Here is a 118,009-nt window from a genome sequence, read left to right on the forward strand (position 1 = left end):
CCTGTAACCCCGCACGTTGACTCGGTACCGCATGATAAGTAGCTATTGGCTGTCCTAAAAGTAGCAAGAAGTCGCCAAATGATGTCATCACCCAATTTGCATAATTGGCCATGTGCATGTAATTGTGATAGTCTCTCCTACAGCGTCCATGTCACAATTCCAACCCTCCTCCTTTATCCGGGCTTGCGACCGGCAAAAGTGACCCAAAAGAGACACTCTGGCGGAGTTACTTAGTTTTTTATTTCATTTTTTATTTTAATTTAATTTTTTTGTTTAGTTTTTTTACATTTACATCCCGCCCTGAATGTAAGCCAGGGTGGGATCAGCCAGCGGCGGCTTCCCGCATGCGCGATTCATTTGCACTCTGGACGCGGAAGGGTGAACATCTCCTGCTCTGATTGCAGCTGGGATGGACTGCTGCGCGAGGACTGAGCCACCTGTGAGTGCTTTGGGACGGGGTGGGGCCCACGGCTGCACCCGCTGCTCGTTGAGAACAGTAAGAACGATATGTGCTTTCATGTCAGAGTCTCCAAAAGTTGGCAACACTGACTACTAGTAGCTACAACAGTACTGCTAACTTATACCAAATCCAGTCTTTTCCAAGTGGGCTAGCAACCAAAATCAAAATGTATAGCTACAGGTATTTTTTTTTTTTTTAACTACAGTAATCCACTTGTGCCACAGCCAGAGGGTCTGGAATGAATCAGGTTTTCTGATAGAAAAGTCAGGAACCACTAAGGTCCACAATGGCAGTCTGAAAAACATAAGAAGGGAACTTATCTCATGCTGATTTAGAATAGTCTCTCTCTCATAACGTACTTCAACTAAATGTGTCTACAACAACAGAAAGAAGTTTCAAGTTTCCAAGTGTATTCACCACGTGCACAGGAAGGATACAACAGGTGTAATACCCTACATTCCCCCTGATTCTTTCAGGTTTTGATGTTGCAATGTTGTTGGAATTATTAAACCCTCCATGGATGCCCTCCAATGTGCTAATAATAATCAACTATTATCTTGAAACGTTTTTGTTTTAAATATTAGCTCTGAAATGTTGTATCATTTTCTAAATGCCGTTGATAACTGCTTCTCTGAGATAAGTTAAACATGCTGCCAGTGCCTCCCACAGGTTGAACGGTGTGTGTACAGCCATGGCGTATAGAGCTGTCTGTTTCAGGCTGCAAGTGTCATTCAAACATATCTCCTCTACAGACCTGGCTGGAGTTCAAATGACGTGTCTGATCAAAATGACTACGGTGTTCAGCCTGTTGCACCTGCTTGGATTCTCTAGGCTACTACGATATGTTCACAACTATGGAGGTGTGAGCACATTTTGTTATTTTTGTTCATTTCTTTATCAAGGTTTGGTAATTATTCCATAGTTAAGTCATTGTGCCATGCCATTTAGATAGATATAAGCTTAGTTTCTGGTTTCTTTCTGCATATTTTCCAACCTCATGGCAGCATATACACATTGTATTGTACTGTTTCATTTATATTTTTATGTTTCTAATTATTATTATTCAGTATTTTGTGTTTATCTGCTTGTATATTTGTCATTGTATTTTTTCAGGCCCATTGATTGACTGTGTCATGTAGCAGTGCTCTAGTTCAGGCACATGAACCTCTCCATCCTACTGATGTGTCATTAGAACGCCTGTTTTCAGTTCCTGGTGGCCACCCTCAGAACAGCTGGTTCACCCTCATGGACTGCCACCCTCAGAACAGCTGGTTCACCCTCATGGACTGCCACCCTCAGAACAGCTGGGTCACCCTCATGGACTGCAACCCTCAGAACAGCTGGGTCACCCTCATGGACTGCCACCCTCAGAACAGCTGGGTCACCCTCATGGACTGCAACCCTCAGAACAGCTGGGTCACCCTCATGGACTGCCACCCTCAGAACAGCTGGGTCACCCTCATGGACTGCCACCCTCAGAACAGCTGGGTCACCCTCATGGACTGCCACCCTCAGAACAGCTGGGTCACCCTCATGGACTGCCACCCTCACAACAGCTGGGTCTCCCTCATGGACTGCCACCCTCAGAACAGCTGGGTCACCCTCATGGACTGCCACCCTCAGAACAGCTGGGTCACCCTCATGGACTGCCACCCTCAGAACAGCTTGGTCACTCTGGATAGTCTGTTGGTAAGAACACAGCTCTAAGATTTCACTTGGATTTAAACTAAATTAATTAGGTAGTGTTGGAAAGTTATTTGATTTATGCATATGATTTTATTCTTGCAAATGGAAGGGAACACTAGCGCTACCTTGCTATCTTGTTTTAATTTTAACAACAAAATAAGCACTTTTTTGACGTCCACTGTCCTCCAAGAGTTGCTGAATTTCTGCTTCACTTGTGATTTTATTCTTGCCAGGACAAGCCGATCTCCAGACAGTATGCCAAGGCTATGTTTCGACCTTTGTGTCACATGACGTTATTGTGAGCGTGATGGTTGGATGGTACATATTTTAATGTTCAGGTTTCGTTTATCAGTTTATTATGATGATTGACGCAGATGCATTCATATATTATTTTAACAGATAGTAGGTCTGGGATTTGCCAGGGACCGCACAATACGAAACTATCACGATACTTAGGTGCCAATACCATATGTATTGCGATTCTCAGGATTCTATATGTATTGCGATTCTCAGGATTCTATATGTACTGCGATTCTCAGGATTCTATATGTATTGCGATTCTCAGGATTCTATATGTATTGCGATTCTCAGGATTCTATATGTATTGCAATTCTCAGGATTCTATATGTATTGCGATTCTCGGGATTCTATATGTACTGCGATTCTCAGGATTCTATATGTATTGCGATTCTCGGGATTCTATATGTACTGCGATTCTCAGGATTCTATATGTATTGCGATTCGATGTTCCAAACATATTTATCATCATGTGTCTTGCTGCAAAGGGACAAGAGAGCCCTGCAAAAACAAGTTTTGATCAGTCATGGAAATAAAAGTTTTTAAAATAAATTGGCTCCCTATATAGAAAGAAGATGGAGAACAAGCTATGAAGGAAAAATAGTGGAGTTTTGCTGCAGGTACAGCCAACTAGCACAAAGCGATACGATATGTCGTCAAAAATAATATCCTGATATGTAACTATCACCCCCCACCCATCAGATAGTGTGATATGTATGCATCATTATTTGCATTCTGTTTTTGTTGTTGTATTGGTCTAGGGTTGAATAACCATGGAAGTTTATATACAACCCCCACCAGAGGGTGGTAGAGACTCACAATTTCTTACACTTTCAAACAACTGTTCCATTCAACATAATAACCTGAAGGAGTACATGACACACCACCGTCTGCCTGGCAACCATTACCATAGAAAGTGGTTTCCCGACAAGGCCATCCTCATGGAGCTCTCAGAAGACAATCAGACTGATATGCAATGGCTTATTCCTTCGAATTACAAGTGAAGTCGATGGAAATATCATTAGTTATCAGCCCTGTAGTTTAGTAGTAGATGTGAACTATTTTGTTTATGGTTCTACCAAGACCCATTTTATCATCTTAAGGTTATTTTTTATTTAACTAGGCAAGTCAGTTAAGAACAAATTCTTATTTACAATGACGGCCTACTTGTAAAGGCCCCCGTCCGAACCCTCCCCTAACGCATACGACGCTGGGCCAATTGTGCGCCGCCCTATGGGACTGCCGATCACGGCCGGTTGTGATACAGCCCGGGATCGAACCCGGGTCTGTAGTGACGCCTCTAGCACTGTGATGAAGTGCCTTAGACCGCTGCACTACTCGGGAGGCCAGGTTCTTTCTAGAACCGTCTGAAGGGTTCTACCAAGAACCCTTTTCTCTTTGGAGGTTTCTTCCTGGAACCCTCTATGAAATGGTTCCACCAGCCTTATTAGCCTTCATGACAATACATCACATGACCTTTCTTTGAGGGCCTAGTTATACCCTAACACAGTGGTGTTAGGAATCTCCTGGTTTACAGGCCACATCAGGCCCGAAATTCACATTATGCTGGCTTGCAAAGTGTTGGGTAAGTCCTATTGGAATCCAGCCAGAGTTAGAATATCCAACAACAGAGTTAATCATCCACAATCTCCAGAATGACTGCCAGGGCAGGGAAGATTGAATACTTCAACTACCTCAATCCTCTAAACTGGAATGACCATCTCAGTACTGGTTCAATACAGAAAACTGTATATTATTTATCTTTGTGTAGCATAAAATGTATTAACCAATCAATGTAAATGCAAAAACACATATTACAGTAAAACAAAAACAAACAAACAAAAAGAGTGTATATAAACAGGAGGTCATCCACTACAATTGTAAGACTGATGTTGAATGCGTTTGGTGACACCGACCCATGTTTGTGAGTTAGCTGCTGGAGAAGCTGTTGTTTAAGATACACCAGAGAGGGGACTTGATAGTTCCATCAGTGCGCCCTAGGGGACTGCATGTCCTTCATAGATAGGGACACCGTGCTGATGGAGACACCCATGCACACTGAGAGGCTGTCAGACGGGGCATTCTTTAGATTCTTTAAATACAGTCCTAGGCTGCGTCTCAAATGGCATCCTATTCCATATATAGAGCACTAACATTGAACAGGGCCCCTCTTCCACTGCAGTGTCCCCCAGACAGTGACTGATCACTGCTCAGTGTGGTGAGATTATAAATTAAAGATGCAGAGGGATGCCTAGGAAGGGGTGCACATGATAATCATAACTGATAAGATGTGCTAGATATTATTCAATCAGAAAGTTTGCTATAATTAAGCAATAAGGCACGAGGAGGTGTGGTATATGGCCAATATACCACGGCTAATGACTGTTCTTATGCGCAACGCGGAGTGATTAGATACAGCCATTAGTGTCACGCTCGTTGGAAGCATACTCGGACCAAGGTGCAGAGCGATATGGTTTCCACATATTTAATTAGTGAAACACACAAAACAATAAAGACTAAACACAACGTGAAGACAATGGAGTGCTAACATGCAACTACACATAAACAATATCCCACAAACACAGGTGGGAAAAACAACTACTTAAATATGATCCCCAATTAGAGACAACGATTACCAGCTGCCTCTAATTGGGAATCATACAAAACACCAACATAGAAAAAGAAACTAGAACACAACATAGACATAGAAATACTAGATCGCCCCCTATTCACGCCCTGACCTACTATACCATAGAGAAACAATGGCTCTCTATGGTCAGGGCGTGACCCCCAAAGGTGCGGACTCCGGCCGCAAAACCTGAAACCAAATGGAGGGTAGGGGGTTGATTAGTGTCGGTGGTGGCTCCGGTGCGGGGCGAAGTACCCACTCAGCTCAAGGATCCGCCAGCATCGTTGGTGGCTCTGGTGCGGGACGAAGAACCCTGCCATGGAGCGGGACTGGACACCGGCCCTGGCCTGGACATCGGTGCAGAGGAAGGCTCCTGCCATGGAGCGGGACTGGACGCCTTGTTTGGACTGGGCATCGGCGCAGAGGAGAGCTCCTGCCATGGAGCTGGACTGGACGCCGTGTTTGGAAGCTCCGGACCGTTGACCCTCGCTGAAGGTTCCGGACCGTGGACCGTCTCAGAAGGTTCCGGGCCGTGGACCGTCTCAGAAGGTTCCGGGCCGTGGACCGTCTCAGAAGGTTCCGGGCCGTGGACCGTCTCAGAAGGTTCCGGGCCGTGGACCGTCTCAGAAGGTTCCGGGCCGTGGACCGTCTCAGAAGGTTCCGGGCCGTGGACCGTCTCAGAAGGTTCCGGGCCGTGGACCGTCTCAGAAGGTTCCGGGCCGTGGACCGTCTCAGAAGGTTCCGGGCCGTGGACCGTCTCAGAAGGTTCCGGGCCGTGGACCGTCTCAGAAGGTTCCGGGCCGTGGACCGTCTCAGAAGGTTCCGGGCCGTGGACCGTCTCAGAAGGTTCCGGGCCGTGGACCGTCGCCGGAAGATCTGGACTGTGGAACGTCGCCGGAAGATCTGGACTGTGGAACGTCGCCGGAAGATCTGGACTGTGGAACGTCGCCGGAAGATCTGGACTGTGGAACGTCGCCGGAAGATCTGGACTGGGAACTGTTGCCGGAAGCTCTGGACTGTGAAGGCACACTGGAGGCCTGATGCGTGGGGCCGGTACAGATGGCACCGGACTGGTGACACGCACTTCAGGGCGACTGCGGGGAGGAGGCACAGGACGTACTGGGCTGTGAAGGCACACCGGAGACCTGGTGCGTATAGCCTGCATCGATTGTACCGGTTCGATGACACTTTGCACGATTAGTGCGAGTAGCTGGCACAGGACGTACTGGGCTGTGAAGGCGCAGTGGAGACCTGGTGCGTATAGCCGACATCAATTGTACCAGAACGATGACACACTTCACACGGCAAGTGCGGGGAGCTAGCACAGGACGTACTGGGCTGTGGAGGCGTACATCTGGGCGAGTGCGAGGAGCAGACACAGGACGTACCGGACTAGGGAGGCGCACTGGAGGCCTGATGCGTGGGACCGGCACAGATTGCACCGGACTGGTAACACGCTCCTCCAAATGCCTGCGTTGCCGCATACTCCTCGCCAACTCCATTCTCCGGTATCCCTCCTCGCAAGGTTCCATCGACTCCCAGGCGGGTTCTGGCACTCTCCCTGGGTCAACCGACCACCTCTCTACCTCCCATGTTGTCTCTGGTTCACACCTCGGCTCTGCCGACTACCCCGTGTGCCCCCCCCCCCCCCCCCAAAAAAATGGGCTGTCTTTTGGGCTTTCCTTGTGGCCGCAAACCCCGGCGTCGTCGCTGTCCTCCCTTCCCTCCTTGCGTCTGCCGCCAAGGAAGGCGATCCTGTCCTGCCAGGATTTCCTCCCAAGTCCAGGATCCCTTCCCATCCAGGATCTCCTCCCAAGTCCAGGATACACTCTCCTCCTGGGCACGCTGCTTGGTCCTGTTGTGGTGGGATATTCTGTCACGATCGTTGGAAGCATACTCGGACCAAGGTGCAGAGCGATATGGTTTCCACATATTTAATTAGTGAAACACACAAAACAATAAAGACTAAACGAAACGTGATGACAATGGAGTGCTAACATGCAACTACACATAAACAATATCCCACAAACACAGGTGGGAAAAACAACTACTTAAATATGATCCCCAATTAGAGACAACGATTACCAGCTGCCTCTAATTGGGTATCATACAAAACACCAACATAGAAAAAGAAACTAGAACACAACATAGACATAGAAATACTAGATCACCCCCTATTCACGCCCTGACCTACTATACCATAGAGAAACAATGGCTCTCTATGGTCAGGGCATGACAATTAGCCGTGGTATATTGGCCATATACCACAAACCCCAGAGGTGCCTATTTGCTATTATGAACTGGTTACCAACGTAATTAGAGCAGTAAAAATACATGTTTTGTCATACCCGTGGTATACGATCTGATATACCATGGCTGTCAGCCAATCAGCATTCAAGGCTTGAACCACCCAATTTATAATACTAGAAAACACTGTCACCACCGATAAATCTACGATTATCGAGAATTTCAATAAGCATTTTTCGACGGCTGGCCTTGCTTTCCACCTGGCTACCCCTACCCCGGTCAACAGCTCTGCACCCCCCACAGCAACTTGCCCAAGCCTCCCCCATTTCTCCTTCACCCAAATCCAGATAGCTGATGTTCTGAAAGAGCTGCAAAATCTGGACCCCTACAAATCAGCTGGGCTAGGCAATCTGGACCCTCTTTTTCTAAGATTTTCCTCCGCAATTGTTGCAACCTCTCTTACTAGCCTGTTCAACCTCTCTTTTGTATCATCTGAGATCCCCAAATATTGGAAAGCTGCCGCGGTCATCCCCCTCTTCAAAGGGGGAGACACTCTAGACCTAAACTGTTACAGACCTATATCTATCCTACCCTGCCTTTCTCAGGTCTTTGAAAGCCAAGTTAATAAACAGATCACCGACCATTTCGATTCACACCGTACCTTCTCCGCTATGCAATCTGGTTCCCGAGCTGGTCATGGGTGCACCTCAGCCACGCTCAAGGTCCTAAACGATATCATAATCGCCATCGACAAAAGACAATACTGTGCAGCCGTATTCATCGACCTGGCCAAGGCTTTCGACTCTGTCAATCATCGCATTCTTATTGGCAGACTCAACAGCCTTGGTTTCTCAAATGACTGCCTTGCCTGGTACACCAACTACTTCTCAGATAGAGTTCAGTGTGTCAAATTGGAGGGCCTGTTGTCCAGACCTCTGGCAGTCTCAATGGGGGTGCCACAGGGTTCAATTCTCAGGCCGACTCTTTTCTCTGTATACATCAATGATGTCGCTCTGCGGCTGGTGATTCTCTGACCCACCTCTACGCAGACGACACCATTCTGTATACTTCTGGCCCTTCTTTGGACACTGTGTTAACAAACCTCCAGACGCGTTTCAATGCCATACAACTCTCCTTCCGTGGCCTCTAACTGCTCTTAAATGCAAGTAAAACTAAATGCATGCTCTTCAACCGATCGCTGCCTGCACCTGCCCGCCCGCCTAGCATCACTACTAAGACAGTTCTGACTTAGAATATGTGGACAACTACAAATACCTAGGTTTTTGGTTAGACTGTAAACTCTCCTTCCAGACTCATCTTAAGCATCTCCAATCCAAAATGAAATCTAGAATCTGCTTCCTATTTCGCAACAAATCATCCTTCACTCATGCTGCCAAACATATCCTCGTAAAACTGACTATCCTACCAATCCTTGACTTGACGGCGATGTCATTTTTCAAAATAGCCTCCAACACTCTACTCAGCAAACTGGATGCAGTTTATCACAATGCCATCCGTTTCGTCACCATAGCCCCATATACTACCCACCACTGCGACCTGTATGCTCTCGTTGGCTGGCCCTCGCTTCTTATTTGTCGCCAAACCCACTGGCTCGAGGTCATCTATAAGTCCTTTCTAGGTAAAGCCCCACCTTATCTCAGCTCACTGGTCACCATAGCAACACCCACCTGTAGCACATGCTCCAGCAGGTATATTTCACTGGTCACCCCCAAAGCCAATTCCTCCTTTGGCCGCCTTTCTGCTGCCAATGACTGGAACGAATTGCAAAATTCACTGAAGCTGGAGACTCATATCTCCCTCACTAACTTTAAGCATCAGCTATCAGAGCAGCTTACAGATCATTGCACCTGTACATAGCCCATCTGTAAATAGCCCATCCAACTACCTCATCCCCATATTGTTATTTATTTTATTTATATTTTTTATTTATTTAGCTTCTTTGCACCCCAGTATCTCTACCTGCACATTCATCAAATCAAATCAAATCAATTTATATAGCCCTTCTTACATCCGCTGATATCTCAGTGCTGTACAGAAACCCAGCCTAAAACCCCAAACAGCAAGCAATGCAGGTGTAGAAGCACGGTGGCTAGGAAAAACTCCCTAGAAAGGCCAAAACCTAGGAAGAAACCTAGAGAGGAACCAGGAACCACCCCCAAAGCCAATTCCTCCTTTGGCCGCCTTTCTGCTGCCAATGACTGGAACGAATTGCAAAATTCACTGAAGCTGGAGACTCATATCTCCCTCACTAACGTTAAGCATCAGCTATCAGAGCAGCTTACAGATCATTGCACCTGTACATAGCCCATCTGTAAATAGCCCATCCAACTACCTCATCCCCATATTGTTATTTTTTTTATTTATTTAGCTTCTTTGCAGATCAGCCAGCCAGTCCTCTTCTGGCTGTGCCGGGTGGAGATTATAACAGAACATGGCCAAGATGTTCAAATGTTCATAAATTACCAGCATGGTCAAATAATAATAATCACAGTAGTTGTCGAGGGTGCAACAAGTCAGCACCTCAGGAGTAAATGTCAGTTGGCTTTTCATAGCCGATCATTAAGAGTATCTCTACCTACATTCATCTTCCGCACATCTATCACTCCAGTGTTAATTTGCGAAATTGTAATTATTTCGCCACTACGGCCTATTTATTGCCTTACCTCCCTAATCTTACTTATTGTGTTATTGACGTACGTTTCTTTATCCCATGTGTAACTCTGTGTTGTTTGTTTCACACTGCTTTGCTTTATCTTGGCCAGGTCGCAGTTGTAAATGAGAACTTGTTCTCAACTGGCCTACCTGGTTAAATAAAGGTGAAATAAATTTATTTAATAAAATAAATAATACATGTCTATAATCATGCTATAATAGGTGTGTAATTAGTTGTTTGTTTTAATGATTAGATGAATGGGATTGTTACTGATGACGCAAGTAGTTCCATCATGGTCAAAATGCACTGTTATATTATGCAACAGTCATTTTATGTTGGTTATCAAGGGAGCTGAGCTGAACGCAACAAACAGATGCTGAAATATCCCAGGATTGTCATGCAAATTGATGAAGGGATTTTGAGATTTAACGCCTACATCATAGTAATATGGTTGTTGTTTGATGTGAACAACACAATGTACGGGTATGGTATGGTAATTACATGTAGCTGCAAAAAAACATAAAAATTAAAGTAAAACCAAAACATTTTTGGGTACAACTACATTCTTTTGTACAACCATATTTACATTTATTGAAAAGACTGAAGAACGAAGTAGGACATGCCATCCTAAATGAACACTTATATTTAGCTTGCTCCATACCAATGCATAGTTTAATCCATCATTAGTTACTACTTGAAATCTACAGTATCATATTGAATTATAACTTGTTTTATACCCTGCTGAGAACTCAGACCCTCCTGACCTGGACCCGTATTTGTAAAGAGCCTGAGAATAGGAGGGCTGATCTAGGATCAGTTTTATATTTTAGATTGTAATAAATAAGATTGTATGGACAGGGAGGAGCTGGTCCTAGATCAGCACAGCTACTCTGAGATTCTTTGTGTATACAGACCCTTGTCTTTTTGTTTGTTCTGACTCTGCACTCTCAGAGTTGGACCTGGTGACGGACGCTAAGCACTCAGCCAACATGACGGCGCTGACTCCCTGCCGCCTCTACATCCTGTCCATCCAGGCCTACCAGACCTTGCTGTAGCGCTTCCCTAAGGCTGGAAGCCCACATCAGCCCGCGTGGCCCTTCACCACCTCACAGCCTACTCCAACCCCCTAGCCATTGTGAGTCATCCTTCAAGTCCACACTGAAACACAGATCACACAATGGGTACAAATGAAACTCTTCTGATTCGTAACACTTTAAGGTGCATTTTGTTTTCGGCACATTCGTTCTTAAATTGGTGTCTTGATCTAGGGTCGTATGTATCAAGCGTCTCACAGTAGGAGCGCTGATCTAGGACAGGTCCCCCCTGCACATGTAATCTTGTTAATTATGGTCTAAAAGGCTAAACTGATCCTAGATCAGCACTCCTACTCTTAGACGCTTGATACATACAGTCCCTGTTAATTGTTGTGTCATACCTCCCTGAGATGGGAAGACAGAGTCTGCTGCTTCTACCTCTGCTGACATTGAGACAGAACTGTCAGAAGATCATGTGATCTGGTTTCTGCGTGATCCAAAAGTCCATCCTCGGGTCCTTTAAGGATGCATCACTCATCACTATCCTGTAACTATCCTGCACTAACTACCACTACACTACTGCAGACACATCACATGTAGCCTGTGGCCAGGCCACAGACACACCCAGAGGGACTATACTGTAAACCTTTTTTCTCTCGGAATATGTGCTTTGATCATTTAGTTCGGTTAACATGGCCTGCATTCCAGGGCCGAGGCGCTTATAAAGGTACAGAATGGTTCAGCGAATGGGAGGCCAGGGAAAACGGAGTGCAACACCTCTATCTAAAAACTCCATAAGACTTATGACTTAATAACTTGGGACTTAATTAATTATTTGGACACTAGAGGAAAATGACTGGCATAAATGTAATATGTAAATTGTACATAGCTAACAACCTTCAAAGAAGTTTGTTTCATAAAAATGTTAACTTGAGTTGACCAATTCAGATAGTCATTCCAGTTACAAACAAACACATTCTTGCTTTCAGCAAAAGTGAGCCGTACTGTACCCTCACTGAGTGTCTATAGCATATTCCTGTCAGAGCTCTTAGGGAGAGAAGTGTGTATTAGTCTGCATCCCAAATGGAACCATATTCCCTTTGCACTACTACAGGCCCATAAGGCTCTGGTCAAAAGTAGTGCACTATATTGGGAACGGAGTGCCATTTGGGATGCAGACGCTGTTAAACCCTGGCTCTGATTTACGGTTCACGCTAGGAGGGGTGAACAGACGGGGGACGTCACCTCGTCAAGAGGTTGTTTTCCTTGACAGGCATCCACAAACAACCATTAAACATGTGTACACATCTGTGGAACTGCGAGACACAAGAGATCCATCTGGCAATACAGCAACAACCTGTCGTTTAATAAATCATTCATCTGAGGCAGGCGGGGAGAAAGAGCACAGATGTGTCCCAAATGGCTCCCTATTTCCTTTATATTGCACAACTTTTGACCAGAGCCCTATGTGCCCTTGTCAGAAGTATAGTGGACAATAAAGGGAATAGGCTGCCATTTGGGATGCATAGCCACATTTTACTGTGTGCCAGAACAACTTAGCCCAGGTCTCGACACACCTAAATGATTCATTTGGATCCTTAATGGATTTAAAGATCCGAGTTTGGTTCAGACATGCAGGCTGGGATTTGTGTGTGTGAGAGGGGTTGGTGTGGTGGTTAATAGGAATTAATATAGGATATCATGTATGGCTGACTCTCTGGCTGGCTCTCTTTGTCTTGTGTGAGAACCCTTCATGTAACCCTGGAGAGATTCTCCATTGCGCTTGCTTTTTAAGTCCAGAACCAAACTTAATCTCTGTCTGAGAAACCGCCGGTAAATTACTTTAGATTAATAATACTATTACACACCACAACCTTATTTCAAACCTGCACCTACAGCAATCAAATTAAGATGAATAGAATATTAAATCTGCTGGCATCAGTATTGTAACCATAACATGCCCTACTTATGGGTGCTTTCTCTGTTCTTGGCTTGTGTGTTTCAAAGGAAAGTAAATCATTCCTATTGGAGCTACCCTGTGGTAAAAATAATGTCTCAGCAATGATCCACGTAAAATTGGATTTGATTTTGCAGCAAAATATTTGACATTTTCACCATACTAATCTGACTGGGATGCATCTCACCTACCCCCTCTCGCCCTGTGCTTGGTAAGCATAACAGGGAATAGAAGAGAGAGACATGTTTTCTGACTTAACTTGAGGGTCACATTTATGGAAATTATGCTACATGGTCAGCTTGGTCATTTTAATTAAAGAGATTGGGATTGATTCAGCCATGAATGATGTCACCCAGTGTGTAACGCTGATTGCTAGGCAACCCCTTGTTAGTTCAGTAAGGCAGCTGCCAGTAAGAAAGGACATGTTATTACCAAAGTAATGAATTACTAATGATGCAAGTAATTCCCTGATTATCTTTTCCCCCCTCTGTTGTGGGCTGCATTTCAAGTAGTGTAAGTACTCGAATTAAGAATAGACGTTCAATTGCTCTCTCTATGTTTGAATATTCTTGAATTAGTGTTATTATAAGATATACTTTTTTGGAAGGTTTGCACACAAAAGATGTATCAGCTATATTTGCACATCTGTACCATATGTATAACTATGCTCCAATCATGCAATCCCATTAGCTTGGAAATCAGTCTCTGTGTCCGTACCTCAGTTCTCTGACATTGTCAAAATGTATTTTAAAATTTTTGTCATGGCCTGAGCAGCTATGTCTAAATGCAAATGAAGGTCCAATGGGGTATAATTGCGGCCGTGTGATGATTACAACGGGAAACTAATGATTTACCTCTGCCAAGGTCAGGGGAGGTTTAATTAGGAGAAACACAATCAGTGTCACTCGTCTCACAGCCTTATGAGCCCTGTTCAAAAGTTGTCCACTGTATAGAGTGTAAGGTTCCATTTGAGACCACTGCCTGCCTGGGTCCCTGTCACACAGGTGCTTTAAGTGGGGTGATAAAAGTTGTCTAGATGGTGGAGAAGTAGCTGCTGGGTCAAGATTCAAGTAATGATGTCTACAGACTGTAGTCGACAAAAGGTGAAGATTATACACTGCTCAAAAAAATAAAGGGAACACTTAAACAACACAATGTAACTCCAAGTCAATCACACTTCTGTGAAATCAAACTGTCCACTTAGGAAGCAACACTGATTGACAATACATTTCACATGCTGTTGTGCAAATGGAATAGACAAAAGGTGGAAATTATAGGCAATTAGCAAGACACCCCCAATAAAGGAGTGATTCTGCAGGTGGTGACCACAGACCACTTCTCAGTTCCTATGCTTCCTGGCTGATGTTTTGGTCACTTTTGAATGCTGGCGGTGCTTTCACTCTAGTGGTAGCATGAGATGGAGTCTACAACCCACACAAGTGGCTCAGGTAGTGCAGCTCATCCAGGATGGCACATCAATGCGAGCTGTGGCAAGAAGGTTTGCTGTGTCTGTCAGCGTAGTGTCCAGAGCATGGAGGCGCTACCAGGAGACAGGCCAGTACATCAGGAGATGTGGAGGAGGCCGTAGGAGGGCAACAACCCAGCAGCAGGACCGCTACCTCCGCCTTTGTGCAAGGAGGAGCACTGCCAGAGCCCTGCAAATGACCTCCAGCAGGCCACAAATGCGCATGTGTCTGCTCAAACGGTCAGAAACAGACTCCATGAGGGTGGTATGAGGGCCTGACGTCCACAGGTGGGGGTTGTGCTTACAGCCCAACACCGTGCAGGACGTTTGGCATTTGCCAGAGAACACCAAGATTGGCAAATTCGCCACTGGCGCCCTGTGCTCTTCACAGATGAAAGCAGGTTCACACTGAGCACATGTGACAGAGTCTGGAGACGCCGTGGAGAACGTTCTGCTGCCTGCAACATCCTCCAGCATGACCGGTTTGGCGGTGGGTCAGTCATGGTGTGGGGTGGCATTTCTTTGTGGGGCCGCACAGCCCTCCATGTGCTCGCCAGAGGTAGCCTGACTGCCATTAGGTACCGAGATGAGATCCTCAGAGCCCTTGTGAGACCATATGCTGACACATGCACATTTGTGGCCTGCTGGAGGTCATTTTGCAGGGCTCTGGCAGTGCTCCTCCTTGCACAAAGGCGGAGGTAGCGGTCCTGCTGCTGGGTTGTTGCCCTCCTACGGCCTCCTCCACATCTCCTGATGTACTGGCCTGTCTCCTGGTAGCGCCTCCATGCTCTGGACACTACGCTGACAGACACAGCAAACCTTCTTGCCACAGCTCGCATTGATGTGCCATCCTGGATGAGCTGCACTACCTGAGCCACTTGTGTGGGTTGTAGACTCCGTCTCATGCTACCACTAGAGTGAAAGCACCGCCAGCATTCAAAAGTGACCAAAACATCAGCCAGGAAGCATAGGAACTGAGAAGTGGTCTGTGGTCACCACCTGCAGAATCACTCCTTTATTGGGGGTGTCTTGCTAATTGCCTATAATTTCCACCTTTTGTCTATTCCATTTGCACAACAGCATGTGAAATGTATTGTCAATCACTGTTGCTTCCTAAGTGGACAGTTTGATTTCACAGAAGTGTGATTGACTTGGAGTTACATTGTGTTGTTTAAGTGTTCCCTTTATTTTTTTGAGCAGTGTAATTTGTCATGGGTTAAGTCTATTCCGTATGTAGGGTACTTATTTTGACCATGGCCCATAGAGCTCTGTTCAAAGGAAGGGCACTATATAGGGAATAGGGTGCCATTTGGGATGTGAACATGGTGTAATTAGTTTGTTACATGGTTAGTGCTGACTGCTGAGTAAGCAACACCCCTGTTTCCGTTCTGTGTGCTCTCACTTGACATGGTATATTCTGGAATCAACTAATTGTGTGAAAAGTACCTTTAATTGTAACAATTTCTCTTTCCACTATCAAAAGTACTGATTAGTTTGCTGATGTCTGTGTGTAGCAATTGTATAATGAGCTATTCTCTAATATATAGTGCATATAACACAAACAATTGTGGCACAAAAACGATCAATGTCTTTTTTATTGGTGGAATTATCCAGGGCACATTGCCACACAGACTTGCAAAACACTGTGAAGTACACTTGACATTGACGTGTACTTCATGTGTATGTAGATGTGATTGCAAAACCCTTGAGAATCTCCTTCTCACAGGCCAACACACTGGCCTGTACAGAGAATGCATGCTTCAGACACAACCATCATTTACGTTACGATCTGACTTTGTTATTGGAATGCCGGTCATAGACGTCCTATACATTACCATTTTATATCTAATTCTATGCTGTCTGTACTCTCATAGCTTCACCAATGCATTGCGATTTGAGAAAATCCATTGTGATTCCTTCTTATATACCTCCATCCACAAGGTCTTTGGCATCAACCTTGCTACCAGCTGCTTGAGAAGAGGCCTTTGGTTGCTTACCTTTATCCAATGAAAAAAATTATGCACGAATTTGGATTGCAAATACAGTATAATTTTTTAAAATTCTACTGTCATTGAAGACTATGAAATGGCTAACTGGAACAGGTCAGTCTTCAAGACACATTTGGGAATACAGTCACTTTCATACACTGCATATTGGGTCACTTGAAGCCATCCTACTAGTAAACAAATCAATTGTCATATTGTTATTTACTCAACCCTGAAATTGAAAGCATGTTGGTTTGACAAGTGTCCTTATTACAAGGTGTGCTGATTGCAAGCGAGTCCCAAATTGCTCTCTAGATAGTCCACTACTTTTGACCAGAGCCCTATGGGTAGTGCACTATGAAGGTAATAGGCTTGCAAACGCTGTGTTAGAGCAGTATTTTCCCTTCCCTGTAAAAAAAAAGGTCTGTGGTGTCAGTGTGTTCCTGTGGAGCTGTACTGTGCAGCTTTCTGTGGGTTTTCACTGACCCACTTTCCCTGCTTCACTTGACTGGGCTGCTGCTGCCATTTCTGTGGGAGGTCTCAGACGATTTCCCCCTTGAACAGGTCCCTCAAGTGAGTCAATACCTCAACATCACACAGACTAACATATTCAGGAAGAGTAGCAGCTAATGGGGATCCTAATCAAATAAAAACATATTTGCTCATGTATATTCACTCTCATTTAGGCCTACGTAGAAACACACAGACATTCTCATATGGCCTGTTTATATTTTTCTTTCAATTCTTGTTACTTTAATAATAACAGAAGAGCATAGAGAAGAATGAGTACATGTACAGTATACAGTCAACAATTTCCACACATATGATGGGTGAATTCATAGGTGAATGAATTCAATCAGACAAGTAGATTAGGCATAGTAAAGAAAGCAGGGAAAACAATAGCACCATTCATCGCAAAAGTAGGCGCTCGAACACTATTTCCAATTTAGGCATACAAATGCTCCCTTTCAGCCTGGTTTGCTATGAACATGCAAATACTTTTTTGTTGTTGTATGTGAATAACAGTGATATTTATTTTTTAGGGCTCAGGTGCAACTACTCAGAATAATCTCGCCCCGCCCCGACCAGGAAATCGTCAGCCACCCAGCCCTCTAGATCGCTGAGGTATAAACTATCGATTCTTAACGCTCGCTGTTGCCATGCTGGGCTAAATGGTCTTTGGAGAGAAAAGGCATTTGCCTGTATACGGGTTAAACATGGAAGTAAAAAAGTTTCATGCCCGTCTTTATCAAAACTTTCAACATGAGCTCGCTCTAACATAGATGGTATTTATGCTCATATTCGACACTGTATGCGCTCTTTTTCATTTCCCGCTAACGTTAGCTAGCTGGCATCTTTTCGTGTTCTGCTTTTCTTCTATATGTTTAGCTTGCTAGCTCGACTGGATTTTCTGCCTGAGATGTGGACTTGATCATGGCCGCACAAGTGGCAACAGCCCCAACATCAACTGGTAAGAAAAGGTCGAGTTTAACTAGCAGCGTGAGTCAAGAGTTTAAATCTGCTAAATCTGGAGTAGTTGGTGGAACTGTAGTTGGGGTAGGAAACGGGACTATCGTTCATGCTATTAATGTAGAACGCAATCACCATGAATTGAACCCAAACAGAGTTCGAGTTTTTCCTGTAAACAACAATTCGAGTCAACTTGAGAAGAAAAGTGCAGATTCTAGATCGGAGTCTTTTTCGACTTCAAATTGTAGCATGAGTTCGGGAAGCATGGAGACGGGAACGCTTGTCAGTCATAAAGTGAAAAATGTTGGTGTCGGAGATCCTCCTCCATCGCACCACCACACACCTCCACAGCAACAGCCATTCAATCAATTCATTCAGCACCAACAACGCCAAATTCACAACAGCCAGCAGTCGATACATGGAGAAAGTGGAAACCGCCAACATGGAGGAAAAGAGAACGTTGTTTTAGGGAATCAAGTGGAACTCCATCAGCAGCAACAAATGCTAAATAAAAGTGAGGAGGAGGACCAACCGGGCAAAACGGAGGACCGTATTAACAGCAGGTACGACCATGCCAGTTTGGGACCAACTAATAACATCAACCCGTCCCAAAGTGGGAACAGCTCAGTTTCGGAGTTAAATAATAGTTATTATGGAAAGGGAAGAGGAGGGCCTTGCTTTGATCAACATGGCGGACAACAAAGCCCAGGGTCTGGGATAATGCATTCGGTACAACAGAACAATATGGATCAACTTCAACAAAACTCCCACGAAGGATACCAAAACAACCCGTACAATCACTACCCGAACTACCGACCTGGCTACGGTAACAGTGGATATGGAATGATGAGTCCCTCTCGGCAAGGGAACAACATGATGGGCCCAGTCAGCAACACGGCTGCTGCTAATCATAGCAGAGCTGCCATGGCTGCTGCCTCTTCTGGTGGTGCGAATATTGGAGGGTTTCACAGATTTCCAGGGCAAAGTCAGCAGCATCCGTCGGGGGCTACCCCGACTCTAAACCAGTTACTGACATCCCCGAGCCCTATGATGCGGGGCTATGGCAGTGGCTATCAAGATTACACTAATCCTTCTGCTCAACAACAACAATCAAGCATGGGGCTGACTAAAGACTTGAGCTCCCAATACGGTTCAACAACTCATAGTTGGGGAGGACAAGAAAGAAATCACCCTGCCATGAGCCCTGGAAACAACGGACAAGGAAGCGGCAGATCACAGGTAAATGATGCATTCATATTTGTCACATTTTACTAATTGGCCGAACTATAACTACGCTTTCCAGGCGGCTTGGCTAGTTAATTTAGCTATGGACAGACACGTTTGCTATGCTAATGTATTAGCTAGCCAGCATCGCTAGGACAGCTTTTGTACATTCTACTGTTTTTAGAATAAATAAACATGCACGCGGAGAACACCCAAATGGTAATTTTCTGAATTCCGTATCCTTGTGGGCAACTAACTAACTTAGTTAACTATTCTGTTATGGTTGATTTGAAGTTGGCATTTCAATTTCTGTCCAAGGTGACTTCTGGTTGGGGATCCCAGATCTTTCAGTTAGCTTGCTTGCTAGTCTCTTAAGTCTAGTTAAGTTAGTCTGTTCTCCAACATTTCAAACTTTAGGTACAGTACTGTACCATGTAAACGTATGCATACCCATGCTGATAAATTTACTACAACATTTGCAATTTAACTTGTGGACTTGCTTGACTTGCCTAATTAAATACAGGTTAAATAAAATAAAAAAAAAAACGTTAGATTGGGGTGCGAAAACTATCGACCTTCCTTCTAGCTAGCACAGGATCTGTGCAACTGCTGAGATATTGAAGTATCCGTTTCACATCTCAAAACGCATATTTACTTTTATTCAACAAATCAGAATTCTTACTAGCTAACACTAACATTCGTTTGTTGATATCCAGCTTGCTAGATATCATACACTCCAATTGTTATCTGCTATTGCTAGCTAGCTATAGCATAGCCTGCTAACGTTAGTCTTGTTACACCAATTTGAAGGCCTCGCGTTGGCCAAGTAGCTAAATGTGCTCATCAGCACGTATTATGATCATTATTTCAATTTATTTAAACAGGGAAATTGCATTGAGACCAAGGTCTCTTTTACAAGGAAGCTCAGCACACGATCATACAAATTCCCAATATGTACAAGCAATTGAAGAAAATGAACATATGAAAAACAAACACATTACTCACTAATAAAAGTAATCAACCAGCCTTCTGAACTGCCCCAGTGGCGCCAAAACATCAAACTTGAGCGTTCTGGACATCATTCCGCAAAAAAAACTACCCACAGATCTACCTAACTCGGTGGAAACTGAAGGGATCTCCAGAGTTAGCCATCCATGTAATCAGGTCTGGTGACTTGTGTGCATGTCTGTCATTTAGCAACGAAGTAAGGTATGGCAGACATTTGCACAAGGGCTTTATAAACAAACAGACAGTAGTGCATTGATCTATAATATTTGAGAGGGCCAGCCTACTTTCTGATACAGAATGCAGTGACAGGTTTAGTACACATCTCCCTAGTAAAGTGTAGTGGGCTATGATAAACTGCGTCCAGTGGCAGCTGCATTCATATAGACGATATCGCCATAGTCTAAAGCTAGAATGAATGTCAACTGGATGATTGGGTTTCTGCTATTTAACAAAATGCATGCCCTGTTCCTATAAAGAAGCCTATTTTAGATATTAAGGCACTTACATTATGTATAAAACAGTACATGCTGGTGTCCATCTTGCACTTCCAAGAGCACGTTGGAAGCATGAACATTTGAGGTAAATTTGACCACTACCTCCTAATTGACCTAATCTTGCATCTGATTGGCTCTTGCCACCTGCCTATCAAGGACTGTGGGGGGGGGGGGGGGGGGGGATCAGGATTGTGTTCTGTTTCCATTGTGTAATGGTATCTTTGACACTCGTGGCTTGACCTCTTTTATCTAGTGATGTGATCCTGTTTTTTTGACATGGAGGCCATTATGTGGTCTCCCTTCACACATGCAAATTAGCCATGTGCCCGATCCCACAATCAGCCAGCTAAATACCTCAGCTGGAAAACACACTCTCTCTCCAGGCCTGCACTGTGACAACCTACCAAGAAGTGCCTGGTTTGAAAGCATTGAAGTCTTTTGTAAATGTGAGCATGTTGTGGACGGACCCCTCCATTAGACAGGCTTTCTTTCTGAAAATGTTTAACAGCCACTCTAGTTTCTATTGTAGCTTAATTTCCCCACGGCTAAGCCCCCCACAGTGTTTAAAGATGTGCAAACTGCTGCACTACACAAAATATGGACTTTTCAGATGGAAGTTTTTTCTTGTATTCACTAGCTAATTCCTGCTGTCTCCAGCATGCTCTGAGATCCTGTTACTGACAAGCCTATAATAAACATTTCTCCTTTGAAAGTCGATTATCTTCACTGAGGTATTGTAATTGAGTCTTAAATTAGGCATTTTAAAAGAGGACATGTCCTGTTTTTCTGCAACTCTCCCTCATTCTGGCTTTGAGCACACGGACCGTGGCGCATCATAAGCACTATGAAGGGAGTGATGCTGGCTTTGGTCTCTGACATTCTTGCCATCAAAGCTCTAGTTTTATTACATTTTGACAAGTGGATATGTTTACCTTGTAGATGCAGTGTGTGGATATAGCCAGATGATGTGGGAAATGCTGTGGTTTGCCTGTGATGTGCAGGATGGTTCTATTCAAGTCTGGACGTAAGTGAGTCTGGACGTCCACTTCATTATGGGTTGGAGAGGGTTCGTCCTGTGCTCTTTGGTTACCCGTAGTGTAGGGTTACAGACAAACCTGAGATTGTGTTTTAGGAACTCAACCCAGGCATATTTCTGACAGATTTGTAAGAATTCTGCTGGCTTAAAGTAGAGGGGTTTCTCTTCATAGTTTACTCCTCCCTCTCCAGATGCAGGTTTGATGTCTCCTCCCCACCCTCTTTATGGTGTGAATTGAACACATGGCACTGGGACTCAGTATTTAATTTGTCCTGAATGGCACTCTATTTCATATACAGTGCTCTACTGTTGACCAGGACCCATATGTTTCTGGTCAAAAGTAGTGCACTATAAAGGGAATATGGTGCCATTTTAGGATGTAATCCTTTTTATTTTGCTGATTTGTAGGTAGGATTTCCCCATCTGAATGGCCTCATTCACATTGACAGCAAGCCCTCGTTTGGTAGATTAGCCTACAGCAGACAGAAGAAGTGTTTAGCTGGCAGAAATTGAGTGATTTTTGCTCACTGGACTCCTAATACAGGGAAAATACGAAAACAAGCTTGACCTATTTGCGTTTTTTTTAAAAATCCCATCATTCTTTGCTCTGCAGCTATTTTCTCCAGTCTTTCATTTGTGGGGTGAGACTTTCTCAAAATAATGGACCTATAACGCCTTCATGTGTGCTGTTTACGAACAGATTGAAACCAGTGACAGGTCATAAAATGGAGTAAGAACAACACAAAATGTAATGTTTACTGCTGGTACCTGACAAGCATTCTTGTGTTTTCGACCTCATTAGACAAATTGTTGTGTGTGTATTTAGTTCAGAAAGTGTAGTGTTTGGGATTTAAGTAGCTTTTTCTCTATCTGATGATCTAGTCTGTCTTTTTTGTAGTGAGAAGGTTTTCTTTTAAGACTGTTAGTCATTTGAGTTTACCATGCTGGATTCTGGCAAGTGTAAAATAAAAATATTGCTTTGTTTCTGTCTTTGAACAAAGTTGATTCATTCAAATTAGGCGTACAATACTTCTACAAAGGATTGTTGGTACAACATCCTCCAACTTGCTTTCATTGATCATAATGCCATCTGAGCTACAGCGAAAACATTTGAATCGTTTTTATTCTGGATAACCTACCCTTAACTGTCATTTAGTGAGTGTGTGTTAAAATCGCAGGGTGCCCAGGCATGACTGCTGACACCCAGACTATTCGTTTAAAGTGGCCCCTTGGGCTTTCTCGATTGCTCACATTTTCTTTAAGTGCTGCTTCAATTGGCCTGAATTTAGCAGTGACATGAGAAGATTAGTTTGAATTGCTCTCACTCTTTTTTGGCACAGCCTGCCGAGCCTCTCGAGAATAACCTGACTCCTAAAGCACTTGACGGCACATTATCCTGGATATCTTTGCCAACCCCTGGACCTGATTACGAACCTCAGGCTATTTAATAGGACTCCGATGGAGTGATGGAGAAATCTGATGTATTGAAACATTTAAACTACTTTTGTAATTTGCAAGACATGGTGAATAGGCCTACTTCAATTCTGGCCAGCTGTCATATACTGGAATTTGAGTAGTGATAGTCAGAATTGGACCATGTCGCTATTGTTTTCTTACTAGTTTTGCTCTTAGGCTAGACTGTAGATATATTTTTATACATTTTATTTAATTAGGCAAGTCGGTTAAGAACAAATTCTTATTTTCAATGACGGCCTAGGAACAGTGGGTTAACTGCCTTGTTCAGGGGCAGAACGACAGATTTTTACCTTGTCAGCTCGGGGATTTGATCTTGCAACCTTTCGGTTACGAGTCCAACGCTCTAACCACTAGGCTACCTGCCGCGAATGAGAAGGAAGGGGCCTTTGACCTTGCAAGCTGTTGGTTGTATTATAAAATATCTAAAGCATAGTTAGCCCAATCTTATGCTAACTCCTCCCATCTCTCTCTGTTAGGTGCCACCAATAGATGCCATGGCGATGAAGCGCTCTCAGCTCTACGGCATGGGTAACAACCCTTACTCCCAGCAACAGCAGGGCGGGGGTGGCTTCTACCCCGGCCAACCATACAGATCACCTTCTCCTCACCGCTACCCAATGGGAATGCCTGGGAGGGGTCAGATGGGCATGAGTGGAATGCAGTATCCTCAACAGCAGCAGGTATGTTCTCCATTTTAGGCTAGTCGTCAACCACTGCCTAAATGTCTGTCATTGCAATGTAGGCTACTTCTCTACAGACTACTGTCAGCATTCAGGAGTACTTAGCACATGACGTATTCACTTTTACAATGAACCGCATTGGGATGCCCTTTCACCAGTTATACCAGTGACTGGAAGGCAGAGGGCTTTTCAGAGCTGTGTGGGTTTTGAATGACAATCACATTGCAGGTTAAAAAAAGCTTTGGCCTGTTGTCCCATCACGCAGACGGCATGGGTCTGTCGGTGTGCCTGCCTGTCCGTGGTTGCATCCCAGATGGCACCCTGTTCCTAATGGACCGGGTTGAAAGTAGTGCACTATATAGGGAATAGGTTGTCACACAACCCCTGTGTGGGTGGCAGGGCTCTGACTGAGTGTAGGGATCTGTTGACATGCAGCATGGCTGGCAGAGCAGTGTGGGCCAGGCTGGGCTGAGTCAGTCTATTCTGGTTAGAGTCAGACTGCACTGCTGCTATATTTAGCCCCCGGACAGAATGTTGGACTTGGCTCTTAACGCTCCTCCAGAGACGGCCTGGCAGTGGCCCTCACATGGGACCAGGCTGCTGACGTAGCATGATGTATGATGGTCCTAAATAAGGACTAAAGTCGGCCTCACCAGTAGTATTTGTGTACTGTTCTCGCTCTCTCTCTTACTTATTTATATATATTACACACACACACACAGTTTGTTTTGCTGATTGAAGTAAATTTCCTGGGTTTTGCTGCTGTTCTGTTTCACAGTTGGCCCTCTTTCATTCCAGCTGTTATCCTTCCTGTGACCGGTGCTGAAAAAAGTATGGAAACCCTTGTTGATATGAATAGATAACAGCTTTCTATGCCCTCCACTTTGGCATGGGCTATGCATGACACACACACACTAGGAATTGTTCTGCAGTTGTAATCTTGTCATATACCAATGTCATATTGATACTGCCTTTGTGGCACTGGATAAGTGTCTGCTAAATCACCTAAATGTAAATATTCACAACACCAGCTTTGAAAATAGCAGAAATTGCGTTGCCCAAAGAAAACGTCATCTCGACGATGGTAGAAAACCACTATCACATCATTGCATCATTACATCATTAGAAATCGGCAGCATTTTCCAGTTTGACCCTAGGGCTCTATGTGTAAGTGTCAGCTCTGCTTGCTTTTCCGTCTTGGAGAGAGACGGAGCATATAATGACTTTTATCAGCGCCGGGCCCCAGATGGCCCCTTCTCCATTACCTCATGGATCCCACCTGAAATTGGATGCTTCAACTATTCAGATACCACCGGGGCCCCGCTTTGCTATTTTATATTGATTGTGTTCCCGAGGGTGGGGGGGTGGCCGGCCAGCACGGAGAGGAGAGATGCAGCAGAGAAGACATGCCCGTATTAGAGATGTCATTCAGAGATCAACCTTAATATTTCAAGATAATTAGGAATGGATTTTCCTCAGTCTACTATACTACTTCCTCAGTCTACTTTTCCTCAGTCTTCCTTAGTCTACTATGCTGGCTTTCCTTCTTGCTATGTCTTCCCTTGCATCCTGCTGTCTTTGGTCTGGTGTCAACTGTCCTATCCCACCCTATTCCCTTTATAGTGCACTACTATTAATCAGGGCTCTGTAAAGGGAATATGGTGCCATTTGGGATATTCCCCTAGTGTCATTGGTCCCTGATTCAAAACTGTAATATTTTATGCTCTTATTCTTCACGGAGTCGTGGCTGAACGACGACACTATCAACATACAGCTGCTGGCTGGTTATACGCTGTACCGGCAGGATAGAACAGCGGCGTCTGGTAAAACAAGGGGTGGCGGACTATGTATTTTTGTAAATAACAGCTGGTGCACGATATCTAAGGAAGTCTCGAGCTGTTGCTTGCCAGAGGTAGAGTATCTCATGATAGGCTGTAGACCACACTATCTACCTAGAGAGTTTTCATCTGTATTTTTCGTAGCTGTTTAGAGGCATGCTAAGACCACATTGAATGAGCTTTATTCTGCCATATGCAAACAAAAAAACGCTCACCCAGAGGCGGCGCTCCTAGTAGCCGGGGATTTTAATGCAGGGAAACTTAAATCCGTTTTACCAAATTTCTATCAGCATGTTAAATGTGCAACCAGAGGGAAAAAACTCTGGACCACCTTTACTCCACACACGGACTCATACAAAGCTCTCCCTCCATTTGGCAAATCTGACCATAATTCTATCCTCCTGCTTACAAGCAAAAATTCAAGCAGGAAGCACCAGTGACTAGATCAATAAAAAAGCGGTCAGATGAAGCAGATGCTAAGCTACAGGACTGTTTTGCTAGCACAGACTGGAACATGTTCCGGGATTCTTCCGATGGCATTGAGTACACCATACCAGTCATAGGCTTCATCAATAAGTGCATCGACGATGTCGTCCCCACAGTGACCGTATGTACATACCCCAATCAGAAGCCATAGGTTACAAGAAACATCTGCACCGAGCTAAAGGCTAGAGCTGCCGCTTTCAAGGAGTGGGACTCTAACCCGAAAGCTTATAAGAAATCCCGCTGTGCCCTCCGGCGAACCATTTAACAGGCAATATAGGACTAAGATCGAATCGTACTACACTGGCTCCGACGCTCGTCAGATGTGGCAGGGCTTGCAAACCATTAGACTACAAAGGGAAGCACAGCCGAGAGCTGCCCACTTGACACAAGCCTACCAGACGACCTAAACTACTTCTATGCTCACTTCGAGGCAAATAACACTGAAACATGCATGAGAGCACCAGCTGTTCCAGAAGACTGTAATCACGCTCTCTGCAGCCGATGTGAGTAAGACCTATAAACTGGTTAACATTCACAAGGCCGGACGGATTACCAGGATGTGTACTGCGAGCATGCGCTGACCAACTGGCAAGCATCTTCCCTGACATTTTCAACCTGTCCCTGTCCGAGTCTGTAATACCAACATGTTTTAAGCAGACCACCATAGTGCCTGTGCCCATGAACGCCAAGGTAACCTGCCTAAATGACTACTGACCTTAGCACTAACATCTGTAGCACTGACGTCTGTAGTCATGAAATGCTTTGTAAATCTGGTCATGTCTCACATCAACACCATTATCCCAGAAACCCTTGACCCACTCCAGTTTGCATACAGATCCACAGATGATGCAATCTCTATTGCACTCCGCACTGCCCTTTCCCACCTGGACAAAAGGAACACCTATGTGAGAATGCAATTCATTGACTACAGCTCAGCGTTCAACACCATAGTGCCCTCAAAGCTCCTCAATAAGCTAAGGACCCTGGAACTCAACACCTCCCTCTGCAACTGGATCCTGGACTTCCTGGCGGGCCGCCCCCAGGTGGTAAAGGTAGGTAACAATACACCCGCCACGCTGATCCTCAACATGGGCTCCTCGGGGTGCATGCTCAGTCCACTCCTGTACTCCTTGTTCACTCATGACTGCACAGCCAGGCATGACTCCAACACCATCATTAAGTTTGCCGATGACACAACAGTGGTAAGCCTGATCACCAACAACAGCGAGACAGCCTATAGGGAGGAGGTCAGGGCCATGTGGTGCCAGGACAACAAGCTCTCCCTCAACGTGATCAAAACAAAGGAGATGATTGCGGACTACAGGAAAAAGAGGACCGAGCACACCCCCATTCTCGTCGACGTGGCTGCAGTGGAACAGGTTGAGAGCTTCAAGTTCCTTGGTGTCCACATCACCAACAACCTAACATGGTCCAAGCACACTGACAGTTGTGAAGAGAGTGTATTCCAAGAGTGTATTCCAGATTTGGAATGGGTCCTCAGATACTCAAAGGGTTCTACAGCTGCACCATCGAGAGCATCCAGACTGGTTGCATCACTGCCTGGTATGGCAACTGCTTGGCCTTCTACCGCAAGGCACTACAGAGGGTAGTGCGAACAGCCCAGTACATCACTGGGGCCAAGCTCCCTGCTATCCAGGACCTCTATACCAGGCGGTATCAGGGGAAGTCCCTAAAAATTGTCAAAGACTTCAGCCACCCTAGTCATAGACTGTTCTCTCTGCTACCGCACGCAAGTGGTACCGGAGCGTGAAATCTAGGTCCAAGAGGCTTCTAAACAGCTTCTACCCCCAAGCCATAAGACTCCTGAACACCTAATCAAATGGCTACCCCTCTTTTACACTGCTGCTACTCTGTTGTTATCATCTATGCATAGTCACTTTAATAACTCTACCTACATGTACATGTTACCTCAACTAACTGGTGCGCCCGCACATTGACTCTGTACCGGTACCCCCCTCTGCTCTCATCCTTCTAGACCTATCGGCTGCCTTTGATACTGTGAACCATCAGATCCTCCTCTCCACCCTCTCCGAGCTGGGCATCTCCGGCAAGGTCCACGCTTGGATTGCGTCCTACCTGACAGGTCGCTCCTACCAGGTGGCGTGGCGAGAATCTGTCTCCGCACCACGTGCTCTCACCACTGGTGTCCCCCAGGGCTCTGTTCTAGGCCCTCTCCTATTCTCGCTATACACCAAGTCACTTGGCTCTGTCATATCCTCACATGGTCTCTCCTATCATTGCTATGCAGACGACACACAATTAATCTTCTCCTTTCCCCCCTCTGATAACCAGGTGGTGAATCGCATCTCTGCATGTCTGGCAGACATATCAGTGTGGATGACGGATCACCACCTCAAGCTGAACCTCGGCAAGACGGAGCTGCTCTTCCTCCCGGGGAAGGACTGCCCGTTCCATGATCTCGCCATCACGGTTGACAACTCCATTGTGTCCTCCTCCCAGAGTGCTAAGAACCTTGGCGTGATCCTGGACAACACCCTGTCGTTCTCAACTAACATCAAGGCGGTGACCCGTTCCTGTAGGTTCATGCTCTACAACATTCGCAGAGTACGACCCTGCCTCACGCAGGAAGCGGCGCAGGTCCTAATCCAGGCACTTGTCATCTCCCGTCTGGATTACTGCAACTCGCTGTTGGCTGGGCTCCCTGCCTGTGCCATTAAACCCCTACAACTCATCCAGAACGCCGCAGCCCGTCTGGTGTTCAACCTTCCCAAGTTCTCTCACGTCACCCCGCTCCTCCGCTCTCTCCACTGGCTTCCAGTTGAAGCTCGCATCCGCTACAAGACCATGGTGCTTGCCTACGGAGCTGTGAGGGGAACGGCACCTCCGTACCTTCAGGCTCTGATCAGGCCCTACACCCAAACAAGGGCACTGCGTTCATCCACCTCTGGCCTGCTCGCCTCCCTACCTCTGAGGAAGTACAGTTCCCGCTCAGCCCAGTCAAAACTGTTCGCTGCTCTGGCACCCCAATGGTGGAACAAACTCCCTCACGACGCCAGGTCAGCGGAGTCAATCACCACCTTCCGGAGACACCTGAAACCCCACCTCTTTAAGGAATACCTAGGATAGGATAAAGTAATCCTTCTAACCCCCCCCCCCCCCCCCCCCTTAAAAGAGTTAGATGCACTATTGTAAAGTGGTTGTTCCACTGGATATCATAAGGTGAATGCACCAATTTGTAAGTCGCTCTGGATAAGAGCGTCTGCTAAATGACTTAAATGTAAAAATGTAAATGTATATTGTCTCTTGTTATTTTACTGCTGCTCTTTAATTACTTTTATTTCTTATTCTTATCTGTATTTTTTATTTTTTTTACCGCGTTGTTGGTTAGGGGCTCGTAAGTAAGCATTTCACTGTAAGGTCTACACCTGTTGTATTTGGCGCATGTGACTAATAAAATCAGATTTATGGAGGTCTGAAAGCGTCTGGCCTATGAAAACCCATTACAGCCCATACAAACCTAAGGATTAAGAAGCCATGCTGCATCTTCCCAAACTCAGATTCGTTGTCACGCTGATTTGATTATAGATCATGCACTCTAGCTGAGACGTCTTTGAGATTGTGACGTATTTACATTACCCTGTGTCCTGCATGGCATTGTACTATCTCAGTAACCAACACCTCATTTAATCAAAGGTCTTCCTAGTGCCAACCCTCAGTTTTTTTGGTATCTGTCAGTTTGTTCTTAGTAAATGAGTCACACTGCGCTGACTGACAATGGCAGCACCTGATTGGGTCTAAGCCTGCTGAAGTGATAGCAGGATTTAGCCAAGTGTTCTCCTCCAGGTTTGTACATAATGATCACAGTATTTATCTGATGGGACTTTACAGGAGCCAGTTAATAATGCAGACTGGCTCTGGCAGAGAGCGGGGGTTGCGTTACAATAAAATGTGCAACTGTTTGACACTTTCCTTCATGGATTTGAAATAAAATAGCTGGTATAAGAACATTTTGGAATTCCCCTCTAGCCTATGACTACACCAATCCAAAGCTTTTCCATTTGTGGGGTAGTGAAGGAGAGCACACTCTCACCACTGCTGCTGCTGGTACGTCCTTCAGATGCTCTTGGCCTGGCCTGGAAATTGGCTCAGAGGAGAGGGGCTGGGAGGCGAGGAGAGGCAAGGAGCTAGGGGAGGTTGAGTTAGACTCCCAGACATCAGTGTCTCAGTTCCATCGTGATGAGCTCATGTGTGGAAAAACCGCCTCAACGCCCCTCAGGCTTAAGGAGCTGACGGCTTGTTGGGTGATGAGCATTGCACACAGCTATTGGGTTGTAAAACTGCTCAGCGCTGCACTCCCATATGGGCCTCCATGTTTCTGCCTTTGTGTCCCAAATGGCACCCTATTCCCCATGTAGTACCCTACTTTAGGTATAGGCTGCCATTTTGAGCTGCAGACAGAAATAACCCAGCCATTATCATAGATTGCTCTTAGGTTTCATAGATATGATGTTTCATAGAATGAGCAGGCTAGTGTTCTTGTGCTTGGCTTTTGAATCCTTGAATCATTGAGGGGAGGACCCTTCACCAATAGGGGAATGCTGAACTCTGCCTCTGTTGCAGAAACCTTATGATCGATCGTGTTGTTTACAGATTTCTCGGTGGTGTACTCTAGAATAAATATCAGTCTGTTCTATACACTGCTGGTTTTGTGTATTTTGTTCTAGACTTAAAAACACGACCAGTAAGTGACTCCAGGTGAGGCAGAGAGAGGGATGAGCCAATAACAGCTGTTCCCCAAAACGCCTTACGTAAGACTGTTACAAACAGCTTGCGATGAATGGAGGAGGAGGAGAGCAGCTGGGGCTGTGTCCCAAATGGCACACTATGGGCTCTGGTAAAAAATGGTGCACTATATAGGGTATCCTTTGGGCCACGGCGGCTGTGTGTATTCTTGATGTCAACACAATGTTAATGTATTGAGGCTGGAGAGGTGAGAAACCCTCCAGGGTTCTGTTCATCACTTCTCACTGCCGTTAGTCAACCCCAGTACAGAACATGGTAAACAACCTAGCAGGCAGTGGGACTGAGTCAAAATGACTTAGGCTATACTGCACCACGTTGATTGGGAGTTTAATCAAATTCCCTTCTGTATATGAATCGGGATTTTTTAATGGTATGCTGATGATGTCTTGGTGAACTAAAGGCCATTGGTCTATCCTTTACGTCTTGCAGAGCTGTGGGCATTGACAGTGAGCTTTTAGAGAGTATTGACCCTATCATATCTGATGTCTCCTTTGTCTCTCAGCAGATGGCAGCTCAGTATAGGCAGCAGCAGGGGGGCATGGGTGGGTACTGCCAGCCACAAGGCCAGCCCCCGTACTCCAGCCCTCCCCAGCAGCAGCCTGCAGCCCCCACACAGCCCCCCTACATGCAGCCACGTCCACTGCCACAGCAGGTAAGACTACAACCCCTACAATGCCACGTGTGTAATGACGTTCACTAGCCAATTGGCAGGACTTCGGTTAGACTTCTGACCTTTCTGAACCACGCACTCATCGGCTAGTTCATGTCCATGAGTGTAATCAAATCAGTGTTTACCCCATAAGCGCGCACACACACACACACACGTTGATTTCATTGTGGAGAGACCGGTTTACTGGGATTATAGCCAATAGAACAGAGGCCACCCAGGTCCATCTTCATTTAAAAAACTTAATGAGCAATACATTAAAAACCAATTCTGTGCTGTAGTGTTCCCCAGAGATTAGAGTGGGCCGTTACCTGTTCCTTCTGCACTCCCTGTCCCCTCTCTCTCAGGCTGCGTCCCAAATGGCACCCTATTCCCACTACTTTTGACAAGGACAGGCTGTTTGAGTCAGCCATTTTGGCTGCTCATATTTGTAGGCGTGAGGCAGCGGGTCAGCTGCAGTCATTTTTTATTCTGCTAGCAGAGAGTTACCTGCAGGGGGGTCCTTGGATGAAGGGAAAACCCTGACCCTTTGTGTAATACCTGGGGTTCCTCTGGTGAGAGGAGTGCTTCTGAGAGAGAAGGAATACACAGCAAAAGAAGAGAGAGGTTAACTGTGGTGCTGCCTGGCTGGAACAATGACAAATTGACTGAGTAAAATCCAGTTTCCAGTAGGGTGGGAATTGCCAGGTACCCCAAGTTAATGATAGTTTCACAATACTTAGGCGCCGATACGATATGTATTGTGTTCAATATGTTTTGAGATTCGATACTGTGATTTTTATTGCATTTCGATGTTTCAAACATATTGCTCACCATATGGCTGCTGCAGAGGGACAAGAGAGCCATGATCAGTCATGGAAATAAAGTACTGAAAACTAAGTTTTTGTTTATCCCCACACCCTAACTGTATTTAAAAAATATCTTAGATGATGACAAGACTGATAGGGGGGAAAAACATTTTCAAATTCTGCCCCTGCCACGTGTCCGCTCCCACTGTTTTTGACAGGGAGGATAGGGGAAATAAAGGGGTGGATTTAGACTGATACCCTTGTGCTTGCTACAGCTCTTGCTAGCACCAAAGACCCAAGGTGGCCACCACTGTGCTTGTTAGACCAGTGTTTCCTGTGAAACTGGGTGTTGTAATGATGAAGCACAGCTGCCAACAACACAGAGCGTGAACTCTGTCGGGGGCCACTGAACAAGACAAGGCGTCGCTTCTAAGTTCACCCCCTTTAGGGATGCAAACAGTGTTCCACCTGACCGAAACCACAATCAAATAGTCCAGACCTTGTGGGAGAGACGGAGAGTGTGGCAGTCTACTGATCTGTGTTGCCCGTGCTACTCCGTCTCTCTCCTCTGTCCCAACGGCCTTAGTAAGCTTTGTGTCGTCTTGGCGAGACAATGAGTCAGCGCACACCACGGGAAACGTGCGTGTGTTTGATACAGTGAAGCCTGGAGAAAGGAAAGACAATATCGAAGCTCCACTCCTGGACATGGGTTTTCATTTATTCAGTGCGTCCCAAATGACACCCTATTCCCTATACAGAGCAGGGCTCTAGTCAGAAGTAGTGCACTATGTAGGGCAGGGATCATCAACTAGATTCAGTCTCTGGCCGATCTATTATACATTTTTCTTGAGTGGATGGTCGGGGGCCGGAACATAATTACAAATCATTTGTAGACTGCAGATTGACCGCAAGAAGTTCAAACCGATATAATATTTGACTAAAACATATAATAATTTCAAACCTTGCTTACGTTTGAATACGATCACTTCAGGGTTTCCGTTAGGATCATCTGGCACCAGACAACGTGACTGGGAAGAAATTAATTTACCCGCCATTTAAGAAATCCACCAGACCCGTATGCATTGGGTGCATAACCCATTATGGCATCTACCCACGATGCTCAGAATGACAGACATCACATTTAGATTATGGTAATTCATCTTAACAGAACATACAACTCCTGAAAGAAGCCAATAAAACGTCATTTTCAAACATTTGCCAAAATGCAATTGGCAGGAAAATACCAATCTAAAAAGCCCACCTGATAGTGTTTCCATAGTTACACAATCTCTGTTAGAATTTAAATATGCAACAACTAGGATGGGTTGTTACTATGACTAGGATGGGCTGCTAATAGGACTAGGATTGTGCCTTTGGCTTCTGGACAACAAAAGAAAGTTGATATGAAACCAATAGAACAGGAGAGAAATGACATAGTGGTTAGGGCTGGGCGATACATTTTAATTAAATCGGATATATGTTTTTGCGCGCTATTCCAAATGCCTATATCGCAGAATCAAGTTTTTTGTTATTTCTATGAGCGTTTGTTCTCATGTTGTCTTTACGGTCTCGTTCACTCCTTCTGTGCTGGGCACCTTCCCATTTACACCAGAGATCTGTAATATAATAACGAGATGCTCATGTCTCTGCCCTAACAATGGGAGTTGTTGTCCCAAAGACGGGAAGGCAGGCTTCAAGCTTAAGTTAAAAATAAGCGCATAGAAAAGCACTGGGCTTATTTTGGACACATTTTGGCGAGAGTGTAAGCTCTCGCTTCGCCACTTTCTCCCCTCCCCCTACCACTCACAACAACAAAGATGAGAGATCACTTCTTCCTCTGACAAGCGGTTTCAAGACATTATTTTACTGTAATAGAGAAGTTAACCTTTCCAACCATACCCTGTTTCAACTCCTCAAATTTCCAGGAGAGCAGACACTACTAAAATGGATGTACCAATGAACATTCATTCTTGAAAATGCTCAGTTCATTGTGTGCGCATTATGGTACCACGTATTGCTAGCAGCATTTTAGTCAGATAAAGATTGTTGTACTAGCTGTTTAGTCTGTGTTTTTTAATTTTGCAATAAGCATACAACTTATCAAAGGAATCGGCAACTCATTCTGAGAAATATGTCAGGCCACTTGATTTCAACCTGTGAACAAAGTGGACAGGCTAGCATGCAGTTCAAACCGAGACGGACAGAAGGGTGTGTTCATAACAATTCAACTGTTTTGCCTTGTTAGCTGAATTCAGAGCTTAGATCCAAGATCCAAGTTGGCTAAACTTGAAATATAAATATTAGCTGGGTACTACTACGAACTAGGACGTGGGCGTGTGCTTGAGAGATTGAGACCAGTTTTCATTTTCTAGAATACCTGCTACATTATTAGTGAATGTGCATTATGCATGGTTCTGGTTACATTTGTAACAAAAAAGGGCATTTTTAAAGAGACAACTGAAAGCCTGATCAGTTATTATTGGCCCAAAAATTATTTTATGGTTGTGGAAGGCATATATTCAGCCTCTGTATAATTGCACAAACTCTGAATTCATTAAATTATTGCTGACTGTTTTAAATGCAGTGGATTTGACCTTTTAATTGTTCAACAGTGCTTATTTAGAGACAACATTAAAAAAAAAAAAATGGAGATGTGTATATATTTTGAATTGCTCACAAGTCCGAAAAAATGTAAATGTGCGTTTTAGGCCATATCGCTCAGCCCTAATAGTGGGAGTCCAATAGGGAAGTAAATGGAAATGGTCTGTCTATACAGAAAGAAATAGAGGAATCCAGGATAATTTAGCTTCTTGAGAAACAATTGCTGTGGATTGTTTCAAATTGCAAGCTCGTAGGCCTTATGCCTATTTGGAAAGCCCGCAGTTTGGGCAGCGCGCGTGGCAATAGGCCTAGCTGATTGAGTTGTGGCTGTCAGTAAAAAGCATCTAAAATATGTGTAGATAATGTGTCTTGAGAATAATAATTTAAAATGTTGAAGGGAGGGGTGTGGTAAAGATATAAGCGAGTCTCTCTCCAGAATTTCTAAGCTGTCTCTTGCCCACTCATTGTGTGAATTGTTTGCCATTTTTATTAATTCCTCATTACATATGTCATCAGTAGTAAATGTAATCCCCTTAGTTTGGATACATGAATTTATGTTAATGCATGTATTAATTAGTCAATTACAGTTCTCATTCTTGGAGTGGAAATGTTGTTTGCAGATTTCACAACCTGCTACACTTGTGAGAAAGTTTTGGTTAATTTCATAACCATTTATGAGATTAACAAAAAACTGTCATTGTCTTTTGTTTGGAGTGCTCCATGTGAGCAATGAGCACTTATCTGTTTTTTTTGTCCTGAAAATATTGAGGGAGCGCCTGAGAATGCATAGCAGTACCTGGCCTGCTCTGCGGAAATGTAGGAAAGTGTGTTGATAATATATTAAAAGTATAGTTCCTCACAGTAAGCTATTTGAAAAATCTTGCCAACAATCTCCCCCTCGATAATCACCAATCCTCGGGGTGAAAGAGCAATGGAAGTTACAGGCCTACTGCTGCATTGGCTTTTAGGCTATGAGTTCCATGCGCTAATTTCTTTAGCTGCCAATGGATCATGGTGTATCAATGCATATGGCAGAGGCTGGTGATGTTGATTTGTAACTTTATCATTTTAAATCAGATTTTCTGATAAAAAAAATATATGTTCCACGAAAATGCACATACGAAAATCATAACTACGCTTTCCCAACTTGAAAGTCACGCGCTGCCTTTTAAAGTCTTAAAAAAAATAATTGCCTCCACGTTTCCATTAGAGGTCGGCCGATTATGATTTTTCAATGCCGATACCGATTATTGGAGGACCAAAAAAAGCCGATACCGATTACTCGGCCGATTTATTTTATTTTTATTATTATTATTATTTTTTGTGTGTGATTTTTTGTAATTTTTTCTATTTTTTAATAACTTTATTTTTAATAATGACAATTACAACAATACTGAATGAACACTTATTTTAACTTAATATAATACATAAATAAAATCAATTTAGCCTCAAATAAATAATGAAACATGTTCAATTTGGTTTAAATAATGCAAAAACAAAGTGTTGGAGAAGAAAGTAAAAGTGCAATATGTGCCATGTAAGAAAGCTAACGTTTAAGTTCCTTGCTCAGAACATGAGAACATATGAAAGCTGGTGGTTCCTTTTAACATGAGTCTTCAATATTCCCAGGTAAGAAGTTTTAGGTTGTAGTTATTATAGGAATTATAGGACTATTTCTCCCTATACCATTTCTATTTCATTAACCTTTGACTATTGGGTGTTCTTATAGGCACTTTAGTATTGCCAGTGTAACAGTATAGCTTCCATCCCTCTCCTCGCTCCTACCTGGGCTCGAACCAGGAACACAACGACAACAGCCACCCTCGAAGCAGCGTTACGCATGCAGAGCAAGGGGAATAACTACTCGAAGTCTCAGAGCGAGTGACGTTTGAAACACTATTAGCGCGCACCCCGCTAACTAGCTAGCCATTTCACATCGGTTACACCAGCCTAATCTCGGGAGTTGATAGGCTTGAAGCACAGCGAAGAGCTTCTGGCATAACACATGAAAGTGCTGTTTGAATGAATGCTTTCGAGCATGCTGCTGCCTACCACCGCTCAGTCAGACTGCTCTATCAAATCATAGACTTAGTTATAACATAATAACACACAGAAATACGAGCCTTAGGTCATTAATATGGTCGAATCCGGAAACTATCATTTCGAAAACAAGACGTTTATTCTTTCAGTGAAATACGGAACCGTTACGTATTTTATCTAACGGATGGCATACATAAGTCTAAATATTCCTGTTACATTGCGCAATTCAATGTTATGTCATAATTACGTAAAATTCTGGCAAATTAGGCGGCCCAAACTGTTGCATATACCCTGACTCTGCGTGCAATGAACGCAAGAGAAGTGACACAATTTCACCTGGTTAATATTGCCTGCTAACCTGGATTTCTTTTAGCTAAATATGCAGGTTTAAGAGAAAGAAATATATACTTATGTGTATTGATTTTAAGAAAGGCATTGATGTTTATGGTTAAGTACACATTGGAGCAACGATACGCACCGCATCGGTTATATGCAACGCAGGACACGCTAGATAAACCAGTAATATCATCAACCATGTGTAGTTAACTAGTGATTATGATTGATTGTTTTTAATAAGATAAGTTTAATGCTAGCTAGCAACTTACCTTGGCTTCTACTGCATTCGCGTAACAGGCAGGCTCCTCGTGGAGTGCAATGTAATCAGGTGGTTAGAGCGTTGGACTAGTTAACTGTAAGGTTGCAAGATTGAATCCCCCGAGCTGACAAGGTAAAAATCTGTCGTTCTGCCCCTGAACGAGGCAGTTAACCCACCGTTCCTAGGCCGTAATTGAAAATAAGAATGTGTTCTTAACTGACTTGCCTAGTTAAATAAAGATTAAATAAAGGTGTAAAAATAAAAAATAAATAGCGATTTCCGATTTGTTATGAAAACTTGAAATCGTCCCTAATTAATCGGCCATTCCGATTAATCGGCCGACCTCTAGTTTCCATGGTGGGATTTTGTCTACAGGCTACTTTGAAGCAAGGTCAAACATGTCTCCATAATATAAAATAAAATATTCAGGTTTTAAACAATTTAATTTGTTTTCAAAATGCGCACTACCTCCAGCTCATATTGTAAAGTGGAGAGTTGAGAAATAAAAATGGTAGCTCTTTTTAATCGTGCACCAATACTGTTTTTAAACACTCGATTGCATTTAGAATTGTTGCGCAATGAATGGGCTTCTAAAAGCAGGTTTTACTCAAGCAGCAACCAGGTGAGGAGCTGCAGGAGAAATTGCGCTCAAAATAGGCTCTGTATGCTGTACGTGTGTGATAAATCAGATACATGATGACTAACAAGAATAAACACAGGCCAATTTAATTCCACTAAATTATGAAATTAACCTATAGACTGATAAGCATGATGGTCAAATGTATTTCCATCAATGAATAAAAAGCATTATTTTGCAAAGGGATTTCTTTTGTCTCGGTCATTTTTTGTTGTTGCCGGTAACAGTTTTATCAGCTTTTCATTATTATTTTGTCAGCCAAAAGCCATAAATTGCCAGTTAACGGAAACCCTGGATTACATACACAGTATGTCTCTATGCCTGGTAAGACTTTCAGGGCTCTACGATTGGCCTTTTTTTTTTTTTTACAAGGAGCACATGTGCGCCTAAGTTGAACACTTTAGGAGCACACAAGGACATTTTAGGAGCGTAATAAAAAATATATGCGGTAACTAGATGTTTTCTTTGTACTAATGGTGTAAGCATGACCGTCATGAATCTGCACTCGGTGTATTCTCCGTGGCACTCGGGTTGCGGTACAGTGAAGTCATCATTGCAACAATTATCGTCTGGGTGATTTGTTCTCTGGGCATACTGGTGCTCCTGAATAAATAAAGTCAGGACGCACAGCGGGTAAAATGGATGCACTGTGAAGAATTCCAAAATTAAAATCACTTGGCGCCGATTTGCTGGTGTTTTTACAGTCTTATGTCCCCCCCCGTCCCCCCCCCACACACACTATTCTTGGGCTCTGAAAGCTAACTAAAGTCCCCAGTGGGCCACCAGTTGGATTCCTAACATAGGGAATAGGGTGTCATTTGGAATGCATGACTGCAGTAGTCATTTGGAATGCATGACTGCAAGCTGCCGGGCTGACTGCAGCCCGGCAGCTTGGCTGTCATGACTGGTCTCAGTGAAGAACGATCTCCTGAAGGGAGCAGCCAGGGTCCAAGCCCTCCTCTGCATTTTACTGACACTATGAATGCAGCTCTCGGCTTAGATTGGAGGTCACGTTACGCTTGGCAGGAAGGATGATTTTGGCCTTAAAATCGGCTTTAAAGTAAAGAGTAGCTTTTCTCTCTCCGGCTCCGTTTGACTGGATAAAGGCCTGTAGTTAACAAGAAGAGATGTGAACCCGGTCAGGCAGCCCTACCACTCTCATAGTCTGCGTCTCTATGGTAACAGCACACCCTTGCATATCCCTGCAAATTGATGAGTGTTTTCTTCTGAAATGATTCACTAGAATTCATTGGTGATTAAGTGTCAGCGCCTATAAAAAAAATATATATATTGAGTCTGCTAGAGCTATTTACTGGGGGTATGTGAAATGACTAGCACTGAGACACGGGTTAGATGCAAATCTCTTTTAATAAGGAATGCAACTTTTTGAGGACACAACAATCATGATACGTGAAATAGACGTGATTACATAATGAACCGGTTGCTTGAATACCACGGGCGTATTCTTGAGCACCCAGCGGACTGTTGCTTTGGGGAATAATAAAATGTACATTTTAACACGTAGCTGTGCTATTGCTGATACAGTCTAATGTATTTCCCGTTGACCTCCATCACATAGAGCCTGTCAGAGCTGATATGTTGCAACTCAAATGGCTCCCTATTCCCGACAGAGTGCACTACTTTTGACTAGAGCCCTATGTCCCATGATCAAAAGTAGTGCACTATATAGGGAATCGGGTGCCATTTGGGATTCACACATATTCTGTGATGCTTTGTTGCCACTGGATGATTTGTTTAATTCCCTTACATCACGCATCCCTCGCCATACCTCAAACTAATCCCCTTACATCACGCATCCCTCGCCATACCTCAAACAAATTCCCTTACATCACGCATCCCTCGCCATACCTCAAACTAATTCCCTTACATCACGCAACCCTCGCCATACCTCAAACAAATCCCCTTACATCACGCAACCCTCGCCATACCTCAAACTAATTCCCTTACATCACGCAACCCTCGCCATACCTCAAACTAATTCCCTCTGAACATATTTCATTACTGTGTAGCCAAGCATTTCACAAGCAAAGGAAGTCTTTAATGTGTAAGCTATTTGTAATATCGCTGTTTGTCAGCCTGCCTGGCTGAGAGCTTGTACTACACTGTGTGAATATCCTTAATGATCTGGAAGAGTTATTGAAGAATGGAAAAACAGACCCGCTGAATTTCATGAGAAATGTTTTATTATTTTGGATTTTGTTCAATAACGCATGCAAACCCCAACTCCAATGTATCATCTGTCATATGATGCATCAGCAGATGAAACCCGTCTTCATCCCAATGTATGCTCAACTCAAGTAGACACATCTGTTCCTTGGTGGGGGTGGAGTTGGCCTCTTGCTGGCTGCATACCTTCACTATGATTAGTTTCCTGTGCGTGGCCCTCACACACACACACACACACACACACACAGAGTACATGCCCCACTCCTCTCCTCTGGCCCTCCCTGCCTGTTGAGGGAAGTGGTCTTTATTGTGCCAGAGCAGCTGTTCCATACGACTGGCGTGTGAGCAAGTACGACAGAGCACTGATGGCATCCTCGGAGTGTAAACATTGGCCTGTGTGACCTGGCCGTGACCCAGCTATCACTGCACTACACTTGCGTAAACCTGGCCAGCCCTGCTCAGTCTGTAAATATCTCACCAGGCTAACGGCTTAATGGGACTAGTCTGTGTTTTTCTCATTGCCTCATTTCAAACAGACTGATTCTCAGTGATCTGACTGGCCTCCTCCTGAGTATTTGCTTACCTCAGGAAATGGTAGGCTCTCGTTTTGAGGAAATCCTACAAAATAAATGAACCACAGAAGATTTAATGTCCGCTGAGTCACTGGGCTGCAGGCCAGTTTATACTAATCTGTATGATTTATTTTATTTAACCTTTATTTAACTAGGCAAGTCAGTTAAGAACAAATTCTTATTCACAATGACAGACTGACTACCAAAAGGCCTCCTGCGGGGCTGGTGTTCAAAATAAAAAATATAGGACAAAACACACATTACGACAAGAGAACACTACATAAAGAGAGACCTAAGACAACAACATAGCAAGGCAGCAACACATGACAACACAGCATGGTAGCAACACATATTGACAACATGGTAGCAGCACCAAACATGGTACAAACATTATTGGGCACAAAGGTCAAGGTAGAGACAACAATACAGCAGCCACAACTGTCAGTAAGAGAGACCGTGATTGAGTCTTTGAATGAAAAGATAGAGATAAAACTGTCCAGTTTGAGTGTTTGTTGCAGCTCGTTCCAGTCGCTAGCTGCAGCGAACTGAAAAGAGGAGCGACCCAGGGATGTGTGTGCTTTGGGGAGCTTTAACAGAATGTGACTGGCAGAATGGGTGTTGTATGTGGAGGATGAGGGCTGCAGTAGATATCTCAGATAGGGGGGAGTGAGGCCTAAGAGGGTTTTATAAATAAGCATCAACCAGTGGGTCTTGCGACGGGTATACGGCGATGACCAGTTTACAGAGGAGTATAGAGTGCAGTGACGTGTCCTATAAGGAGCATTGGTGGTAAATCTGATGGTCGAATGGTAAAGAACATCTAGCCGCTCGAGAGCACCCTTACCTGCCGATCTATAAATGACATCTCTGTAATCTAGCATGGGTAGGATGTTCATCTGAATCAGGGTTAGTTTGGCAGCTGGGGAGAAAGAGGTGCGATTATGATGGAGGAAACCAAGTCTAGATTTAACTTTAGCCTGCAGTTTTGATATGTGCTGAGAGAAGGACAGTGTACCGTAAACAAAACGGTACAAACCCTCCATTCTCCACTCCATGTTTGAGCTCTTCGGATTAAAGGCAGTTGTTTCTTGGCAGAGCCTCCAGTACTTAACATTTTACTCCAGTATTTGCCAGTTTAACACAGTATCATGTTATTTGTGGGGTTAAAGTCAGTGTTTGTCCTTAGACATGCCCAGACCCAGTTACAGGCTAGGGGATAGTGTTACCACCACTCTCTGCCTGTTCTTTGAGTGGTGTGTGTGTGTTTACTAACTTAGATGGAGAAGCACCACATAGGCCTTCATGGGGGGGGGGGGGGGGGGGGGGGGGGGGGCATTTTAAATGTCAGCAGAAATGGATTAGTAAATTTCTGTTTCACTTCTCCTTCACCCTGCATCTCTCTCGCTCACTCTCTCCTGTCCTCTCTCGCTCACTCTCACTCTCTCCTGGCCCCCCTCTCTCTCTCGCTCTCACTCTCTCCTGGCCCCCCTCTCTCGCTCTCTCTCTCCTGGCCCCCCTCTCTCTCTCGTCTCTCTCTCTCTCTCTCTCTCTCTCCTGGCCCCCCTCTCTCGCTCTCTCTCTCTCTCTCTCTCTCCTGGCCCCCCTCTCTCTCTCTCTCTCGCGCTCTCTCCTGTCCCCCCTCTCTCGCGCTCTCTCCTGTCCCCCCTCTCTCACGCTCTCTTCTGTCCCCCCTCTCTCACGCTCTCTCCTGTCCCCCCTCTCTCGCTCGCTCTCTCTCTCCGGTCCCCCCTCTCTCGCTCTGTGTGTGTGTGTTCTGTCCTTCTCTGTCTGTATAGGAGGTGTCACAGGAGGGCTATGTCAATAGGGGCCAATCTGCTATGACCCCTGGGAAGCCCAACCATGAGGAGATGGGCCTCAGCCAGCAGGACAGACCCTCCAGTCTACCTGTAAGTCCACTTCACAGTTTCTGAAAAACACCAGCAAACACTGCACCACAAAATGTGCTGTAAGGCTACTTCACAGCCACTGGAAACGCATACTGAACAGCCCTCGACATGCACGACAAAATGTACTGAGGGAACTGCAACACACACACATCCAGGGTTTTAGTTTACTTAATTGACTGCCTTCAATTTGAATTGAGCTCAACCCTGAGGGTGGCACTGTGTCAGCCTACACAATGAAATATTTATTGCAGGGCAGGAGCCATGTCCTTAACACTTGTCAGGGCTAACATTACCTTTTGGGTCCTTGCCACTGCTTTATTATTATTCTTTTTTTTATTTTTAAATTTGACCTTTATTTAACTAGGCAAGTCAGTTAAGAACAAATTCTTATTTTCAATGACGGCCTAGGAACAGTGGGTTAACTGCCTTGTTCAGGGGCAGAACGACAGATTTGTACCTTGTCAGCTCGGGGATTCGATCTTGCAACCTTTCGGCTACTAGTCCAATGCTCTAACCACTAGGCTACGCTGGGACCACAGTGGGACTCAGACCCAGCACCATATTACCTGTAAAGTGCACTACTTTTGAAGGTTCCATCTGGTCAGAAGTAGTGCACTATGGAATATATGGTGCCATTTTGGGAGTCAGATCTTAACTATACTTCCCTTCAGACGACACCAAGGGATTGGTTTTCCAGACACAGGTTAAGCGTAGTCCTGCACTATGTAGGGTGCCATTAGGGACTTGTCTGTAGTCGCTCTGGGCCAGTCTCCCACTAACACTGAGGGCTGGTTCTCTCTAGTCGCTCTGGGCCAGTCTCCCACTAACACTGAGGGCTGGTTCTCTCTAGTCGCTCTGGGTCAGTCTCCCACTAACACTGAGGGCTGGTTCTCTCTAGTCGCTCTGGGCCAGTCTCCCACTAACACTGAGGGCTGGTTCTCTCTAGTCGCTCTGGGCCAGTCTCCCACTAACACTGAGGGTTGGTTCTCTCTAATCGCTCTGGGCCAGTCTCCCACTAACACTGAGGGCTGGTTCTCTCTAGTCGCTCTGGGTCAGTCTCCCACTAACACTGAGGGCTGGTTCTCTCTAGTCGCTCTGGGCCAGTCTCCCACTAACACTGAGGGCTGGTTCTCTCTAGTCGCCCTGGGTCAGTCTCCCACTAACACTGAGGGCTGGTTCTCTCTAGTCGCTCCGGGCCAGTCTCCCACTAACACTGAGGGCTGGTTCTCCATGGCTGTTGAGCTGACTTTGCCCACACAAACCTTATTTAGGCTACTGTCTTATTGAGGTTTGGAGAGAGCGAGGGTGCTGAAGGGCTCTCTTCAACCTTACTCCTCCTCTTTCCCTGCTGCAGTCTCCGCTGTTCTGCCGTGTCTAAGTGCTCAACTGAGTCAGTCAGGGTGGGCCCACAGCTCTCTGAGCCAGTTGGAGCTCTTCCTCGTTGCTCCCATGCACTTATTTTTCCTTCTGTTTGACTGACCATTTCATAGTTACTGATACAGCGTTGTTTTGGCTGCACAGGCAACGGATGTGGACATGGCTGTGTTTCGGTGGTTCTCTTGCATCACTAAGCATGGCTAGAATAGATTTTCCCTCCCTTTCCCCTCTCATGCTCCTGAGAGGGAGAAATCATTATGGAAGTCGACTTAAGAGTAATTGCCGGATATTATTTAGGCCAAGCGTGGCAGCCGAGATGTACGCACAGAATTTCAATGCTGGATTCGATTTCAAAGGGTAATTTGGATTGATTAGAGTGTGGAATCCTGTTTTGGTCTGGTGATTCTCTGGGGCAACATTCAGGCAGGGTTTAAAGATGCCATTGTTCCATGTGCTATAGATAGACAGCATGGGATTCAATCTGTGAGGATGGCATATTGCCAGCCAGCTGTTTAAAGATAATCAGTTAATTATGCATTTGCCTCACATTGGAGTACTCTCTTGTCCCTGGTGATGGTGTAAGTCATGCACTCTGTGCCTGATAAACCTGCGTGCGTGCGTGCGTGCGTGCGTGTGTGTGTGGAAAGCTAGTGGGTTAGTTGTTGACTTGTAGACATGCTGTGTGGTCTGCAGCTTTGGAAGGACTTATGTCATGTAGGGTGTGCAGGCAGAGACTCCTTCTATTTACAGTGTAAGTCACTCACTGTGGCATCAGGAAACAATGGCATAGAGGACCCCGCAAAGGAATGTAATATTTTTTTTAGTGATGCACCGATATGACATTTTTGGCCGATATCTAATATTTTCCTTGCCAAAAAACCCCTGATACCGATATTTAACATTTTAGCGGCCTTTTTAAGCGTTCTAGTACAGTTAAATAGTTAAAACACACACTGCATCTCAGTGCAAGAGGTGTCACTACAGTCCCTGGTTCGAATCCAGGCTGTATCACTTCCAGCCGTGATTGGGAGTCCCATAGGGCGGCACACAATTGGTCCAGCGTCGTCCGGGTTTGGCCGGGGAAGGCCGTCATTGTAAATAAGAATTTGTTCTTAACAGTCTTGCCTAGTTAAATACACACACCACACTGACCAAAAGGTTATTTTGTTGGCATTTACGTATGTCCCCATTACCAGTAAAACATCATCAAAACCTATTTCTTTCACTTACTTGCTGTGCTGTTTCGTTGTTCATTTGTTCAGTCGTTTCATTCTCAACCAGGATTTCATCATACATGTCAAGCAGTGAAGTTTCAGCTCTGTCTGTCCGTAGCCTCTCTTCCTCTGTGCACACTGTCAATGTGTCCGTTTCCATCTTGTCCAGCTGTGTATGTAACGTTTCACGTAAACCCTGTTTCTTGTCTGCATCGAAGTAGCAGTCCTTGTACATAGCATCGAGCATGGTGGTGACACAGTAGAGAATGCCGCCCAATCGCTTGTTCACAGCCTGTGTGGGCAGTTTTGTTGCCGGGGCAAACTGTTGTCAAGGGCAACTGTTTCATTCGCCAATGTGGGCCAGTAAAAACATCCACCTCATCGGGAAAAGGGCCAACGTTGCATACTAGCTGCTAGCTGACTGGTTAGCTTAGCATTGGCGAAGTCAGAATGGGCATGTGCACTCCACTGTCATGTGACTGAATCGGTGGCGTTAGAATTAGGAATTAGAATACAAATAAATACTACACTGAACAAAAATATAAACTTAATATAAATGTAAAGTGTTTGTCCCATGTTTCATGAGCTGAAATGTTCCATGCGCACATAAAGCGCATCTCAAATTTTGTGCACATTTGTTTACATCCCTGTCAGTTTTGTTGAGCAGGCGTTTCAATGCCATGACAGAGGGTATCACATTTGCTGCAGGTGTAGTTGAGCTTATTTCTCGAGTCAGTTGCTCGAATGGAGCTAGCTAGTGTGTTCATGTTTCAAGCATGTTCTCAAATCCCATTGAAATATGACAACCTGCACATTCATGAGCATGAAATACGACTTTCCTCAGTATGAAATCCTCGACGACCCACTGTGCTGTTAGACTCCGCATGCTCATGGGGCTGATATCGCTGGTCCAAATGTCAGTCGTGAAGCTAATAGCAGTGACGTAATTACTGTGTAACTCCATTAGGACAACATCTGAAAAATAGTACAAAAAAAAAAAGGTGTGCCCGGTGCTCGACCAGTCGCCAAAAGCCAACATCACCCACGACAGAGAATGGTTGATTGTCATGGGCAATGAATTCCATTATCTTGGCTTTAATGGATTTCACCTTTGAGTTGTCCCGCTGAAATGTTCTTACTCTTTCAAATGACTGTTTGACTTGTTGACTGCTTGATCCACACAGCAGACATTGTGGGCTAGGTTAGGAATGCTGTGTTGCGCGTGTAGCGCAACATTTACGTGGCGTCATTACGTCATGTACCTCCATTATATACAAAGATGTTCTCATCTATCTGTGTTATATAGGTATGCACGTCAGCTTTGACTTCGGTTTTGCACATCGCCGTTAAACTAGACATCGGGCCGATAGTGATGTTGGCATTTTTAGCTAATATCGACCGATTCTGATATGTTCACTGATATCGTGCATCACAATTATTTATTTTTGGTTCACAGTTGCTTGCGTGGTCACAGGTAGTATTACGGTAATATTCCACAGGGAACTTTCTAACCCTGTCCACACCTTCATATTTGTCTTTCAGGTAATTGTGTTGAAACGTCTGTGTAGACCAGACCAGCATGCTGGTGAAGAGTGGCCCTGAAAAGAGTGAATAGGTACTATACTTCCAATGCTACCGCCGAGTCCTCTCATTGGGCCGAGTCCTAATCAGATATAGCAGTCATCCCACCCTCAGGGTATGTAATGTCTATAAGTGTAGTGTGGTTCACCCTCGCCACCCTCCCTTCTGCCGCTCTCCCCCTCTGCCGCTGGTGTTGCCATGGCAACGGGGCTGAGGAAACAGCCTCCTCAGAAATATGCATATTCTAGCAACTGATTATGTACTAATCACATTCTACTAATGGAACATATTCTTGTCATCCACCCACAGATTCACTTATTTAGATTTGAGTATTGTGTCAATTGAGCCCGAATGTGGTGCGTCATGTAGACAGAGGCCAGTGTATTTTAGCAATACATTTTTATTTTCACCACATTCTAGTTTTCTTACTGCTATTATTAAGATTTTGTGTCAATATTCCCAGTGGAAGTCTGATTGGGTGCTTCTGCTGTTTTGGACACGATGGAACATGATTGGTATTAGAGTTCAGTCAGTTTTTTGTTTTCAAGTGTCACACATTTTAATTGAATTCCTGTGAAATGTGACATGATATTTAACTCTCTCGGGAACCGACATTTCATCTTTGTTTTCTTTTCAAGCCGTAATCAAATCCGCTTCGTCTTTCCCCGGCGCCATTGTAAACAGGCCAAGCTGGACGCTCAATCAGGATCCAGGAGGGAGGCAGCGAGGCTTTGATCAGTGCCCGTAAATCTTTTTGAAGGAGTACATCCCCCCCATTTGAGACGCAGACTGCCTCACCCCGGAGACATGGCTTCCCTTAAAACGGTGTTAATGCCCCCCCAAAAAATGGATTTCCGTAAATATATGATAAAAGATAACTTGAGTGTGGTTGCTTCAAAGCTCAGGGTGGTTGGAAAAATGGTTTTGTGGTGTTTACTCAATTCTGCCTAAGCTACACCTTACAAATATTTCCCGAACAATTATTTTCCATACATCGCAAAGCAATTGTGTGAACATCAACATTGTTGGTATGTATGCCCATTGCCCGGAGTGGAGTCAGGGGACTGTTTGGTGCGCTCCTCCGTAGTTAAACTACATGGTATCTTACAACCATCCAGGCCTTTCTGTAGCTGGGCGCTGTATCAGAGATGGCCTGTGGCAAATACCACACTATTCAAATCTCATGTTATTTGTCACGTGCCGAATACAACAGGTGTAGACCTTACAGTGAAATGCTTACTTACAAGCCCTTAACCAACAATGCAGTTAAAAAAAAAAAAAAACTGTTAAAGTATTAACTAAAAAAATGCATCACATCATAACAATATGGGCCTGGTCAAAAGTAGTGTACTACATGGGGAATAGGGTTCCATTGGAGGCCTAAATCTGAGATGGTGAGCACTACGCCCCACTGCAGATCCTCCACACTCCTCCAAAGACTGAGTAGTCTCCTGACACACACAGCCTTCCGCTATTCCATTTAGGACAGCTGAAGGGCTTTTGTTGAATGTTGTTGCAGGTGGCAGGCAGCTCTCTATAAGCTGGGAGGTTTGCTTTCTTGCATTTTGCGGCAGAAAGCCCAGATTTGCATTGTAATCTTGTCTTGATGCCTGTGTTATTAGAACAGCTCCTACGCAGTGATGCTCTGGGCTTTTTCGCACGCACACACACACACACACACACACACACACACACACACACACACACACACACACACACGCTTTCAGACCCCACCATGTGATTGGCACCAAGCAGGAGCGCTGGACCACTGCCAGGCCTCGTGTGTGTTTGTCATAGTAGTGTGAGTTTTTCCAGTATGACCCTGAGATTGCTTCACAGCCCCAGAATGTTTTTCTACGTCTAAATGCGCTCTTATTTTTTTATTTTATTTAACTAGTCAGTTAAGAACAAATTCTTATTTACAATGACGGCCTAGGAACAGTGGGTTAACTGCCTTGTTCAGGGGCAGAACGACAGATTTTTACCCTGTCAGCACAGGGATTCAATCTTGCAACCTTGCGGTTACTAGTCCAACGCTCTAACCACTAGGCTACCTGCCGCCCACGTGTCTTGCATGTGATGACAGGCAGGCCATGAAGCATTTCCAATCAGAAATGGAGCTAGAACTATTGGTTGAGGTGCTCACCTAACAAGAGAATTCAGTGTCAATGACCATGATGGAATAGATATGCCATAATACCCCAGACCTTTTTGGATATATAGTAGATTGGCGCCAACAGAGCTGTATAGTGGATCTAGCCCATAAGCTGAGTTATGACCGGTAATATAAGGTTGATTTATGACGTGATGTAAGTGTCACATGTGTGAGCGGCTATTTAATACCGGTATAAAATATGTATAAATCTGAAACACTGACCATTAAATGGAACACATTTATAGGCAGAGAATGCGTGTAATTTTGGCTAGATGGTCGTGTCTGTATGGCTGCTTTACACATGGCTGCTTTAGTGATAAACTAGTGAAATTCTGTGAAACCAATAACAACCTGGCTTTTGTTTCAAGAAAAATTCCTAGTCTGCCACAAAACTCATGATGAATCATTATGGTTCATTGATTCACCAGTGGTGTTTAGTATAAACCAATGGTGGAAGAAATGTGTGGAAACGGCTACTGGCTCTATGGGAAAAGGCTGAGAGGCTAGATAGATCTTAGTAAATTGCTCCTCTCTTTGCGTCCCAAATGTCACCATATTCCCTATAAAGTGCACTACTTTTGACCAGAGCCTTATGGGGTAGTGCACTAAATAGAGATTAGGGTACCATTTGGGAGGCATACTCTGTTTCTCTGTTTTATAGACCTGAAGGCAAGCAGCAGAAGCCACAAATCCCAGGGTGTCTGCAGCTCCTTTAAAGTTTTAGTCTTAAATACATTTATCTGATTTAAAGGTCTTAAGTCTTAAAATGTTTTAAATTCAGTTTTCAAAGGACTTAAAAAATGTTAGAGATGACTACAGTGTTTCCGTTATATTGTGCCGCTGCTAAATTGTTGCCACCATGGGAAAAAATGATTTTAGTTTTTTTAAACATCAGATAATACTAGAGGCGCACTTTCAAGATGTTAGAGATCATTCCAACCACGTGCCGGGGAGCGTTCCGACCACGTGCCGGGGAGCGTTCCGACCACGTGCCGGGGAGCGTTCCGACCACGTGCCGGGGAGCGTTCCGACCACGTGCCGGGGAGCGTTCGGACCACGTGCCGGGGAGCGTTCCGACCACGTGCCGGGGAGCGTTCCGACTACGTGGTTGGGGAGATCTCTGTGTACAGGGCGTGTGCCAGTGCAATTCGGGTCGTTGAGAGAGGAGAGTGCAAGGTAGTTTATACAACTTTCTAGATAACAAAACTAACTAGAGTTGGGACGATGAACTAAAAATGACCGACACTGTCATTGCCCTCCTCTTACCGGAACAAGAGGCTCATGTCAGTGATTAGACTACACAATGCTCCTACAGATTTTTAGGTTCTAAAACCATTATTTGGTCAACAGTAATGTGCATTAATCTGCTTCCTACAATTAAAGTTTAGAATGTTATTTTATTTGGATCCCCATTAGCCGACGCCAATGGCGACAGTTAGTCTTACTGGGGCCCGACTCAAAACGAAAATGTCCATTGCAGATAAGACTTAACAATTGACATACTGTCACACAGATTACATGTTCATGTTTTTAAATGTATCTGCCCTGTTTCTCTGCTGGCTCTCACTCCCTCCCCCTTTGTAGACGGTGTGAAGGGAGAGATGTATTCTGATAAGCACAAGCATACTGACAGACTGTTTTTAGAACAACTACTGTTGTTAAAAAGAGGAGTCTCAGCTTTGTGTATATAACCATTATTTCTCAATTGTCAATATAGAGGAAATGACACCACTTTTCAAATGAGCTATATCATTGAGATGACAGTGAATACAGTAAGTAGCCTAGTGGTTTGAGCGTTGGGCCAGTAACCGAAAGGTTACAGTAGTTGTTCTAAAAACAGTCTGTCAGTATGCTTGTGCTTATCAGAATACATCTCTCCCTTCACACCGTCTACAAAGGGGGAGGGAATCCCTGAGCTGACAAGGTAAAAATCTGACATTTTGCCCTGAACAAGGCAGTTAACCCACTGTTCCTAGGCCGTCATTGTAAATAAGAATTTGTTCTTAACTGACTTGTCTAGTTAAATTAAAAAATACAGGCCTACCAATGGCATGACTATGTAGCATCAGATAGTTGGCAATCTTCCCACTTCCTCAGGTGGTAAATTATGTTGCATAGCCTAGGCCAATGTGCACAAAAAACTTGCAGGCAAAATTAATCTCTAAAGAGCCAAACATATTTCTGGTTCCTATTTTGACATGTTGCACATCAAAATATCCATTATGCATTCCCTGTCTTACTTGGCTCTGGAAAAGGTCCGTCTAGAGCCCTCCCGCTTAGCTATCTTGTGAAGTACAGTTTTGCCATTTGATACCAGATTCACTGAATGAGGTAATTATTTCATTAGAACTGTTGGTTATAGGCTAATGTTCTAATGTTGGATTATAAACTGGGTGGTTCGAGCCCTGAATGCTGATTGGTTGACAGCCGTGGTATATCAGACCGTGTACCACGGGCATGACAAAACCATTTATTTTTACTGCTGTAATTATGTTGGTAACCAGTTTATAATAGCAGTAAGGCACCACGGGGGTTTGTGGTATAGGGCTGTATCCAAGCACTCCGCGTTGCGTCGTGCTTAAGAACAGTGTTTAGCCGTGGTATATTGGCCATAACCCCCCCCCCCCCCGTGCCTTATTGCATAAATAGAATACCTCCAGGAGAGTTACTGGGTGTGGAGACTTTAGTTCCATCCCTATTCTAACACACCAGACCTCAACAGGACCTTGTTAAAGGAAAGGTTCAGCCATTTTGAATGTTATATATTTTTTGTCCATCTCTGAGTGATGATCTATCAATTCCCGGGGTCATTTCATGTTTTCTATGTGTATCTGAGTTATTGGTGTTCAAGCAGGCAGAAATGCGTCCGGTATGACGTAGCACCGTGATAGTCTCTCACTACACTGGGAGTTAATAGGAATATGACTTTTAGATGGTGAAACCGTCGATCATATATGTCAGATTTCAATACTGCCGATGTCATCTTGGGAGGATGTCTTTTCTCGAATGAGCCATTGATCATATTTTAGCGATATTCCTACCTGGGGAAGTTGAATTGAACTGAGGGTCTAGCACATTTCTCCTGTTTGTCTGCCTCTTTAGTCCAGGGTGCGTTGCATGGTGCCGTTGCCAGAGATCTAGAAAGGAGATAGGAATCCAATGAATGAAGGAACGTATAACGCCCCACCCAGTAGACTGTTGACCAATCGCATTCACGGTTTCATGCTGCGTCACGCGCTTGCTAATCGTCACACAACCCCTTCTAAAAGTCAGTGTATATGTTGAGAAACGTGCCTATTTTCCTCAAGTACGTTATGCCACGATTCCAAAGCTATACGGTACTACAGATGGCAAGTTAATTATCCCACATCTTGGAAAAGATTTGTTATGTTGTACTTCTTGTTGATAAAATTTGTGCTAATGTTGGGTTTTGGGGCTAGCGCCCAATAGACTCCCATTCACCCCTTGAAGGAGAGTGCTCCTTGTCCGAGAATGTACCGGTGGCCCATTGAGACACCATGGGCAACGTTTCCCATCTCTTCAAAAGTATATCTGCCGTCGTGAATGTTAGACTCCACTTAAGCCCCGGTATCATATAAACACACGTAAAATATGAAAATATTTGTAGAATTGCAGTAAATGTGCTTTTTAAACTGCTCCACCAACCAGAGGGGTGTGAACGAGGGCTCGCAAAGTCTGGGTTTGTTACTACACTGATAATTGACAATATCTATCTGGATGTTTTCCCGCCTAGGAAATTGTGTGACCGGACCTTCTCAAATAGTACTTGCGTACCCCTGCTTTATGGGAAATAATGATTATTTCTCATCTACTGTATGAGAGGCATTCTGAATGATCTATTTTCTGTTTGCGTCCCAAATGGCCTCCTGTTCCCTAAATAGTACCTATGGGCCCTGGTCAAAAGTAGCTCACTATATAGGGAATATGGTGCCATTTAGGACGCACACGATATGAAACGATGTCTCCTCAGCTGGCCCAGAAAGAGGAACTCTACTGACCAGGCTGATTATGGAAGAGAACAGTACTGAGACTGGTGACGCACACAGCCCTCTAATCTCATCTACCCAGCATGAACTCTCTCTCTCTCTCACTCACATACACACACACACACTAGGTGTTTTTGTTGATGCATTGCTCTTTTACACCCCCGTATCCTCCATGTTTTCATCACTCCTACTGTAAACACTCTCAGCCTTGCCATTTGCGAACCCCATGCAGCTAGGATGCTGATCTTTCTCCAGATCATGTCAGCCCCGTTCATTTCTCCTGAATCACAAATGCCGTCCTGTAAACAAACAGCCAGTGTTCCTCTCTCCTCGGTCTCTTCACCGGCCATTTACACTGTACAAGTGGCAGTCGCCTAGCCACGCTAGCCCTTATATGGGTGCTAGCTAGGTAGTGCTGTGTATCAACAGCTATTGTCAGTCAATCCAGTAGGGGTTGGAAGCTATGGTGAGCTCTGATTGGTCACTTGTGTCGCGAGGATTTGAATAAAGATCAGCTTTCCAGAACTTAAGTCCCGCCCTGTTCAGCTCCCTGGCCAATGCTCGCGTCGCTCAACGGTCCCCCTACTCACTCTGCTTCTCTGGCTTTCCTTCCATTGAAAGGGAATGGCTTCCAACGTTTCACCGCACGGTGCCTCTTCCTGGTGTAAACCTGCGACGTCTCCTCCATTCACTTCTATAGCCCTGACCCCAGATCAGCGATGGCTGTGAATGAGCCCTTTATCACTGATGCTGCTCACAGCCATTCCAGTTCCATTGTAAAGCTGCTGAATTTGAGAAGCCGTGTGAGCCTGTCATAACGGTCCTGTATTCTCAGGCAGCCAGGTGAGCCTGTCATAACGGTCCTGTATTCTCAGGCAGCCAGGTGAGCCTGTCATAACGGTCCTGTATTCTCAGGCAGCCAGGTGAGCCTGTCATAACGGTCCTGTATTCTCAGGCAGCCAGGTGAGCCTGTCATAACGGTCCTGTATTCTCAGGCAGCCAGGTGAGCCTGTCATAACGGTCCTGTATTCTCAGGCAGCCAGGTGTTCCCTGTGGGGCCCAGACAGAATGGGCTCCTCTCGGCTTCTGCCTTCATCTCAAATGGCACCGTATTCCCTTTTATAGCGCTCTACATTTGACCAGGGTCCATACACTCTGGTCAGAAGTGGTGCACTATAAAGGGAATAGGGTGCCATTTTGGACGTGTGCTCTTTTTGACACGTGTCTGTTCAGCGGGGGAAATCTGCCAATTCTGTCTGAATACAAGGCATGTTAACCCCCCACTGTAGGTGATCTCTCAGTTGTTTGATCTGCCAAGAGGATGCTGTCAGAATGGATTGGCCTGCGAGACACACACACACACACACACACACACACACACACACACCACCATCCCACGGACAGACTGACAGGATGACATGCGCTCCACGGGACACGGGGCCCGGCTGAAGGAAGGGCCAATCACCCACAACGGGGATTACTGTCACCACAGTGTGTGTGCCTTTGTCTCAGCCTCTGTGCCTGCCTTTGTCTCAGCCTCTGTGCCTGCCTGTGTCTCAGCCTCTGTGCCTGCCTGTGTCTCAGCCTCTGTGCCTGCCTCTGTGTCTCTGCTTCTGTGCCTGCCTCTGTGTCTCAGCCTCTGTGCCTGCCTCTGTGTCTCAGCCTCTGTGCCTGCCTGTGTCTCAGCCTCTGTGCCTGCCTCTGTGTCTCAGCCTCTGTGCCTGCCTCTGTGTCTCAGCCTCTGTGCCTGCCTCTGTGTCTCAGCCTCTGTGCCTGCCTCTGTGTCTCTGCTTCTGTGCCTGCCTCTGTGTCTCAGCCTCTGTGCCTGCCTGTGTCTCTGCCTCTGTGCCTGCCTCTGTGTCTCAGCCTCTGTGCCTGCCTCTGTGTCTCAGCCTCTGTGCCTGCCTCTGTGTCTCAGCCTCTGTGCCTGCCTGTGTCTCTGCCTCTGTGCCTGCCTGTGTCTCTGCCTCTGTGCCTGCCTGTGTCTCTGCCTCTGTGCCAGCCTGTGTCTCTGCCTCTGTGCCAGCCTGTGTCTCTGCCTCTGTGCCAGCCTGTGTCTCTGCCTCTGTGCCAGCCTGTGTCTCTGCCTCTGTGCCAGCCTGTGTCTCTGCCTCTGTGCCAGCCTGTGTCTCTGCCTCTGTGCCTGCCTCTGTCTCTGTGCCTGCCTCTGTGCCTGCCTCTGTGCCAGCCTGTGTGCCTGCCTCTGTGCCAGCCTGTGTCTCTGCGCCTGCCTCTGTGCCTGCCTCTGTGCCAGCCTGTGTGCCTGCCTCTGTGCCTGCCTCTGTGCCAGCCTGTGTCTCTGCCTCTGTGCCAGCCTGTGTCTCTGCCTCTGTGCCAGCCTGTGTCTCTGCCTCTGTGCCTGCCTCTGTGCCAGCCTGTGTGCCTGCGTCAGTCCTACATGTGGGGCCCTGTCCACGGTACCCTTATCTGTCAGAAAACAGCATGATGGAGGAATAGGAAGGAGCGAGCATGGCTCACACTGCGTAGCTTTGGCCTTATAATGCATCCCCTACTGACTGCTTCTCTCTCTCGTACAAAACACTGCTGCCGGGCCAGCCATTCAAACTGTGTGTCTGAGTGATAGTGTGAAGGCTCTCTCCTCACCTTGAGCTGAGTTAGTACATACCCCCCCCCCCCCCCCCCCCCCATACCACATTGAAATGGCTTCATGAGCCCTGGTCAGTAGTGCACTATAAAGGGAATAGGGTGCCATTTGGGACGTAGATCATTCCTTAAAGATGTTTAATACGAGGGAGGCAGCAGGAGGAACCATGCTGTAGTAAGCTAAGAGGCTCTGTGGTTGTGATGTCTGTCTGCTGCGTGTGGTTACAGACACATGCTAATGCAGCTAGTGCTAGCAGGCTCAACTACGGACCGGCTCACTACGGACTTCAAACACGGCCAGCTATTGATTACTCACAAGTGTGTGTACACACACATTCCAATCAAACTCACTCAAGACACACAGATGACACCACCTTTGTACTAGGGGGCAGACAATGCTGGTGCCTATATAATGTCAGGAATGAAACCCACCAGGTTAGCTGTCAAATGCCATATTGGGCTAGACTAACAGATCAGTTTTATTACTACTGGGGTTGTCAAAGTTAACGGTGTAATAGTGTGACATGTATATCGCTGTCATTTTTGGGATGCCGTCTCCATTTCTTCACCGCACGTGTTTCCGCACGGACCCTTTTAATTAATGGCAGGACGCAACACGGCTGCAGTCAATGTCTGTTCCTTTACACATCTGAAGACGGTGTGCCTCTAGCTAAAATCATGTCAAAGTTATGCCCAATGTTACTGGAGCTATGTTCCTCCTAGCTGCCGTGGAGCGCATGTCGCTGCCCTTTTAAACTACTCACCAGACCAAGTTTTTTGGGGTTTGATAATGAGGTTGCTAGCATCCTGATAACTTGACCACTGACAAGGCTATGCAGAAGAGGAACTGAGCAGGAATAGGCTTCTCAAAGAGATACTTCAAAGGTAGGCTGCATATGCCCAGAGTGGGGTGTGTATGATTGTGTGTTTTTAAGTTTATTTTTGTCACGTGCGCTAGTACAGTGAAATGTCTTTCTAGCTCTTTCCCAACAGTGTGTGAGAGCAGAGTAAGTGAGAGAGGGGGTGAGGGGTGGAGGGAGTGTGTAAGCCTGTGTGTGTCAAGTTATCTGAACAGTCAAGATGGTTTGTTTTAAAAGTTCTTATTCTTTTTTTTCTTTCTGTTGTCACACCCCTTTAGAATGCCTGAATCTTCAACAGTACATCTGTGTGTTGTGAGCAAACTTCAAGAACATTGATAAGAGGCAGCAGGGCCACTGACACATTGATAAGAGGCAGCAGGGCCACTGACACATTGATAAGAGGCAGCAGGGCCACTGACACATTGATAAGAGGCAGCAGGGCCACTGACACATTGATAAGAGGCAGCAGGGCCACTGACACATTGATAAGAGGCAGCAGGGCCACTGACACATTGATAAGAGGCAGCAGGGCCACTGACACATTGATAAGAGGCAGCAGGGCCACTGACACATTGATAAGAGGCAGCAGGGCCACTGACACATTGATAAGAGGCAGCAGGGCCACTGACACATTGATAAGAGGCAGCAGGGCCACTGACACATTGATAAGAGGCAGCAGGGCCACTGACACATTGATAAGAGGCAGCAGGGCCACTGACACATTGATAAGAGGCAGCAGGGCCACTGACACATTGATAAGAGGCAGCAGGGCCACTGACACATTGATAAGAGGCAGCAGGGCCACTGACACATTGATAAGAGGCAGCAGGGCCACTGACACATTGATAAGAGGCAGCAGGGCCACTGACACATTGATAAGAGGCAGCAGGGCCACTGACACATTGATAAGAGGCAGCAGGGCCACTGACACATTGATAAGAGGCAGCAGGGCCACTGACACATTGATAAGAGGCAGCAGGGCCACTGACACATTGATAAGAGGCAGCAGGGCCACTGACACATTGGGAGCATTCATAGCTGTAGCTGTGTTAGTGACTTGTGGCGTTTATGGTGTAAAATGCTATTAAAACATTCTGATATAGATAATGTTTTGTTTCCATACCTTAGAATCAAAGTATGCCTGTAACTAAATGCACTGCTTTTTAAATGGAAATAATCTTTCTTTTGGGTCAAATTCGATTAACTAATGCCATTAACTTGATTAATCGTTTGACAACCCTAATTACAACTACTTTGAGAGACAAATGATGAAATTGTGCGTGCGACAGACATGTGCGTATTGTGGCAACCACAGGGTTCTCACAGCAGAGCCAATCAAAGGACAGGTGTGAGCTGTAGGAGCACAATTATTGAACTGTGTGTGTTTGAGAGGGAGGACTAATGGTGTAATTCATTTTCCTAGGCCTCGGCGTGTGCTTTTCATGTCACACAAACACACGCAGACGGCGGTGCCTCTTGACGTGTTTTTTACCCAACTTCTCCCGCTGTTTTCTTCCCATTTTGTGAAAATGATGGGTTAAGGAAAGATAAATATTTGAATGAAAAAACAATGGAACTGACTGTTTACTGGTGGGAGAAAAGGAGAGCGTGCAGCTCAGTGAGTTAGAGGGGGAGGGAGAGAACACGAACTGAGAATGAGACATACGATGATTTAAAAGGTCTAGTGAAGGATGAGAGCCCAGAAGTCGTTTCAGAGGCAGCAAAATGCACCGCAATAACTAAACCAGCGAAGCAAGGGGGCGGCTGCTGAGTTTGAAAGATTACAGCAGAGGGAGGGAAGAAGAACAGCCTGCATTCTGTGTTCCCTCTTCTTTCTCTGTCTGCTGACAAGCATTTGGCCGTCGTCCAATCTAAAACAACTAGCCTCCCTCTCTCCCTCCGTTCTGTTGGATCTTTCTGCTGTTCCCCTTACACACACTCACATTATTTTCTCCTCTTTCCCCCCTCCCCACTCTGTGTCTGCTCCCATCCCCTCCCCACTCTGTGTCTGCTCCCATCCCCTCCCCACTCTGTGTCTGCTCCCATCCCCTCCCCACTCTGTGTCTGCTCCCATCCCCTCCCCACTCTGTGTCTGCTCCCATCCCCTCCCCACTCTGTGTCTGCTCCCATCCCCTCCCCACTCTGTGTCTGCTCCCATCCCCTCCCCACTCTGTGACTGCTCCCATCCCCTCCCCACTCTGTGTCTGCTCCCATCCCCTCCCCACTCTGTGTCTGCTCCCATCCCCTCCCCACTCTGTGTCTGCTCCCATCCCCTCCCCACTCTGTGTCTGCTCCCATCCCCTCCCCACTCTGTGTCTGCTCCCATCCCCTCCCCACTCTGTGTCTGCTCCCATCCCCTCCCCACTCTGTGTCTGCTCCCATCCCCTCCCCACTCTGTGTACTCTGTCTGCTCCCATGAGTGAGAGGGGGTGGGTAGGGGCCTTGCCTGCCTGCTTTCCTCTGAGAGCACAGCTGCAGTGAAGCAGACACATTGGGCCTGCCACACTGATGTTAAAGCTTGCTGCTCCCCCCACCCACACACACTGCATTCTAATTACTTGCAGGCTGAAAGGAGTGTTGTTTATTCTAAGACCTAGAGGCTGATCTACATCCTGTGACTGTTACCTTCTCTTCTCCCTCCTGTACCCTTCATCTCTCTTCCCTTCCTCCCCCCTCCTGTACCCTTCATCTCTCTTCCCTTCCTCCCTCCCTCCTGTACCCTTCATCTCTCTTCCCTTCCTCCCGCCCTCCTGTACCCTTCATCTCTCTTCCCTTCCTCCCTCCCTCCTGTACCCTTCATCTCTCTTCCCTTCCTCCCTCCCTCCTGTACCCTTCATCTCTCTTCCCTTCCTCCCTCCCTCCTGTACCTTTCATCTCTCTTCCCTTCATCCCTCCCTCCTGTACCCTTCATCTCTCTTCCCTTCATCCCTCCCTCCTGTACCTTCATCTCTCTTCCCTTCCTCCCGCCCTCCTGTACCCTTCATCTCTCTTCCCTTCCTCCCGCCCTCCTGTACCCTTCATCTCTCTTCCCTTCCTCCCGCCCTCCTGTACCCTTCATCTCTCTTCCCTTCCTCCTGTACCTTTCATCTCTCTTCCCTTCCTCCCGCCCTCCTGTACCTTTCATCTCTCTTCCCTCCCTCCCTCCTCCCTCCCGTACCCTTCATCTCTCTTCCCTCCCTCCCTCCCTCCCTCCCTCCCTCCTGTACCCTTCATCTCTCTTCCCCCCTCCCTCCCTCCTGTACCCTTCATCTCTCTTCCCTCCCTCCCTACCTACCTCCTGTACTCTCCCTTCCTCTCTCCTGTACCCTTCATCTCTCTTCCCTTCCTCCCGCCCTCCTGTACCTTTCATCTCTCTTCCCTTCCTCCCGCCCTCCTGTACCTTTCATCTCTCTTCCCTCCCTCCCTCCCTCCTCCCTCCCGTACCCTTCATCTCTCTTCCCTCCCTCCCTCCCTCCTGTACCCTTCATCTCTCTTCCCCCCTCCCTCCCTCCTGTACCCTTCATCTCTCTTCCCTCCCTCCCTACCTACCTCCTGTACTCTCCCTTCCTCTCTCCTGTACCCTTCATCTCGTACCCTTCATTTCCCTCCCTCCTGTACCCTTCACCTCTTTTCCCTCCCTCCTGTACCCTTCATCCCTCCTTTGATTCGTCTCTCTTTCCTCTGTGCGTTGCGGCCCACTCCCCATAATTAGAATGCGCACAAGGGGGATGAGCTGGAGGGAAAGGAGAGAGGAGGAGGGGAGACTTAAGGCAGGCAGAGCTGCGAGCTGGTTGGCTGAGCCACTGGCAAAGGGCGGAGGGGGGATGGGTTGCCACTCTGCTATTGGTTGGCCTGAGGCCCAGGGACAGATTGGGGGGGGGTTGAGCGGATGGGAGCTCTAGTGTTGTGCCTCTCTCCTACAGGGAGCTCCGCTCATCAAACCCACCACAGCATTGAGGGGGAAAATCAGCAAAATGCTGTCTGTTATTACACTGTGGGTGTGACAGGGAAAGACGCCCTACCAACTATTTCTCTCTTCAAATCACTAGCACTCAGAATGCACTGTGCTGTTAGCTGAACTGGAAGATGAAACAGTATTGTAGTCATAGGTAAGCTTGGTACAGACTACAAGAGGACTGGATTCCCTAACCTGCCCAGTCTGTGTCTATGCTACATCCCAAATGGCACCCTATGTAGTACACTACTTTTGACCAGGGTCTATAGGGTAGTGCATGGTTTCCCAAACTCGGTGTCTCTGTCTGTCTGTATACCAGTCTTCCTTGTTCTCTCCCAGTCTCTGTCAATTCAATAGCCTTTATTTTCATGGTAAATTACTTACATTGTCAAAATACACATATAACAACAATGGTGGGACCAACAGCAATATGACATCAATAATAATAGTAGTAGTGGAACTGGTATCACCATTAACAGCAACATTAATGAGAATAATACATTAAAGCAATAGTGAGTCTCAACATGACAGAAGACACGGTATGAAAGCCAAAACAAAACGGGAAATATTATTGACATTACACTGCACTTTCACTGTCCGTCCCCACTACAGTACCCCCCGCCTCTCTTTAACTACTCTCTCCATCTCACCCATTTCTTCACCGTACTGCGTCACCATGAGAATGAACCATGAACAAAGGGAAGGGGTGTCCAGGGAGATTCTGGGTCAAGATAAACATCCAGTCAGTTTCACATTGGTTGCCATTCATTAGTGCACACAAAAAGAAAAAGAAAATGTTTTGCAACATAAACAAGTTTCTCGCTCGCTCTTCCGCATCGCTCTCGCGCTCTCCCTCATCTCGCTCGCGCTCTCCCACATCTCGCTCACGCTCTCCCTCATCTCGCTCGCGCTCTCCCTCTTTTTATTTTTTTATTTAACCAGGTAGGCCAGTTGAGAACAAGTTCTCATTTACAACTGCGACCTGGCCAAGATAAAGCAAAGCAGTGCGACACAAACAACACAGCGTTACACATGAGATAAACAAACATACGTCAATAACACAATAGAAAAATCTATATACAGTGTGTGCAAATGTAGTAAGATTAGGGAGGTAAGGCAATAAATAGGCCATAGTAGCGAAATAATTACAATTGAGCAATTAAACACTGGAGTGATAGATGTGTAGAAGATGAATGTGCAAGTAGAGATACTGGGGTGCAAAGGAGCAAAAAAATAAATAACAGTATGGGGATGAGGTAGTTGGGTGGGCTATTTACAGATGAGCTGTGTACAGGTGCAATGATCGGTAAGCTGCTCTGACAGCTGATGCTTAAAGTTTTTGAGGGAGATATGACTCCAGCTTCAGTGATTTTTTGCAATTCGTTCCAGTCATTGACAGCAGAGAACTGGAAGGAAAGGCGGCCAAACGAGGAGTTGGCTTTGGGGGTGACCAGTGAGATATACCTGCTGGAGCACATGCTACGGGTGGGTGCTGCTATGGTGACCAGTGAGCTGAGATAAGGCGGGGCTTTACCTAGCAAATACTTATAGATAACCTGGAGCCAGTGGGTTTGGCGACGAATATGAAGTGAGGGCCAGCTAACGACAGCATGCAGGTCGCAGTGTTGGGTAGTATATGGGGCTTTGGTGACAAAACGGATGGCACTGTGATAGACTGCATCCAGTTTGCTGAGTAGAGTGTTGAAGGCTATTTTATAAATGACAACGCCGAAGTCAAGGATCGGTAGGATAGTCAGTTTTACTAGGGTAAGTTTGGCAGCATGAGTGAAGGATGCTTTGTTACGAAATAGGAAGCCGATTCTAGATTTAATTTTGGATTGGAGATGCTTAATGTGAGTCTGGAAGGAGAGTTTACAGTCTAACCAGACACCTAGGTATTTGTAGTTGTCCACATATTCTAAGTCAGAACCATCCAGAGTAGTGATGCTAGTCGGGCGGGCAGGTGCAGGCAGCGATCGGTTGAAGAGCATGCATTTAGTTTTACTTACATTTAAGAGCAGTTAGAGGCCACGGAAAAGAGTGTATGGCATTGAAGCTCGTCTGGAGGTTTGTTAACAGTGTCCAAAGAAGGGCCAGAAGTGTACAGAATGGTGTCGTCTGCATAGAGGTGGATCAGAGAATCACCAGCCGCAAGAGCAACATCATTGATGTATACAGAGAAAAGAGTCGGCCCAAGAATTGAACCCTGTGGCACCCCCATAGACTGCCAGAGGTCCGGACAACAGGCCCTCCGATTTGACACACTGAACTCTATCTGAGAAGTAGTTGGTGAACCAGGCGAGGCAGTCATTTGAGAAACCAAGGCTGTTGAGTCTGCCAATAAGAATGCAGTGATTGACAGTCGAAAGCCTTGGCCAGGTCGATGAATACGGCTGCACAGTATTGTCTTTTATCGATGGCAGTTAGGATATTGTTTAGGACCTTGAGCGTGGCTGAGGTGCACCCATGACCTGCTCGGAAACCAGATTGCATAGCGGAGAAGGTACGGTGGGATTCAAAATGGTCGGGGATCTGTTTGTTAACTTGGCTTTCGAAGACTTTAGAAAGGCAAGATGGGATAGATATAGGTCTGTAACAGTAACGGTCCAGATTTTGCAGCTCTTTCAGGACATCAGCTATCTGGATTTGGGTGAAGGAGAAACGGGGAGGTTTGGGCAAGTTGTTGTGGGGGGTGCAGAGTTATTGACAGGTGTAGGGGTAGCGAGGTGGAAAGCATGGCCAGCTGTAGAAAAATGCTTATTGAAATTCTCGATTTATCGGTGGTGACAGTGTTTCCTAGCCTCAGTGCAGTGGGCAGCTGGGAGGAGGTGCTCTTATTCTCCATGGACTTTACAGTGTCCCAGAACTTTTGGGAGTTTGTGCTACAGGATGCAAATTTCTGTTTGAAAATGCTAGCCTTATCTTTCCTAACTGCCCGTGTATTTTGGTTCCTAACTTCCCTGAAAAGTTGCATATCGCGGGGGCTTTTCGATGCTAATGCAGTACGCCACAGGATGTTTTTGTGCTGGTCAAGGGCAGTCAAGTCTGGAGTGAACCAAGGGCTATATCTGTTCTTAGTTCTACATTTTTTGAATGGGGCATGCTTATTTAAGATGGTGAGGAAAGTACATTTAAAGAATAACCAGGCATCCTCTGCTGACGGAATGAGGTCATTATCCTTCCAGGACATCCGGGCCAGGTCGATTAGAAAGGCCTGCTTGCAGAAGTGCTTTAGGGAGCATTTGACAGTGATGAGGGGTGGTCGTTTGACCGCGGACCCATTACGGACGCAGGCAATGAGGCAGTGATCGCTGAGATCCTGGTTGAAGACAGCAGAGGTGTATTTAGAGGGCAGGTTGGTCATGATGATATCTATGAGGGTACCTGTGTTTACAGATTTAGGGTTGTACATGGTAGGTTCCTTGATAATTTGCTCGCTCGCTCCCTCATTTTGCTCCCTTCATTTCGCTCGCTCTTGCTCTCTTCCTCCCTCGTCTCGCTCGCTCCTGCTCTCTCTCTCTCTCTCATTGATTGTCTGGAGGATGAGAGAGAAGGTAATTACATTTTTCTTCATCTAAATCAAAGAAAATGAAAGTCTTGGGACAGTCCCTAATTTTTCACAATGCTTTATGTTCTCCCCCTCCTTGTTCCTCTTTTCCTTTGTTCCAAATCGTACTGGTGAATCTGTTCTACACCACCCCCCCTCTCTGTCCCGTAGTGCTACCCTAGTCAAATAAGGAATTTATTGTATTAATGATACTGCTCAGCTATATTTGGTTTTTACACACACGCTCAGCCTCAATCACACACATTCACCCTTAGAGAAATCAGTCAGATTGCTGCTGTCCCCGTTCCCCACTATTTCTTACATGCTGTCATTAAGTCTCAATTATTTTCCAGCACGCAGGAGCGTGTGTGTCGTCTGACTGCTACTCATGATTTGTAAATGCTGATGCCCCTCTCTGTAGCTCCTTGGGATGGGGTTGTTCCATTGTATTGTCAGCAGCTATTCCTTCCCCCATGCCTCTCTTCCCCTTCCATATTTCAGTTGTCTCCTCTTATGGCATCCCCATTCCTTATTGGTAGTTGGATAATTCAGTCCCGGAGCTGGTTGGCTGTAGCCTGTCATGGTTTGAGTGGCTACCTGTTAAGGTAAAGGTTTTTGTCCCAAATGGCGCCCTATTCCCTATATATGGGCCCTGGTCAAAAGTAGTGTGCACTGTAGTGTTGTCACGATACCAGGTTTCCTATCACAATACTCGATACATCACAACACCACGCAAAAAAAAGAAGCCGTTTTAGCCCAAGTCATAGAATAGCACTTGATCCAGACAGATTAACTCAGCTACTGTTCTGTTCAGTCGCTGGGTGTCTTTTGAGATCAATATCATTGTATGTGACAAATGTTGTGTCAATGTTTTTTGACAGCCATGTACACATTAATTGAATCGATTGTTTTTACCAAAGTCAAATTGATTGTACAAAGCAACATAATTGTAATCATTTAGTTGAATGGTAAATCTCTATTGATAAACTGGGTAAATCAAGATGTAGACTAGGTCTATTCACAATACAGGTGAATGGATATTATTCAAATAGGAGTGTTGAGTTATTGAGGCTGATTTCACGGGGTTAAAGATGACAAACGATCCCATCCATTTAGGACTTATATTATTGGCAATTGCTAAGAGAACAGTATTGTACTGATTTAACAACATTTGCATAAAAGTGTGCGCTGTCTCTTTAAGAAATGAATGAACCACTTTGTTTTTATTGTCGCAAAAGTACAGAAGTTTTGATTACAGTGCACTAGTGTTACACGGTATAAGGGAATAGGGTGCAATTTGGGACGAAGCCAACCAGGACATCCAGAGCCACGGCGATGAGCGCCGTCTGAAACGGGGACATCAAACACAACAAAAAGCCTCTGTTAGCTGTCAATATTTTAATTGGGCGTGAGTGTGTGAGGTTGTCCCCGGAGGGCCATGCGTGTGTTGGCGGAAGGAGAGACTCCATCACACCAACCCTCAGGCTAAATAGGAGACAGGATGAGAGGGGAGAAAAGGCAAGGAGTACCACATGTTTCTATTTCAGCCCCCTCTCAATTTGTCCTCTTTTATGATCCTACTGCTACAGCAGTGCTTATGGAGTACTCTTCTGAAAGGTGCAGCCAGTCAGTGTGCATATGAACTGGTTTTCAGAGGGCTGAAGACGGAAGAAGAACCTTGACTTCTATGCACATCACAGAACCAATAACAGTGTCACTCTCGCTCTCATTACTATGTTGCACCAGTGCCTGAAAGCTGTTTTTCGTCCTTCAGTCTCTCTGCTTTTACTCTGCTTTGTAGTGGTGTTGGTGTTAAACTGGGTGGCTGGTGCATCTTCCTATCCCAGCACACACACTCCCACCCATAGTGGGGCCAGATGGAGAAGTAATCCAGTCCTCTGATATGGGTTCAGGCATCAGAACATACACGTCACCCTGAGTTCGATTATCAGGAATCCGGCAAATGGATGTACCATCAAACTCATCTAAAGTTGTCCTCAGAAGAAAAGCCCATCAGTCCTCTTTTGAACATGGCATGATTGTGCCGCCTCATCCCTACCCCAGAGAGACTGTGTGCCCTCCCCACTGGAGGCTGTCTGTCTAATCTCCCATCCACCACTCTGCACCGAGTCACGTTCCCACTGTCTCTAGACACGCGGCATCTCCCGAGAGCGCTCATCAAACTTAATACGCCAGGCAGCGCTCCTTGTCAGATTTCACAGAGTCTGATTCCCCTCCTTAGCCTTCTGAATGTCTCTGTGTGCGTACACCACAGTGTTCTGCTCAGGACCACTGCCACCGCTGCTACCCCCTACTGGGACACATTTGATGGGGGAGAGATCTAGGCCCAGGCGGTCCCACTGGCCTTCCTTGGCTTTTACTATTTTCTCAATAGCATATTTGTCAAAGGCAATACTTTTCTTCAAACTATATGGACAGAATCAAACGTATGGGGAATGAGAAGACGATGGCGGGGTGCCCTGGTGAATGTGTCGTCTGTCTGCCCATCAGCAACATCTTGGGTGCGTTGTGTCCAAATAGCCAGGCTATGAGCAGACAGGGCAGCGATGTGCTTACTCCCCCACACTGTGCACAGTCAGCACACTGCCCCTTGCTGCCTGGGGTGAATCACACGCTGACACACACACAGGCTGAGCCATTCTGGGAGCTGAGAAATTAGCGAGCTGGGAAACAGATTTTCAGCAGGTGAACAAAACTGGAAAGCAACTTTCTCTCTCTGCAATGTGGCGCATGTGTGCATGGCTCCTTCATGGTCCCATTTCAAATGTTTCCGTAGCAACCCACGTTTATTTATCCCTCTTCTTTCACTGCCGTGTCCATAGTGACAGAGCAGGGTGAGGAAAGGGAGGCGGTTAAAAAGCCTGAATAATTATATCAATAAAGTTAGTAAGCTGGGGCCACTAACGAATGGGAATAATTATATCTGTAAATAAGCAGCACAAGTCTGGAGGAATATATGTAAACAGGTAGTGGTCCCCCAGTGCCTTTTCAATTGGTGAAATAAAGGGCTTTGTTGTTGAAATATGTAACACGTGCTGAAAACTGAAGAGAAGACCTTGGGTTGCATCCCAAATGCTGCCCTATTCCCTTTATAGTGCACTACTTTTGACTAGAGCCCTATGTACTCCTATGAAGTGTGCTATGTAGGGAATTGTTTGTCACGTGCCGAATACAACAGGTGTAGACTTTACTGTGAAATGCTCACTTACGATCCCTTCTCAACAAAGCAGAATTTAAAAAGTCAAGAAAAAAGGTGATGGTAATAAAATAACAATAATGAGGCTAGATACAGACGGGCTAGATACAGGCGGGCTAGATACAGGCGGGCTAGATACAGGCGGGCTAGATACAGGCGGGCTAGATACAGGCGGGCTAGATACAGGCGGATACAGACGGGCTAGATACAGGCGGGCTAGATACAGGCGGGCTAGATACAGGCGGGCTAGATACAGGCGGGCTAGATACAGGCGGGCTAGATACAGGCGGGCTAGATACAGGCGTACCAGTACAATGTGCAGGGGTACGAGGTAGTCCAGGCAATATGTACATGTAGGTAGGGGTAAAAGTGACTAGGCAATCAGGATAGATAATCTCGTAGCTGCAGCGTATGTGGGGAGTGAGAGTGTGTGTAGTATGGTAGAGTCCAGTGAGTGTATAGAGCCAGCGCAAGAATGTCAGTGCAAAAAAGAATACCCTTTTATACAATAAACAAAACATAATTACAAATAAAACCAATAAAAGGCGGTCAATGCAAATATTAGGGACGCTGCCCCCAACCCCCATTACCTCTAATGATGGTGAGTAGGAGCATCCAACCCCCATTACCTATAATGATGGTGAGTAGGAGCATCCAACCCCCATTACCTATAATGATGGTGAGTAGGAGCATCCAACCTCCATTACCTATAATGATGGTGAATAGGAGCATCCAACCCCCATTACCTCTAATGATGGTGAATAGGAGCATCCAACCTCCATTACCTATAATGATGGTGAATAGGAGCATCCAACCCCCATTACCTCTAATGATGGTGAATAGGAGCATCCAACCCCCATTACCTATAATGATGGTGAGTAGGAGCATCCAACCCCCATTACCTATAATGATGGTGAGTAGGAGCATCCAACCTCCATTACCTCTAATGATGGTGAATAGGAGCATCCAACCTCCATTACCTATAATGATGGTGAGTAGGAGCATCCAACCCCCATTACCTATAATGATGGTGAGTAGGATCATCCAACCCCCATTACCTATAATGATGGTGAATAGGAGCATCCAACCCCCATTACCTATAATGATGGTGAGTAGGAGCATCCAACCCCCATTACCTATAATGATGGTGAATAGGAGCATCCAACCCCCATTACCTCTAATGATGGTGAGTAGGAGCATCCAACCCCCATTACCTCTAATGATGGTGAGTAGGAGCATCCAACCCCCATTACCTATAATGATGGTGAGTAGGAGCATCCAACCTCCATTACCTCTAATGATGGTGAATAGGAGCATCCAACCCCCATTTTACCTATAATGATGGTGAGTAGAAGCATCCAACCTCCATTACCTCTAATGATGGTGAGTAGGAGCATCCAACCCCCATTACCTCTAATGATGGTGAATAGGAGCATCCAACCCCCATTACCTCTAATGATGGTGAATAGGAGCATCCAACCCCCATTACCTATAATGATGGTGAGTAGGAGCATCCAACCCCCATTACCTCTAATGATGGTGAATAGGAGCATCCAACCTCCATTACCTCTAATGATGGTGAATAGGAGCATCCAACCTCCATTACCTCTAATGATGGTGAATAGGAGCATCCAACCCCCATTACCTCTAATGATGGTGAATAGGAGCATCCAACCCCCATTACCTCTAATGATGGTGAATAGGAGCATCCAACCCCCATTACCTCTAATGATGGTGAATAGGAGCATCCAACCCCCATTACCTCTAATGATGGTGAATAGAAGCATCCAACCCCCATTACCTATAATGATGGTGAGTAGGAGAATCCAACCCCCATTACCTCTAATGATGGTGAATAGGAGCATCCAACCCCCATTACCTCTAATGATGGTGAGTAGGAGCATCCAACCCCCATTACCTCTAATGATGGTGAGTAGGAGCATCCAACCCCCATTACCTCTAATTATGGTGAGTAGGAGCATCCAACCCCCATTACCTCTAATGATGGTGAATAGGAGCATCCAACCCCCATTACCTCTAATGATGGTGAATAGGAGCATCCAACCCCCATTACCTCTAATGATGCTACCCTGTGATGGTGAACTAGAAAACCCTTTGGGACACATGTAGGAGCTTGAGAGGAGTACAGTAGGGTGCATTGCACAGTAGGGTGCATTGCATTCAAGTGCAATTGGCTGATTTAGTCTGAGTGATTTTTAAATGCATAGCTGGGATGCTATTAACTGCAGTGTGGCGCTGTGGGTATTTTAAGTGACTGGTCATAAAGTAAGTGGTTGTTAAAGCCTCAGATGAAGTGTCATATTGACAGGTGACAGGTCGTAGGTAAGAGCTGCCTGCTTGCCAGCTGGGAGAGGCCACCGACCACACCGTTTACACAACTATCAAAAGCGCAGAGGGAGAAAGGGAGGCACATTGGAGGGCAACACGTTGGCACTATTAAACTCTCCATTCTTCATTTGGTATTGAGGACATTTGGCATGGCTCTCTTTTGTAGGTACATTGGCCAAATCTGCTTAAATTTGAGGTGTTTATGCCCAGTTAAGTAAATTGGTGATTGTTGCCATGATGCTGGTTGCCATGATGCTGGTTACATCCCAAATGGCATCCTATTCCCTATAAAGTACACTAGTTTTGATCAGGCCTCTGGTTAATAGAAGTGCACTATATAGGGAATAGGGTGCCATTTGTTTCTCTGGCTGTTAAAGCAGTAGTATAGACTGAGAGACGGCCATCTGGCCTGCCTGGTTTTGGCTTTAACTGAATTTGGTAAAACCTTCCTCCTGGACATCAAGAGATTTCCAACACTCCCAATGTCTTTCTGTCTATGTTGGACGTTATGTCAAGTGACTGGTAAAGTTTTTACCATCTGCTGGTAAAGAATGCTTAGTGTCATTTCTTCTGGGTCATGTTCGTTCAGGGTACACAACGGAGCACAATTTAAAATGTTTTGCAGGTAGTCGCTCCCTGTTTCAGTCCATTTTCTTCAGTTTGGTGCCGAATGAACACAACCCAGGCTTTCCCCTTGGTTCCTCTCTCCTCTTCTGTTCCAGGACCTGTCTGGGTCTATAGATGACCTTCCCACGGGCACAGAGGTGGCTATCAGCTCAGCGGTCAGTGCTTCGGGGTCCACCAGCAGCCAGGGCGAGCAGAGTAACCCGGCCCAGTCGCCCTTCTCACCCCACATGTCCCCTCGCCTGCGTAGCGGCCCCTCCCCCTCCCCCGTGGGATCACCCGTGGGTTCCAGCCAATCGCGCTCCGGACCAATCTCCCCCGCCAGCGTCCCAGGTATAGAACGAATCCCTGCCACCATGCACCTAGGTCTAGGAGACACCTACACACTCTACCACATCTCACACACACACACACACACACACACACACACACTCTACCACATCTCACACACACACACACACACACACACACACACACACACACACACACACACACACACACTCTACCACATCTCTCACACACACACACCTACTGCGGATAGGGAGTAAGGACCAGTGTGCTAGGCTTGATACAGTAACTGAATGTGTAGTATTTCATCCATTATATTTCAGAGAGCAGTTCTGACACACTGAGACAGCCACAGTGGAGCTGCAACAGCTCTGGTTGTCATGACTGGCTCTTCTGTGGAAGAAAAAAGAGCTCCTTTGTCTCATTCCAGTCAGTTCTTTCTGAACTTCTTTTGAGTTAGTGACTCTATAGTAGCTAGTCACAGTGGGAGGGGGAGAGACGTCTGTTCTTATATCTGTACAGGCAGCTGGGGCAGTCAGGGGAGGTTCTCTAGCTGGTTTATCCTCCAGCTCCAAAACAAAGACCTCGGTCATTAAAATAGTTTCTAAACTATGTTAGCAGTTCGGAGTCACTTTAACACAATTACTCTCCCACAGTGCAGCGTGTTGTTGGCCTTGTTGACTCCAGGGCTGGACTAGTTGGGGGAGTTTTGTTGTTATTTGCGGCCAAAGTTAGTTCATTCCCCTTCTCTCTCGCTGCTCTGGGTGATAACTAGGTCGATGGGAGACCATTTAGCCGTTGACACCCACACACGCTCTCACCCCTACTGGGAGAGCTGTCAGTCATTAGCCCCCACACTGAGGTACCAGTTGACGTGTGATCTCTGCATGCCATCGCCAGGGAAACAGCTACACACACACACACTGTAGGGCTCATTAGGGAGGGGTTCCTTTAGCTGGACACACTGCTGCTCTTCAGGCCATCACACTGACACGAAGGAGCTGGGGACGTGTGTGTGTGTGTGTCCCACTGACGCTTGCCCCTCTCTCCTCCCAGGCACCCAGATGGCCCCACAGACCCCTGGGAACATGTCTGATGTGGGTTCCCATTCCACCCTGAGCCAGTCCCCCATGTCTCAGGAGAGAGGTGAGATTCTCCTGCACATTACACCCCATGTGACTCACAACCCCCCTCTTCCGGGAGATTTAACATGAAGTCAGAGTAATCAGCAACTAACTCGTAAATCCACGGCCGATTCTGTGGTCAAATCCATGTTCGTTTCAACAGTGGTTTGCTACAGAAGGTCCCCTCTGGTGTACACAGTCTGACACCAGGATGGAAGTCATCTAATTGGACACCATAAGCCGTAGTCCCTCTCTAATGATGTATAGCAGTGAACCTCTGAGTCCATTTCTCCTGCTGGGTTTTCCATAGGATCATTAGTACAACAGATTAGCCATAGATTCCACTCCCTCTATACCTCTGGGCTGCTGTCAGCACCGGGCCAGAACTTCAGCATGTTTCCCACCTATAGGGCTCTGGTCAAAAGTAGTGCACTATGTAGGGAATATGGTGCAATTTAGCACATAGGCTCTGCCTTTATAGAGTAACCATGGCTGTGCCTCTCAGGGGCTGCCAATATGGTTGTCAGTGACCGAGCAGTCAGACATGTCAATCAGGCTGTTTTCTATGGCCCACCCTCAGCCCAGCCAGCCAGCCCAGCACTGGGTAAAGGCCTAGCAAGTAATAGTCAAAATAACACCTCAGCTGCCAGCTAGGCAGAACCTTTTTCTCACTGTCTAAAGGGGAGCATTGTAACAGTGGTGGCATTAATACAAACGATTGGTCACTCCGTGGCCCAAGCTTGGGGAGCGGAGTCTATTGAAATGGAGCATGTGAGTGCTGTACCAGCTGCTGAACCACGGGGAAGGGGGAAGTCATCAGCTTTTCCTATTGGCCTTATCAGGACTGTATGAAGAGTATTTTATCAGGATCCCCATTAGCTACTGTTAAAGCAGCAGCTACTCTTCCTGGGGTCCACATGAAACATGTCATAATACAGAACATGAATAGACATGTACATCACAAGGACAGAAATACTTAAAATAAGAATAGATGTGTAAAATAGGTCAATGGAACTCGACCAAAACAATGGAAATGCCATGGAAACGCATGGGGGAAAGATCTCCTCATTGCACCCCCAGTTAAATGTGCCTACATTTTAGTGTATTTCAGATTATTTTTGAGGTAAAAATTGAAGTGTGGATGTCAATCCCAACACATGTCCATGTCATCGTCACCAATCAACTGCATTACAGTTAAAAACTGACTACACCACCCGTTTCTGTATGCGAGCTATGCTGCCAGTTTATACGCACTGAAGTTGGCATTTAACAGTCACTTTTAAACCTGAAAAGGGACAACTTCTAAATGTTATGCAGTGAAAACAGCCAAATGGGACATTAGTAACCACATTGTGGGCCTGTTAAAATGCGTCAATCATTAGATCAGATTTGTTGAATGTGTTCCAATCCGGCGTCCTTCTATCCCCCATAGTCTGCATTCCATTGACCTCTTAACCGCATCTGTACATGCTTTCATACATTAATGCCTTAGCATTCCATGCATCATGTACTCATTCATATTTAAAGGGATAGTTCACCCAACTGAATTTCTTTCTTACTGTGTCTATTTACTGATTACATGGTAAGTAAACCAGTATGTCATTTGGGTGAGCTATCCCTTTGAGAGGTAGTGAGTTTGTGTATTCAAGTGGTTGTATCACTCCTCTGCCCTTAGAATGAGGTTTTGATCAAGTGAGATGAAAAGATCACATTTCAAACAGATGGGAGACCTGTTCCATGGCGGGCGGGCAGATGTATTAGCTATTGTTCTATTTGTCACCCGTTCAGATCAGTTTAAATGTCGATTTGGACGTTTGCTGTAGCATTTGGTAGTGCTTTTCAAAGGCAAAGGTAAGTGTTACCATTCAACTCAAGCGAGTACACTTCAATTGAACTCAATTGCTACATTGACAATTGGGTTCAAATATAATGGAGTCTGAGAGGAAAATGTCTCCTTTTAAGAGTAGCTAGGTTACCTCAGTCCTAACCTTCCTGTAGTTCTGCTTTCAATTAGAATTATTTTAACAGCTCTCTCTCTCTCCTTTCGCTCTCATTCTTTTGTTCTTTCCAGGGTTCCCACCTGCCATGCAGCGGAACACCACAGTCCCCCAGCAGTCGGGTCAGGGACCTGCCATGTCCCCTCACTCGTCCCCCGGGGGCACCATGCTCCCCCAGAGCTCCTACCACCAGCTGCAGGGGGGCCCCGGCCCCTCGTACGGACCCCAGACCGGCCAGTACGGCCCCCAAGGTAATATTCCACTCCGGGGTGACGTTTTCCCTAAGTACAGATCTAGGGTCAGCTTCCCCTCCCCAAACCTAACCTTAACCATTAGGTAGCCCCCCCCCCCCTTTTTTTTAAGGACCAATAAATGTTGTTATTATTATTATTGTCATTTTTTTTTTTTTACGTCAAATAGGAACTCAGTTGGGGTCAACTTACTGTTAATAGAATACACAAGGTGCAATTTTGAAATGTGGTTGTGCATCAGCAGTCACTCAATTAACCCATGTCAGCAAAAAGTATACGGTACGCAGACCCACGAGCCACTGCAGCCCCTCATGAGTTCCAGTTTTTGGTAGCCTCACCCCCATACCTGGGAGACCTTTTCCATGGCAACTTCACCCTACTCCTAATATTCCTCCAAGGTAACACATCCTCCATGCTCGTGGCTGATGATGATAATATTCCTCCAAGGTAACACATCCTCCATGCTAGTGGATAATGATGATAATATTCCTCCAAGGTAACACATCCTCCATGCTAGTGGATAATGATGATAATATTCCTCCAAGGTAACACATCCTCCATGCTAGTGGATGATGATGATAATATTCCTCCAAGGTAACACATTCTCCATGCTCGTGGATGATGATGATAATATTCCTCCAAGGTAACACATTCTCCATGCTCGTGGATGATGATGATAATATTCCTCCAAGGTAACACATCCTCCATGCTAGTGGATGATGATGATGCTGGTGCCCATACAGCCTGTTAATTCACACTGGCCTTTCCACATCAGAACTCTCTCTCCCCTGTAGCAGGAGGCTAGTGGAATGGTGGCAATTCTATGACTATATTCTATGGCCCAACATACATTTCTACAGGGTTGGAGAGATCAGGGTTTTTCCACAGTTTAGTAAATCTCCAATCAACCTCCCAGGTGTTCCATGCTTTGCATATACTGTAGCCTACTTTGCATCTCTCTTTCTCTCTCTCACACACCTGTCTGGGGTAGAGGAGGAGACTTGTTCCATCTCTTTTTATGTGGCTGATTGTGCTATCCAGCACACCTGGTTTTAAGTACTATTTGAAATCATTTCCCTCCGATGCGTGTCGCAATGGAACCAATAGAAGTTTCCCAAAACTCCAAACCCCGCCCACCTAGTATTTGAACCCAAGTCTTTGTAGTGTCCAGAGCCAGACACCAGGCACACAGCAGGGACTATTAATCAGGCATCTGGAGCAGGGAGAGCGGGTGGGGGCAGAGACCCGAGCTATGAAAACACACACACATTGGTCACGCATTCATCAAGGCATGCTACAACACACGAGATGGATTACCGTAATGACCTAATTTGTGTGAGCTCCGTTCCAGATGAGCGCGCACGACGTCCATGGGTCGGTTTTCACAGAGTAGATTGATGAATGCTGCACGCTTTCATCCAGTCAACCAACTGGTTGACAGCACACCACATTACACCACTAATTCACATAACTCAATGCAAACGTCTCACTTCTACAGAAAGACTAAAATAGAAGCCCCTTTCACTACTAACTATAAGCACCAGCACAGAGCAGTACAGTTGATCACTGTGAACAGACAGGACTGGTTCTGCATCCCAAATGTGTGTCTATTGGGCCCTGGTCAAAATAGTGCACCAAATAGGGAATAGGGTGCTGTTTGGGAAGCAAAATGACTGTGGCCACTCGGGGAGGATGACCTTGTCTGATCCATGTCACAGCCCTGTGTTCCCCCAGGGAAGTTCTAGGATTAACATGACTACAGAGAAGCTGATGCTGCCAGTGAATTTCCATATAATTGGCAGAGTCCCAGAACCTCATCCCCTTCTCCTCTCCTTTGCCTGTGAGCAAAGCTCGTTATAGGGATGGAACCAGAATAACTCCAGGAAGAGCCAAAATAGCAGCTCTCCCTGAAACGCCACGGCCGAGTTAATGTATTTTTGGAAGTCTCACATGACATCAAAAGTGTGTGTGTGTGTGCGCTTTTTTTCTCTCTTGCGAAATACCCTATGAAAGATTGGTCTGGCTGGAGTACAGAATCTGAAACAGAGGAACATGAGGCAATGCTCTGTTCAAATCACACAAGCTGTGTGTCCCAAATAGAACCATATTCCCTATGTTCTTTTGAGCAGGGCCTGTCCTTTTGAAAGAAATAACATGGATAGGTGAATGAAGTATCTGTGAATCAAGCCAATTCCAGTGTTCTTAAGTTCTGATGAACATAACATGGCTAACCTGATGATCCTCAGTCTTAATGTTGATGACTTACTCTATTCTCTGTCTCTCCAGGTAACTACCCCAGGCCCCCTAACTACGGTGGGACCCCCAGTGCCAACTACAGCGGCCCCGGCCCTGGCATGAGCAACAGCCTGGGCATGAACGCCAGTAGCCCCATGCACGGCCAGGGACCTGGGCAGCCCTGTGGCTCCATGCCTGCCGGGCGAGGCCTGGGTCCGGGGGCCAGTGGGCGACCCTACCTCGGTGCCAATACCAACACCATGGCCCCCACCTCTCCCAGCATGCCGCAGCCTGCCGGACAGGGCCAGGGCATGAGACCGCCCCTGCCCAGTGTTAACCAGGAGGCAGGTCTGTGCCCTGGAACCAACGCCATGCAGGGGCCCAACGCTGGTCCCAACCCTTCTGCACAGGGCAGGTGAGTCAGGACAGGGGCCACAGAAGCGATACAGTACCCATCCTAAATGGTACCCTACCCCGATATAGTGCACTACTTTTTGACCAGGGCCCATTGGGAATTCCATAGGGCTCTGGTCAAAAGGAGTGCGCTAGAGTGTAGGGAATGGGTGCCATTTTGGGATTTAACACCACGGGTCATTCTTGTGTATAAGTTCTTCACATTCACTACTCCACACCCCACATATCCTCATTCAGTCATCATCCACACTCGAAGGTTATGAGGTGTGTAGTAAACGCAGTTAGTTTGTCCTCATGTGTCTGTGTGAGTTTGGAAACCAAAGGGTTTCTCTCTCCTCCCTCACGTCAGGCCTCCCTACGCGCGCTCCCCTGCCTACCCCGGCCTGAGTTGTCCTGGGGCGTGCCCTCGCCTCTCTCCTCATCATTCTCCCTCCTTATTTTTAAAGAAAAGCGCATTTTTTGTCCATTTAAATAACATCAAATTGATCAGAAATACAGTGTAGACATTGTTAATGTTGTAAATGACTATTGTAGCTGGAAACGGCAGATTATTTTAAAATGTAAAAGAAAATCATGGAATATCTACAGAGGCCCACTATCAGCAACTGTGTTAGCTAATCCAAGTTTATCATTTTAAAAGGCTAATTGATTTTGCAATTATGTTAGCACAGCTGAAAACTGGCCTTCTTTAGACTAGTTGAGTATCTGGAGCATCAGCATTTGTGGGTTCAATTACAGGCTCAAAATGTCCAGAAACAAAACTTTCTTCTGAAACTCGTCAGTCTATTCTTGTTCTGAGAAATGAAGGCTATTCCATGCAAGAAATTGCAAAGAAACTGAAGATCTCGTACAACGTGGTGTACTACTCCCTTCACAGAGCAGTGCAAACTGGTTCTAACCAGAATTGAAAGTGGGAGGCCCCGGTGCACAACTGAGCAAGAGGACAAGTGCCTTCGTGTCTAGTTTGAGAAAAGACCCTTCACAAGTCCTCAACTGGCAGCTTCATTAAATAGTACCCACAAAACACCAGTCTCAACATCAACAGTGAAGATGTGGGGATGCTGGCCTTCTAGGCAAAGAAAAAGCCATATCTCAGACTGGCCAATAAAAATAAAATATTAAGAAGGGCAAAAGAACACACACTGGACAGAGGAATATTGGAAAATAGGTGTTATGGACAGACAAATCTAAGTTTGAGGTGTTCGGATCACAAAGAAGAACATTTGTGAGATGCAGGAAAAATGAAAAGATGCTGGAGGAGTGCTTGACGCCATCTGTCAAGCATGGTGGAGGCAATGTGATGGTCTGGGGGTGCTTTGGTGGTGGTAAAGAGGGAGATTTGTACAGGGTAAAAGGGATATTGAAGGAGGAAGGCTATCACTCCATTTTTCAACGCCATGCCATATCCTGTGGACGGTTCTTAATTGAAGCCAATTTCCTCCAACAGGACAATGACCCAAAGCACAGCTCCAAACTATGCAATAATTATTTAGGGAAGAAGCAGTCAGCTGGTATTCTGTCTATAACGGAGTGGCCAGCACAGTCACCGGATCTCAACCCTATTGAGCTGTTGTGGGTGCAGCTTGACCGTATGGTATGTAAGAAGTTCTCATCAAGCCAATCCAACTTGTGGGAGGTGCTTCAGGAAGCATGGGGTGAAATCTCTTCAGATTACCTCAACAAATTGACAACTAGAATGCCAAAGGTCTGCAAGGCTGTAATTGCTGCAAATGGAGGATTCTTTGATGAAAGCAAAGTTTGAAGGACACAATTATTATTTCAATTAAAAATGTATAACCTTGTCAGCGTCTTGACTATTTCCTATTCATTTTGCAACTCATTTCATGTATGTTTTCATGGAAAACAAGGACATTTCTAAGTGACCGCAAACTTTTGAATGGTGGTGTATGTCAAAACTGTAACTAGGCCACTCAGGAACATTCACTGTCTTCTTGGTAATCAACTCCAGTGTAGATTTGGCTTTGTGTTTTAGGTTAGTCTTGCTGAAAGGTGAATTAATCTCCCAGTCTCTGGTGGAAAGCAGACTGAACCAGGTTTTCCTCTAGGATTTTGCCTGTGCTTCATCTCCCAGTGTCTGTTGGAAAGCAGACTGAACCAGGTTTTCCTATAGGATTTTGCCTGTGCTTCATGTCCCAGTGTCTGTTGGAAAGCAGACTGAACCAGGTTTTCCTATAGGATTTTGCCTGTGCTTCATCTCCCAGTGTCTGGTGGAAAGCAGACTGAACCAGGTTTTCCTATAGGATTTTGCCTGTGCTTAGCGCCATTCCGTTTCTTTTTTATCCTGAAAAAAATGCGCATTCTGTACAGGCTTCCTTTTTTTCACTCTGTCAATTAGGTTACTATTGTGGAGTAACTAACATGCTGCTCCATCCTCAGTTTTCTCCCATCACAATCATTAAACTCTAACTGCTTTAAAATCACCATTGGCCTCATGGTAAAATCCCTGTGCGGTTTCCTTCCTCTCCGGCAAGCGGGTTAGGAAGGACGCCTGTATCTTTTGTAGTTACACGGTGTATTGATACACCATCTAAAGTGTAATTAATAACTTCACCATGCTCAAAAAGATATTCAATGTCTGCTTTTTACCCATCTACCAATAGGTGCCCTCCCTAGTCTTTGTGGTTTAATCTGTGTTTGAAATTCACTGCTTGACTGAGGGACCTTACAGATACTTGTGTGGGGTACAGAGATGAGGTAGTCATTCAAAAATCATGTTAAACACTATTTTACACAGTGAGTCCATGCAACTTATGTGACTTGTTAAGTACGATTTTACTCCTGAACGTATTTAGGCTTGCCATAACAAAGAGGTTGAATACTTAGTGACTGAAGACATTTCATCTTTTCATTTTTAATTAATTAGTAAATAACTCTTAACATAATTCCACTTTGACATCATGGGTATTTGTGTGTGTGTTGGCCAGTGGCCAAAAATCACAATTGAACCTTTGGCAGCGATTACAGCCTCGAGTCTTCTTGGGTATGACGCTACAAGCTTGACACACCTGTGTTTAAGGAGTTTCTCCCATTCTTCTCTGCAGATCCTCTCAAGCTCTGTCAGGTTGGATGGGGAGCGTTGCTGCACATCTATTTTCTGGTTTCTCCAGAGATGTTCAAGTCCGGGCTCTGGCTGGGCCACTCAAGGACATGCAGAGACTTAGCCAAGACAACGCAGGAGTGGCTTCAGGATGTGTGCTTAGGGTCGTTGTCCTGTTGTAAGGTGAACCTTTGCACCAGTCTGAGGTCCTGAGTGCTCTGGAGCAGGTTTTAATCTCTGTACTTTGCTCCGGTGATCTTTGCCTCGATCCTGACTAGTCTCCCAGTCCCTGCCGCTGAAAAAAATCCCCACAGCATGATGCTGCCACCACATGCTTCACCGTAGGGATGGTGCCAGGTTTCCTCCAGACGTGACGCTTGGCATTCAGACCAAACAGTTCAATCTTGGTTTCATCAGACCAGAGAATCTTGTTTCTCATGGTCTGAGAGTCTTTAGGTGCCTTTTGGCAAACTTCATGTGCCTTTTACTGAGGAGGCGCTTTCGTCTGGCCACTCTACCGTAAACACCTAATTGGTTGAGTGCTGTGGAGATGGTTGTCCTTCTGGAAGGTTGTTCCATCTCCACAGAGGAACTCTAAAGCTCTGTCAGTGTGACCATTGGGTTCTTGGTCACCTCCCTGACCAAGGCCCTTCTCCCCCGATTGCTCAGTTTGGCCGAGCAGCCAGCTCTAGGAGAAGTCTTGGTGGTTCCAAACTTCTTCCATTTAAGAATGATGGAGGCCACTGTGTTCTTGGGGACCTTCAGTGTTGCATTAATGTTTTGGTTCCATTCTCCAGATCTGTGCCTCGACACAATCCTGTCTTGGAAATCTACAGACAATTCCTTCAACCTCATGGCTTGGTTTTTGCTCAGACATTCACTGTCAACTGTGGGACCTTACACAGACAGGTGTGTGCCTTTCCAAATCATGTCCAGTCAATTGAATTTACCACAGGTGGACTCCAATCAAGTTGTAGAAACATCTCAAGGATGATGGAATGGAAACAAGATGCACCTGAGCTCAATTTCGAGTCTCATAGCAAAGGGTCTGAATACTAATGTAAATAAGGTATTTTTGTTTTTATACATTTGCAAAACACGTATATTGTGTAGATTGTTGAGGAAATTGTTTTATTTAATCCATTTTAGAATAAGGCTGTAACAAAATGTGGAAGAAGGGGTCAAGGGGTCTGAATAATTTCCAAAGGCACTAGATGACTGAGGGGCACAGTGTTGAAGCCACTGTGCCTCCATCTTGGCTCTCCTCCATTGTAACAAATATTTTAGAACCTATAGAAATGCATTTATTAACGTCTACATACAATTATTATATTAGACACCCTAATGCATACTTTTAAATGGTATGTGATATAAACAAAAATGCATACAAATATTTTACTTTAAAGTATCATTTTTAGACATTACTGATGTCACTGTCCCCACTACAACAAACAAATAATTAAATACATGTAATTTTGTCCTTAAGGTTTAATTGAAATTCCATGAATTCCTATGGAAGACTGCTCTTACTGGCAATATGGCCGATCGGTGGTTTGAAAGCCTCTCAATGACCAATACATAGTGTCATCAATCCAGGGGGAACAGACTTTAGTTTGGTGGTGGGAGAAGACAATGGTTGCGTCCCACTATGCTCACCTATTCCCTACATACTGCACTACTTCTTACCAATGCCCTATGGGCCCTGGTCAAAAGTAGTGCAAAATATAGGGAATAGGGTGCCGTTTGGGAAACACATAATGGTTAACTGGTTGGGAATGTAACTCCATTAGAGGTGGGGGACATGTCCTCATTACATTAGAGGGGAAATTAAGAGGGAGGAATCAAGTGTGGCTGGCTGGCTACCTGTGGGGCAAATAGCCTAGTTGCCAAATCACCAAACCACTGAGTCTTCTCCTCGTCTTTCTCCTCACTGGGTCCATTACCAGGTTAAATAGAGCAGCCTAAATGTTAGGGCTTGATTTCTTTCTCCACCACCAAATAAGTGAAGGGAAGTGAACAAGTGCATACTTTGGAAGGAAGGGGACATTATTAGGACGCACCCTCAGTGTGCCGTTCAGCGCCCAGGCAGTCTGGCTGGGGGTTGGAAAAGAGCATGAAATAAATGGTGTTACTTTTCACTTGGCTCCCCAGCCTTTTGATGTGGGTATTATTTCCCACAGGATTTAAAAGGTCTTTAACATTTCTTCTGTCCTTCTGTTATAAGTGTTGTGTGTTTTGGAGTTGAGGAAAGCTGCTGATGCACTGCTTTTGATGACCAACATGCATTATTCATATTGTCTCACAACTAAAATCTATCTACACCTCCATCTGTCCGGCAGGTCAACTTCAATGTACTGTATTACAGCGGTGGCTGGTGGCGCTTTAAACCGGAGGACAGGCTCATAGTAATGGCTGGACTGGAATAAATATGGTTTCCCTGTGTTTGAGGTTCAATTCCATTCCAGCCATTTCTATGAGCCTGTCCTCCCCTCACCAGCCTCCACTGATAGTTAAATGTACTGTATGAATATAAAGCCTTTGGTAATAACATTGTGTATTACGGTGATGGTAAATGACTAACCCAATCTCTTGTTCTTTGGTTTTCAGGCAGGGAATGACCCCCATGCCTCACCATCCAGGCATGAGCCCCAGAGGGATGGCCTCCAGCCCTGGTGGCCCCTACAGCCAGCAGCCAGGGGCCAACACCTCCGGGAGGATGACCCCACAGGGGCCCCAACCTCTCTACAACTCACCCTCAGGTATCTACCTACTCCACACACTGTCCATGTATACCAGACAGTCACAAGCCCCAGTATAACAGTGAACAAGAGGCTGAACTTTTCCCACCCTTCCTCCACAGGGCCCGTGCATATGGGAGGAGAGGGGATGGTGTGTCCCACTGACCCCAAACAGAGACCTCCAGAGCAGTACAGGGAGAGCAATACTCCTGGTCCTGCCACCGAGCCCCCACCTAAACCCAAGGTAGGAGTTACAGTTCTAACAGGCTCCTCGTCAGTACCTCTCAAAGCATGTCGTAATAACACGTGTGTATGGAAGAGGAACCTGAATGTGGCAAAGCTCAGCAAACACAGCATCTAACGAGGCAGCAGACAAAAAGGAATGCAGAGAATTGAGAAAAAACATCCTTTGTTTGGCGTCATTGTGAGGATTTTCTAAAGGAAGACGTCGCTTTCTCTATCTCTCTATTTACCTTCTGTTACTATTGGGAGATGGTTCCAAAATAAATGCTTCTTTATAGCAGTGCTATTTTATAGTAAAAAGACCTACTCTCTTTTCAGCAAGTAGTTCATCATTATTACCTCACTCATGTCTCTGTCTGCCTGCCTGTCTCTTGACTGATTTGGATGTGTGATAGACACAGAGAGGCACGCTAAAATAACCGTCTCCCTTCGACTGCAAAGAACTTGTTACTGTTCACTGCTCTCTCATGAACTCCTATTTCTCTTGTCAGAGCTTCGGTTTGGGTTTTTTCTATTTTCCTCTTGTTTTCTTTCCCTCCCTCCCTCCCTCCCTCGTGTTTCAAGTTCCCCCTCGCTTGTTTTGGTTCTGCACGCCTCTGTGTGGTTGGTTCCAGACTGAGAGTTGTGTGAAAGTGAACAACTTTTCTCCCTCTGCGTTCATTTGTCTTCACCTCATTACCGGCTTGTGAGAACATCCTCTTGATCACAAACTGAAGACTGTCAGCCCAACTGATCTGAGAGGAACCACTATTATATCTGCTCTCTGTCTACTTAATGATCACTCCTCATACATTTGACTGCTTTGTGCGTTTCTGCTGTCATGGCAACAGCAGTAGCTAGTGTGGATTCATGTTTCCACTCGTGACAACTTGAGGACTAGTAATAATGGCTGTGTCCTTTGCTGCTGAAGCTCCTCCCATGCACCTGTTTGGCAGACTGCCCTAGAATGCCGTTGCTCAATCTGTCTGTATGGCTCCTCTCACCGTGTAGTTTCCACTGTGTGCTTTTCCAATCATGTGTTGAATATTTTGAAGCCAGTCAAATCTGCCTGAAAGCCTCCAGGGGCGCTCTGAACAGAGCCGTACCAAGTGTGTGACTGAGAGTGGGCCATTGGCTGCAGACAGCACAGATCTTAGTCTCCCAGGATGTCTTTGAGGACAGGTTTTGCTGTTTGTATACTTTCTGCATGGGTGTGTGACTATGTTTTGGAGAAAGCGAGAGAAAAGGATAGACTGAAATCTCTCTGAAACTCCTGCCATCTCTCATCACGTGGCCAAGTTGTGTGTTGACGCGTGTACGCCCATCTATTCCTCGTCACAGGGCAGCTACAGCTCCTCTCAGTGTATGTCCCTGTCCCCCGTCCCCCTGCTAGTCTGTCCTCTTGTCATGGGGTGGAGGACAGCACGCCCACCAGCCCTATAAGTGTATGTCCCAGCCCCCCACCCCCCGTCCCCCTGCTAGTCTGTCCTCTTGTCATGGGGTGGAGGACAGCACGCCCACCAGCCCTATAAGTGTATGTCCCCGCCCCCTGTCCCCCGTCCCCCTGCTAGTCTGTCCTCTTGTCATGGGGTGGAGGACAGCACGCCCACCAGCCCTATAAGTGTATGTCCCACCCCCTGTCCCCCGTCCCCCTGCTAGTCTGTCCTCTTGTCATGGGGTGGAGGACAGCACGCCCACCAGCCCTATAAGTGTATGTCCCAGCCCCCCACCCCCTGTCCCCCGTCCCCCTGCTAGTCTGTCCTCTTGTCATGGGGTGGAGGACAGCACGCCCACCAGCCCTATAAGTGTATGTCCCACCCCCTGTCCCCTGTCCCCCGTCCCCCTGCTAGTCTGTCCTCTTGTCATGGGGTGGAGGACAGCACGCCCACCAGCCCTATAAGTGTATGTCCCAGCCCCCCACCCCCTGTCCCCCGTCCCCCTGCTAGTCTGTCCTCTTGTCATGGGGTGGAGGACAGCACGCCCACCAGCCCTATAAGTGTATGTCCCAGCCCCCCACCCCCTGTCCCCCGTCCCCCTGCTAGTCTGTCCTCTTGTCATGGGGTGGAGGACAGCACGCCCACCAGCCCTATAAGTGTATGTCCCAGCCCCCCACCCCCTGTCCCCCGTCCCCCTGCTAGTCTGTCCTCTTGTCATGGGGTGGAGGACAGCACGCCCACCAGCCCTATAAGTGTATGTCCCAGCCCCCCACCCCCTGTCCCCTGTCCCCCGTCCCCCTGCTAGTCTGTCCTCTTGTCATGGGGTGGAGGACAGCACGCCCACCAGCCCTATAAGTGTATGTCCCAGCCCCCCACCCCCTGTCCCCCGTCCCCCTGCTAGTCTGTCCTCTTGTCATGGGGTGGAGGACAGCACGCCCACCAGCCCTATAAGTGTATGTCCCAGCCCCCCACCCCCTGTCCCCCGTCCCCCTGCTAGTCTGTCCTCTTGTCATGGGGTGGAGGACAGCACGCCCACCAGCCCTATAAGTGTATGTCCCAGCCCCCCACCCCCTGTCCCCCGTCCCCCTGCTAGTCTGTCCTCTTGTCATGGGGTGGAGGACAGCACGCCCACCAGCCCTATAAGTGTATGTCCCAGCCCCCCACCCCCTGTCCCCCGTCCCCCTGCTAGTCTGTCCTCTTGTCATGGGGTGGAGGACAGCACGCCCACCAGCCCTATAAGTGTATGTCCCAGCCCCCCCCCCCCCGTCCCCCTGCTAGTCTGTCCTCTTGTCATGGGGTGGAGGACAGCACGCCCACCAGCCCTATAAGTGTATGTCCCAGCCCCCCACCCCCTGTCCCCCGTCCCCCTGCTAGTCTGTCCTCTTGTCATGGGGTGGAGGACAGCACGCCCACCAGCCCTATAAGTGTATGTCCCAGCCCCCCACCCCCTGTCCCCTGTCCCCCGTCCCCCTGCTAGTCTGTCCTCTTGTCATGGGGTGGAGGACAGCACGCCCACCAGCCCTATAAGTGTATGTCCCAGCCCCCCACCCCCTGTCCCCTGTCCCCCGTCCCCCTGCTAGTCTGTCCTCTTGTCATGGGGTGGAGGACAGCACGCCCACCAGCCCTATAAGTGTATGTCCCAGCCCCCCACCCCCTGTCCCCTGTCCCCCGTCCCCCTGCTAGTCTGTCCTCTTGTCATGGGGTGGAGGACAGCACGCCCACCAGCCCTATAAGTGTATGTCCCAGCCCCCCACCCCCTGTCCCCTGTCCCCCTGCTAGTCTGTCCTCTTGTCATGGGGTGGAGGACAGCACGCCCACCAGCCCTATAAGTGTATGTCCCAGCCCCCCACCCCCTGTCCCCCGTCCCCCTGCTAGTCTGTCCTCTTGTCATGGGGTGGAGGACAGCACGCCCACCAGCCCTATAAGTGTATGTCCCAGCCCCCCACCCCCTGTCCCCCGTCCCCCTGCTAGTCTGTCCTCTTGTCATGGGGTGGAGGACAGCACGCCCACCAGCCCTATAAGTGTATGTCCCAGCCCCCCACCCCCTGTCCCCCGTCCCCCTGCTAGTCTGTCCTCTTGTCATGGGGTGGAGGACAGCACGCCCACCAGCCCTATAAGTGTATGTCCCAGCCCCCCACCCCCTGTCCCCCGTCCCCCTGCTAGTCTGTCCTCTTGTCATGGGGTGGAGGACAGCACGCCCACCAGCCCTATAAGTGTATGTCCCAGCCCCCCACCCCCTGTCCCCCTGCTAGTCTGTCCTCTTGTCATGGGGTGGAGGACAGCACACCCACCAGCCCTATAAGTGTATGTCCCAGCCCCCCACCCCCTGTCCCCCGTCCCCCTGCTAGTCTGTCCTCTTGTCATGGGGTGGAGGACAGCACGCCCACCAGCCCCAAATGCTTCTCTGTTTGTATTGGTTGTTATTGATGACTGAGTATGTTAAAGGAGTACTTCAGGATTTTGGCAATGAAGCCCTTTATCTACTTCCCCTGAGTCAGATGAACTTATGGATACCATGTTATGTCTCTGTGTCCATGTAACGGATGTGAAATGGCTAGCTAGTTAGCGGTGGTGCGCGCTAATAGCCTTTCAATCGGTGACGTCACTTGCTCTGAGACCTTGAAGTAGTGGTTCCCCTTGCTCTGCAAGGGCCGCGGCTTTTGTGGAGCGATGGGTAACGATGCTTCGTGGGTGACTGTTGTTGATGTGTGCAGAGGGTCCCTGGTTCGTGCCTGGGTCGGGGCAAGGGGACGGACTAAAGTTAAACTGTTACATCCAGTATGAAGGAAGTCAGAGGTAGTTTCGCGAGCCAATGCTAACTAGCGCTAGCGCAATGACTTGACGTTTATGGTATCTAGTTACGTAGACTTCATCATTGCGCTAACACTATACTGAACAAAAATATAAACGCAACATGCAACAATTTCAAAGATTTTACTGCATTTCAGTTCATATGAGGAAATCAGTCAATTGAAATGAATTAATTCGCCCCTTATCTATGGATTTCGCATGTTTGGGAATACATCTGTTGGTCACAGATACCTTACAAAAAATGGGCCTCCATGGTATTTGTGTATTTAAATTGCCATCGATAAAATGCAATTAATATTCGTTGTCCGTGGTCTGCCCATACCATAACCCCACCGCCAACATGGATCACTCTGTTCACAACGTTGACATCAGCAAACCGCTCGCCCATTCGACGCCATACACGTGGTCTGCAGTTGGATGTACGCTAAATTCTCTAAAACGACGTAGGAGGCAGCTTATGGTAGAGAAATTACCGTTAAATTCTCTGGCAACAGCTCTGGTGGACATTCCTGCAGCCAGCATGCCAATTGCACACTCTCTCAGCTTGAGACATCTGTGGCATTGTGTTGTGGCAAAACTGCACATTTTAGAGTAGCCTTTTATTGTCCCCATCGCAAGGTGCACCTGTGTAATGATCATGCTGTTTAATCAGCTTCTTGATATGCCACACCTGTCAGGTGGATGGATTATCTTGGCAAAGGAGAAATATTCACTAGCAGGGATGTAAACAAATGTGTGCACAAAATGAGAGGGAAGCATTTTGTGCCTATGGAACATCTCTGGGATCTTTTGTTTCAGCTCATGAAACATGGGACCAACACTTTACATGTTGTGTTTTATATTTTTGTTCAGTGTTGTTAGTAATTGTGCTAACACTAGTTAGCAAATTCCTTCAAACTGCACAAAAAAGATGGTATCCTTGAGTTCATCTGACTCTAGGGAAGTAGATACGGGGTTTCAATGCAAAAATCCTGTAGTATCCTGAAAGTCCTCCAATCCTGCATCACATGCTACTCTGTGTAGACAGCTGTGGGACCTACCTGGCTGTATAGCTGCCATTCAACTGGGCTTGAATGCAACAAGTCATATAATAATCTACAGTTGGATGTTGAACATGTTTCTGTCTACATGACCCTCATGACCGTGCTCCAAGCAATGACAACAGTAGTAGCCCTGACTGACCTTTCCCCCTCTACTCTATTCCCGCACCTTTAGAAGACCAGCCCGGCCACCATGACCAATGAGAAGATTCGCATCCTGTACGAGATGGGCGTAGAGCCCGAGAGGCGGGTGTGGGTGGACCGTTACCTGGCCTTCATGGAGGAGAGGGGCACGCCTGTACCCATGCTGCCAGCTGTGGGCAGGAAGCCCCTAGATCTGTGCCGCCTCTACCTGTGTGTTCGAGAAATAGGAGGCCTGGCCATGGTGAGTCTGAGACCTGTGTGTTCGAGAGAGAGAGAGGGGGCCTGGCCATGGTGAGTCTGTGACCTGTGTGTTCGAGAGAGGGGGCCTGGCCATGGTGAGTCTGTGACCTGTGTGTTCGAGAGAGGGGGCCTGGCCATGGTGAGTCTGTGACCTGTGTGTTCGAGAGAGAGAGAGGGGGCCTGGCCATGGTGAGTCTGTGACCTGTGTGTTCGAGAGAGGGGGCCTAGCCATGGTGAGTTTGAGAGGGGGGGCCTGGCCATGGTGAGTCTGTGACCTGTGTGTTCGAGAGAGAGAGGGGGCCTGGCCATGGTGAGTCTGTGACCTGTGTGTTCGAGAGAGAGAGAGGGGGCCTGGCCATGGTGAGTCTGTGACCTGTGTGTTCGAGAGAGGGGGCCTAGCCATGGTGAGTTTGAGAGGGGGGGCCTGGCCATGGTGAGTCTGTGACCTGTGTGTTCGAGAGAGAGAGGGGGCCTGGCCATGGTGAGTCTGTGTGACTCCTGTGTCCGCAACATATATACCGTCTCTGCCACTTGGTCTACAGCCCTGGTCACGCCTCTGCCTCCCTATCTGCCTTAACACTTCCCTGTCAATAGAAACATGAAAGGGGACCTGGAGGAAGCTGCCTGACCACTGCTGGCTGGTTGGTCACAGGACGTACAGTTAGGCTGTAAATTGTTGTTTTAGCCTAATGTCCTAATATTGGCTTATTGTCATCAGACATCACCTTATGTCTCTCGCACATGGCTATTTAGTAGAAAAGATGAAAGAAAAGGTACATCAGTAGGCTGGACAGATGAACAGACAACTACCTGGACAGCTGGCTGTTTCCCTCATTTGACATCCAGGCCTACCCTGGATGTCAAAATGACATTCAAAATTGACAAAGGCAAAATCTAGACCGTGGTCTGCTCCCTGACCCAATCCCAGTGGGCTATTAAATTAACTACACTATGGCCCTTGCTGGATATCCCGTCCCAGTTCTACCCCATCATATACGGTTTCATACCCAGCCCTGGTTGCTCAGGAGTCTCCTGTCGGCCATATGCCCACCTCCCCCTGCAGGTGAACAAGAGCAAGAAGTGGAGGGAGCTGTCCACCCATCTCAACGTGGGCACGTCCAGCAGCTCTGCCAGCTCTCTGAAGAAGCAGTACATCCAGTACCTGTTTGCCTATGAGTGCAGGGTGGAGCGGGGAGAGGAGCCGCCGCTGGAGATCCCGGGGGAAACCAAGAAACAGCCTAAGATCCAGCCGCCCTCACCGGGTGAGTAAAACACTGGAGACTTTCCTAGCTGAGCTGCACGCTATGCAGGGTTGGGGTCACTTGTTTGTAGACTAGAGGTATAAGCTACCTGCTGGGGTTGACAAATGTACACCCACCCATAGCCATTATAAACAGGCATGACCAGGATCATATATCCACAGGCAGACCCATACAGTCCTCAGTCATCCAGCTCTTCTATCCATCTCCATTCTCCCTGGGCTGGCTGCCCCTCCCTGCACGTGGTTCTATTTCTGTCTGACAGGTGATTGTCACACAGAGAGAGAGCGGGAGGGAGGGAGAGTAAAAAGGGGGAGGGGAGAGCTGTCAGACGGCCAGTGGTAGGATCCCCCCCCCCCAGGCGAGATGGCTGATGTCAGAGAGAGAGGGAGCAGGGAAGAGGGAGCGTGAGGGAGAGATACAGAGTTTGCATTAGACTGTGGGAGAGAAAGCTATCAAGCTGCGGGGGAAGGGATTCCCCCTAGAGAAGCTGAATAGGGGAGGAGTATGGAGTGGCTGTCTGATATATATAAACAACCATGACCTTAGTCTGACCTAGTTTCCCACAGACCAGTGGGGCAGTAGTTTTTTTTCTCACTTTCTGTCTCTGTCTCTGTGAGTGAGTATGGTAGGGTCACGTGAGTTCACATGCTCAGAGAAGGAGAGAGAGCGAGAGAGCGAGACTGCTCTGGCTGAAACTCTTCATTGTTTACTTTTGGAGTTGAAACACGTGGCGTCTTGGCTGGCAGAGGATCAGGCACCAGAGAATCTCTCATTTACCAACACATACACATTACTGCATGCCCGGCCCATTCTCTCACCCGCTTTCTTTCTCTCTCTGGCTCTCTCTCATTCAGTGGGGATTATTACAAGAAAGGCTTTTAAATGTCTTGAATTATTGTTTCACTTCTTTTTTTTATATAGATCTCAGGTTTGAGGTTTATTTTATTTTGTTCTTGTATCGTTAATGAGAAGAACAGAGTGGTTTTGATGTAAGAACAAATGGGAAATGTAAAATGTTGAATGAATTCATTGGGTGCATCCCAAATGGCACCTTATTCCCTTTTATAGTGCACTACTTTTAACCTGGGCCCATAGTGCTATGGTCAAAAGTAGTGCACTATAAAGGGAATAGGGTGCCATTTTGGACTTATGCATTATTACTAGACTAGCAGCCTTTAATTCTGTCTGGTTTTGCTGTGAGTAATCTAGCCTGCATCAGATAGTTACATTGTTCCACCATTCCAGTACTGTACATGTATCCTGCATGTTGTCAGTTATTATATGACTTGTTGCATTCAAGCCCAGTTGAATGGCAGCTATACAGCCAGGTAGGTCCCACAGCTGTCTACACAGAGTAGCATGTGATGCAGGATTGGAGGACTTTCAGGATACTACAGGATTTTTGCATTGAAACCCCGTATCTACTTCCCTAGAGTCAGATGAACTCAAGGATACCATCTTTTTTGTGCAGTTTGAAGGAATTTGCTAACTAGTGTTAGCACAATTACTAACAACACTGAACAAAAATATAAAACACAACATGTAAAGTGTTGGTCCCATGTTTCATGAGCTGAAATAAAAGATCCCAGAAATGTTCCATACGCACAAAAATCTTATTTGTCTCAAATGTTGTGTACAAATTTGTTTACATCCCTGTTAGTGAATATTTCTCCTTTGCCAAGATAATCCATCCACCTGGCAGTTGTGGCATATTAAACAGCATGATCATTACACAGGTGCACCTTGTGCTGGGGACAATAAAAGGCCACTCTAAAATGTGTAGTTTTGTCACACAACACAATGCCACAGATGTCTCAAGTTTTGAAGTAGCGTGCAATTGGTATACCATAAGTCGCCTCCAACGTGTTTTTTAGAGAATTACATCCAACAGGCCTCACAACTGCAGACCACGTGTATGGTGTCGTGTGGCTGAGCGGTTGGTCCTGGCGCCCCTGTGGGTGGGCCTGGCTCCCAAGAATGAAAAACTAATTCTGATTGGCTGAGCATGGCTCCCCAGTGGGTGTAAATCCACAGATGAGGGTCTAATGAATTTATTTCAACTGACTGATTTCCTTTATATGAACTGTAATTCAGTAAAATTGTTGATTGTTTCATGTTGCATCTATATTTTGGTGTGTGTGTGTGTGTGTGTATTAATTACACTGCATGTACAAAACATTAGGAACACCTTCCTAATATTGAGTTGCGCCCCTTTTTCCCTCAGAACAGCCTCAATTTGTCCAGGCATGAACTCTACAAGGTGTCTTAAGTGTTCAACATGGATGTTGCTGTACCCGCTTTAAGTTATATTCAGACCGTGGTCAAGTAGGTAGTACTGTGGCTATTTGATCATATTGTAGGCCTACCATCAAAAACAATGGACAAAATGCATTCCATAACATTTTAACATTCAGCCTACAGTAGCAGCCAATGTGTGGTGTTCAATCTAGGAAAAGGTGACTGAAAATGTGCTGTCTGATACAAGAAACCACTTTACAAAATGAAATGGTATTATTATTATTCCGATACCATATTAAAAAGATTCAGACAAATGATGCTACTCTCTGCCTATTGACTACTTAGCTTATTCAAGCCTGTCTCAAAATACAACACTGCCACTTTAAGACAAAAAAAAAGCTCTTAACCTGACTTTTTTTCCCACAAAGATGTCTAGAAATGTACATGTTTTGTGCTCTAGCAGGAAGCAATCACTCCCCTATTGCTGATTTAGAAATGATCTATAACTGGGCTAATAACTCACTAACTAGCAAAGGATTTGACCAAATGTGCACACGTGGCTACATGCAGCTCTTGCTCTGATCTCAAAACAAGCTCATCTACTCACGACCGCTCATGCTGTAAACACAGTCCAGTTCAAAGTGAATGGCACATATCCATTTATGGCAATGGTCTATTTGCAAATACGCCTACTGCAGCTCTGATTGGTTATGCCGCACTGGTCTGTGTATAGTACAGGCTGAGTCGTGCATGTCAATGCAATAGAATACTACTCGGATGCATTCTGCCTACAACAACAGTTAGTCTTCCGTAGTTCGTTTTGTTTCGATATGTTGCATTGATTCGATCACAATTCCCAGAGTAAAGGGAAATGTTAATGGTGTTAACTCAACTTTCGAGTTCTCTCTCTTAGTTAAGTTCAGTCTCGTGCATCTCTGTGCTGGCTGATATTTATTCTGCGCAGCAGTCTTGAGGGAGCTGCATGCAGCTTATAGGGAACATTGGTGGGGGACCGTTCTTGATACACACAGGAAACTGTTGAGTGTGAAAAACCCAGCAGAGTTGCAGTTCTTGACACACTCAAACCGATGTGCCTTGCACCTAATACCATACCCCGTTCAAAGCACTTCAATATTTGTTTTCTTGCCCATTCACCCCCTGACACACACAATCCATGCCTCAATTGTCTCAAGGCTTAAAAATCCTTCTTTAACCTGTCTCCTCCCTTTAATCTACACTGATTTGAAGTGGATTTAACAGGTGACAATTTAAGGGATTTATTGGCATGGGAAACTTGTGTGTTTACATTGCAAAAAGCAAGTGAAATCAATAAGGGATCATAGCTTTCACCTGAATTCACCTGGTCAGTCTTTCATGGAAAGAGCGTGTGTGTGTGTGTGTGTGTGTGTGTGTACACATACATGCATACAGTACCTTCAGAAAGTATTCACACCCCTTGGCTTTTTCCACATTTTGGTGTTACAAAGTGGGATTGAAATATATTTCATTGTCGTTTTTTTGTCAACGATCTACACAAAATACTGTCAGTGGAAGGAAAGTTCTAACATTTGTAAATAAATTATGGGGGAAAAAATTGATTAGATACGTATTCAACCCCTTAAGTCAATACATGTTAGAATCACCTTTGGCAGTGATTACAGATGTGAGTCTTGCTGGGTACGTTTTGAAGAGCTTTGTGCACCTGGGTAGTACAACATTTTCCCATTTATTCATTTAAAAATTCTTTCAAGCTCTGTCAAATTGGTTGTTGATCATTGCTAGACAGCCATTTTCAGGTCTTGCCATAGATTTTCAAGTAAATTTAAGTCAAAATTGTAACTAGGCAACTCAAAAATATTCAATGTCGTCTTGGTAAGCAACTCCAGTGTGTATTTGGCCTTGTTTTAGGTTATTGTCCGGCTGAAGTGAATTTGTCTCCCAGTGTCTGTTGGAAAGCAGACTGGACCCAGTTTTTCTCTAGGATGTTACCTGTGCTTAGCTCTTTTGTTTCTTTTTATCCCCCAAAAAACGTGTTGCAGCCACCACCATGCTTGAAAATATGAAGTGGTACTTAGTGATATGTTGTTGGATTTCCCCCAAACGTAATGCTTTGTATTCAGGATATAAAGTTAATTTATGTTTTGCCGTTTTACTTTTGTGCATTATTGCAAACAGGATGCGTGTTTTGGAATATTTGTATTCTTTACAGGCTTTACAGGCTTCATTTCCGTGCTGTAAATTAGGTTAGTATTGTGGAGTAACTACAATGTTGTTGATCATCCTCAGTTCTCTCCTATCACAGCCATTAAATGGTAACTGTTTTGAAGTCACCATTGGCCTCATGGTAAGATCCCTGAGCAGTTTCCTTCCTCTCCGGCAAGCGGGTTAGGATGAACGCCTGTATCTTTGTAGTGACTGGGTGTATTGATACACCATCTAAAGTGTAATTAATAACTTCATGCTCAAAGGGATCTTCAATGTCTGCTTTTCTATTTATTTTTATAAACTCAGCAAAAAAAAGAAACGTCCTCTCACTGTCAACTGCATTTATTTTCAGCAAACTTAACATGTGTAAATATTTGTATGAACATAAGATTCAACAGCTGAAAAACAAACTGAACAAGTTCCACAGACGTGTGACTAACAGAAATTGAATAATGTGTCCCTGAACAAAGGGGGGGGGTCAAAATCAAAAGTAACAGTCAATATCTGGTGTGGCCACCAGCTGCATTAAGTACTGCAGTGCATCTCCTCCTCATGGACTGCACCAGATTTGCCAGTTCTTGGTGTGATGTTACCCCACTCTTCCACCAAGGCACCTGCAAGTTCCCGGACATTTCTGGGGGGAATGCCCCTAGCCCTCACCCTCCGATCCAAAAGGTCCCAGACGTGCTCAATGGGATTGAGATCCGGGTACTTCGCTGGCCATGGCAGAACACTGACATTCCTGTCTTGCAGGAAATCATGCACAAAACGAGCAGTATGGCTGGTGGCATTGTCAATTCTGGAGGGTCATGTCAGGATGAGCCTGCAGGAAGGGTACCACATGAGGGAGGAGGATGTCTCCCCTGTAATGCACAGCGTTGAGATTGCCTGCAATGACAACAAGCTCAGTCCGATGATGCTGTGACACACCGCCCCAGACCATGACGGGCCCTCCACCTCCAAATCGATCCCGCTCCAGAGTACAGGCCTCGGTGTAACGCTCATTCTTTCGACGATAAACGCGAATCTGACCATCAATTACTTAAAAACCATACAATGTGATTTTCTGGATTTTTGTTTTAGATTCCGTCTCTCACAGTTGAAGTGTACCTATGATAAAAATTACAGACCTCTACATGCTTTGTAAGTAGGAAAACCTGCAAAATCGGCAGTGTATCAAATACTTGTTCTCCCCACTGTACATGCATTCATCTGCCTCACACTACAGAAACAGGAGATAGGCTCCTAACCTATGGGCCGTTCTGGCTCAGACAACTTAATTACTTATACATCTCTCTATGGCTGTGTCTTTTCCCCTTAGTCTCTCCTGCTTACTAATGCTCCCTGTAGGGTCCCCATGTTTATCAGTCTGTCTATTGCACATGTTTGTAAATGTATATTTTAGACGTTTTAACAATTGTCTACCGTTGCCAATTTCCCTTTAGCCAACTCTGGCTCCCTGCAGGGTCCTCACACCCCCCAGTCTACAGGTAGCAGCTCCATGACTGAGATGTCAGAGGCCATGAAGCTTCCCACTCCCGCCACCACACCACACGGACACATGACCCCCCAGCCAGGCAACAGGTAGGTCCTGGGCTGGGGGCCACTCATAGCCCGATAGTGTGGGGGTGTGTACATGTGTGTCTGTCGGTGTGTGTCTAAATCTGACTGTATACACACACGGATACCCCTCTTTAACCCTTTGTATCATCCTTTCTTGTCCTCCTTACCCCTCCTGTATGTCTCAGGAACAGTGTTGGTATCCGTGTCCACGATCCCTTCTCAGAGGTCAGTGACCCTGCGTTCCACAAGCGAGGGCCCATGCCCTCTGGCGCCCCCTACCAGCAGGTTGGTGGTAGTGCAGACCCCTCCATGAGGATGCAGTACGACGCCAACAAGGACCCCTATGAAGGGCCCCGGAAGGGTGAGCTGACCAGGCTCTCCTTAAACACATGACACACAGTGCATTCACATAACACAGTACACTCCTACTGGTATTGTCCACATTGTTTGTCTGCATTCTTTTTGGGGGATATTTGTCTATTAGTATTGTACTGTTAAGACATTTACTGCCGGAGCTAGAAACATAGAGACATTTACTGCCGGAGCTAGAAACATAGAGACATTTACTGCCGGAGCTAGAAACATAGAGACATTTACTGCCGGAGCTAGAAACATAGAGACATTTACTGCCGGAGCTAGAAACATAGAGACATTTACTGCCGGAGCTAGAAACATAGAGACATTTACTGCCGGAGCTAGAAACAAGCATTTTGCTGCACCTGCTTTAGCGTCTGCTGTTCTTTGTATGCGACAAATAAACTTTGATTTTGATACTAGATGAACAATGTGATGTTAGTAAAAGTGAAGTAATACACCTGTTGTCTGAACTGAATATGGCTGGTACTTCCTCAATTCTCCATGTAGGTTCAAATCACTTTTCGTCCCTGTTTTGGTTAGCCCATCAGACCTGACTCTCTGTCGTGATTGTTTCCTTAGACTATGTTGCCCCCAAGTGATAAAATCATGTACTACACATCCTTGCCTTTTATAACACCTAACATGAATGCAAATGGAATCAGAGTGGCCTGTATTCGCCAATTACATTTACACGTACCAGGAATTTGTCCTGGTGAAATGGTGCTAGAAACAGAGGCATTTACTGCCGGAGTTAGAAAACGGAGACATTTACTGCCGGAGTTAGAAAACAGAGACATTTACTGCCGGAGCTAGAAAACGGAGACATTTACTGCCGGAGCTAGAAAACGGAGACATTTACTGCCGGAGCTAGAAAACGGAGACATTTACTGCCGGAGCTAGAAAACAGAGACATTTACTGCCGGAGCTAGAAAACGGAGACATTTACTGCCGGAGCTAGAAAACAGAGACATTTACTGCCGGAGCTAGAAAACGGAGACATTTACTGCCGGAGCTAGAAAACAGAGACATTTACTGCCGGAGCTAGAAAACAGAGACATTTACTGCCGGAGCTAGAAAACGGAGACATTTACTGCCGGAGCTAGAAAACAGAGACATTTACTGCCGGAGCTAGAAAACGGAGACATTTACTGCCGGAGCTAGAAAACGGAGACATTTACTGCCGGAGCTAGAAAACAGAGACATTTACTGCCGGAGCTAGAAAACAGACATTTACTGCCGGAGCAGTAAATGCAGAGTACACAGACAGAATATAGACCAAATAATTTACACAACATACAGTGCATTGGAAAGTATTCAGACCCCTTGACTTTTTCCACATTTTGTTATGTTACAGCCTTATTCTAAAATGGATGAAATAGTTTTTTTCCCCCTCATCAATCTACACACAATACCCCATAATGAGAAAGCAAAAACTGTTATTTAAAAAAAAAAAAAAATACATTTACATAAGTATTCAGACCCTTTATTCAGTACTTTGTTGAAGCACCTTTGGCACTGATTACAGCCTCCAGTCTTCTTGGGTTTGACGCTACAAGCTTGGCACACCTGTATTTGGGGAGTTTCTCCCATTCTTCTCTGCAGATCCTCTCAAGCTCTGTCAGGTTGGATGGGGATCGTTTCTGCACAGCTATTTTCTGGTCTTTCCGGAGATGTTTGATCGGGTTCAAGTCTGGGCTGGGCAACTCAAGGACATTCAGAGACTTGTCCTGAAGCCACTCCTGTGTTTTTGCTGTGTGCTTAGGGTCGTTGTCCTGTTGGAAGGTGAAACTGAGTCTGAGATCCTGAGCGCTCTGGAGTAGATTTTCATCAACGATCTCTCTGTACTTTGCTCCGTTCATCATTCCCTCGATCCTGACTAGTCTCCCAGTCCCTGCCACTGAAAAACATACCCACAGCGTGATGCTGCCACCACCATGTTTCACCGTAGGGATGGTCTTGGCCAGGTGATGAGCAGTGCCTGGTCTCCTCCAGACGTGACGCTTGGCATTTAGGCAAAATAGTTTCATCAGACCAGAGAATATTGTTTCTCATAGTCTGAGAGTCCTTTAGGTGCCTTTTGGCAAACTCCAAGCAGGCTATAATGTGTATTTTACTGAGGAGTGGCTTCCGTCTGGCCACTCTACCATAAAGGCCTGAGTAGTTGAGTACTGCAGAGATGGTTGTCCTTCTGGAAGGTTCTCCCATCTCCACAGAGGAAATCTGGAGCTCTGTCAGTGACCATCGGGTTCTTGGTCACCTCCCTGACCAGTAATCTTCTCCCCAGATTGCTCAGTTTGGACGGGCGACCAGCTCTAGGAAGAGACTTGGTAGTTCAATACTTCTTCTATTTAAGAATGATGAAGGCCACTGTGTTCTTGGGGATCTTCAATGCTTCAGACATGTTTTGGTACCCTTCCCCAGATCTGTGCCTCGACACAATCTTGTCTGAGCCCTACGGACAATTCCTTTGACCTCATGGCTTGGTTTTTGCTCTGACTTGCATTGTCACCTTGCATTGTCACCTTATATAGACAGGTGTGTGCCTTTCCAAATCATGTCCAATCAATTGAATCTACCACAGGAGGACTCCAATCAAGTTGTAGAAACATCTCAAGGATGATCAATGGAAACAGGATGCACCTGAGCTCAATTTTGAGTCTCATAGCAAAGGGTCTAAATACTTATGTAAATAAGGTATTTCAGTTTTTTATTTGTAATACATTTGCAAACATTTCTAAAAACCTGTTTTCGCTTCGTCATTATGGGGTATTGTGTGTAGATTGAGTAAAAACATTTATTTAATCCATTTTAAAATTAGGCTGTAATGTAACAAAATGTGGAAAAAGTCAAGGGGTCTGAATACTTTCTGAATCCACTGTATATACAATATCCATTCTCTGTGCACAGGGCCAGGGGGCAGTGAGCCCTATAGACCAGGTCAGATGCCCAGTGGTGCCATGCAGGACATGTACCCCCGTGGTCCTCCCTCAGGAGCCATGCCAGGGATGGGTATGGGCCCTGGCCCACGGTCACAGTACCCCTACAGGCCTGGCTACGACAGGAGGTGGGTATCTTAATAACCAACATTCTATAGTAGATACATTCACTGAGTGCCAGCAGCATACCACTCTGCATCCCACTGCTGGCTTGCCTCTGAAGCTAAGCAGGTTTGGTCCTGGTTGGTCCCATGGATGGGAGACAGTAGGAGGCCCTCTTTCCTCTGGTCAAAAAAATATCCCAATTCTCCAGGGCAGTGATTGGGGAAATTCCCCTGTGTAGGAAAAGGGGTGTTTCATGCTTAAACAACTGGAATAGAGGTGCTACCTTAATAATCAACTGATGGATCAGAAGTTGAGGCGGGGCACTCTATTATAAATATATGATTCATTGTAAATCCCAAGTCCAAAACATTTGATGTTTCAATCTGAGACTTTCATCAGACAGTAATATAAATGCCACGATTGAGCTGCTCATAATTGTCCTCCCCACCAGACCAGACCATGTGATGGGTTCGGAGGGGGGTGTGCCTCCCCCTGGGGGTCAGAACAACATGGTACCTTCCAGCGGTGACCCAAGCATGTACTCTGCCAACCGATACCCCCATCAGCGGTAAGACGTGTCATGCTCTGTGAAGGATGCATAAAAACTGTTGGCTTTACATGTGACTCATTAAATGAGCTTATTATTTATAAAGCTACCTACATATGCATAGTTTATTTGTGTTCTGACTGAGTGTGTACCTCTTCCTTTGTAGGCCACATGGACATGAAAGTTATGGGCAGCAGTACCCTCACGGCCCCATGCCCTATGGCTCTCACCAGTCTGGGATGTACCCACAACAGGTCAGACCCAGCCTCAAGCCTCCCGCCCCTAGAGGGCACTGTGCTTCATCTACTGAAACTTGAACAGATGGAAAACAGGCTAACTTGGCCATTTCAATGCAAAGTAAAGTCTAAACTGGGTTTGCGATAGCGGTCTACCAGTAAGTAATCATCATTGGCTTCTACTCCACCTTGTCCAACTCCAACATCATGGCTTGTTGCTAGTTGGAGAGAGAGCGAGAGGGAGAGTTGGAGAGAGAGCGAGAGGGAGAGTTGGAGAGAGAGCGAGAGAGTTGGAGAGAGAGCGAGAGAGTGAGAGACATCAATAAAAGGTCATCTTTGTAACTGCAGTATCTAACGTATAAAGTTCTGTGTTCCCTCTCAGGGCTATAAGAGGCCAGTGGGACAAGAGGGGATGTACGGTCCCCCTGCTAAGCGCCATGAGGGTGAAGCCTACGACATGCAGCAGTACGGAGGGCAGCAGCCAGACATGCACCGCCAGTATGGAGGGGGCTACATGGGGCCGGAGCACATGCCCATGCAGGGCCAGTACCCTTACCCCTACAGCCGAGACCGCATGGGAGCCATCCAGGGGCCCCAACAACACGGCATGATGAGCGGAGGCCCTCCCTTCCCCTCCGGAGCCTCTGCAGAGGGCCCCCAGGCCAACATGTGGCACCCTAGGACAGACATGGGCTACCCCGGCCGACAGGGCCAGGGGCCGGGGGATGACCCAGAGGGAAGGACCCTCCAGGACGGCCAATGGCCGTCCGGACACCCGGGCCAGCGCCAGTCCCCATACCCATCTTCCTCCATGCCCCCCATGGCTTCCCGACAGCCCCTCTCCTCCTACCAGTCTAACCCTGCCATGGCCAACCACATCGCTAGAGCCCCCAGCCCCTTCGCCCGGCCCATGGGGGGACCCGGACCCCTTTCCCCCAACAACGGGGGCCACTACATGGCCTCTTTGAAGAAGGCAGGGATGCCTGGGTTCATGCCAGGCTCATACAGTGGGGGGATGTCAGGGCAGGGCATTCTACCGCTCCACAGAGATATCAGCTTCCCCATGGGGTCTGTGGAGGCCACCCTGCCCAAACTCAAGGTCCGACGCAGACTTACTTCCAAGGAGACCGGTAGGATAATTAGCCTGTTATTATAGAGCCGTGTATCCCAACCCTGGTCCTCCAGTGTCCCCAACAGTACACAGGTTTTAGTTTTTAACTGACTTGCCTAGTTAAATAAGGGTTACATTTAAAAATGTATGGGCCCTGGTCAAAAGTTGTGCACGGGATAGGGAATAGGGTGCCATTTTCGATGCGACCCTCATCTCTCCTCTGACCTTGGAACTGTAACCTCTTACCCTCAGGAACCCCAGAGGCGTGGCGTGTGATGATGTCTCTGAAGTCAGGTCTGCTGGCTGAGAGCACGTGGGCGCTGGACACCATCAACATCCTGCTGTATGACGACAGCACTGTGTCCTCCTTCACCCTGTCACAGGTGACGGTGCTACACAAACCATATCCATAAAATGTCCAATGATATCCAGTATCCATGAATGATATAAACGTCCAATATCTATAGTATACCATACTAAACCATGTCAAATGCATGGCTTCATTCTCAGTGGTGTGGTTATTGGACCGTGACTGGATTCAAGGACAAATGCCCCTAACCAAACCGTTCTCTAATAGTCTTTCACACAATCATTTCAGAGAGCCACCTAACCTCTATGATATGCTGATGATGTTTCCCCAGCTGCCTGGATTCCTGGAGCTGATAGTGGAGTACTTCCGCCGGAGTCTGATCTCCATCTTTGGGATCCTGGATGAGTACGAGGTGGGCACCGAGGGCCAGAAGGTGCTGCTCGGACCAATCACAGACCAGGAAGAGGAGCTTACCGTTGCAGAGCTTGACAGCCAGTTAGACGAAGAGCAGAGGGACAGCGGGCCAGAGAAGACCACAGCCAACGGCAGCACAGAGGAGAAGGAAGAGCCTGTGGAGGTGACTTTGAAAGAGACGGTAGAGGGGGAGGAAAAGGAGGGGGCCGCCACCGAGCAGTCCCAGCCCCCAGAGCCCAGGCCCAAACAGGCCAGTAAGTACGACAAGCTGCCTGTGAAGGTGGAGGAGGACCAGGTGGAGGAGGACCAGGAGCTCAGTCTGCCCAGGGGGTTCACCTCTGGCCTGCTGCACTGGAAGGCTGGAGGAGGGGACTCCACGGCCCACATCCAGACACACTTTGAGAGACGTGGCGAGGAGACCAACAGTAAGCCTACAGAGAGGGAGGATAAGGTAGAGGAGGAGAGGAAGGCTGTTGTAGAAAAGGGCATGACTGAGACAGCCACTATGGACGATATGCTGAGTGCCTGGCCAGGCTCTCTGTCAGAGAGGAACGGGCTTCCCGGGATGCAGACCCAGAGCCCTATCTTCACCCTGCTGGAGGACGAGCCTCGCTGCTGGGACGAGGCGCCCCTCTCCACGGCCGAACCCTGGCAGGACGCCCTGGCCCGCCGCTGCGTTTGCATCTCCAACATCGTCCGCGGCCTCTCCTTCATCCCGGGGAATGACAACGACATGTCCTGCCACCCTGGCCTGGTGCTGATCCTGGGGCGGCTGGTCCTGCTGCACCACCTGCACCCCCAGAGGAGGAGGATGCCTCCCAGCTACCAGAGAAAGGAGGAGCAGGGCCGGGCCTGCAGTAAAGACCAGTGGTGGTGGGACTGTTTGTCAGCCCTCAGGGAGAACACTCTGGTCACCCTGGCTAACATCTCAGGTCAACTAGACCTGTCCCTCTACCCAGAAAGCATCTGTCTGCCCATCCTGGACGGGCTGCTCCACTGGATGGTGTGTCCCTCTGCCGAGGCCCAGGACCCCTTCACCACGGCGGGCTGCTCCTCCTCCCTCACCCCCCAGAGACTGGTGCTGGAGTGCCTGTGCAAGCTGAGCATCCAGGACAACAACGTGGACCTCCTGCTGGCCACGCCGCCGTTCAGCCGCCAGGAGAAGCTCTACGCCACCCTGGTGCACCACGTGGGTGAGCGGAAGTCTCAGGTGTGCCGGGAGATGGCGGTGGCTGTGCTCTCTAACCTGGCGCAGGGGGACCCGACCGCGGCGCGTGCCATCGCCCTGCAGAAGGGCAGCGTGGGGATACTCATCGGCTTCCTGGAGGACTGCGTGGCCATGTGCCAGCACCAGCAGGGACCCCACAGCCTGTTACACCCAGCAGCACACCCCCAACCCCCCAGCGTTAACATGATGTGCAGGGCCGCCAAGGCTTTGCTGGCCATGGCCAAGGAGAACCGGACAGAGTTGGTTCTCTACGAGAGCAGGCTACTGGATATCTCCCTGTCCTCTGTGCTGAGCTCAGCCGTGGCGGCCATCATGTGTGAAGTACTGTTTAAGATTGGACGCTCCTCGTGACAGCCACAGGCAAAGAAACAGAGGGAGGGGGGGTTGGTCTGACTACCAGGCTACAGTGAACACAAACACATCGGTGTGGGTGGTATTATATTTTTATTTAAATAAAAGGACACTCTTTTTTTTTACAAATAAATATATATATATATAGCTCCTCTGCCCAAATCACAACCTTCATTTGGAATTTTTAATAATTTTAATAAAATATTTAATACTTGGTATTTTACATTTTTTTCTATTTTTATTTGTCGCTTCATTTTTGTTTTAACCAAAGTTGGCACCCAATGAAAGGTAACGTACTTTAGTTTTGGGGTCTCGTGCTTACATTTTAATGTGGCTGTTTGTCTGTATGGGATCTTTTTGTTGGTGTTTTTGTTGCAGGGGGAAGCAGACTTATTTAAGTTGTGAATCATGTTGTAGATAGACCTCTTTTATTGTGTATTAAGGTAAAGAAAAAAACACTGACTTTACTCTGAATATATAACAGTACATCATATATCCTGTTCTGGGGGGGGACCCTATTGTGCAATAGGATTTAGTAGGCTTGTTAGGGGGGGGGAATATTAACAAATGTGAATGACTTTCGACCACAGGCAACTGACCACAAGTATTGCATCATAATAATATTACCATACCAGTATAACAGGGAGAGACAAGACACCCTGTTCAACTGACTTACTGGTAACCATAGCAACACAGTACTTCCATCAGTCCTTATCATCTTTTCTATCTATAAGCCCATTTGTATATAGAAGATGTACATTGACAGCCCTATTTGGTTTCTTCGCCAAGAGATGTGGTATAGATAAGTGATGGTAGTTGATAATTATAATGACCTTTAGAATTATTATTACTGCTCATTTGAATACTGAATATTTAGTTACTCACTTCAAATGAGGTTAGTCATTTTATCTATTAAAAAAAAAAAAAAAAGAATTATATTCTGACTGGGACAGGTCTAAGGACATATAGGGATGAGACCGCTCTAGTTTTGGTTATGAAAAGACAAAACGTATTTAGATTGTACAGTCTGTCATGCTAACAGACCATGATGGGCAGAACTGTATTCCAGAATAACAATGTTGTATAACATGCCTGATTGACAGTTAAGTGTTGTTGTTTTTTACTCTACATATACATATACATATAGGGTACTTCTCCCCCTTTCATTTGATCAACTTTACATTGTTTATTCAGTATAAAATCTTTATTCTATGTTCCACATGTTAAGAATAAACGTACATGAATTTTGGTTGAGCACAGGTGTTTTTGATTCTTCTGTCCAGACATTGTGAACAGGAGGCCCGCGGCAGAATATGGCCAAAGTGTTTTCGTATGCACGCGTGACTAAAAGTCGCTTTGCGTTTGCGTAAATGGCATGTTATATTTCATAACTGCAACCAATCAGACTGAAGACGAGTACAGTAGTAGTTTAGCACAGAGAAGGAATTCTATGCACGACAGAAATAAAACTCAAGTCCTCAGAAGATCCTCTTCCATAGAGAAGTGTGTCAGACTTCAGCTGAACTGACAGTGCTCCGGGTTACGGCTGTGGCATCAACATTTGCATGACATGGTCTTTCAACTTGATAGTGGGCTAAATGTGTAGGAAAACATCAGGGGCAGCTGTCACAAGCATTTTTACACATTCCTTGTTATATGGCTAGCCGGGCAGTTTAAGATAGTTCAGGTCTGTTCTCATTTTTATACTTGTCTTTTATGGTAATAGCTGACGGTAAACACTTATAGGTGTTACATTGAATGATGGTTCAATCCGTTTAAGAGAAACCAGGCATGGCACCTCACATGGCACCTCACATTCAGCTGCACAGTTTTCACTGTCTTCAGAATTGCAAACACATTTATCTTTTTACTCTTTCGCAGACCAAATAGTGTGAAATACATTTTGATTAACAAAGAAATCTGATCATATACAGATTTAAGACAATCCATCTTGTGGCCTTCATGACAAAGCACAGTGAGTAGAGTCCACATCTGTTCAAGCACTACACAAATGAGAAAGCAGTCGCTGCCGAGGACGACTGTACTAGCCTTAGTGCCAGTCTTATGTAAACTACTTGATACTCGTCATAGCAACAATGTGGCTTGACAACGAGCACAAACAGATTGGTGTTTAGGCTAACTGTACAGTACAAGACAGTCCAGGGCTCCTGTGATTTTACATAGTAAGCCTCTGATCAGAAATTAAGATTATCCAAGGGAGTTTAAATGAACCGTGATGCCTCAGTCCAAGAGTAATTTGTTTCATAATTCCTCCTTCAGGCAAGGGGTGCTCTCTTCATCGGCTTCAGATGAGCATCAGTGAAGAGTGGCTGGACCACTAACTAACCGCATTGTGGACGCCAAGTTCATTTCCTTCTCAGCACAGTGACCAACTGACTGCCCATCCCACAGTAATGGTTAAGTCCCACAGTGACTTATTAATGCTGCTCTCAGCCAGGGTGAGAATTTAGTCTAGACCTTCAGTCCTCTTTAGACTTGAAGATGGTGTCCCATTCCTCTGAGTTGGCTGATCCTTCCTCGTTATTTTTTAATAGCCGGGAAAACGGACTGCATCGTCTGCCTGATCTGTTAGCTGCAAAGATGGACAAATAGAGGCTTCTTAAGCAGCACAATGTGTTGTACATTTACTGAGTGTTGGTAATAGGGATGATGCTGGTCTGTTTTCTGATGGCATGATAAGGGCTAGACAATGAGATGGGTTGAGTTCATTAATACTACACTATGGACCCCCATGGCTTTCCAGACTGCGATGCTGAGCAGGTCCACACCAGGCGTAGAGCGAGCCCCAGCCCAGGGCCCGGAGAGCCAGGAACGCCCCTGTCTCCGGTACTGCAGTGGTGGCCATCGTTCCCTTGAACACACACACTTGAGGTGACATTGAGGTACACGAGTTGCTCATGGTTCCTAATTTATAGGCTAAACTCAAATCCACTCACTAGCAAAATCAGTTTTCACCTTGTGCAGTGGTGCTATAGCCAGTGCAGTCCATCGTTCCCTGGATAACATGCTGGACGTGACATTGATGTACTTCACACGTGGGCCCAAACTGAGTCAACCCAGTGAGCAGAAAACATTTAAAGAGGTGGAATCTGTTAGATCGATTCCAGTTTGCAGGGTGGCTAACAAACTAAACTTGCCCTGGCGGGGCTCTACGCTGACCTTTTTTTACAAGGAGCATGTGTGTGACTAAATTGAAAAATGTAGGTACACACAAAATTTAGGAGCATAATGAAAAATATTTTAGGTAATAAAGCTAGAATCCTTCATTTTCTAGGTGCACTGGTTCTCCCAAATTAAAATTCCAGGTCGTACAGCAAAAATATTTAGGCGCATATGTGAGTAAAATGGTTGCACTGTAGAGCCCTGCCTGCCGTGGAGGGGCTGCATATCAAGGTAGTGTGTAAAAGGGGGCCCCATTTCCTATATAGTGCCTTTTGACCAGGGTTCTTGTGCACTGTAAGGAAAAGTGTGTCATTATGGACGCAGCCTAAGATTGAACAAGCTGTCTAGAAAACAGACAATAACAGTAATAGTAAACAATATAAACTCTCAATGTATTTATTGTTCATGTGTTTAAGTGGCCTGCTCATTTGATTAGCTATAATTAGAGTTTGGCGAGACTCAGCTGCTCTTCCTGGAAGGGTAAAAATCTGAGAGGAAACGATGTGGTTTGGTGTAGGCTAGTCAGTGTGCATCAACATAAAAAATAATGCCAACTGCCTATCCCTGGTGTTGCATTATAATGCTGTCTATCCCTGGTGTTGCATTATAATGCTGCCTATCCCTGGTGTTGCATTATAATGCTGTCTATCCCTGGTGTTGCATTATAATGCTGTCTATCCCTGGTGTTGCATTATAATGCTGTCTATCCCTGGTGTTGCATTATAATGCTGTCTATCCCTGGTGTTGCATTATAATGCTGTCTATCCCTGGTGTTGCATTATAATGCTGTCTATCCCTGGTGTTGCATTATAATGCTGTCTATCCCTGGTGTTGCATTATAATGCTGTCTATCCCTGGTGTTGCATTATAATGCTGTCTATCCCTGGTGTTGCATTATAATGCTGTCTATCCCTGGTGTTGCATTATAATGCTGTCTATCCCTGGTGTTGCATTATAATGCTGTCTATCCCTGGTGTTGCATTATAATGCTGTCTATCCCTGGTGTTGCATTATAATGCTGTCTATCCCTGGTGTTGCATTATAATGCTGTCTATCCCTGGTGTTGCATTATAATGCTGTCTATCCCTGGTGTTGCATTATAATGCTGTCTATCCCTGGTGTTGCATTATAATGCCTGTCCTATCCCTGGTGTTGCATTATAATGCTGTCTATCCCTGGTGTTGCATTATAATGCTGTCTATCCCTGGTGTTGCATTATAATGCTGTCTATCCCTGGTGTTGCATTATAATGCTGTCTATCCCTGGTGTTGCATTATAATGCTAACTGCCTATCCCTGGTGTTGCATTATAATGCTAACTGCCTATCCCTGGTGTTGCATTATAATGCTGTCTATCCCTGGTGTTGCATTATAATGCTGTCTATCCCTGGTGTTGCATTATAATGATGTCTATCCCTGGTGTTGCATTATAATGCTGTCTATCCCTGGTGTTGCATTATAATGCTGTCTATCCCTGGTGTTGCATTATAATGCTGTCTATCCCTGGTGTTGCATTATAATGCTGTCTATCCCTGGTGTTGCATTATAATGCTGTCTATCCCTGGTGTTGCATTATAATGCTAACTGCCTATCCCTGGTGTTGCATTATAATGCTGTCTAACCCTGGTGTTGCATTATAATGATGTCTATCCCTGGTGTTGCATTATAATGCTGTCTATCCCTGGTGTTGCATTATAATGCTGTCTATCCCTGGTGTTGCATTATAATGCTAACTGCCTATCCCTGGTGTTGCATTATAATGCTGTCTATCCCTGGTGTTACATTATAATGCTGTCTATCCCTGGTGTTGCATTGTAATGCTGTCTATCCCTGGTGTTGCATTGTAATGCTGTCTATCCCTGGTGTTGCATTATAATGCTGTCTATCCCTGGTGTTGCATTATAATGCTGTCTATCCCTGGTGTTACATTATAATGCTGTCTATCCCTGGTGTTGCATTATAATGCTAACTGTCTATCCCTGGTGTTACATTATAATGCTGTCTATCCCTGGTGTTACATTATAATGCTGTCTATCCCTGGTGTTGCATTATAATGCTGTCTATCCCTGGTGTTGCATTATAATGCTGTCTATCCCTGGTGTTGCATTGTAATGCTGTCTATCCCTGGTGTTGCATTATAATGCTGTCTATCCCTGGTGTTGCATTATAATGCTGTCTATCCCTGGTGTTGCATTGTAATGCTGTCTATCCCTGGTGTTGCATTATAATGCTGTCTATCCCTGGTGTTTCATTATAATGCTGTCTATCCCTGGTGTTGCATTTATAATGCTGTCTATCCCTGGTGTTGCATTATAATGCTGTCTATCCCTGGGTGTTGCATTATAATGCTGTCTATCCCTGGTGTTGCATTATAATAAGGTTGTCTATCCCTGGTGTTACATTATAATGCTGTATATCCCTGGTGTTGCATTATAATGCTGGTCTATCCCTTGGTGTTACATTATAATGCTGTCTATCCCTGGTGTTGCATTATAATGCTAACTGTCTATCCCTGGTGTTGCATTATAATGCTGTCTATCCCTGGTGTTACATTATAATGCTGTCTATCCCTGGTGTTACATTATAATGCTGTCTATCCCTGGTGTTGCATTATAATGCTGTCTATCCCTGGTGTTGCATTATAATGCTGTCTATCCCTGGTGTTACATTATAATGCTGTCTATCCCTGGTGTTGCATTATAATGCTGTCTATCCCTGGTGTTGCATTATAATGCTGTCTATCCCTGGTGTTGCATTATAATGCTGCCTATCCCTGGTGTTGCATTATAATGCTGTCTATCCCTGGTGTTGCATTATAATGCTGTCTATCCCTGGTGTTGCATTATAATGCTGTCTATCCCTGGTGTTGCATTATAATGCTAACTGCCTATCCCTGGTGTTGCATTATAATGCTGTCTATCCTGGTGTTGCATTATAATGCTGTCTATCCCTGGTGTTGCATTATAATGCTGTCTATCCCTGGTGTTGCATTATAATGCTGTCTATCCCTGGTGTTGCATTATAATGCTAACTGCCTATCCCTGGTGTTGCATTATAATGCTAACTGCCTATCCCTGGTGTTGCATTATAATGCTGTCTATCCCTGGTGTTGCATTATAATGCTGTCTATCCCTGGTGTTGCATTATAATGATGTCTATCCCTGGTGTTGCATTATAATGCTGTCTATCCCTGGTGTTGCATTATAATGCTGTCTATCCCTGGTGTTGCATTATAATGCTGTCTATCCCTGGTGTTGCATTATAATGCTGTCTATCCCTGGTGTTGCATTATAATGCTGTCTATCCCTGGTGTTGCATTATAATAATGTCTATCCCTGGTGTTACATTATAAGCTGTATATCCCTGGTGTTGCATTATAATGCTGTCTATCCCTGGTGTTACATTATAATGCTGTCTATCCCTGGTGTTGCATTATAATGCTAACTGTCTATCCCTGGTGTTGCATTATAATGCTGTCTATCCCTGGTGTTGCATTATAATGCTGTCTATCCCTGGTGTTGCATTATAATGCTGTCTATCCCTGGGTGCATTCATAATGCTCTATCCCTGTGTTGCATTATAATGCTGTCTATCCCTGGTGTTGCATTATAATGCTAACTGCCTATCCCTGGTGTGCATTATAATGCTAACTGCCTATCCCTGGTGTTGCATTATAATGCTGTCTATCCCTGGTGTTGCATTATAATGCTGTCTATCCCTGGTGTGCATTATTGTAATGCTCGTCTATCCCTTGTGTTGCATCATAATAATGCTTAACTGTCTATCCCTGTTTTACATTATAATCTGTCTATCCCTGGTGTTTTCATATATGCTGTCCTATCCCTGGGTTACATTATAATGCTGTCTATCCCTGTTTCATTGAATGCTGTCTATCCCTGTTGTTACAATTATAATGCTGTCTATCCCTGGTGTTGCATTATAATCTGTCTATCGGTGTTTGCATTATAATGCTGTCTATCCCTGGTGTTGCATTATAATGCTGTCTATCCCTGGTGTTGCATTAATGCGTCTATCCTGGTGTTTGCATTGTAATGCTGTCTATCCCTGGTGTTGCATTTAAGTAATGGTCTATCCTGGTGTTTGCATTATAATGCGTCTATCCTGGTGTTGCATTATAATCTGTCTATCCCTGGTGTTGCATTATAATGCTCTGTCTTCCCTGGTGTTGCATTATAATGCTGTCTATCCCTGGTGTTGCATTTAATGCTGTCTATCCCTGGTGTTGCATTATAATCTGTCTATCCCTGTGTTGCATTATGCTGTCTATCCCTGGTGTGCATTTAATGCTGTCTATCCCTGGGGTTGCATTTAATGCTCTGTCTATCCCTGGTGTTGCATTATATGCTGTCTATCCCTGGTGTTGCATTAAATGCTGTTCTATCCCTGGTGTTCATTATAATGCTGTCTATCCCTGGTGTTGCATTGTAATGCTGTCTACCGGTGTTACATTATAATCTGCTATCCCTGTGTTGCATTATAATGCTGTCTATCCTGGTGTTGCATTATAATGCTGCCTATCCCTGGTGTTGCATTATATGCTGTCTATCCCTGGTGTTGCATTTAATGCTGTCTACCCTGGTGTTGCATTATAATGCTGTCTATCCCTGTGTTGCATTTAATGTAACTGTCTATCCCTGGTGTTGCATTATAATGCTGTCTATACCCTGTGTTGCATTATAATGCTCTGTCTATCCTGGTGTTGCATTATAATGCTAACTGCCTATCCCGGTGTGCATTTATGCTGTCTATCCCTGGGTTGCATTTAATGCTGTCTATCCCTGGTGTTGCATTATAAGCTGTCTATCCCTGGTGGTTGCATTTAATGCTGTCTATCCCTGGTGTTGCATTTAATGCTGTCTATCCCTGGTGTTGCATTATAATGCTGTCTATCCCGGGTGTTACATTATAATGCTGTCTATCCCTGGTGTTGCATTATAATGCTGTCTACCCTGTGTTGCATTATAATGCTGTCTATCCCTGGTGTTGCATTTATGCTAACTGCGCTATCCCTGGTGTTGCATTATAATGCTGTCTATCCCTGGTGTTGCTTTAATGCTGTCTATCCCTGGTGTTGCATTATAATGCTGTCTATCCGTGTGCATTTACTGCTGTCTATCCCTGGTGTGCATTATAATGCTGTCTTCCCTGGTGTTGCATTGTAATGCTGTCTATCCCTGTTGTTCATTAGTAATGCTGTCTATCCCTGGTGTTGCATTATATGCTGTCTATCCTGGTGTTGCATTTAATGCTGTCTATCCCTGGTGTTGCATTGTAATGCTGTCTATCCCTGGTGTTGCATTATAATGCTACTGTCTATCCCTGGTGTTATCATTATAATGCTGTCTATCCCGTGTTGCTATAATGCGTCTATCCCTGGTGTTACATTAAATGCTGTCTATCCCTGTGTTGCATTTATGCTGTCTATCCTGGTGTTGCATTATAATGCTGTCTATCCCTGGTGTTGCATTATAATGCTGTCTATCCCTGGTGTTACATTGTAATGCTGTCTATCCCTGGTGTTACATTATAATGCTGTCTATCCCTGGTGTTGCATTATAATGCGTCTATCCCTGGTGTTACATTTAATGCTGTCTATCCTGGTGTTGCATTATAATGCTGTCTATCCCTGGTGTTGCATTATAATGCTGTCTACCGGTGTTGCATTATATGCTGTCTATCCCTGGTGTTGCATTATAATGCTGTCTATCCCTGGTGTTGCATATATTCTGTCTATCCCTGGTGTTGCATATAATGCTGCCTATCCCTGGTGTTGCATATAATGCTGCCTATCCCTGGTGTTGCATTATATGCTGCTATCCGGTGTTGCATTTATGCTGTCTATCCCTGGTGTTGCATTTAATGCTGTCTATCCCTGGTGTTGCATTATAATGCTGTCTATCCCTGGTGGTTGCATTATAATGCTGTCTATCCCTGGTGTGCATTATAATGCTGTCTATCCCTGGTGTTGCATTATAATGCTGTCCCTATCCCTGGTGTTGCATATAATGCTGCCTATCCCGTGTTCATTATAATCTGCCTATCCCTGGTGTTGCATTTAATGCTGTCTATCCCTGGTGTTGCATTATATGCTGTCTATCCTGTGTGCATATAATGCTGTCTACCCTGGTGTGCTTGTAATGCTGTCTATCCCTGGTGTTGCATTTAATGATACTGTCTATCCCTGGTGTTGCATTATAATGCTGTCCTATCCCTGGTGTTGCATTATTGCTGTCTATCCCTGGTGTTGCATTATAATGCTAACTGCCTATCCCTGGTGTTGCATTATAATGCTGTCTATCCCTGGTGTTGCATTATAATGCTATCTATCCCTGTTGTTGCATTATAATGCTTCTATCCTGGTGTTGCATTATAATGCTATGTCTATCCCTGGTGTTGCATTAAATGCTGTCCATCCCTGGTGTTGCATTTATGCTGTCTATCCCTGGTGTTGCCTTATATGCTGTCTATCCCTGGTGTTGCATTATAATGCTGTCTATCCCTGGTGTTGCATTATAATGCTAACTGCCTATCCTGGTGTTGCTTATAATGCTGTCTATCCCTGGTGTTGCATTTAATTCTGTCTATCCCTGTGTTGCATTATAATGCTGTCTATCCCTGGTGTTGCCATTATAATGCTGTCTATCCCTGGTGTTGCATTATAATGCTGTCTATCCCTGGTGTTGCTTTTAATGCTGCTATCCTGTGTTACATTATAATGCTGTCTATCCTGGTGGTGCTTATAATGCTGTCTATCCCTGGTGTTGCATTGATAATGCTGTCTATCCCTGGTGTTGCATTATAATGCTGTCTATCCCTGGTGTTGCATTTTAATGCTGTCCTATCCCTGGTGTTGCATTTAATGCTAACTGTCTATCCCTGGTGTTGCATTATAATGCTGTCCTATCCCTGGTGTTGCATTATAAGCTGTCTATTACCCTGGTGTTGCATTGTAATGCTGTCTATCCTGGTGTTTACATTATAATGCTGTCTATCCCTGGTGTTGCATTTAATGCTGTCTATCCCTGGTGTTGCATTTATGCTGTCTATCCCTGGTGTTGCATTTAATGCTGTCTATCCTGTTGTTGCATTATAATGCTGTCTATCCCTGGTGTTGCATTTAATGCTTTCTATCCCTGTTGCATTTAATGCTGTCTATCCCTGGTGTTGCATTATATGCTAACTGCTATCCCTGGTGTTACATTATTAGCTGTCTATCCCTGGTGTTGCATTATAATGCTGTCTATCCCTGGTGTTGCATTATAATGCTGTCTATCCCTGGTGTTGCATTATAATGCTGTCTCTCCCTGGTGTTCATTATAATGCTTCTCCCTGGTGTTGCATTATAATGCTGTCTATCCCTGGTGTTGCATTATAATGCTACTGTCTATCCCTGGTGTTGCATATAATGCTCTGTCTATCCCTGGTGTTGCATTTAATGCTGTCTATCCCTGGGTTGCATTATAATGCTGTCTATCCTTGTTTGCATTATAATGCTGTCTATCCCTTGTGTTTGCATTGTAATGCTGTCTATCCCTGGTGCTTGTATGCTGTCTATCCCTGGTGTTTGCATTATAATGCTATGTCTATCCCTGGTTGTTCATTATAATCTGTCTATCCCTGGTGTTGCATTATAATGCTGTCTATCCCTGGTGTTGCGCATCATTATAATGCTGTCTATCCCTGTGTTGCATTATAATGCTAACTGCTGCCTATCCCTGGTGTGTCATTATAATGCTGTCTATCCCTGGTTGTGCATTTAATGCCTGTCTATCCCTGGTGTTTGCATTATAATGCTGTCTATCCCTGGTGTTGCATTGTAATGCTGTCTATCCCTGGTGTTGCATTATAGACTCTATCCCTGGTGTTGCATTGTATATGCTGTCTATCCCTGGTGTTGCATTATAATGCTGTCTATCCTGGTGTTGCATATAATGCTGTCTATCCCTGGTGTTGCATTTAATGCTGTCTATCCCTGGTGTTCTATAATGCTGTCTATCCCTGGTGTTTTGCATTATAATGCGTCTATCCCTGGTGTTGCATTATAATGCTCGTCTATCCCTGGTGTTGGCATTTAACTAACTGTCTATCCCTGTGTTGCATTTAATGCTGTCTATCCTGGTGTTGCATTAATGCTGTCTATCCCTGGTGTTTCATTATAATGCTGTCTATCCCTGGTGTTGCATTTAATGCTGTCTATCCCTGGTGTTGCATTTAATAATGCTGTCTATCCCTGGTGTTGCATTTAATGCTGTCTATCCCTGGTGTTGCATTATATGCTGCTGTCTATCCCTGGTGTTGCATTATAATGCTGTCTATCCCTGTGTTTGCATTTATGCAGTCTCCCTGTGTTCATTAATGCTTTCTATCCCTGGTGTTGCATTATAATGCTGTCTATCCCTGGTGTTGCATTATATGCTGTCTATCCTGGTGTTGCATTATATGCCTACTGTCTATCCCTGGTGTTCATTATAATGCTAACTGTCTATCCCTGGTGTTACATTATAATGCTAACGTCTATCCCTGGTGTTACATTATAATGCTCTGTCTATCCCTGGTGTTGCTTATAATGCTAACTGTCATCCCTGGTGTTCATTATAATGCTAATGTCTATCCCTGGTGTTCATTATAATGCTGTCTATCCTGGTGTTAATTATAATGCTCTGTCATCCCTGGTGTTGCATTTAATGCTATGTCTACCCTGGTGTTGCATTGTAATGCTGTCTATCCCTGGTGTTGCATTAATGTAATGTCTATCCTGTCATGTATGCCTGTCTATCCCTGGTGTTGCATTATAATGCTGTCTATCCCTGGTGTTTCATTATAATGCTACTGTCCTATTCCTGTGTGTGCATTTGTAATGCTGTCTATCCCTGGTGTTGCATTTAATGCTGTCTATCCCTGGTGTTGCATTATAATGCTGTCTATCCCTGGTGTTGCATTATAATGCTTGTCTATCCCTGTTGTTGCAATTATAATGCTGTCTATCCCTGGTGTTGCATTATAATGCTGTCTATCCCTGGTGTTGCATTATAATGCTGTCTATCCCTGGTGTTGCATTTAATGCTGTCTATCCCTGTGTTGCATTAATATGCTGTCTATCCCTGGTGTTGCATTATAATGCTGTCTATCCCTGGTTGTTGCTATAATGCTGTCTATCCCTGGTGTTGCATTTATAATGCTGTCTATATCCCTGGTGTTGCATTATAATGCTGTCTATCCCTGGTGTTACATTATAATGCTGTCTATCCCTGTGTTGCATTATATGCTGTCTATCCCTGGTGTTGCATTATAATGCTGTCTACCCTGGTGTTTGCATTATATCTGTCTATCCCTGGTGTTGCATTATAATGCTGTCTATCCCTGGTGTTGCTTATATGCTGTCTATCCCTGTGTTTGCATTTAATGCTGCCTATCCCTGGTTTGCATTATAATGCTGTCTATCCCTGGTGGCATTATAATGCGGTCTTCCCTGGTGTTGCATTGTAATGCTGTCTATCCCTGGTGTTGCTTATAATGCTGTCTATATCCCTGGTGTTGCATTATAATGCTGTCTATCCCTGGTTGTTGCATTATAATGCTGCCTATCCCTGGTGTTGCATTATAATGCTGTCTATCCCTGTGGTTGCATTATAATGCTGTCTATCCCTGGTGTTGCATTATAATGCGGTCTATATCCCTGGTGTTGCATTATAATGCTGTCTATCCCTGGTGTTGCATTATAATGCTGTCTATCCGGTGTTGCATTATAATGCTGTCCTATCCTGGTGGTTGCATTATAATGCTAACTGCCTATCCCTGGTGTTGCATTATAATGCTGTCTATCCCTGGTGTTACATTATAATGCTGTCTATCCCTGTGTTGCATTTAATGCTGTCCTATCCTGGTGTTTGCATTGTAATGCTGTCTATCCCTGGTGTTGCATTATAATGCTGTCTATCCCTGGTGTTGCATTATAATGCTGGTCTATCCCTGGTGTTACATTATAATGCTGTCTATCCTGTGTTGCATTATAATGCTACTGTCTATCCCTGGGTGTTTACATTATAATGCTGTCATCCCTGGTGTTCATTATAATGCTGTCTATCCCTGGTGTTGCATTATATGCTGTCTATCCCTGGTGTTTGCATTGATAATTGCTGTCTACCCCTGTGTGTTGCATTATAATGCTGTCTATCCCTGTTGTTGCATTATAATGCTGTCTATTCCTGGTGTTGCATTGTAATGCTGTCTATCCCTGGTGTTGCATTATAAGCTTGTCTATCCCTTGTTAATTATAATGCTGTCTATCCTGGTGTTTGCATTATAATGCTGTCTATCCCTGGTGTTACATTATAATGCTGTCTATCCCTGTGGTTGCATATAATGCTGTCTATCCCTGGTGTTGCATTATAATGTCATCCCTGTGTTTCATTAAATGCTGTACCCTGGTGTTGCATTATAATGCTGTCTATCCCTGGTGTTACATATATTGCTGTCCTATCCCTGGTGTTGCATTATAATGCTAACTGTCTATCCCTGGTGTTACATTATAATGCTGTCTATCCCTGGTGTCATTATAATCTGTCTATCCCGGTGTTGCTTATAATGCTGTCTATCCCTGGTGTTGCATTGTAATGCTGTCTATCCCTGGTGTTGCATTATAATGCTGAATGCTGTCTATCCTGGTGTTTGCATGATAATGCTGTCTATCCCTGGTTTGCATTTAATGCTGTCTATCCCTGTGTTGCATTATAATGCTGTCTATCCCCTGGTGTTGCATTATAATGCTGTCTATCCCTGGTGTGCATTATATGCTGTCTATCCCTGGTGTTGCATTATAATGCTGTCTACTATCCTGGTGTTTGCATTATAATGCTGTCTATCCCTGGTGTTCTTATAATGCTGTCATCCCTGGTGTTGCATTTATAATGCTGTCTATCCCTGGTGTTGCATTATAATGCTGTCTATCCCTGGTGTTCATTATAATGCTGTCTATCCCTGGTGTTCATTATAATGCTGTCTATCCTGTGTGTTGCATTATAATGCTGTCTATCCCTGGTGTTTGCATTTATGCTATCTGTCTATCCCTGGTGTTGCATTTAATGCTACTGTCCTATCCCTGGTGTTATTTAATGCTAACTGTCTATCCTGTGTTATTATAATGCTGTCTATCCCTGTGTTTCATTATATGCTCTGTCTATCCCTGGTGTTCATTATAATGCTCTGTATATCCCTGGTGTTGCATTATAATGCTAATGTCTATCCCTGGTGTTCATTAATGCTAACTGTCTATCCCTGGTGTTGCATTTAATGCTACTGTCTATCCCTGGTGTTGCATTGTAATGCTGTCTATCCTGGTGTTGCATTGAGTAACTGGTCTATCCCTGGTGTTGCATTGTAATGCTGTCTATCCCTGGTGTTGCATTATAATGCTGTCTATCCCTGGTGTTGCATTATAATGCTAACTGTCTATCCCTGGTGTTGCATTGTAATGCTGTCTATCCCTGGTGTTGCATTATAATGCTGTCTATCCCTGGTGTTGCCATTATAATGCTGTCTATCCCTGGTGTTG

At 45.8% G+C, this 118,009-nt stretch overlaps 1 protein-coding gene across 3 annotated transcripts; it reads left to right on the top strand.

The window, feature by feature from the left end:
• The first annotated feature begins 17,557 nt into the window (after positions 1 to 17,557).
• On the top strand, positions 17,558 to 104,509 carry LOC120023910 (AT-rich interactive domain-containing protein 1B-like). Of its 3 annotated transcripts, none has more exons than XM_038968011.1 (20): positions 17,558 to 19,143; positions 23,619 to 23,822; positions 31,437 to 31,583; positions 42,815 to 42,925; positions 70,493 to 70,727; positions 71,739 to 71,828; positions 73,878 to 74,054; positions 76,341 to 76,704; positions 82,369 to 82,520; positions 82,622 to 82,743; positions 88,184 to 88,393; positions 89,456 to 89,654; positions 95,543 to 95,681; positions 95,846 to 96,021; positions 98,925 to 99,081; positions 99,510 to 99,626; positions 99,772 to 99,859; positions 100,224 to 100,971; positions 101,205 to 101,335; positions 101,594 to 104,509. In XM_038968011.1, the coding sequence occupies exons 1-20, from the start codon at positions 17,869 to 17,871 to the stop codon at positions 103,253 to 103,255; spliced, it is 6,504 nt and encodes a 2,167-aa protein (XP_038823939.1). In that variant the 5' UTR covers positions 17,558 to 17,868; the 3' UTR covers positions 103,256 to 104,509. The 3 variants fall into 3 exon arrangements, with proteins under 3 accessions (XP_038823939.1, XP_038823938.1, XP_038823940.1); XM_038968010.1 differs by having other exon boundaries at positions 17,559 to 19,143; positions 31,434 to 31,583; XM_038968012.1 differs by lacking the exon at positions 42,815 to 42,925 and having other exon boundaries at positions 17,559 to 19,143; positions 31,434 to 31,583.
• Positions 104,510 to 118,009: the final 13,500 nt, after the last annotated feature.

This window comes from Salvelinus namaycush, chromosome 29 (assembly GCF_016432855.1).
Source record: "Salvelinus namaycush isolate Seneca chromosome 29, SaNama_1.0, whole genome shotgun sequence".
NCBI lineage: Eukaryota > Metazoa > Chordata > Actinopteri > Salmoniformes > Salmonidae > Salvelinus > Salvelinus namaycush.

What these genes read in the sequence shown, in the direction of transcription:
- LOC120023910 (XM_038968010.1), top strand. Translation starts at nt 17,869, where the DNA reads ATGGCCGCACAAGTGGCAACAGCCCCAACATCAACTGGTAAGAAAAGG. An exon ending in CACGTCCACTGCCACAGCAG is followed by an intron (nt 31,584 to 42,814) that starts GTAAGACTACAA and finishes CTGTCTGTATAG; the next exon opens with GAGGTGTCACAGGAGGGCTA. An exon ending in CCTCCTTCACCCTGTCACAG is followed by an intron (nt 101,336 to 101,593) that starts GTGACGGTGCTA and finishes ATGTTTCCCCAG; the next exon opens with CTGCCTGGATTCCTGGAGCT.